The sequence below is a fragment of the Haliotis rubra genome, unplaced genomic scaffold, assembly GCF_003918875.1.
Source record: "Haliotis rubra isolate DU_JTF1 unplaced genomic scaffold, ASM391887v1 Scf681, whole genome shotgun sequence".
Taxonomy (NCBI): Eukaryota; Metazoa; Mollusca; class Gastropoda; order Lepetellida; family Haliotidae; genus Haliotis; species Haliotis rubra.
In genome coordinates this window covers 100,523-244,701 of record NW_025767392.1, presented here as the reverse complement: position 1 = coordinate 244,701, position 144,179 = coordinate 100,523, and the positions used below count along the sequence as shown (strand labels likewise).

The following is a 144,179-nucleotide window of genomic DNA, read 5'->3' as shown; positions in this document are numbered from 1 at the left end:
TCGAGACCGTCTTCATGAACAACGATGACACCTTAGAGGAAGTTAGCGTCTCCGAATATATTTGTTTTTCTGTTAAAAATCTCGTTTTTTCTGTTCTCTTTGATACAGGGATGTTTTTTATTTCACAAAATTCACATTTTATTGATTCGAGCTATGTGTAAACGTGTCCTCTAAGCGCCCGGAGGCTGCCCACATGAGATGCTGTCACTCCAAAAATCCACTTGTAAATGATGTGTAAGCCTTGGGTAAATACATATTTGATTTTTTTGTCCTCTTTGTTTCAGCCGGATGTTTTGAGCCGATGGGATCATTCCTTACGTGCTGTGAGCGTTGTAACAATATAATCAATTGAGGTTTTTCGTCATTGCCTGAGGTTTTGGGGTGGCCTAGGGGTTAACCCGTTCGATCGAAACGCTGAAGACCCGGTTCGATACCCCACCCAGGTACATGTAAACCCCATTTGTGATATACTCACCGTGATATTGATTACATATCATAAACATATCTTGTACGATTCCATTGTACGACTCTATCACTGCATGTGTTTATAAATCACCTTTATATTTGCATCCTATATATTTTTACAACTATCGGTCCATTCAGATGGCTTCATTACAATATTTCAAGAAGTTTCCACATACAATCACAATAATTATTTGACCGTAAGTATTGTATTTTAAATGCTGAAAGTATTTCAAATATGTTTTAAGGTTTTGTGTCAGGTACGTATGGTCTGTGAGAGTTATTTAAGCACCCGTGAAATACATTTCATGCCTTTAGCACAACGCCTCTGATCACAGATCCAAATCTATATGAGAACTGTTTCACATTTGCAATCACCATGCCCTATTTGCCCTTACTGTCAATTATAGCATTAATTGTGCCCTCCTTGTGGTTTATTTATGCATGTGAATCGGAATTTCCCCTTGACTTTGCAAAACACATTTTGTCCAAAAGGTTAAACGTTATCTTCAGGTATATCGATGGTCTGATATGTTTCGATTAGAGTCAGATATACAGTTCAACTAATTTATCCGCCTGCACTAGACATATGATATAACAAAACATTGTGAGGTGAGATCGCGTTCGCGATTACTGCACTACAGAGACGTAAAAGGACGTGCGCACGTGTGTGTGTGTTTGTGTGTGTTTGTGTTTGTGTGTGTGTGTGTGCGTACGTGCGTGCGTGCGTGCGTGCGTGCATCAGACAGGGAACAACAGGAACCATCATTTGATGTCTTTTGGCAGGAACCAGCCGGGATCGATCCCCCGACCTCCCGTTCTCCGGACGTAGCTGACATCACTCCTCGGTTGTACAGTCCTTGACATATGCTGGCCGACACTATTCAGAGTGTTTTGTTCATTTTAACCTGACGTCAATAATATCCTAATATCAGTGATACCCCCACAAACAGGGAATCCGACCTCTTGCCATCGTGCCAAGGGAATTAACTCTGCACAGCTAATTGCCTTGCCTAAGACGATGGTACCATAGTGCTCCCTACCAATAACAGGGTGGACACATGGTACTGACGAGAGATTCCGCCATCAATGTAATAATGTTTCGTATAAAGAAACTTTAACTGAAAGAAGGTAACCGTTAGGGAAACGACTATGAAAAAAGTACGTTCCAGCTGTTAAAAGACACAAAAGTAAAAATAAAGTTAAAAAGTACATATAACATTTTTATCCGGTGTTGGGAATAAACTGCATCCTTGTTCATAAAGCACACCAAAAGCATAACATTTGTCGTGTGTATAAACCTTTAGTATTCCCTTAGGAAGGTTACATAATGCAAAATATATTCAAACTCTTTGTAAAATCCTTACTTTCCTTTTAAATCAATAAAGGATGTTTGAAGGATTAGAAATACAATCGGGCGGATTCTATTCCAAGCATCCTAAATATGTACTTGTGCTAAACATGCTAATTGTCTGTTAATGTAATTGTTTGCTTAATCCCTCGACAGCACCGGATAATGGAGCGCGGTATTTGGCCTGGTCAGCTCTCCAAACAGTTGCATTCACTGGTAAATTTGCCACCCAGCTGTTGATTGAAACCATCAACAGCCTACGCCTGTAGGAGCAATCACTTTCTTGCCAATGCATAAACACAACATAATTACAATATTCTATCACATCCGCTGTATATTAGCTATTCATTTCCTGCTTCTTAAAATCATGTGTACGAGTCCTTCAAACAACGAGTTGGATACGCGTTCCGTTTTTGCATTCATATTCCTGTGTGAGAAATGTGTCTGGTTTGAAATTTTTCTGCAACACAATCATTATTTCGCTATTCATTACCCTGATATTTATATGTTTGATTCATTCCATTGTCATGATATCCAAGCACATCGTCCTCTTTAGTATCATGGCCACTGTTAGCATATGTTTTATTTATCATCCTGACCATCTCAGTGACGACATCTTTGAAATACAGTACCGGGCAAAATAATGCATACACTTGTCAACTCTATTTGACTAACACAGGTCTGGGAAAAGGTTCGAAACATATATGTAACCCCCGCATCAAACACACCACCATTGAATAATTATTTTTGGGTTTTAAATTTATAGACAACAGAGTTGTATACAAACTGTTGTTCGGAATTTTCTTAATTTGTAATGTAAGGACATCAGGATTACGTATAGTGAAATTGGTGAATTACAAAATGTATTTAGCACCTTAGATTGGTGTACTTTTCCCTTGTACCTCACCGTGCACTTCCGAGACGGCCTACATGTGTACGCTTAGCAACATTTGTTCCTGAGCACAAACGCAAAAACAAGTTTGTGGATCAGCCTAACCTGAAGCCAAACATGAGTGTTGGCACTCCATGTGATACATTACACATGGAAGATAGTGTTAGAACATTACAATGGAAGTAAAACCCGATCACATCGTGTCCATTGAGATGCAAATAATGCTCCATATCTTTGCTCAATACATCAATTCACTGAGAAATAGCTGATTCCACATGGATGTGGAAATAGACTTTCCACACTGGTAGCTGGCATTTGTGTCGGATAGCTTACAACGTCGATGCTATAATTTCAATTTGAAGGTGCACTGTTTTGTAGTGAATACAATTTAACTAGGACATGTCATATCGCATTTTATTCAAAAACATTCATCAGATGTACAAAACTATTTACAAACAGTATTTACAATGATTGTAATTAAATGCACACTTCCTCAAGAGTTCCTAGTTAAATGATAGACTTAAACAACCGAGTATTCGTAACATTTGCCCGCAAACGTTCAGGTAAATACAATAACAGTAAAAATGAAGGCGCCTTCTGTGGTGTACTGACCTGTATTGAGATGTGAAAAAGCCGGACAGAAACTATGGTAATGGAGATGCTAGGTTGAAACATGGTAAGATGAAAATGGGATTACGCTAATGAAGACAAGTACATACACGAGCTAATACTGTTGTAAACTAAAAAAGGAACATCGCATTATATTAGCATAAACACATTGAAAATGTACAAGCTTTTGAAAGTTGTCACGTTTCACAATATATGCTTGAAAGTTTTAGTGCATATGCCGGATACATCAGATCCACACGGTCACCTCATTCTGTTGGTTTAGGGGAATCCATTTTGGAACTAGTCTGTCACGTGACTAGAACATGAATTCATGCACCCTGGCGACAACATTGACTTAACCAAAACACAGGTGTTTCTGACCACGTTTTGATAAAATGTTGTAGACGTTGTTCATAAATGTGTGCTTTAAACTGGCATATTTGTTGCGCGAACTATATTAATGTGGCAGAATTTGGCGGTAAAATGTGAAATCATGTATCACTACGCACGTCTTCCCCGAAGTAGTGAGAAAAACCGAGTGGACCCGAATAACATGAGTTTACATAAGCTATGTTTCGTGATGCGTGTATATAACAGCAGGTGCGAGGTCTGTAAACCGTATTTAGCAAATTGTAAACAGCCCGATGAATCCAGCAATATGAAAATATATTGATGGATGTGGCAAATGATTAACGTTATGAACACATACAACATGATTTCATGGCACGTCCATAGTCATAAGGACATAAAACAAATATATTCATACACAAGTGAGCAACCATATGTGACAATGTTTGGAAAGGCCAGTTCAGAAATAAACTGTGTACAGTGTAACATGGAATTCAAGTAAATCAAGCGTGTTAACAAAATACCTACAGGTTTCGACAGGTGTGACAATACTTGTGAAGATACAATATGAAGACACACCGGTATGGTCCCACAAGTATCCCCCGCACACATACGTACCAACATCCACCGATTTTTGTACCACAATAAGTTCATTTCTAAACTCAGTCAGGGATACTGTCCATGACTGTACCTGTCCATCACAATGGTAACCATACACACATCATACCAATGTCAGCCAGTTAAATATCACATCACTGTTTAGAAATGAAAGTAGAAATCGTCATTCAGATCTGCTGCAGTGACAATATAATTTGCCGGTAAATGTCTTCGGAAAGTACTCACTGCACTGCAGCGACCATGACTTGGGCAACATTCACTGGCGTCGCCGAGGTCAACGTCGTCGTACCCAGTTGTGGTGGAGTTAAAGTAACAGGATGATGTAAGCCTGGCTGTTTGGCATGCCATACATCATTCCTCCCCATGCGGAATACCCTGGAGCAAAGCCATGAATGAACTTCTTCTGACGGTGACGTCGAATGCAGATGGCAACGGTGACGAACAGGAGAGTTGCAGCCAGACTTCCGGCCACGTAGGTCCACAGGAGGGTGAGAAATGGCGTCTGTGAGTGACGAGAGCGACCCAGTGTCTTTGATTCCTTCTCTGTAATCTCCAACTGACAGTCCCGTCCCAGAGGCACCTCCTCATCCGACAACACAGTCAGACACACCTCATACTCTAACCCTGGCATCAGATCGGCGAAAATGTATCTCTCCGTCTCGAGGGGAACCACGACATCTCTTTCCTCATAGGAATCATTAGTACGCCGGACAACAATTCTGTATCCCCCGACTGTGTGCTTGCTGCTGCAGTTCCACATGGCGGAAAGGACCTTTGACACAGATCCATCAAGTGCAAGGTTCACCTCAGTACCTAGTAGATCAACAGGAAGCATAGGCGAGGGTACAACATCAGTTGCTATGGGAATCATGGGGCGAGTCCATTCGTCCACGGTCCAGTCACATGTCTGATTCTGGGCACGTGGACCGGAACAGGTGAGCTGAGACAGAGCGAGATGACGAAACGGTTTCTTTGCATGTTTGGGAGGGGCAACACATTTCCAGTCACTGACAGATCGCTGGAACTCCTGATAATGCATCTTCAACCAGTTGTGTAGCCAGCCGAGACGACAATCACAGACCAAAGGGTTGAGCCCAAGGCGAATGTCAACAAGACGGTGGAACCCATCAAATGTGCACTTTGATATGATCGATATGTTGTTGTTTTGGAAGTTTATAAACTGGAGTGTCAGCTGCAGACCATCGAATGTGTTGTCGTAAATGTTTGAAAGCCGATTGTTCGAAATATCTATCTTCTCCAGCGACTGCATCTGTTTGAATATTCCTTTCGGTATTTTCTTGATGTTGTTGGAATTCAAATATAACTTTTTCAGACTCGTGAGATTTCTCATAGAAGATAGATCTACATCGGATATACTAGAATTTTGTATACTTAGTTCTTCCAAACTCCGTTCAAGACCCCTGAAGGTGAAAGGCCTAAATCGTTTATACATTTTGACCTTGTTCAGGTAAAGCTGTTTCAAGACGGAATGTTTTGCAAAAGCTCCATTTTCAATTTCCCTGATCGGATTTCCACTCAATTTTAATGTTCTTAAATACTTGCTTGTCCCCGTCAATGAATCTGACTTGATTAGAGCGATCTTATTGTCCTGTAAATCTAAGTCAACAAGCAGCTCGAGTTTCATGAAAGCACCATCGGTCACCTTAGTCAAGTTATTCTTTGCAAGATTTAACTCTCTTAAATTTCGGAGAGACTTAAGCGAATACAAAGCCTTGTTCTTTATCTGGTTCTTTTCCAGTCTAAGAAACTCAAGTGAGTAGTCGAGTGTCTTGAAAGCGTTTCGATCAATGCTGGCTATTGCGTTGGAGAATAAGTCAATATGGCGGAGGTGAAGCAAATGGTCAAATGCGTTACTGCCCAACACCCTGATGTCATTACTGGACAGAATCAACTTCCTAAGGTCATACAGCTTGGATATTTCCCTCAAGTGCTGATACTTGAGATTGTTTCCGGTAAGATCGAGAACCTGCAAGTTCCTCAGAATACCGATACCCCCAGCTTCAATGTCATTGATGCGACACGAGATGAGATGAAGTTCTTTCAGCTGCGTCAATCTGGCAAAGGTATCTCGTCGAAGTTTTGGCACCCGACAACCAACTATTCTGAGCTTCGTTAGTTGGACCAATGGTTCCAGCGCCTTTATTGGAAGACCTTCCATGGCATACACCTGCATGTCTAGTTCTTCAAGAACATTCTCCAGGCCACTAAATGCTCCATCGTCCACCTTGGTTACAATGTTGTCAGTTAAGTCAATAGACTGTATATTCAGCCCTCGAAACGAGTTGTCAGGAAGGAATCGGATGCTGTTTTTGCGCAAAGAGAGTTCTTTGATTCTGCCGTCGAATGACAGGAACTTGGGAAGTTCGGTAAGGTAGAGGTAACGACAGTTTATAACAAGCTCACCATCCCTCGGCTCACACAGGCAGGGGTAAGCTGGGCAGTATACAAACCCATGTTCCCGGGCCACAGACGTTGACACAAGGGCCAGAGCAAGGGACAACACAGCAATCATGACGAGTTCTGGAAGTACAAAGATATTATGAAAATACAGTTAGAATTGGTAACAACAGTTTATAAGAGTCTTCATAAAAATGAGAATAGTTAATCGTTTACTGAAACACCCTTAAAGCACATCTAAACTATTCCTGATATAATTTTCCATTCCTATTGTTAAAGAAAAAAGACTCTTCGGCTCTATATTCTTTGAACGTACCAATCTTCCACATATTCAAAAAGTTCTGATCGACTAAGCCTTTCCTGGTCAACATTAAAATAAGTAAAACACTCCGAAACAAAAGGAGTCAGGGCTATGGAATACATGAAGATAGGTAAAAGAAACAAAGAAACATCGTACAGCTGTAAACTGCTGAAACAAATATATACTCACGATATAGTCACAATTGTACAATCGATTCTGCTTTTAGCAGAGATTTCTTACAGTCGTGGAAAGGGTTTTGTCGCTTCTATTTCGTGTATTTTCAGCATTTCAATTATGACACCATTAGGCTTTCACATTCATCAAATTAATTATTGACAAATAAAATAGTCTAATGCCCGAGAGGTATTCGTAGTCGTATTTCAGTTGTTCAGCTTATCCATAAGTGGATATAGCCAACAATTTTATATAAACAGAAAAAAGAACTGTCAATAATGTGAGGGAACTATACTATGAACAAACCTAATGTCTGTAATAAACTTGCAAAATACGTATTTCTCGCTTTGAAACCCCCCCCCACCCCCACACACACACACACAGACACACACACACACAGACACACATTTTTCAAAGAAAAACTTGTTCTTTAGCAACATCGTGTATAGATTGCATTGTCTTGCCTATACCATATACTGTCGATGTATAGTTTAGTCATGTTTATTCTAGGCGCTGCTGCCAAACAGTCGTTATCATGTTCTGTATCTGTATAATGGGCCGGTGGCCCCTGTACGTAAATAAAAACATCGAAAATATGTGAGACAAAGAGACATGCCTAATAAACAAGGACTTACACAAAATAGTTGGTTAAGATTGATAACATTAATATACTCATGCCAGATATGACCTGCTAACCAAGAAAAGTGTTATGCTTGGTAATGTGTTTTCAAAGACCTTGATATTAAGATGCTAAGGAGGAAATATTTCCCTACTCTTCTCACTAATGAAAATGTCCGTTCTACAAACACCTGTCATTTGGCCAGGCTATAGCTTAAACGTACATTAAAAAGCAATTTAACTTTTATTGGAACGAATATACTGAACACAATTAATGTGTTATGGCAGCGTGTACACATACATCATATATATTAAACGATTATGTATGATTGGGTGTACCCAACGATTTGCAATGATCCAAGAGGACGATTTTATCATCACAGCACAATGACAATTAAAATCGAAAGACAATTGTAATCCAATCATAACACATATTTAATTCAAACACATTCAGTTGACGATTACGTTGAGTGGTTTTGCCTGAAACATATTTCGTAGCATATCTTTCGCGAAATAGATATTACCTCGGAGAACAACAACCAAGATTACATGGTGATGGTGACATTGCGGCTGATGTAACAATCGTCGAACTTTATCCACATATTACCTTGACGTGCTGTAACAAAGTGTCACGGTGGCAAATATTGAGCTTCCCTTCACAATACAAGCTCGCCAGTATTGCACAAGCTCCGCTTGCTTCGAATAAAGCACGTATATCCTGTAAATTGTTGGCAAATGAGTGCATTTCAGAATGCATTCACCATAAATGTTCATTGAAATAACCTTATCACGTGGCTGCTCTTGAAGTCAAGTTAGTCCAATTGGAATCGAATCAGTAACCAGCATTTAATTTGGCACAATGACTGTACACACTAAAACTGATGGTAGAAGGGTAGTTTGGAGAGGATTAATCCAAAGGAATTCAGGGCTGTTGTCCTTTACCTAACTTAAACCAGGTTCTGGCAAGCTATGGCAATGAACCTTGATAGAAGCAGATCTTGTGTGTTCATCTGGCAGTATCTGAGAGGTTCTGTGCCAGGTACTTCACTGAAGACAGAAACATGTCTTTACATAAGTTAAAAATAAAATATATACTAGTTACTTTAAAGAAAACTACTGCTACAGATTGTGAGGACGCTGTATTCCATGTAAATGACATTTAATGACCATTTCATTAACTGACCACGCAAGCAAAACGAGAATTTAATAACACTGAGATAAATGCTATCAGGGGATACCAAGGACAAGCTTCATCTTTTTTTTTCATCTTGTCAACTTTTTTTACGTTCCTTTAATCGCCGTCGACGTTGACGGTTGTCTGATGTGTATTGCCGTTGTTGTCAGATTTAGATTGGGTTTGTCAGAATTAACGATCAATGATGGTAGAAATGGGGAATGATAAAAATGAAAGAACTTGTATGCTATGTAAAGGAGGTATAGAGAATGAAATTCATTTGTATTTTCATGTCCTGCTCTGAATAACCTGTGAATTCTGTATATACCAAAAAAGTACTTAAGTAAACACCTAGAATTTGCATTCTCTTCTTTTATGACCTTCCTTTTACACCTGTCACTATATTTAAAGCATGCAACACTCTTAAGCAATAACGTATTGTATATCAAATGTATGTAATACTGATTGTAAAATTAAATTGTGTTAGTTACTGTATATTTTGTTTGCTCTGTATGTAGGTGTAAAATGCAATAAAATTCTTTTTCTGGAATTGTGTTCACAACAAATGACCTAGTGTTCCTCGAATGTTACTTGAGAGCACAAATCATACCCACTTACTAAACGTTATCAATTCACAAGAAGCCATGACCAATTAACTAATGCCTAACTGGTTTTCTTTGCATTACGCGTTTAATACAACGAAAACAAGTACATTTAATACAGAGCCGACTTGAAAACGTTTGCAGTGAGTATTACATTTCAAAAACAAACAAGCATATGTGCCACTTGAAAGGTCAGATTGTTTAGTCGTCTTGTATTTTGGAAAGTATACAAGGGCCTCCATGTGCATGAAGCAAAACACGCAGTGGTTACCAACTTAATCTTTCGACAGCGTGAAAGCACTGGTTCAGCTGTGTTTGTGAAACGAGAAACATGAATAAGTGTTCAGCTAAATTGGCTGATGAGCATGATCAGAAACAAACATCCACAGTAACTGTATTTGTCATTCAGTCAAAGAAAGCAATTTGCTAAATACGTGTCTTCCTCTCCTCTGCTAATAATTACATAGCTTCACAGTCTCGAAAAAAGCACTTGTGCTATTTTATAAGAAAATCACGAATTGCACTAGACGGCGCAACGATTTTGTGACCTTTTGCAAATTGAAACTAATGATAAGCATTTTCATGAAGGATTATTAGTTGCGTTGAAGGTGGATTAAATACTGCTTGGCCGGGCCAATTCACATTTTACATGCAAAAGTTCATCCGAAAATATATATTAGACATAGTAGTGTCTTGTAAGTAGTTTTACTTACAGTAAGAAATTCAATACAAAATATGGCGAATGTGCATTAATCTCAACAAACAAAGATAATGAAGTAATGTACTTACACATAATTATTTCATCGCGTGTTGTTATCCTACCTACGAGTATTACATACAAGCAAGTAAATAATAAAACATTCTTGCTTTACATGTTAATATATTCATATTAACTGCAAGAGACAAATGGAAACGACAGGAAGTACAAACCAAAAGTAAAAAAGAATAAATTTATTAATTTATGTCATTCCTGGTATCTTTAAATGTGACCCATTGGCAAGTTCTGTTTGGAAAGGAATAACTATTTGTCATGGCTTTTGCTATAGATATAGAGCATAGTATCGACTATCCTCAGAAACAAATTCAAATTGGTGCAAAGGGACAAATAGCCGTGAAAAGTATGTGAATGGATCACTTAAAACAGTGATGACACCAGGTGTTCGCGAAAAGGGTAAGCATGTCCCCATGATTAATTTAGTGCTTCATTTTCATATCAGCTTCTAAGTATACAATTAAGATGCTGTAGTTTCTGTTTATGAAATGTGTTTTAGGGGAGTCATTGCCTTCTGTATGATAATTTATTTCATATCAATGCCAAAATTATATATTCAGTCATTCGGTAAATACTTCTTGGACGATTGTCTTTAAGAATTAGAACTGTTTAGAATAAAAGGCCAGTTTTAAAAAAAGTTATATGGGTATAAAATATATACATAGCTTTAATAAAAATAGTTTTCAAAACAAGACATTTAAAGAAACAAAAAAAGGGCAAAAAGCTCACTGACAACGGTTTGGATGTTTTATTACAAGTAAACTACTGCGCCAATCTAAAAATATCAACTTTGTCAGACCACTCGCGCGATGAGAGCGTTATTTGTTATTTGACAACATTAACAAAATATCCTATATTACTTACACATCACATCAGTGGCTTACTTACCGAATTCGACTACGACCCGCGACTCAATACATGTCGTTCAGTACATGTGTACTCACGCCTGATGTGGAGAGCAGTGTACAGACAGTATCTGAACACCATAAAAGAGTTACCCATACTCATGATATCGTCCTGAGTATATGGAACCAAATAATGGCAAATTGTAAACTAGAAAACTGACACCTGATATTCATTAATACACTGATCCACCATCTTCGTGCTGTACAAATCACGTTCTTCAAATCGTTGTAGTTGCCTACCTTCACGAATATACCTCATTGTTTCGGGTCACCTGGATCTCAAATCATCTCTCTATTGTATCTCTGTGACAGTTAATTGGACCAGGTAGATTACCACTGTTCACCTGCCGGGACACGTCCAAACTGACACCTCTAGGTTACCACATGGGTAAACTACACATGCTTTTTGCCCTTGAAATTGGGGCCAGCATTGTAAAGCACAACAAACTGTGGCATGGTAATCTACGCTGATCTGCTGATGCTACGTCACACACATCTAGAGCTGTCTTCACACCTGACGGATACACGGCAGTGCAGCTGAGACGGTCTGGGATGACGTGGAGATACCATCCAGAGTTTCTGGGATCAGGGAAATCCTCACGTGGCATCAACGTGGGGGAGACAGGACTGGGCACAAAAAACCCTTTCAGCATTGATGGGGGACAGATATACGATTGTTTAAACAACCTGAGCGCTTTATGGGGACGGGATTCGTTCTAAGAAGGAGGATTACAGCAAATCCCGAGGCAAATAATCTGGTGGGCATCTGGAGAGCTGCTGGAGGGGACGAAGAGAGGTTTGGTAGCTCTGCAGGGACTGGGTATTTGAGGACTGCTTTGTTGCAAGTGTTTTTATGCAAGATGAAAGTTTGTTGCTGTGAGACTGGGGAATGACAGGACACACGGCGTGTAACCACGTGGCGCACAGGAGGGATGCATGGGCGAAAGTAATCTACATCAAACGTTAATTTAGAGGACAAGGTCGGTTCCGAAATGTTTAGACTGATGGCATCTGAGACTATTGTAACCAAACACAAGCAGATTAACACTAAAAAATACAGCAGATATTTTGAGCTCTCAAGAGACGTAGTTTCCAAAGATGGTTCAGATCCTAGAAGGACACCATCAAAAGCTGAATGTGTAAATCGGTATTTCAATAGATGGGCATACACGCTATATATGCTCTGTAAGATCTGTGCTGAGCGTACTTCATGAGGTGACTCAACCACAACTGTGCCAGTAACAATAAGGACTACAACTAAATTTTATACTACAACTTTGAAGACGCGGATAGTTTTCTTTTGAGGGAAAAGACCTACAACCAAATGCGAGGTCAAGTCAACATGTATATGTCGTCAGTGAGCTATAAATGAAAATGTTACTTTTTACTGTTCAGTACCGAGGGTAAGCTGTATATTATTTCTTTGCTCAAAAGAGACATATTAAGACTAAGATTAAGACTAATACAGATGAAGACTAATATTTGTTCTTCATGTATATTGATAAGGGTCGTGAGGTAATATTGATCAGCTTGGGAATGGGGTGTTTTTTCTATCATTTTATAACAAGTCAAGGGCAGAGGATAGCCAGTCTCGATTTTCTTCGGAAACCATTGGGCATAAAGTGCAAACTAGCGTTGAAAAATTTGAATGGAATACTGAAAATCATCAGGAATTCAGAAAAATTATACTTATGAATTATTTTATCATTCTGTGTCAAATTTCGATTATTTTTTAATGATACACTAAATAATGTCATGTCATTACATGTATGTGTGTGTGCGCGTGCAGGTATGTGCGTGTGTGTGTGTGTGCGCGCGCGCGTACGTGCCTGTGTGCGTATGCGTGGGTGCGTGCGTGCGGCTGTAGTGAGGGAGGTGGAGGGGATATGGAGATAAATAGTTTTCTTAAGAAAATCTCCTGGGTGTCTTTAACACTTTATTGCCCAACATTATCCCCTCCGTCCGCCCATTATGCCAGTTGATGTCGAAAAATTACATATATAATGAGATAAAAAAAATACATATATAATAAGATAAAAAAAATACATATATAATAAGATAAAAAAAATTCAGCTTCAAACATTCATTGTCTGGCAAATATTCAGTAATGTTCACCAGACATCGCGACAATGTTTCACTACCATTTTCTAAATTCCCGTTTTGCGACACAAGGCCAATGAGCAACGATACATCACAACTGGGTATTGACAGAGCTGTTGCACAAAGAACTAATGTTCTCCTAATACCACCTGTTTCCACTGCCATCTGGCAATCAGATGAACACATTGTGGAAACATTTAACAATTCAAGCCAGTGAACATACTCATTTCTTTTCAGGTCTGGTCAAGGTAGAAAACCAAGTGACAGGACATCGATTACATAATCCGGCATAAAATATATGCAGTAAACTACGGTTATAACGAACTCAAACGGACCACTGATGTTAGTTCGAAATAACCGTAGTTCGTTTTAAGCGTATTCGTTATAAAGGTAGTTTAAGGTACAATCTGATATATCCAGCAGTTGATGTTACCAGTACTGTATTATAATCTCCATGTTTCAAGAGTGAGTGAGTGAGTTTAGTTTTACGCCGCACTAAGCAATATTCCAGCTATATGGCGGCGGTCTGTAAATAATCGAATCTGGACCAGACAATCCAGTGATGAACAGCATGAGCATCGATCTGCGCAATTGGGAACCGTGACATGTGCCAACCAAGCCAGTGAGCCCGACCACCCGATCCCGTTAGTCGCCTCTTATGACAAGCATGGGTTACTGAAGATTCATTCTAACCCGGACCTTCACGGGTGTGTTTCAAGAGGATTGATCATTAATATATTCATAAGTCCTTTATGCATGGACTTGGTAGCGATTAACTTATTACACTGATGTTAAAGAAAAGTAATGCTTATCATAAAAATCATGATATGATATGATACGGTCCATTTTGGCTCACTTGGCGTGAATGAAAGTTAATGTGCTAAACTGTACGAAGTTATCTGATGTAAAGAGAGAATGACTGACTGACTGAGTTTGGTTTTACGCCGCTTTTAGCAATATTCCAGCAACATCACGGCGGGGGACACCAGAAATGGGCTTCACACATTGTACCCATGTGGGGATTCGAACCCGGGTCTTTGGCGTGACGAGCCAACGCTTTAACCACTAGGCTACCCCACCGCCCGCAAAGAGAGAATGAGAGTTAATCTGTGGTTTTGCAAAACATGAACGTGTGACAACACTAAATGCTTAGGTTACGTTACAATATTCTTTTTCAGGAAGTATTCTCTACAACTACCACCCGAGCTTGCCGGTAACCCAAACTGACTTTACAGGACGTGCAATTAATTGGTTGCTTGGTTTGTTTAACGCCTCACACCGCAATATTTCAGCTATATGGCGACGGTCTGTAAATAATTGGGTCTGGACCAGACAATCCGGTGATCAACAGCATGATCATGTATTTTAAACAAATATATGTGTAGAGGTTGTAAGTCATGTTACAGCTAATATATTTCCAATTTTTCTAATACGCATACCCTTTTTCCCCAGACTCCTTGATATAATTGGGATAGCGGCATGAAACAGGATTCACATGTTCACTCCAGGAGATCGAATTGCCCATATCATACCTCATCCGTTGTATGCCACTGAGTCATTAATAATTATAATATTAATCATAATGCATCAGATTGTTAGCTCAAAAGTTTAAAGTGTAATCAATCTATATTCATTCAAGAGACGAAGGCATTTAAGAAATGTAGCATCATCCTTTTGCACGTATATTTCACTCTCGCAAACTGGTTGAACACAAAATGCCTTTGTTGGTACACAATTGATCATTTAGGACAAAACACTAACTTAAACAAACATGCCGTGGAAAGTACAGGAAGACCGATGAAGCTCTTCTTGTCACCTCGTCTCCGGTATCTCCCGAAAATGTTTGATAATGAATCCAATACGAGACATGAAATGTTACAAAAGGGCGTTAGATTTCAGAAGGTTCATTGAAAACCTTTCAATCAAGGAACGAAAAATGTGCGAAATTCGGAACATGGGGCATAATCAATTGTTGCCAGAATTGTGACACCTATTCCAAGGCCAACCAACCCTTTGTTAATTCGAATCAATCATTGTTCCTCGTCCTTGTGCCTTGATTGATATCTTAGCCAAAATGACACCTTCGAGGAACACATTGACAAAAGAACAGATCGGACATCAAACGTTTTCGTAGATGTGTGAATATTTTTTTCGCCACTGTCAGCAATATACTTTATCACGCAAGTTCGTAAATATCAGTCTTCAACAGACAAACCAGACTGTGCGTGAGTGCCTCGCCATATTATTCGCAACGTCTCAGGATATCCCGGTACAACGACTTGCAATCACTCAAGTCACCGAACCTGACCACCATAATTTGGTCGCCTCATTAGACAAGCACCGTCACTTTATACGTATTTTAACGCGTAATCTCCACAGGGTGTTGGGCTAAGGGTACAACTGTATCCATGACTGTGTTCATGGAAATGAATGATTATGTGTGCTCGCGATTAGGTGCCTGACTCTGAGGGTGTGGGTTCGAATCCCGGATGGGACTCAATCCAACAAAAGTAATAGAATCTGTACTTTACTAAAAAGTGTAATCCCAAATATAATTTCACTTACATATGTTACATTTGACCACTTTCTATATGTCTTTGTGTAATCATACATGATTATCACCACAGTGAATGGAAGACTTTGCATTAACTTTTCATTTTCAGCACTCTTAGACTGCCATACACTATTGCATAATTATATAATTCATGCGAAGTTCTACAGGTCGGTCAGAACATGTTCAAACGTTTACTATACGTTAGGCGTCATCCGTGAATGATTCTTTGATTATTGCTTCAATGTTTGGACTGTTGTATCAATTAGTTTTTATGTAACTCAGAGACGAAAAGAAATGTCCCGCGTTCATTGACATAAATGCAACTAACAGCAGCTATATGTACCTAACGTCTGAGACGATTTCATCCAGAAACTATGTTCTTATTTACCAAAGTTAAAACAGACTGCTAGAAACGCTCGAGTTAAAAAACATTTGTATCATGAATTACGACTAACACACTAGAATGACGTATGTATAAAATGCCATGTACCAAGTCCAATCTCATATTATACTGTTCCTTGTTTCAATAATCAATGCATTGATTTCTTAATTATTAGATATAATATCAGAAAGGACAGATAGATCTTTTTCCGGACTGTAAATAAAATATATATTCAAGAGGCAATTTAATAAAAAAAATTAGAATTGAAAAACATAAATGCGAAATCGTTGCAACTTACTTCTTTGTGTTCCGATGTTATAATACTCCTTGTGTATCACATGAATTAAGGACTTCAACCACCACCTTCCAATCGCTTCCAGGTCAACCCTACAACTGATTAGAATTGGCCATCGAGCCGTTCCACTTGCCAAAAATATTTGCCATACAGATCCACATAGGAACTGCCACTGGCGAGGTGCATGCCGGGATAGCTGACAAGGAAGTGGAGGGCTCCACCTAGCGGAAGGAACAAATATTGAGGTCTACCCGTTGAGGAATGCAATCATTTACAGTGTCGGCTGTGTCTATAGCAGACGGTGTTGTCGAAACCCGATCATCAAATATGAACAATGGTCTAAGGGTGATGTAAGGAGAGAAAAATAAGGACCAGCTCGGCTCAAGCCACGCTGGTGGACTCAGCACATCAGATCGATGGCCTTCTTAAATATTTGGAAATCCTTCTCCGTTCTGTTTGAACATTTGTAAGATCTGTGTACTGCAGTGTTGTCAGGTTTAGAATGCACACACTGAAATCTTTCATACCCAAATTTATGTCAAATTTGCACGCATTTGTATCGATCCTCACACTTGCTTGTTATTCCATAGAAGGAAGGGACTTCCTCGCACGCCCATCTTACTGCTGACAATAGGGCCTAACTGCTCTATCCAGACGCGCGATCGTCTTACGAGCTTTGCATGTCTCGAACAAACTTCAGAAATCTTCCCTGATTAGCAGAACTTGGTGAAACGGAAATCATGCATTTTGTTTGATGCCTGGCATTCTTTTACCTTATCAATATTTTTTATTTGGAAGAGCATACAGTGATAATGTTAGGAGACATCAGTTCGAGCGTGGAACATTGTGCAGGAATAGTGTTTGGTTTGCATAGGGATTTGGGAGATTCTTTCCACAGGATGAATACCTTCCTTCATGTTTGACCTTCAACATGCAGCAGGGTCCCAGGTGATTTGATATCACAACTCGACATTGAAATGATAGTGTATGGTGATGCAGTAGTTCAAAGAAAATGTTATCGTAAGATTCACTCTGATAATTTCACTCTGACATTTCACACATATTATAACTATCTCAAGAAAATTACATGTAATACTTAGTTTTTCGTTATTATATTTTAGGTATTTCTTATAAATGCCGGGCGATGGGGTAACCTAGTGGTTATAATTAAAGCGTTTCTTCGTCACGCCGAAGATCAGGGTTCGATTCCCCACATGGTACAATGTGTGAAGCCAATTTCCGGTGTCTCCCTCCGTGATATTGTTGGAATATTGCTAAAAGTGGCGTAAAACGAAACTCATTCACTCACTCTTATAAATGCTATGTCAAGGACGGTATGTTTATGTTGTGTCACCAAATGGATTTACAGTGTATTATTCATTTAGGAACTAAACATTTTCGAGTTTTCATATGGGTACATCCTGATTTTGTATTTTGTTATAGCTGTGCTCAATGTATTTCTTGATATTTGTTGTTGAATATTAGAGGCTTCGCTTTCTTCATATATGAATTAGAAGTATATCTGGGAAAACGACGATATATACAGTATATAAGCTGTTCACATAGACTGTTATTACACAACAAAGCATGTAATTACAAATAGATAAGTTTGTAAATCACTATCAGAATATATTTTTGAAACTCCATAAATTCATAAGTGTCACACCTGGTGTCATCACTGATTTTCTATTCATGTAACTTTCACTGCTGTTTTGCCTTTTTGCGCCCTCTGGAATATGATACGAATGTACCGTTTGTTTCTTGTGGCGTGAAAGATGGGTGTACACATTTTACACGTTGAAAATACATATTCAACACTGGCAACAGTTCTTGAGAGGCATTTAGAAGTTGGTGAATATATAAGACGAGTATATGGATGGCAACTTATTGTATTACCTGTAAACATTGTGATATACAATAAACAAGAAGTTGCCATCCATATACTAGTCTTATACTGGCAACAGTCATTTATGGTTTTACATTGTGATAATATTGTGACATATGTATACATATGTCACCAGTCATCATTTTAAGTAATTTCCACCATGCTACTTGACAAAATTGACATGTCATATTTTCGTGAGAGTTTAAATCTGACTTCAAAATGTTTAACAGTTGAACATACATAATTTCTTACTGAGCATAATCTGAATGATTGAATGGATAATATATTGGTAACTTTGATATTTGCCATCGTCAATACGTGACTAGTTCTCTGTATTTATGGCATTCCTAAATCGATGCATGTCCACCATGTCCATCTTCCATCAGAATAACAGTGAAGAACTGATTTTCAGCGACCCATTGTTGCCGTAAGAGACGTCTAACGGGATCTTGTGGTCTGGCTCGCTGACTCTGTTGATGTATGTCATCGTATCCCATTTGCAATGAACGATAATCATGATGTTAATCACTGGATTGTCTTGTCTAGACACGATTATATACCTGGAATGTTGCTGATTGCGGCTTCAAACAACAAACAAAACAATGTGCATCATCAGATAAAAGCTACCGTACCCTTTCCACATCCATAAGAAATCTGATGTGTTAATTCTACAATTCAGACTGTGTCGTAAGTTTGGTTGGTAATGTATTTTAACAACAACAACAACAAAAATACGTAAATATAATCGAACCCAGCGTTATGTACAGATATGAACATTTTTAAATTGTCGTATAAGTGATATAAATTTCACCGTGTTTCAAGTGTTGCGACAATGGCTACACAACACGCCGGTGCGCAAGTCCTCAGCGTCGCAGTGTCAACATGAGGACGTGACTTAACCGACGTCAGAACATAACACTGTCGTCATATATGGCGTGACATCCTTAACACGATGTTGTTAGTGGGAAGCTGAGGAAGTAAACTTGTCTTCACGTTTAAATCAGGAAGTTGTAACTGGTATGCCAAAATTCAGGGCTCGGTTGTTTTCAAATGTATGTACGCATCTTCATGTCTTCCCCCAAAATGAAGTACGATATTAATATAAAGACTGAAAGATATTGAAAGGTATAAATGGTGACTGAGTGTACACTGTTGACCTAAGTCTCAGTTGTACGCACTTTGGGCATATGTTGTGTCTAAACCGTGATGTATATGTACATTCAAGAATATATTTTCACTTTGTGCGAGTTCACTGGACCTTCAGAGTGACAACTGCCAATGAAGATCCAAGTTGGAATTGGTCTTTAGCAACCCATGCTTGTCGTAAGAGACGACTAACTGGATCGGGTGGTCAGACTCGCTGACTTGGTTGACACGTGTTATCGTATCCCAATTGCGTAGATCTATGCTCATGCTGTTGATCACTCGATTTGTTTTCAGATTGCCGTACTAGGACTGGAATATTGCTGAATGCAGCGCTAAAAAAACGAAGAAACAAACAAATACAAGTGATGACCATATGTAAGGTGTTTATAAAGATTTGTTAAATGTTGACTTACACTGTCAGTCTAAATACTGATCGAGACAATAGTTTAGGGGTGTACTTGTTCCTTTTCTCACTGGGATTGGTCGTGGGGGATATTCGTGCACGGGGATGCTGTTGAACTCTTCACTCACCGGTGTATGCTAAAACCCAGAGTTCAAGATTAATGGTCATATATGACCTGTTAGGAAATCCCGTGGATTTCCCCTGGAATGTGGAAGTACTCCGTCAGTATTCACGTTGTTTCAAGAAGCCAGCCTCGTGAAAAACGTATGAAGGTCATATCTGTCAGATTTGGAGGTTGTGGCCGACCTTTCGTCCAATGGAAAAGTCGTACATCGTGTACACGTCAGTTTAATGAAGGGCGGTGGGGTAGCCTAGTGGTTAAGGCGTTCGCTCGTCACTCCGAGGACCCGTGTCGATTCCCAGCATGGGTTTTACATGTGCAGTCCATTTCAGGTGTTCCCCGCCGTGATACTGCTGGAAGATTGCTAAAAGCGGCGTAAAAACGAACTCACTCATTCACTGACACATATTGCGAAACATTGTATTATCAAGATGAAGATGATGGTAATTATTCGTATGATCCTTTTGAAATCTAAATTCAATTTATGTTAAATGCAAATCAAACACTATACATCCAACAATAAACAATAAAATTCGGTCGTATGAATACAATAAATAGGAAACATCCAGCGGATTAAACATGACGAACAATTATTGTTTAAAAGATACCATAAGTTTCACTTGCCAATTCAATGCCAGAGATGTCCAGATTCACGACAGAAAGACTCTATGTCAATCGAAAATGTTAATATCAACAAAAACATTCTGTACGGACAAATCATACCGATTCATGAATACATTCCAAGCAATGTATACTATTTGACGCGAGCTTGTGTTTACCATCTGTAACGGAATGCCATCAACACCACACAACGTGTTTGTCTACATCCACTGTAAGGCACCGAGTGATGGTGTGCTATGTGATAACGATCATAGCCAGCATATGAATCGTTGTCAGGTATCTAGTGTATGTCGATAGACCCTAACCCTGACCATAGCAAAGACTACAAGTCGAGCAATGACCTTTAAAGGATCTGAAGGCAGAATCCGATCAACGCGTCCCCATATCTTGGTATTAGGAACACACACACGAACAGGTTTTGTCGTGAGATTGCTTCAGAGGGAAACATCAATGACTTTGTAACACCTAAAGCAGATGATTGCATCAGTGACAAAGGGCGGCTGTTACAAATGGATGGTCTTTACTTTTAAAATACAGATGAACCAGATCAGGGCAATGTCTCCAAAAGGATGTAATGTATTAGAGACGTATAAGTAGCGGAAAACAAACTGATAAGATTTGTGTGAATAAAAAGGTGACAGCAACCAGCAATTTTACTGCAACCGGTTCGATGACCAAATGTCTGTTCTAGAAATGAAAATTATTCATGTTTTCAGTCTAAGTCTTGAAATTGTAGGAGGTGCGACGTATGAAAGTTAGAATGTGTCTTGTAATGAGGGTGATGGTTCCTTTCTAGATAAAAAATACGTAATGTAGTTGTTTGAGTTAGAACTCAAAATGGGCTATTACCTATTGAATAAATATTGTATTGACCAATTGACCTGACTTCTTTAGAATAGACGTATAAACAGACGACTGTGTAAATGCACGATGTGGTTTGGTTAAGACTGCTAAACGTATTGTCTCCGTCTCGAATGCATGACACAAAACCAGATGTTGAGTCATTGAGTGAGTGACTTTAGCAATATTCCAGCAACATCACGAAGGGGATCACCAGCAATGGGGTTTACACGTACCAATGTAGGGAATTGAACCCGGGGCTTCCATATATGCATGTGACGAGTGTCTTACCACAAGGCTACCCCACCGCATTATTAAGTAAAAACCTACACAACTACAGATCCGTCGAACTGAGTCAAAGTTACAGAAACAGAAAATAATAAATAGAAACTATTTAGAAGACCCTTGACGCTACATGTTAAGTAAGTGTTCCATCAGCTAGCTTACATAGGAGGACACAAGTACCCCTGTCGTTTAAGGCGCCACAATTCGCTGCGCACAGTTGCGTCCCTTGGCCAGGCCAGAAGCATATGATTATGGGTTCGAATCCCGTTTGCTCCGAATACGTTTCAAGGTTTGTCAGCAACATTTGCGTGTTCGTGAGTTTCAACAATGTTGTAAACGTATTAGACCTGCATAGTTTCGGACTTTCATCATACATCGTGATATTCAGAGCGGCGTTAGACCCAATTCACTCACTCAGTCTTCCATACTTTATCTTGATTTATTCTAATGTAATCTGTCCATGTCATTAATGCACATTGGAATAGACATGGGATTCAATTTGTAAATCCTTCAGTAGACATTGGCCACAGTACCTTATGATCATTATTGGGGCGGTGGGGTAGCCTAATGGTTAAAGCGTTGGCCCGTCACGCCGAAGACCCGGGTTCGAATCCCCACATGGGCACAATGTGTGAAGCCCATTTCTGGTGTCCCCCGCCGTGATGTTGCTAGAATATTGCTAAAAGCGGCGTAAAACCAAACTCAGTCAGTCAGTCAGTATGATCATTATTAAAGCGCTTAAAATGTCTGATCTGAGACTTTGATCGGTTGTGTTTCATCGTATCATGGTGGCATGACTGGTACGAATGCTTCCAGTCACCGGTTTGTCTGAACCAGGCAATATATGACTATATATATGACTGTGATATAGCTGTAATATTGCTGAGTGCGGCGTAGCACAACATGCGCTCATTCTGTGTCTTTATGACATGTATGACCAAGCAGCAGCTGATGTAGAGGTCAGCAGGTGTTACCATAGAAACAATCTTTGTGACCTTTTCTGGTCAACCTATCAAAGGACATGACCGACTGAGCGATCGTACTGAAGTCAGCCACAAGTTGCATCACGCTATCGTGTGTGTGACGAGGCGGTGACAGTGTTATCACACTTGTGATATTGGCGTCTGTACAATATTCAAGTGATATACACCTGCTATGGTGACCTTGGTCCTCATACCTTACAGTTGCGGAACCAACTGAAACCTCGTGTTCTCACTGTTAAACTGTCACACAGTGATGGTATTTAATTCGTGCCGTTATATAATTTCACTTGAATGTTACATGCTGAAGATCGACCAATCTTTTAGTAGCAGCCATGAGTGGTTGAAATCGATGAGAACTTAAAAATATATAGTTACTATGATATGTTGAGTGTCGTGTTTTAACAAAGTCATACAATGAATTTTACCGTTCGTCTCGATACAAATTACATCCTGGTTAAAAAGGCATGTCGGTATCCATTCAAAATACATTATGAGTATCTTATCAGATACTAATTAGAAATACCTATCATAATATTCTGTTCATAATATTCAGCTTGCATTATTATTTAGGTTGGCGTCCTCACAGAAAGGACAAACTAGATTATCATAAGGCGTTTTGTGCAGAATATTCAAATATCACTTCGTGATTTGAAACAAACCTTTTGAGTGGAAGGTGCAATTTATCATAGTGATATTTCTGATGCATTAGATGTTTTCGTCTGTCACATTATGATAAATTTAAAGAAGAGTATTTTGTACGATAGTAGACTGATGGCTTGGTCTTATTGAAGGGAGTATGTGGAACCAATGATTCCGATGACATTTTTATGAAGTTAAATCACATACAACCCAAATGCTGACATATCACATTTCTTACATGTATTAAACATCTTGAATATACATATTGTTCATATTAGACATAATTTCAGAACACATGGATATATAAACGATGTTAACGTCTAATTTTAAAGATCGAGATAAGAGAAGGTGTTTGACAGGGTTCCCTCCCACGACGCTCCCTGTTGTATAACAAGTTAGGTTCATCCACGCCTCGTTACCTTCAGAACAGCATACTGGGTATGCTAGAAGATTAGCATTACTACTGTGCTTCCCTCACTTAAACTGAAATCTTGTCGCAGTGTTGCTGTACGAAAAATGTGGGTCGGCGTTGCATTGTTGTCGTCGTACCTAGCAGGGGATGTCAACTGCGTGATAAGAATTTCAATGTTAGGGAGGTGTGCTTCATGATTTAAATGGCTTAGCTGTTTCAACTAACATGTTCATAAAAGGTGTATTCTCTAAATGTAAATGTTGACTTACTATGTCGAGTGAGTGACTTGTGCTGAAATGGGTTAGCAAGGACTGGCGTGGGGGATGTCGTACAGCAGTGTAAATCTGACGTTGTTTCAAATAAAGCGATTCCCATCTGGTGATAATACACAATGAAAATAAACAACACGTAAAATAGGAAAGTTTATTTCCAGCAATCTGTACACGCCCAGGATATGTAGACCAAATATGAAAACACAGAGACTTGCAATAGCTGGTGTAGATATGTTCAGGGCCCGTTGCACAAAGTCTTCATAGCGCTGAAGTGATCATAACTACCATGCTTTTATAAGGACTTAGAAACATGATTATCCTTTTCGCGAACACCTGGTGTCATCTCTTATTTTTAGTGGTACATTCATATGATCTTCACGGCTATTCTGCCTATTACATCAGAAGGAATCTATTTCCTGAGGACAGTATAAAGTGGTATTCTTTTATACTAACGTTTTATGTTTTTGATAACGATACTAGTACCGCAGATATCTGGACCCAGATGTCAATAGGTTTACTTGTATTTGTCATACGATTGCACTGGAGCGTTTAATGGGCACAATGATAGTGACAAAACAATAACTACCATATTGTGTTTACACAATGCCAAAACAATTATTGTTGTTTATAACCCTAGGATAGTAATAGTGATACACAATCTCAAGTTCGAATCTGAGAATGAATCAACCATTGAAAACGCATACGAACTAATACACTAAGTAACCTTTATCAAACATATAATGCTTCATGCAGCAATGTGAGTGAGATGTCTGTCGAAAGTACAACGTATGTGGGAAAACCTCGAAAGGCATGTCTGGATGTCTAACTTAATGTCTGGCGCGAACAAATAGTCACCATGGCAATGAATTCGAACAGTAGGTGTTGTATTTGCTTTTTTGTGGCATGTTAATGACTCTGGTATGGGTCAACCGGTTCCTACCCGTGGACAGGTACGCTGAGTGACAAATGTGTCCTGTTTCTGTGATTGGTTAAAATGTAAGGACATCTGCAGCCTATACAGGCCGTGGTTGATAGGATGACCTGAAATCGTTATAGCCATGCGAATCGCATTATATTATTATAGTTTTTCATGTAATTACTATTTGGAAGCGGGACCGAAGCACATAAAGACTACAAGCTAGGACTAAAGAGTGTCTAAACAAATTGAATTTTGTTGTAAATACCCTCTGAAGCAGATTAACCATTGTTTCCTGTAACAAAAGGCATCACGGAAGTCAGATATGACAGCTGATTATGACAATGCTGGTTAGATGGATATTCTCCACTTAACCACAAAAAGACAAAGCTACAAATGCGTGTAATATTCAGGAAAATCGTGACGGCACATGCCATCCCTGGTCTTCTGTTTGAAGATGCAAAGCCTTTATGAGGATTAACTTCCAGATCCCTTCATCTTGCCCGTAGCCATCTGCAACAGAGGACAGAGAGGCAGTGAGGTCCAGCTACAGGCCGACCTGTTTAAGAAGACGATACCATTCTAACACCTGTGACGGCCAGATGACCCTTTCCTTCTGCTAGTTGACATAGGCAAATGTGCAGAGACTGTGGAGGCGAGAATTAAAACAATACCAGTGCGTGTTGTGACGTGACTTCCTCGTGATTCAACGGCAGACGACCTTGTTTTTGGCGGGAGATCCTCCCCATCGGTGACATTACACGTCCGAGTCTCCCGCCGCGGCATGCAAACCATACGTCAGTCGCCGCTCATTTAAAAGCTATGGCATGTGCTGGACAAACACTCTAATGACAAAACTTGTGAAAGAAACCCGCGTTGAAGTTCACTCACACGAGAACACTAAGTCATCTTTAATAGAACGGTGAACGTCACACAAAACCAGCGTCTGCTGTAACAGTCGTCCGCCATTTTGAAACAATGGCTATGGGTGCCTCATCGTCGGCTATTGTTGTCACCGCTGTGGTGGCAGCTTTGGCCATGGGTGCTGGACTTATTATAGGATACCTTCTTCGTCCCCAGGTGTCGAGTAGGCAGAGCTTTGACTTTAACACAGTGAGAAATAGGACACTTGGTAGATTGCTCCAGACTTGTGGGGATGCGGCGAGGGATGAACCGGAGATTCAGAGGTAAGGGAGAGAACCACAGTAGAGTTTAGGGTCGGAGCGTGCAAAACATTGGAGAATTTTACAAAAGATCCAGCACCTAATGTATGGAACGTACATACAGAAAGGACTACGAATTGTGTTTGTTAAACGAGGCTGTGTCGTATAATTCGAAGGTGCAGCAATAGCTGTTGGAAGTAATATGGGGATTAGTCTTGGGCTAATTTTCTGTTCCGGGTAATTATGATGACATTGAAAACTGGAATGTTTAGTCCAAATGGCATGCACTGACTGATCTGATTTCACTGAAGAACCGTTTAAGTGTATCACAAGCCAAAAAATGCAACTTCCAGACCCATAGTTTGTAATAAAATGGCTACCCGACTGTGGCGAAATATTGTCTCCTGAACTTTTGCATTCAAACATTATAGGCAATCATGAAAGTTGTTATTAAGGCAGGTTCATGTCCAAATGTTGATGTAGGATGGATGTCTTCATCGTTGGTGTTGCTGTTTCAGGTACTTGTTGTCTCACGAGATCGAGGCGTGCAAGGCGTACACCTGTAGTGTGCCTCTCCCCAGGACGTACCAGGTGTATCATCTTCTAGGGGCAAAGATCGAGGTGGACGGGCGTCTGGACGAGAAGGCCTGGCAGGAGGTGGCCTGGAGTCAAACATTTATTGGTCAGCACCTCTAAAATTCTGCTCTACCATTCCATCAGTATGCATGTGGAATCTCATTAGCTCGAACCCTTTGGCCAAACATTTGCCTTAATTGCATGTATACTGCCTGCATCCTCTACACTCTATAAGTCTATAACATAGAAACGAGTTGCAATGCCATGTACCAACTAGGGTCCATTTGCAAAAGGTTGTTTCATTCATATTCAGGTGTGTAAATATAAAATGTCAATGCAAGAACAGGACCGAAAAGGAATAAGGCAAATTTGATGTGAAAATCGCTTCTGTAGATCACTTCACTTAGATCCGTGTTAACGGAGAATGTGTGAGCTTAACAGTTGACTGATGTTTAAAAAAACCATTCCAATCTTTTGTTACCCCAAAGATAAATTAAATTGATGACTGTAGATATTGTTAAACTCGGCGCTGTTTCAACCAGGGAAATATGAATGAAACACAAAAGTGGCAACTTGTTACATCTTTGTTAATTAACAAAGGTACACACATTGAACTGTTTCCTTTATCAAAATCATGGCAGTAAAAATATGTTCTGCTTTTTTCGTCAAACACATGTATTTGTTCATTTTGACAACGTTTCAACGTGACGTTCCCAGCGTCGGCTGAATGAACCACTCGTGTGTTTATCTGTGTACATAGGACACGCACGTTTATCGTTACGATCAGGACTAATGAGTTTACTTAGTTTTATGAATGGCAGTGTTTTACAAGGAGAGAAGTTATTTAACATAAAAGATCCATACAAGCCATGCCAACGTTCCCTTTCCACAGTCGTCGTTTGTTTTCATGCACCAAGATAATCCTTGCTGATTTCTTTGCAACCATTCACCAACACGGCTTGGGACTTGAAATAGAAACGGCTTGTTTATACTTAGTATTACAGATGCAAAAATAACAGATGCAGGAGTGTACCAAAAGGTCTTATTGGAGATTATTATTAAATGTTTATGTAACTGGAGTAAAGAGTTTGTGTGTTTTGGAAAGCCTTAGAAACATAATTTCATAAATAGGTGTATTTTGTGACATATATTTCAAACTGTATAACACGGATGGTAAGGGGTTTATACACATGTACAACAGATCAAAATAAGTGAAAATACTGTTTGAGAACTAATACAGAGATGTAAAAAGGTTGACGGGGCGGTGGGGTAGTCTAGTGGTTAAAGCGTTGGCTCGTCACGCCGAAGACCCGGGTTCACAATGAGTGAAGCCCATTTCTGGTGTCCCCCGCCGTGATATTGCTGGAATATTGCTAAAAGCGGCGTAAAACCAAACTCAGTCAGTCAGTGTAAAACGTTAACACGTCACAAAAATATATATTTCATTGAGTACTCAAACATGTGTTGTAAGTGTAGCACCGCGTCTTCAAAGCTGAGCCCCTTAGCTAGGTCCGGATCCTCTGATTATGGCCTTGTTAAGATCTGAGTGCGTGAACACCATACCTGTGCTTCTTGATTTAACTACAGTAGCAACGCCAACCATTTGCGTTTCTGTAAGATGCCCTTTACATTAAACCCAGAAGTAATGACATGACTGAATTATTGTTCAAAACACACAATTAAACAGAGTACAATTTCAGATATCAAAGGAAGTGACTACCCAGCACCGAGGTTCCAGACTAACGTGAAGGTTCGGTGGGATGACGAGAACCTGTATGTAGCTGCCTATCTGGAGGAGACGGATGTCTGGGCCAACAGATCCCTGCACGATACAACAGGTAGGCCAAATATAGACGCAGTTAGGCATGTGTATATATCCACAGAGGAAGGAAGACCAAAGAAACACGTTACCGAAATACGTCATGGGGTTATATCTACATGTTAAGACTTATGTCTCGATGCTAAACTTACGAATAAACATACTTTAACGTAATGTTCGTTTCTGGATTAAGCAAAGTTTAGAATGAGCACTCTTTTGCTAACTTGAACGGAACAGGCACATAATGTCATATTTAATTTGAAAACGAGTGAAAGAATCTAGTTTTGTGTATCCAGTGGTAGGGAGGAGAATAACCACAGCTGAATACTGAAAATCGATTGAAAACAATTTTCTGAAAATGTGTCGTGATGAAATAAAAGTAGACAAACTAGTCTTACCAAGTTCCAGAACATTTCACTAAACAAGACTGCAGTATTCCTGTCTCATAATTTATGATTAAAAATACAGCAATGGTTACCTGGGGAACGAAGGATAAGCAATAAACAAGCTGAGTCAATTTAAATGTTGACAATGCTTGATCAAAGTTTACACATGTATAAGTATCGCTAACCCACTTCTTTGACACGTTTGGGCAGAATCTGGAGTCAGCTTAACATACAAAACTTGTCACTTGTTACCGTTTGTGTTCCTCTGCAGGTGCCTGCATGTAGAATCTTTGCATCCCTCATGCCTTGCCTTTAGCCTTTACTTAGACTGAGAACACCAAATTCTCACACTTAGACAAGGACTGTGAAAGTTGGCGATCTTAAAATGGTCAGCTATAAGATGGCATGCTCTAGATAGGATATTGGTTTACTTCCGTCTGGAGGTAAGGAGACCAAAGACAGTCCCACCAGTATAGAACGTACAGAACATAAATGTGAACAGTGTATTGATCGAGCATATCTGGGTTCTATAAGCATCGTATTCAGTTGCCAACATGCTTTTTCGTTTTTAGGTAACATTTAAAAAGTAACCTTAGTGATAAAGCGTTTGATTAAAGACGTGGTGGTATTAATCATTATCAAGGTAAACTGCAAGGTATAGTTTGTTACATTTGGTTCCTATGTACGTGTTTTCTCGAAGAGTAGAAGACATACGGAATAAAATGAATCATGACTGTGTTTTACTATATTTGTGGTAGTGGTGACACAGCAAGTGAGTGAGTTGGAATGTGAGTGAGTGAGTGAGTTGAGTTTTACGCCACACTCAGCAATATTCCAGCTATATGGCGGCGGTCTGTAAATAATCGAGTCTGGACCAGACAATCCAGTGATCACCATCATGAGCATCGATCTGCGCAATTGGGAACCGATGACATGTGTCGACCAAGTCAGCGAGCCTGACCACCCGATCCCGTTAGTCGCCTCTTACGACAAGCATGGGTTACTGAAGGTTCATTCTAACCCGGACCTTCACGGGTGAATTGGAATGTAACATCCCATCGGTTTTATTTCAGACAGATAGCAACCTCATTGCCACATCACCAAAATGCTCATGATCTCTTAATATTTTCAAATATGTGTATGAATAACACATGCATACATACATGCATACATACATGCATACATACACACATACATACATACATACATACATACATACATACATACATACACACACACACACACACACACACACACACACACACACACACACACACACACACACACATATACATACATACATACATAAAAATGAACATTAGTTTTCAAAAACGATGTAATATGTTTATATATGTTAACCTTGTTCCCAATATATCAAATTAACCAATATTAATAGTGTGAAATGTGCATAGTGAAAGTAAACTGGTTCCGTCTATGTGTGAGGTAGTAGTGTGCGACAGGGAGGTGTCCTGGGTCAACACACTGTGTACCGTTACGGCCAACGCCTAATGCCTCCACAAACATATGGCGGAAACAGACCTTGAAGCAAGGTTGCCTCTCTCACCACAATGCCGCTCTGATCGGTCGGTTGTCTGTCTCGTAGGGACTGGGTCTTGTAAAACTCCTCTTTTATTGTTTCAGACACAATTTACAAATAGCATTAATGATTTTACAATCATTCGTGGACGGAGAACGCATATTTCTTACTGAAATAAAGAAAAAAATTATGCCAACTGAGGAAATAGACCAAGAAAAATGTCCATTATCTATGTTGATGTAAGTAGCCTTTTAACACTGTATGTTACACCATTGTGAAAACATCACAGATTGATTAAATAGGAGGGTATTTAAAATTTAAAATATTTCACATACTGTCACATTTTCATTTTGTATATTTGTATGAAATTGATAAATAAACGCTTTGAATATGACATATGACGGTATCCATGCTAAGGATTGGGATGAGAAATATTATCGTGTTACCATGAGTGTAACAAAGGGCTGTGCCAGATACCTCCTGGCCTCTTAATAATATTGTACATTACAAATATTGAAAATTATATGGACTAATACTAGCAACATCGATAATATAGTAATGAATATTTCTATATTCGTAGTGCCATTCACAGTTTTGAACCGACAGCTGACACTTCGGGGATTAATAACAATAGTGTTTCTCTTATTCATACAAGAAAACTGAATTCTAAACAGTAATTATCTGACAGAAAAAGTAATAATTCGGGAAAAAGGCACAATGAACATCATATGAAGAAGTGAATCGTGCCAACAACTTTTCAAAGTAACCTCTCGCCTTTTCATGAGGTCAGTGTGAAAGGGCGCTTCTCATGCTCTTCTAACTTCAAACTACTTTTCAAAGACTTGAGCATCGTATATTTTAAAAGTATATATTGTGTAAAGATCAGCATAAACTTCACTATGCCAGTGTTGATAATTTTTCTCGTTTGTTAGAGGTGTTGGAGGTGACGAGCTTTTGCGCACTTTGAAACGTACTTGGTATTTAACTGGCAAATAGAACAAATCAAAACAAAGACACGACCTTTTTACAACGTCGTGGCATAATATTGCCTGTTTGTGTCGATTCATTATCATAAACATCGTTATTTGAAAACTGTTCACGTAAGTGTAAATTTTGATGAAGATTCTAGCCATAGAGTGTGGGGATTTCAGTAAAGGATATGATAGGCTGAAGAGCCTCGGTTACTTACGTCCTATCTACACCTATATAGTTTACATAGACAAAGGTTCACATAGTTTCATCAAAACTGTTACCACTAGTCCCATTACCAAACTTGTGTCTAAAGAAACAGCTAATCCTTGGGGATTTTCTACCTTACCTCCCAAATGTCGCCAGCGAACCTTTTCATTACGGCTACACGAGTAGCCATGGAAACGAGGCACAAAAAGTGCATACCTCACCATAGCTTGGACTGCACAGTCGTGTGGTAGGCCTCGCGCCTTGTCACCAGGGGCCTCCCAGACGCTCGACAGCTAGATGTGAGAAAATGTTAAAGAAGTGGTTGTTTAGTGATACCTCAGTAAAAGTCAAACAGGCAATGGGTGGAGCGCCCGGCGAGACAGCCTCCAGCCTTCCTCCCTGTGCATGGCATTCCGTGGAGAATCATCCCGGTGATCTGAAGCATGGCAGGTGCTTGTTGTACCCCCACTGTGGGACAACACTGTCATACCAGATCCTTGTGCTTACAGCAAGCCAACATTGAGATGTTAGGAATATTTCAAACTTGCAAGTTAGGAAGACGTTTACATTTACAAATGCGTTAAAAGCTTTAGTTTACGTTTAACAAAGGTGTGAAGTACAGGGGAAAACTGGAACAAAACACGAAAAAAGGTCGGATGTTCCCATCGATAAATTCATGTATTAAAGTCCTTGAGAAGATCAGGATCCATTGAAACTGCATGGAGAAACAGACTGACAAACATTAAATAAAATGCAATGGCCATATATTCTAAATGTTGAATGCCATATAAGAGTATGTCATTAGTAGTTCTATTCCTCACTGATATGTTATGATGCTGTTGACGCTGCTGACGCTAAATATGATGTGCAGATAACAAATACAAAATAAAATATTAAATTAAAATTAAAACCATTCAAACTTATATCTAAAACAATGCAATCTAATTCATTCGTAAACCATGAAACCGACAACGTTGACGTTCATAAAGGATGCATAAGACGACGACTACTTGTTTTCAACAGCCATTTATACATTCCGGTAATTTGTTAACAACATGTCATACATATGCCTGATGATTAAAACCTTTATCTCACATGTAGGAAATGCTGTAATTTGAGCAGTAAAGTTTGTCCAAGATGTATATTTTGCATGTTTATTGTTCCTGTCGGAACGTTTGACACACTTTAAATTATTTGACCCGCGCCTTCGAGCAACTTGACAAAAACATCAGTTAAACCAAATGTTACCGTCCGAAGTGAAAGCTGTTCTCAGATTCCTACCTCATAGTGATGTCCTTTATGATATATGTATGTGAGGTGAGGTGAAATTGGGTTTAACGTCGTACTTGAGAATATTTCGCTCATATGACGACGTGCATGCGTGTGTATGTGTATGTGCGGCTGCTTGTACTAGCCCAGACTGAAGCTGGTTTTATAGTGCTAGCCCACTGAGATACCATGCCGCAGTGAAGCATGAATACGCCACTCAGACACATTATACTGACTCCGAGCCGACCAGTCCTTGTTGTACCCATTAATGCCGAGCGCCAGGCAGGGACCAACAAGTACCATATTTTAACGTCTTATGGTATGACGCGGTCGGGCACCTTCCGCTCTCCGGGCGGACGCTCTAACCACTACACCACGGAGGCGGTCATATATGTATGTAAACAATGGTCGTCGGGAAAGGGTTTCCAGTCAAGGACGTCTACTGCTTAATATACAATAAATCTGTATATAATTTAATATACAGATCTCCATAATTTGATGTCATGATGATCTTCCAGGCCGCCTCCGTGGTGTAGTGGTTAGAGCGTTCGATCCCCGGCCGCGTCATAACAAAAGACGTTAAAATATGGTACTTGTTGGTCCCTGCCTGGCGTTCGGCATTGATATGTACAACAAGGACTGGTCGGCTCGGAGTCAGTATAATGTGTCTGAGTGGGGTATAAAACCAGCTTAAGTCTGGGCTAGTACAAGCAGCCACACATACACACACATGCACGTCGTCATATGAGCGAAATATTATTAAGTGCGACGTTAAACCCCATTTCACCTCACCACACCTCATCATGATCTTCCAAAGATTGTACATCACTTGATGGTTACTTGATGTGCGAGATAGTTACAGCATTTATGAGTACTAGTGATGTGTAAGTGTATGTATGACGTGCCTTAAAAAGCTATACTTTTGCCCATTACCATAACTCATGCTGCTTGAAACAAATAAAAGTGATGGCTATTTGCGGTGTTTAAGTGTATCACATTATGTTTTTAAGCTTTTTTGTTCTGAACATCTTCTGTTTTATTTCAGTGTACCAAGACAATGCATTCCAGGTGAGATCCACATTCATTTCTATAATACAGGAAGATAATAAGGCGATAATACAGGAAGTTATAAAACAATGTCAGTACATATTTGTATATACGTTCGAGGAGATTGCATCAACCAACAACACGACCCGTCCTGCTAATATCATGAAAATGTCTGTTTACCTGCCAGTCATTGCTTATTTAGTTCCCGTAAACTTCCAAAAAAATAATACGTCGGTGTTTTCTGCACAAGTTCTTGTATAAGGTGCGTGTAATTTAGCTAATGTTTAACTATATACCTCCAAATGTTTACTACGTGGAATGTGCAAATGAAAGGCACCTCTTTTGTCGCAGGCTGCACGTCGGTACTCCAGGTACAACATCCGTCCTGGAGGTCTTGGTGGACATTCCCTTGTTAAACTGACTGTAGAACATTTGTTTATATGAATACACGTTGTAATTGCGCTTGAAAATGTGAAGGTATACAACTGATTCATATTTCTTGTTTATTGCAAACAGCGGATTCAAAATCACTCTTATCTTGATAACGGTGTACGAATCTACATCGAAACGTTGCCCTATGCAATCAACAAGAATTTGTTATCCATAAAGTGTGTATGCTTCATTATTGACTCACCAACTTCTACAGTGCCAACAAACAAACACTGCCAAATATAGGTAACAATTTGTTTATGCTGTGCATGTTTTTCCCCTACAGGTCATGTTAGACACCGAGCAGAGCAACCACAAGTAAGTTCACTCAAGTAAACCATCATTAGATATATAATTTTTAAAGAACTAAGAAAAACATTATTTGTTCATCAAACAAATTGCCTATCAACGAGGATAGTTTTGTTCAGGTTCAATCAGTTGCATTTACTATCTGAGGATTCGAACCTGGTTTTCATGCATAACGGACCAACGTTTCAACCACTTGGCTACCACGCCGCCCTTTCATAGTGTGTGATCTTACTGGTTCTGTGTCATCGTACATCGGGGCGGTGAGGTAGCCTAGTGGTTAAAGCGTTGGCTCGTCACGCCGAAGACCCGGGTTCGAATCCCCACATGGGTACAATGTGTGAATCCCATTTCTGGTGTCCCCCGCCGTGATGTTGCTGGAATATTGCTAAAAGCGGCGTAAAACCAAACTCAGTCAGTCAGTCAGTCGTACATAGGCCATGTGTAATGTTATTTGTAGGATATCACTCGCTGGTCCTTGTACAATGATCACAGTTAGCTATTGCGGCAATGCGCTGACTGCCATGCAAGCGTAATTTGGGCTATGACAACTTTGGCGATTATATGCAGACATGGAAAAATGTTTTCTCCCATCGCTCATTATTGATACTGAAATGAATTATTCTTCGATTACAGATACAAAGAAATAACAATGAACGCATTGGGAACAGTATCCGATATCATGCTGACAAGGGTAAGTAACGTAACATAAATATAACAAAAACAAAACGCAACCGTTGATTAAATAATTATTGATATTGATGGTTTTGATATCATGGTATTTTACAGAACGGTTTGTTTTGTTCAACAGCCATATATGGATGACGGAGAGCCCCTCAGTTTCTGGGAGAGTGACGTCATAAGAGGAGTCCACACAGACGGACCAATCAATGACCCCAACGTCAAGAGTGAGTTGTCCTTTTAGAGAACATATACTGTCTTTCGTAGATCGATGCTTATGGCGTCAAATACTGGATTGTTTGGTCCAGATTTGATCATTTACAGACGCCGTCATACAGTTGGAAACATGTGCAGAGTGCGGCGTTTAACAACATAAACTTTCAGTGATCAATTCCTATGCTTCCCCGCTTCTTTGGCTCTCCGACTAATTTAGGGGCGGTGGGGTAGCCTAGTGTTTGAAGCGTTGGCTCGTTACGCCGAAGATCCGGGTTCAATTCCCCTCAATGTGTGAAGCCCATTTCTGGTGTCCCCCGCTGTGATATTGCTAGAATATTGCTAAAAGCGGCTTAAATTCAAACTCCCCACTCACTCACTCTTCGACCAGTTTGGATAATCTGGGTTAGGGCATCCATAAAACGACTGACAGGGGTTTATCACCGAAGGGAGACAACTCTGCATGACTAGTGCACAAATAAATCCCCGCTGTGATATTGCTAGAATATTGCTAAAAGCGACGTAAATTTAAACTCCTCACTCACTCACTCTTCGACCAGTTTGGATAATCTGGGTTAGGGCATCCATGAAACGACTGACAGGGGTTTATCATCGAAGGGAGACAACACTGCATGACTAGTGCACGAACAAATCGTTAAAGATCTGAGGAGAGGAAACTCAAGCAGAGACATGATGGTTTTATATCATTACCTGTTTAAGCAAAGACACGCATGCTTTATATTCTTGACTGTTATTTATTAGAAAACATCATTTCAGTTTCTGTAAGCCGTATATTTACTTCGTGTACGTGAAAGTGATGTTAGTTAATAAATCTTTCTATCATTATGTGGTGGTGGTGGTGGAATTGGTTTTAACGTCATGCTTGAGAATATTTCGCTCATATGACGACCTGCGTGCGTGTGTATGTGTATGTGCGGCTGCTTGTACTAGTCCAGACTGAAGCTGGTTTTATAGTGCTAGCCCACTGTGATACCATGCCGCAGTGAAGCATGAATACCCTACTCAGACACATTATACTGACTCCGAGCCGACCAGTCCTTGTTGTACCCATTACTGCCGAGCGCGAGGCAGGGACCAACAAGTACCATATTTTAACGTCTTTTCGTATGACGCAGTCGGGGATCGAACCCGCGACCTTCCGCACTCCGGGCGGCTATCATTATGTAAAATATTTCCCTTTTCAAAGAACATAAAAGAACTCCTGATGGTGCTAACAAATACGAGTTACATGAATATTATTCCTTCACGATTATATTGACATTTGCAGATAAATTCTGGACCCTGGAAATGTCCATTCCATTTAAAACGCTTTTCGCTGGTATCAAGAGAAACTCGGATGTTCCAAGTGATAGAGAAACATGGCGGGCCAACTTCGTAAGGTAAGTCTGGGCGATGGGGTGGCCAAGCGGTCCAAGCGTTCGCTCGTAACACCGAAGAATCGGGTTCGATTCCCCACATTGTTACAATGTTTGAAGCTCATTTCTTGTTTCCCCAGCCGTGATATTGCTGAAATATTGCTAACAGCTGCCTAAAACTACTCTTTCACTCGCATGGTTTGTCGAACCGTCTATACTGTAGGTATTATACATGCGCTTCTATAAGAGCGAATGCGCGACAGAGCTTGGCTGGGGGACATTTTATGGCGCTTCAGTCAACGTTATTACGGGCATATCGCAACAACTATACATAGACCGATGAATTGCAATCTAACTCGAAAACTAATAAACATTAAATACTCAATGAAACGCTGATCATAATCAAAACATCAGACCAACTCTGTGATTTGTTTGCAGAATTTATGTTCTAAAATTAAAAAAGTTGTTTTACAAACTATCATTAAAATCTTGACACAGTTCACTATTTGTTACGAGGGAGGAGTGCAGAGAAAGGGACAGCCAGGTGTTAGAGAAGCAAGTGCCGACAACGTTATTGATTCATTAACCTGTGATGTGCCGTCTCCCTCCTTTCTCGCACACCTGGCTGTCCCTTTCTCTGCACACCTCCCTCGTAACAAATAGTGAACTGTGTCAAGATTTTAATGATAGTTTGTAAAACAACTTTTTTATTTTTAGGACATAAATTCTGCAAAAACCTCACAGAGTTGGTCTGAGGTTTTGATTATGATCAGTGTTTCATTGAGTATTGTATGTTTATTAGTTTTTCGAGTTAGATTGCAGTTCATCGGTCCGCTTTTGAGCCCAACGGACTATAAATGGAAGAAGCTGAGCTCATTGTGAGGTTGATGTCACTTTATTATCTATCTCACTTTATTATTCGTCATGAAATACTACGTTATGTTAACATTGGAGTTGCATTATTTCTTTAGATCCGAATGGATGACAGAAGTTGTTGGAGGAAAATATCACAAGGTAGGTGAACTTTCTGTTTACTCTTTTTAACATTGAGATGTCCGAGTAAAAGTTTTAAGAGTTTTTAGAATATTATGTGTGTCAAGCCACCCTGGCAGGGACGCTACGAATCTGTCAAAGAGCTATACATCTTAATACAACGAGGGGGCGGTGGGGTAGCCTAATGGTTAAAGTGTTGGCTCGTCACGCCGAAGACCCGGGTTCGAATCCCTACATGGGTACAAAGTGTGAAGCCCATTTCTGGTGTCCCCCGCCGTGATGTTGCTGGAATATTGCTAAAAGCGGCGTAAACCAAACTCAGTCAGTCAGTATTATAACGAGAATATATGTAAACGTTTGGCCCCTTTATTAAATAACAATTGATAAAACAGTTGGTTCTAGGTAACAAACCAGTATTTCGTGTGTCGTCGTGAGTTTCATCTGAAGTACACACACACTTTATAGCCTATTCATAAACCTTAACAAACAGAAATGTATGGTTTTGAAAAGCCTAAGAATATACATTGTGTTCATGTTGTGTTTACTTTCCCCAGAGACTTGATATGGAGGCTGACTGGTGGGTGTGGAGTTCACCCGGGGTGTCCAACATTCATCTACCCGACAAGTAGGTGTTTGTCTGTGCACGACTTCATGCAATATGGTGCAAGACCAATGAACTGATAGAATTCCATGCAATCACGTTTGTAAAATTTGTAAATAAGTCATCGGGAAAGCATTGTTTACTTTAGACATGATAGCGTCATAGTAAATGATGAAGTCGCACGTCGTAATATATAACGTCACAGTATATGATGACGTCACCTGTCAAAATACATTATGACGTCACGTTATTGTTGACCTGTGATTGTTTTGTTCTGGACACACGTTTCAGTGTAATTGTGTTGTGTTATTAGATGGGGTCTCCTCCAGTTCAGGAAGCTACCCGTCAACTCCACGCAGTTTGTCACCTCAACAGACTGGGTCACAAGGAACGCACTGCTGGATGTTTACAGAGCTGAGAAGGTCAGGGGTTCTTTGTTTGTTTGCTTGTTTGTTTAAAGCCGCACTCAGCAATATTCCAGCTAAATGGTGGCGGTCTGTAAATAATCGAGTCAGGACCAGACAATTCAGTGATCAAGATCATGGGATCTATGTAATTGGGAGACGATCACAAGCCTGACCACTCGATGTTAGTCACCTCTTTCGACATGAATGGGTTGTCGAAGACATACTGTAAATGTCGGTGAAATGATTGGTTAGACTAACAGTCACCTTCGTCCTAGTGGCGTCCATAAACTGTCCTCATGAACATTTGCTGGAAGGTTTTGAAGGAGGGGAAGTTTGTCGTCAGTTCAGCAGTATTCGAGTTGCAAATAGTCAAGTCTCGACCAGACTATCCAGCGATTGATTTCGCTAACATGTATAAACCCCAAAAGCGAGTCTGACAGCACGTGTCATGACACCGCTTTGGGCGGATTGCTGAAAATTAATTCTAACCCGGATGTAAGAATGTTCTGGTAGTCAACAACCGAAGTCCAAGATGCACTCTATTTGTAAAGACAGGTTTAACACACTCATACCTTGAGCTTTGTATTAGACTAATCGCGCGCCACTAAGCAATGAAACAGGGTAGGGCAGCCTAGTGGTTAAAGTGTTCGCTTGTCTTGGCAAAGGCACATGTTCGATTTGATTTTCTTCGTGTCTCGACGTTATTTAGCAGGAATATAGCCAAAAGCTGCAAAAAACACAACTCACTCGCTCTCTTATTTCCCAAACAATGTACTGATGCAAATCTGCAGACAATATATAAATACACGGATGCATAATATACTATATTTTGTTTTCAGGCATACAGAGCTACAACGGGAAGGTATACCGATAAATTGGAGCTGTTAAAACTACCACCATATGTGTTGTCCAAGAGGTGTGTCCGGGATATGGAGGTTAAACTGGACTGGGGCGGCTTCCGGGCAACAGCATTTCCGGTTGACGAGAAGATGAAGGAAGGTCACACGCGGACGGACAGATACGTGTGGTTTGGCGAGAACAATGAAGAGTTGTACTGAGCCACGACCGCACGGACACTTGGACAGTTGGACTCTCGGACATAGTGAGGAAACTCACACATTTGTGTTGGGGTAGTGGAATGAAGAATTCCTTAGTGCCAAACACTTGGTAGGATCTGATGCTACAACGTCCGTGAGAAAACACTCACTGATGCTATTTCCACGACACCTTCCCACAACTGATGAGATTACGTGTGGAGACACGTTTTGAAATCATGTCCTGTACATTACCGCTGTGATTTGGCAAAACCGTATACTCTTCCAAATATATGAAAGATTTTAAATGGAGATTTTAAATGACAGAAACATCTGTAGATAGTTTTATCAGAGACCATATGGTCTCCGGTTTTATTAACACTTGTGTATACAGACGACTGTCGTCTGATTATTGGGACTAATATTGTATAATTCTCGACTGTTATACAGGACAGAGGCCTACGATATAACTTGCAAGGTTTTGTACATATTTTATACTATAGATAGTTGATTTGTTACAAAATAGTTAAACCAGCCTGTGGATTCATATCGCATTCTGTTGAAAGTTCACACTGTATATAGACTAGAACGATCACTCAAAGGGCTGTATGTCTTATTAGAGTAAACACTAGGTCTTGTGTTCCGATTCATCACGACAAAGTAAGACTTCCTGCTGTGACAAAATATCGAGTTGACAATTTTAATCAGGCTGAATAAAGATCTTTTTGCATTTATTGTCCGTGTTATACGATGAGAACAGTATTTGCTTTGCTTTGGTCACTATCCAGCGATCTCCGTACATGAGTTGTACACATCGCTGTGGAACAGGGTTGAAAAGCAGCACTTCTTGGAGATGATTAGCAGATCTGTTAAAATATAAATGGCAAAAAACATCGTCACGACAACAACACAAACGGGACTGTCTTTACCCCAGAGTGAAATTGCTTAAATTCAACCTAAATGTTTACATCAGGAGTTATCCTTCAAGAAAGGAGGTTATCCATTGGTGAACAGCGGTGGAGATACATATTGCTTTAGCCTAACTGTTGCACATCATCATCATCATCATCATCACCACCATCATCATCTTCATCACCACCACCATCATCATCATCATCATCGTCACACCAATAGAACAAATCAAATTTGCTGCTGATTCGAACGTGAAGGTACAAGGACCCACAGCAATACATTACGAAACATGATACACTTAATCATCACGACGCGATCCTCAAACGAAATGCTTCTCGCTGTATGGTGATGTGCGTAAATATTTTGTTAGAAAAAAAATATGGGAACGCAAAGAAGTACTGCCGGATATGCATGTCAGCTGCGTTATGAACATGATTTAAAATATTTACAAAGGTGAAATATTAGAACCTGTTCGTTCGTTGCGGAAGACACCGTGGCTAGGTCAGGAAGAATTCCACACGTTGGGCATACTATTCTATGATCGTCAGTTACAAATCCTCATGCTCATGGTCAAAAACATGCATTGGTTTTCCTCCACAGGGGTCACACCGTGTTAAGTTCAAGACTGTTTTCAAGATGGATAACATTAAGGATTGAGTTTGTTGTCCACCTTTCATTCAGATTGTTGCCATTAGGAGCCTTTTGACTGTCCTCGGTGATTGTTATTATGAATGTAAACTTATATATCCAGTAATTAAAACTGGGGCGAAACCATATATCTAAATTTTGTAAGAGATTTGGTGGGTGGTCCAGAAATGGCGTGTCGAGCTCTAATAAAATAGCCACGCTTCTTGCAAATAGACACGTTTCCTGGATACTTTTGTTACTGTGCGAACCTGTTATCTGACTCACATAACACATTACGTTATCGTGACGTCCATCCACAACTGATAAACCGTGTAATCAAGACCTGAATACGTTTTGTCTGTACAGTTACGTGACATAGTGACCGTTAGGTACCCGCCTGTACGGGGAGGCCAGTTATTACGGGTAAACACCGCTATTCGCTCTGCCCAGGTGCGTTCAGTTATGTTTCTTGGTTGTCAGCAAAACACCTATGAGCTTTCCCAATGGTACTTCGGGCTTTCCTCCCACATTGAAGCTGACACACAATGGTATAACTGAAATACAAGGGCGTTACCTCAACTCACTCACTCACTCTTCCTTCACTGTCACAGTCGGGGCGGTGGGGTAGCCTAGTGGTTAAAGCGTTCGCTCGTCACGCCGAAGACCCTGGTTCGTTTCCCCACATTGGTACAATGTGTGAAGGCCATTCCTGGCGTCCCCCCGCCGTGATATTGCTGGACTATTGCTAAAAGCGGCGTAAAACCAAGCTCACTCACTCACTCACTGTCACTGTAACACGGTACTCTGGTTGTCCAAGACATATACATGATGGCGATTTAAATGCAAAAACAGTAGCTATCTGTGGGGCCGGTCCCACATATCTATCTGTGTATAATAGTGGACATTAGTCCAAAACGTTAAGAACACGGATATCTTTTAATACTGGCTTCCTCCGTGACGGCAGCCGATTTCCTTTGCAAACCTGTCGTTTGATGGTCGCCCGCCATGGATATAAGTAATGTCGTCAGTCTGCGAAGGAAAAGATGAAAGGATACTATATGTGGGATGGGATTGTGCAATTATGATAACATTAATGAAAGAGCTTTAGGTGTTAGAACATGTATCGAAACGACCCGTATGAATGAACACACACACACACACACACACACACACACACACACTCTCTACGAAACAATGTGACTTAGTTCTATAGAATTCCGTTGTTAGGAACCTTTGATTAACAGTCAATAATCTACACCGAAACGTCACTAAATGCAGTACATCAGATACATAACGTTATATAAGAATCAATCTCATGAATATTCAAAGTTATGTGGCTCTCTTAAATAGTAGACATTTATCACATGCATGAGAGCACACCACTTTATGGAACATTGTAAAGCTTAAAGTGAAAGTGCCCCAGGCTAGTACACAATGCTCACTGTAATGTTCGGGACATACCGATGTACGTGAGAAGTATTGCTGTATGTTAGATGTACAGCGCCACGCTCCAGATGATCAGACCCGTTACAGCTGTAACAAACATGTCATGACATATTCAAACCGAGGAAAGTGAAAATACATAAATTCAGTTGAAATAAAAAGTATGAATCACAGGCTACAAGTTACATCATAGTCTTTGAATGCGTTCTGAAATTCAAGGCCTAAATGTCATAACTATTTCACTGATTAATTTCATGAAAACTGACATCCATAGTCTTGTGTTTCCTAATGCCAGCGTCATCGTTGTTTTATGGAACACCTAGCATCAGCAACCACTGTCCAAGGTGAGCATATGACGTCATCTGAAAATATTACACATATTTGATATCATATCTCTTTGAGAGAACTGATGTTTTATACAATAATTCCATGAAACTAATAAGGATGCTATACTCAGTATTTGTGTATGCTACAATCGTGTACCTTTATTACCCGTGTCACTGGATCAATGTGAAACAGGCTTGTCATTCTCAACTCCTTGGGGATTATACGAACCAACCGGCCGGTGAGGGTCACAACAGATTATCATTTCGTCCTGCAGGGTACCCATTCAATGCCGGGTGAACAGAGGCCTATTTTTAAAGGTATGTTCGGTTGTCTTTTGGATCTGGAAAAAGAACGCAATCGGATGGCGATCAGTAGCTAAAACGTCTCCCCTGTGTATTTTCATTGGGAGAATATACAGGAAGGTAAATTGAAACAGATATAAGTCACAAAGGTCTGAGAACATTCCACCGAATGTACAATACACTGACTACTCTTCTTCAGCCTTACTGGAGAAACTTCTTTAACGATGAAGGAAACTATTATAAACAACATGAACGCAGCTTATTGGAAAACCTGTCTTAGGGGAATGAATGGAGCCAAGGAAAGCACGGTGACACAAGCACGGTAAGGGAGGCAACTCTTTACACCCAACAACTACTTTTCTGAAGACGTTAAAGACGACCCTGTGTTTTCAAAGGACAATAATTTATGTCATTGTAATGATAATTATGGCCCTCTGTTCTTTTGAGTGGCATAGACATTACAATTACTACGAATACGGAATCCTGATAGGTCCTCTGCCCAAATTGTACCCGTTGACGCGTCCTTACATGTATTTTCGTTTTACTTCCAAACTATTCTGAACAACATTAGAAACGCACCACACTAAAATAAACCGACGATGCTCAGGTACATTTCAGTCTGGCGGGGGGTATTTCGTACTATATGGGTGGTGCGTTTCTAATGTTGTTCAGTATATAATAGATCAGATAACAGTGTGTATGATGAAATTTCAGCCAAATAATGATGCATGCTTTTAATAACCTCTTGAAAAGGGAGTTCATCATGTGGACAGTTACGAATTTCACATATTCCAGCAGGTGCTACACTCGTCATATAGTGACTGTAAAGCAGATATTTTCCAGCAGGTGATACATACGTCATATAGTGACCGTCAAGTAGATATTCCAGCAGGTGCTACATACGTCATACAGTGACCATCAAGTAGATATTCCAGCAGGTGCTACATACGTCATACAGTGACCATCAAGTAGATATTCCAGCAGGTGTTGCATACGTCATACAGTGACCATCAAGTAGATATTCCAGCAGGTGCTACATACGTCATACAGTGACCATCAAGTAGATATTCCAGCAGGTGCTACATACGTCATACAGTGACCATCAAGTAGATATTCCAGCAGGTGTTGCATACGTCATACAGTGACCATCAAGTAGATATTCCAGCAGGTGCTACATACGTCATACAGTGACCATCAAGTAGATATTCCAGCAGGTGTTGCATACGTCATACAGTGACCATCAAGTAGATATTCCAGCAGGTGCTACATACGTCATACAGTGACCATCAAGTAGATATTCCAGCAGGTGTTACATACGTCATACAGTGACCATCAAGTAGATATTCCAGCAGGTGCTACATACGTCATACAGTGACCATCAAGTAGATATTCCAGCAGGTGCTACATACGTCATACAGTGACCATCAAGTAGATATTCCAGCAGGTGCTACATACGTCATACGTGATACAGTGACCATCAAGTAGATATTAAACCATCAATTAGATATTGCTACATACGTCATACAGTGACCATCAGTGACCATCAAGTAGATATTCCAGCAGGTGTTGCATACATACGTCATACAGTGACCATCAAGTAGATATTCCAGCAGGTGCTACATACGTCATACAGTGACCATCAAGTAGATATTCCAGCAGGTGTTACATACGTCATACAGTGACCATCAAGTAGATATTCCAGCAGGTGCTACATACGTCATACGTCAGTGACCATCAAGTAGTTATTCCAGCAGGTGCTACATACGTCATACAGTGACCATCAAGTAGATATTAAAGCAGGTGCTACATACGTCATACAGTGACCATCAAGTAGATATTCCAGCAGGTGTTGCATACGTCATACAGTGACCATCAAGTAGATATTCCAGCAGGTGCTACATACGTCATACAGTGACCATCAAGTAGACCATCATTCCAGCAGGTGATACATACGTCATACAGTGACCATCAAGTAGATATTCCAGCAGGTGTTGCATACGTCATACAGTGACCATCAAGTAGATATTCCAGCAGGTGATACATACGTCATACAGTGACCATCAAGTAGATATTCCAGCAGGTGTTACATACGTCATACAGTGACCATCAAGTAGATATTCCAGCAGGTGTTACATACGTCATACAGTGACCATCAAGTAGATATTCCAGCAGGTGCTACATACGTCATACAGTGACCATCAAGTAGATATTCCAGCAGGTGATACATACGTCATACAGTGACCATCAAGTAGATATTCCAGCAGGTGTTGCATACGTCATACAGTGACCATCAAGTAGATATTCCAGGAGGTGCTACATACGTCATACGGTGACCATCAAGTAGATATTCCAGCAGGTGATACATACGTCATACAGCGACCATCAAGTAGATATTCCAGCAGGTGTTGCACATACGTCATACAGTGACCATCAAGTAGATATTCCAGCAGGTGTTGCATACGTCATACAGTGACCATCAAGTAGATATTCCAGCAGGCGTTACGTACGTCATACAGTGACCATCAATTAGATATTCCAGCAGGTGATACATACGTCATACAGTGACCATCAAGTAGATATTCCAGCAGGTGTTGCATACGTCATACAGTGACCATCAAGTAGATATTCCAGCAGGTGCTACATACGTCATACAGTGACCATCAAGTAGATATTCCAGCAGGTGTTACATACGTCATACAGTGACCATCAAGTAGATATTCCAGCAGGCGTTACATACGTCATACAGTGACCATCAAGTAGATATTCCAGCAGGTGCTACATACGTCATACAGTGACCATCAAGTAGATACTCCAGCAGGTGATACATACGTCATACAGTGACCATCAAGTAGATATTCCAGCAGGTGTTGCATACGTCATACAGTGACCATCAAGTAGATATTCCAGGAGGTGCTACATACGTCATACGGTGACCATCAAGTAGATATTCCAGCAGGTGATACATACGTCATACAGCGACCATCAAGTAGATATTCCAGCAGGTGTTGCATACGTCATACAGTGACCATCAAGTAGATATTCCAGCAGGTGTTGCATACGTCATACAGTGACCATCAAGTAGATATTCCAGCAGGCGTTACGTACGTCATACAGTGACCATCAAGTAGATATTCCAGCAGGCGTTATGTACGTCATACAGTTACCATCAAGTAGATATTCCAGCAGGTGTTACATACGTCATACAGTGACCATCAAGTAGATATTCCAGCAGGTGTTGCATACGTCATACAGTGACCATCAAGTAGATATTCCAGCAGGTGCTACATACGTCATACAGTGACCATCAAGTAGATATTCCAGCAGGTGTTACATACGTCATACAGTGACCATCAAGTAGATATTCCAGCAGGTGCTACATACGTCATACAGTGACCATCAAGCAGATATTCCACAGCAGGTGCTACATACGTCATATAGTGACCGTCAAGCAGATATTTCAGCAGGTGCTACATACGTCATATAGTGACCGTCAAGCAGATATTCCAGCAGGTGCTACATACGTCATACAGTGACCATCAAGCAGGTATTCCAGCAGGCGTTACATCAGCCTGTCCGACAGTCCCTGAATTATTTCCCTGCTGCCTAGCCCTCCCTCCAATGCTTAAGCCCTAAAATATGCAAGTTTAGGGTTCATCTGACTGGGGCTCCTTTTCAATTTCGATGGCTTTATGTGATACCATCAAAATTATATATATTCAGAAACTAAGCGTTTGTCTAGTGTTACATACGTCATACCACGACAGGCAAGCAGATATTCCAGCAGGTGGTACACACAGCATATAATGACCTAATGTTAACAAGACACTGAGTAATGAAAGAAGGAAGAGTTGTTTATGCTGCAAATGTCAACTCATTCCTTAAACGACGTGCAAGATGTCTCAGTTCAAACATCTATACCACACACCATGTACAGTAGGCAGTTACCTGCTAATACACTTGTTGGTGTGGTATCTCTGCTGCTGGAGAAAAACCCATCCTGACTCACCACTCAAGCCGGATATAAGTGCAGTTTAAGTCAATATACTGACGACAATTAAACCGAGTGAAATCACGTTTCTGGTTACCTTCTGTATTCCACCCCGAACTTACAAATTTTGAATTAAAGCGACAAAACCGATTCCATAATCATGATAAACTATACTTCAAATCGAATTAACGATACCGATCATATCATGAGCACGAGTTCATAAAACACTATCAAGCAGTGATGACACACAGTGTTCGTGAGGAGATTGAGCGTATCTTGCCCCAGCGTGGCAACCGTTTCAAACACATGCAAAGGCAAGTCAACTGTTTACATGAAATCTCGGGAACGTCCGGTGTAGGTCAAACTAGGTAATTGCACAGGACACTGTTTTGTTCACTGTTTCGTAATATTCAGAAATATCACCCATGTGGCTACCATATACCTTTTTGAAAGCTTTACTGGGGCCTTGAGTATTACAACCCTGATGAAACAGCTTATGGACAAGAGTCGCATGACATTCTTTCAAAGAGTATGGTTGACTGAAGCTCTGAAATGTAGACACAAGAAGGGTGCAGCTGCTGGAATAATGCTCGACAGAGGAAAGATGACGATTGAAACAATGAGGTAATCCCTTCTGCCATACATGTGGATTAGTCTGGTAGGATGGGTACAGCATTCAAGTCCCGTGGAAGTTTTGTGATGAAAGCAAGACATTGTGTTTTTTGTATTCATCAGACATGCTAGTTAAATAAAAAGTTTGGTTCCAAGTTGAAATATGGTGCAAATAGTACTTTTGAGCACTGTACAAAGTGGTTGTGGAAAAGGTTGCTAAAAGGTCAGAAGGTCATAATGGGAGAGTTGAATATTTAAAGTTTGAGGTTATTAACTTTATCCAAGTGTGTTTTTCTATTTCATGAAATATTTTATTAAAAGAAAACCCCAAAATATAATTTTTTTAATTAAAAAAATATATATAATGAACACTCCCTCTCTCAAAATGGCAGCTAGCAGACGAATTTAAGCAGGTGTAGGTTTTGTGCATTTTGTAAGTATATGATTGCTTCATTTCATCAACTCAATGTAACTCAAGTTATTAAAGAACAGTTATGTATGAAACAAAAAAGAGATGTTTATTTTTGTTTGGTGAGACTGTCAGTAAGGGAGCAGTCCTTATTTCAAAATGTTGTATGTCAATATCAGATTATGATTTATCAATTTCTTATTATTACGCTTGAGTTCTTTGAAAATAGATAAGAATATAATGAAATGATGGGGCGAAAACATTATTTTCTGCTTCACACTCTCTCAATTAAATCCTTGAAATAATTTTCAAGTCATCAGATGGAATAACTTTCTAAAATGGTTATAATCTTTGAAAAAAAAGATAGAAAAATTAATCAGCAGGATAGGAGAAGACACGGTGTCCATATTTAGCTTGTTTGACTTTGGGGATAACAAGAAGGTGTTGATTCCCTGATCTGAGAGATCTAGATGGTGCATAAGCCTGAAGAAGATCTGAGAGTTAGACTGGAGCCGTGTTAGTCATGCACTGGTATGCGAGACATAATAGTTTGAAGGAGATTCTTTGTTTCACGGGCAGCCAATGAAGGTCCTTTAGAGTTGGTGTGATGTGCTTTTTTCTGGTGATCTGGGAGGTAATGCGAGCAGCTAAATTCTGTATGCATTGGAGTTGGTCAGTGACACAAGATGGAGATCCGGCCAAAAGGCTGTTACAGTAGTCCATACGAGATGTGACTAGGCTGAGGCAGAGAGTTTTGAGGCATCTTTGGTAAGAACGGTCTGGCCTTGCTGATATTGTGGAGATGGGAGTAGCAAGTTTTAGTAACATACTTGACGTGTACTGTCATACTTAGATCTTGATCGATGACAACACCCAGACCCTTGACAGTGGAAGAAAGAGGAATGGTTGCTCCACAGACACACACACTAGTAATGTCACACTGCTTACGTTTTCCAGCCTGTCCCAGAAGAATGGACTGTGTTTTCTCTTAATTTAATTTCAAGGCATTTGATGACATCAATGAATATCTTCTGGCAACAGTCTGATGTCTGACAGAGAGACGCTCTATAGCTGACTCTGTGTTTGGTTGAAATAACTTCCACAGCTGCATGTCATCTGCGTAGAAGTGGTCAAGATTAAGGTTTGCTACAACAGAGCCAAGTGGAAGAGTATAGAGGGTGAAGAGGATCGGACCAAGCACGGATCCTTGAGGGACTCCGCACTCAAGCCTAGATGCGGTTGACACAGACTCACCAACAACAACGGTTTGAGTCCTGTCCTGTAGATAAGATGCCAGCCAGGATAAAGCTGAATCCAAGTTCTGTATCAAGTCTTTTGAGGAGTTTCTGGTGATCAATCGTGTCAAAGGCACTGCTTAGGCCAAGTAATGTGAGCAGGGCCACTTTTCCTGTGTCAATACCACATCGTAGGTCATTGGGGATCTTCAGCAGAGCCGTCTCTGTGCTGTGGTGTGCTCTGCAGGCTGATAGGAACACCTCATATAGGTTATGCCAGGAAAGGTTGCCCATGAGACGACTGGAGACTGCACGTTCAATGAGTTTGCATCTAAATGCTAAGTTTGAAACAGGCCTGTAGTTTTTTGGATCCTCCTAATCAAGGCTTGATTTCTTCAGATGTGGCCTAACTAGAGCTGACTTGAGTACACTTGGGACATAACCAGATGAAGTAGAAGAGTTAATAATCATAACTAATGTTGGTAAATATCAGTGAAACTATCAATATGAGTAAGAGGCGTGCCATCAAACATTTTTGGAGGAATATCAGCTTCATTCACAGCCGCAGAAGACAAAAAATCTTGTCCTGAATGTTCTTGGATCTTTTGTAGAAATAATCCGAAAATGTCTGTGCTATTACTTCATTGTCATCAGATGTCGGAAGTGTCGATTCAAAGTGTTTACTCAAGATACTGAACAAAAGTTTGAACAGCAACTTTGGACTTGACTCGTTGGCTTCAATCTTAGAATTGAGATGTTGATTTGTCTGATGACCGTTGTTGAGTGATTTTGGGCTGAAATATACATTTGGCGATGAATCTCCAGGAAAGATTGTTTTCCATCTGCGTTCTGCTTTCCTCTAGTCTTTTTTCGCTTGTCGAACTTCAGGTGTGAAGTCCCAAGCAGATGTTTTAGTGACTGGTATGACTCTGTCCTTAACTGGTGCATGTTTGTCTATATAGCAGCTCAGATAGAACTCTATTGTATAGCAGAACGAGACACTCAGCATCAGATGGTGGCTAAGTATAAGGTCTTAGTTTACCAAATTGTCTTTAAAAGTATCCATATACAGAAAGCCCATGTTCCTACAGCGAGTAATCTTCACATTTGGACTGGGTATTGAGAGGTCCATGCTCACAAAGATATGGAAATGGTCAGAGAGCTGTAGATCCTATACAGGTACACAACTGACACACGCGTCTGAAGTACGGGTAACTATCCAGTCAGAGTGTGTCCACCTCTGTGGCTTGCCTCGGACACAAGTTTACACAGTTGTGGACTTCAAGGAGATTAATTATTCCTTTAGTGTTCATGGTTATCCTTGTTGTCAAAATGGAAATTGAAGTCGCCTGCAATGATAATAGCTACTTCGTCAACTTATCCAATCTGTGCCGAGACGGTGCCGAGCAGTAATTGCTGCCAATGGTGGCCATACAAAGAACTGACTTTGACGCCATCTTGTGGACTCAGAGACACAACAGTAAAGGCTTTGTCTATAGAAGTTTGAATTTTCACCTTTTAACCATTGGGATTACATGAAATAATAGCTCTTATACTAATGCAAGAAATTCTTCTAAAAATGGGGGCGGTGGGGTAGCCTAGTGGTTAAAGCGTCCGCTCGTCACGCTGAAGGCCGGGTTCGAATCCCACATGGGTACAATGTGTGAAGCCCATTTCAGGTGTCCCCCGCCGTGATGTTGCTGGAATATTGCTAAAAGCGGCGTAAAACTAAACTCAGTCAGTCTAAAAAATGGCTTGTGCGTTTCTTTTTTTTGAAGAGCATATTTATGGGTCGCAGTTTCATGTAAAGACCTCTTCTATAGTTGATAAACAGGGTAAAAAGTATATTCCTTTTTCATATTGTACTAGTTCTATACAAAATATATGCCTTGTGGAGAAATGGGGGTTTTATTCATCATTATAACTTTTAGAGCTAAAACTGACTTCTTAATGTAAATTTAAGACTAAAATCAAACTGAGAAGATCTGGTGACTTACAGCATATGAGAAATATATTCCGTAACCAAATATGCATGGTATTTGATATTAAAACCATTGTTTTGTTCCGTGTTTTTGCAACTTTTTTCAGTTCACGGTTAAATTTTGGTGGCCATCTTGGATTTTGAGCTAAAAATAGCTTTCGCATCAATATTCAGATTGGAACCAAACATTTTTTTAAACTCCTTTAACATATAAACACAAAAGAACATATGATTTGCTTTCATCAAAAAACTTCCACGGAATCCCATAAGCTCCTTGACTAGTCTGGTAGGATGGGTACAGCATTCAAGTCCCGTGGAAGTTTTGTGATGAAAGCAAGACATTGTGTTTTTTGTATTCATCAGACATGCTAGTTAAATAAAAAGTTTGGTTCCAAGTTGAAATATGGTGCAAATAGTACTTTTGAGCACTGTACAAAGTGGTTGTGGAAAAGGTTGCTAAAAGGTCAGAAGGTCATAATGGGAGAGTTGAATATTTAAAGTTTGAGGTTATTAACTTTATCCAAGTGTGTTTTTCTATTTCATGAAATATTTTATTAAAAGAAAACCCCAAAATATAATTTTTTTAATTAAAAAAATATATATAATGAACACTCCCTCTCTCAAAATGGCAGCTAGCAGACGAATTTAAGCAGGTGTAGGTTTTGTGCATTTTGTAAGTATATGATTGCTTCATTTCATCAACTCAATGTAACTCAAGTTATTAAAGAACAGTTATGTATGAAACAAAAAAGAAGAGATGTTTATTTTTGTTTGGTGAGACTGTCAGTAAGGGAGCAGTCCTTATTTCAAAATGTTGTATGTCAATATCAGATTATGATTTATCAATTTCTTATTATTACGCTTGAGTTCTTTGAAAATAGATAAGAATATAATGAAATGATGGGGCGAAAACATTATTTTCTGCTTCACACTCTCTCAATTAAATCCCTTGAAATAATTTTCAAGTCATCAGATGGAATAACTTTCTAAAATGGTTATAATCTTTGAAAAAAAAAGAAAAAAATTAATCAGCAGGATAGGAGAAGACACGGTGTCCATATTTAGCTTGTTTGACTTTGGGGATAACAAGAAGGTGTTGATTCCCTGATCTGAGAGATCTAGATGGTGCATAAGCCTGAAGAAGATCTGAGAGTTAGACTGGAGCCGTGTTAGTCATGCACTGGTATGCGAGACATAATAGTTTGAAGGAGATTCTTTGTTTCACGGGCAGCCAATGAAGGTCCTTTAGAGTTGGTGTGATGTGCTTTTTTCTGGTGATCTGGGAGGTAATGCGAGCAGCTAAATTCTGTATGCATTGGAGTTGGTCAGTGACACAAGATGGAGATCCGGCCAAAAGGCTGTTACAGTAGTCCATACGAGATGTGACTAGGCTGAGGCAGAGAGTTTTTGAGGCATCTTTGGTAAGAACGGTCTGGCCTTGCTGATATTGTGGAGATGGGAGTAGCAAGTTTTAGTAACATACTTGACGTGTACTGTCATACTTAGATCTTGATCGATGACAACACCCAGACCCTTGACAGTGGAAGAAAGAGGAATGGTTGCTCCACAGACACACACACTAGTAATGTCACACTGCTTACGTTTTCCAGCCTGTCCCAGAAGAATGGACTGTGTTTTCTCTTAATTTAATTTCAAGGCATTTGATGACATCAATGAATATCTTCTGGCAACAGTCTGATGTCTGACAGAGAGACGCTCTATAGCTGACTCTGTGTTTGGTTGAAATAACTTCCACAGCTGCATGTCATCTGCGTAGAAGTGGTCAAGATTAAGGTTTGCTACAACAGAGCCAAGTGGAAGAGTATAGAGGGTGAAGAGGATCGGACCAAGCACGGATCCTTGAGGGACTCCGCACTCAAGCCTAGATGCGGTTGACACAGACTCACCAACAACAACGGTTTGAGTCCTGTCCTGTAGATAAGATGCCAGCCAGGATAAAGCTGAATCCAAGTTCTGTATCAAGTCTTTTGAGGAGTTTCTGGTGATCAATCGTGTCAAAGGCACTGCTTAGGCCAAGTAATGTGAGCAGGGCCACTTTTCCTGTGTCAATACCACATCGTAGGTCATTGGGGATCTTCAGCAGAGCCGTCTCTGTGCTGTGGTGTGCTCTGCAGGCTGATAGGAACACCTCATATAGGTTATGCCAGGAAAGGTTGCCCATGAGACGACTGGAGACTGCACGTTCAATGAGTTTGCATCTAAATGCTAAGTTTGAAACAGGCCTGTAGTTTTTTTGGATCCTCCTAATCAAGGCTTGATTTCTTCAGATGTGGCCTAACTAGAGCTGACTTGAGTACACTTGGGACATAACCAGATGAAGTAGAAGAGTTAATAATCATAACTAATGTTGGTAAATATCAGTGAAACTATCAATATGAGTAAGAGGCGTGCCATCAAACATTTTTGGAGGAATATCAGCTTCATTCACAGCCGCAGAAGACAAAATCTTGTCCTGAATGTTCTTGGATCTTTTTGTAGAAATAATCCGAAAATGTCTGTGCTATTACTTCATTGTCATCAGATGTCGGAAGTGTCGATTCAAAGTGTTTACTCAAGATACTGAACAAAAGTTTGAACAGCAACTTTGGACTTGACTCGTTGGCTTCAATCTTAGAATTGAGATGTTGATTTGTCTGATGACCGTTGTTGAGTGATTTTGGGCTGAAATATACATTTGGCGATGAATCTCCAGGAAAGATTGTTTTCCATCTGCGTTCTGCTTTCCTCTAGTCTTTTTTCGCTTGTCGAACTTCAGGTGTGAAGTCCCAAGCAGATGTTTTAGTGACTGGTATGACTCTGTCCTTAACTGGTGCATGTTTGTCTATATAGCAGCTCAGATAGAACTCTATTGTATAGCAGAACGAGACACTCAGCATCAGATGGTGGCTAAGTATAAGGTCTTAGTTTACCAAATTGTCTTTAAAAGTATCCATATACAGAAAGCCCATGTTCCTACAGCGAGTAATCTTCACATTTGGACTGGGTATTGAGAGGTCCATGCTCACAAAGATATGGAAATGGTCAGAGAGCTGTAGATCCTATACAGGTACACAACTGACACACACGCGTCTGAAGTACGGGTAACTATCCAGTCAGAGTGTGTCCACCTCTGTGGCTTGCCTCGGACACAAGTTTACACAGTTGTGGACTTCAAGGAGATTAATTATTCCTTTAGTGTTCATGGTTATCCTTGTTGTCAAAATGGAAATTGAAGTCGCCTGCAATGATAATAGCTACTTCGTCAACTTTATCCAATCTGTGCCGAGACGGTGCCGAGCAGTAATTGCTGCCAATGGTGGCCATACAAAGAACTGACTTTGACGCCATCTTGTGGACTCAGAGACACAACAGTAAAGGCTTTGTCTATAGAAGTTTGAATTTTCACCTTTTAACCATTGGGATTACATGAAATAATAGCTCTTATACTAATGCAAAAATTCTTCTAAAAAATGGGGCGGTGGGGTAGCCTAGTGGTTAAAGCGTCCGCTCGTCACGCTGAAGGCCCGGGTTCGAATCCCCACATGGGTACAATGTGTGAAGCCCATTTCAGGTGTCCCCGCCGTGATGTTGCTTGGAATATTGCTAAAAGCGGCGTAAAACTAAACTCAGTCAGTCTAAAAATGAAGGCTTTGCGTTTCTTCTTTTTTGAAGAGCATATTTATGGGTCGCAGTTTCATGTAAAGACCTCTTCTATAGTTGATAAACAGGGTAAAAGTATATTCCTTTTCATATTGATCAATATTCAGATGGAACCAAACATTTTTTAAACTCCTTTAACATATAAACACAAAAGAACATATGATTTGCTTTCATCAAAAACTTCGTCCCATAAGAGAAAAGCACACCGCACTTAATTTGTCCTCAAATTTTGTCTTCTAAATAATTTGTTACCTTGACATACTGAATGTTCTGAAAAGGCATAATTATTTTTTGTTGAACGAAAACTATTTTGTTGAGAAAAAAACTAAAACAAAAACAAAACAGAATTTACCTATATACCTAGCTGGTTCCAGTTTATAAAGACTTGTACAACCAAACATTTGCACTTTCACACAAGGTGAGCTATGTAGCCACTAAGTCTATTTCTGCTCACTAATAACAATAGCTAATTGGTTAAGCTGGTAATACCACTTGTCAACAACCCACACCAAGAGTCGCACATACAGACAGTTTTTGCCGTCTTCATGGACTTTTTCTCATCACGCTAGCCCGAGGGCAGCAACTTTAATCTCCCAACGCCTCCCTGCCACATGTCTACAACGCACAACAGGATCCCGCAGGTAGCTATAGCTGGATACTTGCTCATACAGCATGGGGTCTCCACGGACCGCTATTGTCATCGGGGTGATCGGTTGCGCTGTCTGTCTTGGACTAGGGGTAGGCATTGGATATTTAACCTGGTCAGACCCCCGGCCGAAGATGATGACGCTATCCCTATTCCCATCCCCGATTATCAAAAGAGGTAAGATTGTTTGAAATGTTTTCGAGATGGACACGCCTCACGAGTTGAGTAGCGGGTCTGTCACATACAGTACACGTCGCTGGCCTGGATAACTATTAATATGGATAAAAGCAGAAAAATATATTCAACTCAGACAGTTACTTCATTTAGATGTATATCCTGTGCAATATTTGTAGAAAATTCTGACTTCTGATTGATTGTGACTCACTGACAACTTTAAATGCATTGTATTAATGCATATGGACTTTAGGAAAACAACCAGATCTCTCTAAACGGAATCGGGTATGCTTGTTTGTATATCCATTGATGGCAACTTCCTTATGTTTTTAATGATTTAGTGTTATGGATGGGTTGTGGAGACCTCCAGTACTGTGGTCTGTGTTTACGTGTGTCTAGGGATTGAAGAATGCATCCAGTCATTTAACCGATTCAAATTAATATTTATAAACGCCAAGTCAGAAAGGGCTAGCACACAGGTACGCCATGTCGTTTAACAGTTATACATAGCCTGACATAGTCATGTTAAACATTTTAACCGTCTTTGTGTGCTGGCTTGCTGTGTCCCAGTTTGTCGGACTGTTATCAACGTCTCTACCATGAAATGTACTTTGCTGTTCAGAAGCGTGGTAAATGTCACAACCTGCATTTGACAAGCCTTCCTCGCGAAGTTGTGAAACATTTATCACAAGTTACAAGGAAGTGATTCACAAAAACATTTCTTACATGCTGTAGACAACACTGGGGTATTTCAGACCTGGCGTTTAGAAGTTGGTAGTCGTGCAGGTCAGACTGCCGTAATATAACCCTGTACATAAATCATACAACTTGGGCGTTACCGCGTACATGTGTCATAACATTGTGAACTAACCGTGTACATGTACCATACAGACGTTAATTAATAGTGTTCGTGTATCTTACAGCTGTGATATAACCGTGGTACATGTATCATACAGCTGCTATATAACCGTGGTAAATGTATCATACAGCTGTGATATAACCGTGTACATGTATCATACAGCTGTGATATAACCGTGGTACATGTATCATACAGCTGCTATATAACCGTGGTACATGTATCATACAGCTGTGATATAACCGTGTACATGTATCATACAGCTGTGATATAACCGTGTACATGTATCATACAGCTGTGATATAACCGTGTAATGTATCATGCAACTGTGATATAACCGTGGAACCTGCATCATACAGGTGTGACACAACCAAATACATGTATCATACAGCTGTGATATAATCGTAGTACATGTATCATACAGCTGTGATATAATCGTGTACATGTATCATACAGCTGTGATATAACCGTGTACATGTATCATGCAGCTGTGATATAACCGTGTACATGTATCATGCAGCTGTGATATAATCGTGGTACATGTATCATACAGCTGTGATATAATCGTAGTACATGTATCATGCAGCTGTGATATAATCGTGATATATGTATCATACAGCTGTGATATAATCGTAGTACATGTATCATGCAGCTGTGATATAATCGTGGTACATGTATCATACAGCTATGCTCGAACCGTACACATGTATCATGCAGCTGCTATATAACCGTGGTAAATGTATCATACAGCTGTGATATAACCGTGTACATGTATCATACAGCTGTGACAAAACCGTGGTACATGTATCATACAGCTGCCATATAACCGTGGTACATGTATCATACAGCTGTGATATAACCGTGTACATGTATCATACAGCTGTGACATAACCGTGGTACATGTATCATACAGCTGTGATATAACCGTGGTACATGTATCATACAGCTGTGATATAACCGTGTACACGTATCATACAGCTGTGATATAACCGTGATACATGTATCATACAGCTGTGACATAACCGTGGTACATGTATCATACAGCTGTGATATAACCGTGGTACATGTATCATACAGCTGTGATAAAACCGTACATGTATCATACAGCTGCTATATAACCGTGGTACATGTATCATACAGCTGTGATATAACCGTGTACATGTATCATACAGCTGTGACAAAACCGTGGTACATGTATCATACAGCTGCCATATAACCGTGGTACATGTATCATACAGCTGTGATATAACCGTGTACATGTATCATACAGCTGTGACATAACCGTGGTACGTGTATCATATAGCTGCTATATAACCGTGGTACATGTATCATACAGCTGGAACATAACCGTGGTCCATGTATCACACAGCTGTGATATAACCGTGGTACATATCTCATACAGTTGTTGCATTTCATAATTTTGGGCCGTTTTAACACGTTTCCTTACCTTTGCGTGCTGTTTTCGCTTAAGTTTACATTCCTTTCAGAACGAAACATTTGTTTGTCTTTTTATCTACTCCAGGAACTGGTGAATCACAATGTTGTGCTTGCTGTATCAGTGAACTCACGCGTCAGTGATATGTCGTACTAGTATTGTTTTGCGATGGTGGTCAGATCTCGCTGACAAGATTTCTTTTAAAGCTAAATTTGATTAATATACTCAATAATATATTCATCTGAGATTTGGGTAAGTGATTGGCAGGGTTTGATTTCAGAGATGTGAAATTTTTGATGATGTTTGCACCCGATGGAGTCTTCTTCAACTCAAGATTATCGTTAGGTGGCCAACTGCGTAGATCGACGCTTATGATATCAGCCATTGGATTGTCTGGTGAAGACACGATTACTTACAGACCGCCGCCATAAAGCTGGAATACTGTGAAACACTACAAACACTACATCAGAATGATCCTGGTTACAAGTTACATGCTACACTGTGTATGTAGATTGAGATCTAACTGTACATACATGCACATGTGATAATCACATGCTGTAAGTCGAATTAATGTGGGTGCCGACTGGGTCCTACCTGGGACTGTAGGAAGTAATAATCACCAACACATTAGGGGCGCTGGGTTGGCCCAGTGGTTAAAGCGTTCAGCTGTCAGACCCGGGTTCGATTCCCCTCACGGATACAGTGTGTGAAGCATATTTCTGGTCTCTCCCGCCGGGATATTGCTGGAATATTGCTAAAAGCGGCTTACAAATATACTCAGTCACCCACCAGCACAGAATTAAATTCCATGATATCGTGTAATGTAACAACAAGTCAACTAATTTGTATTGTATAGCTAATCGTTTTCATAAATATCACTTTTCCCGCGTGACATGTGTTCTCTAAATTAACAGCAAATATGAACTGAGGTACGTAAAGGCACAGTGAAGGTTCAGTGTTGTCACACAAGCCGACATAAAGTAACCTGGTTACGTATTCTCCACGACATGTGTGCTCAACTGCACATGACTTTTAAGAAATTATTCATGACAAATCCTGACACCTCGATTTCCACATATAAGTATATACTGTTCTTCTACAAAAACTCCATTACCTTAACAACTGCACGGATACATCGTTACCTTGCTCGAAATGAAAAACAATTCACAAATACACTTTTCATAAAAACAATATTTATAGAATATTTTATATGACAACTTCAAGAGGAAGGAAAAGTACTACCGACAATCGTCACGACGTACCTGATTGTGTTGTATTTGCCTATATATGAAAGTAGCGCGTTCGTGTAAACAGACTTTCTCGTATGTATGTGTCTACTCGTTCTTTATGTTTCTATTTTCAGAAAGGTATGTTATTGCGTGGTGCGTTTACCTAGAGTGGTTCACGTGTGTTTGTGATTTGATTTATACAGCTATAACTACATGGAGAGATAGGTATAACGAATCATACGATTATTACGTCTACATATTCATCGCCCTTTCACAAAATGCTTTCTCCCTCCGACAGGGAGTTTTTTCGCCCTTCTGCAAATTTTGTCTGAAAACGTGTGCTTCTACTCTTGTCGAGCAAGTGTTTGACTGAGGTACAGGCGCCTGTAGAAAAACGAGGTTCCATACATCTTTGAAGTTTCTAAAATATTATACATATAAAATGATAACCATTCTCTCAAGCTGCTAACAAGTGACAAGACGACAGTTACCACTAAATAGTCCGTCCACAAAATTGGCGGGCATATGAAAGTATACTCCTAAAAATTGACCAAAAAAGGTGACAGATGTTAATGTAGCGTCTCGAGGTTGAAAGACTGCAAAATCAAATTTCAAAACAAATATGATACCTATATTCCGTTGAATACCCATTTCCTGTTTCATTAATAGCCCCCGTCAAACATGGGTGTTGTATTTTCCCTTTTTCCCCCTTAGTAATCTGTTTCACAGTCCCTGAACAGTGTTATTTTGCCCTTCCTCCCAACCCATCTTTCACTGGGGCGGTGGGGTTGTCTAGTGGTTAAAGTGTTCGCTCGTCACGCCGAAGGCCCGGGTTCGATTCCCCACATGGGTACAATGTGTGAGCCCATTTCTGGTGTCCCCCGCCGTGATATTGCTGGAATATTGCTAAAAGCGGCGTGAAACTAAACTCACTCACTCACTCACTCTCTTTCACGTAAATTGAAGCAAGTCTACATTTTCCTCAGGTTCATCAATCCAAAATTTCCTCTCTCATCTGGACTCTTTTTCAATAAAACATCGTGTTTTTATCAAAATTATACACTTTGAGACACCAAGCGTCAGTCTATCAGTTTATGAGTTCCTGTCCTTTGTATTTGAAAGTTCATCTTTATAGGTCTATACACGCTGTGATATTTACAAACGCAATTCCCCAAAACAATAGTGGTCAGTGTTGACCAAGGAAGGCATCCAGTATGGCCAGTGTGGTGGTCACGTTACTGGCCATGCGTACACTGCATCCGTTGATGTTTCAAGTTGATGATGTTGACACAAGGAATTGAGACTGTAGCTTTCGCCGCATACAGCATTTGCGGGATGTTTACTCTCGCGACAATCCTCTTGTGTCAGGCGGGACAGAATGAAAATACTAAATTTTCAAACGCGTGTCTATTTAACTTACCATCGTATGTATCTGGTAAACATGCGCTGTATCAGAATGTCCTTTGTAAACTTACAGTGTGTAGCGGTTTGCATAAACAAGTTACTGACACTACCCACAGATGGTGAATCGATATAGCGTGCCACGTCTCAGAGGCTCAGAAACAAGCATCACACTCATTGTTACATATTCATGTAAAGTAATTCTATCATATGTCTTTATGTTTTGCGTATATGAATGAATATTCATGAAGTTACATCCATGTATATCATTATTATCATGTGGTTGTACACGCAATGTACTCCGTTCTCGAGTAATCGGAATTTAATTTGAATTAAAGCTACGTCGGAGTTTAACAAGACCTTCTATATATATTGACGTACATAGGAAAATAGACAGCTGGTGTTTTGGGACTATTCCCATTAAAACCATAAATATTTTGCTAGCAATGTTGGAATTGGGTACAATATCTTTGGTGTTTTGGAACCACTTGCACAATGTTTGTGACAAGGCAGAATCAAAACACTTTTAAAATTACTGCTGTTTTAAAGAAAATATTTTACCAAAGAATCAGGTGAGTACTTTCTTTTGAACGTCAGTTTAGATTGAAATAATAATCACCGGGATTCGATTTTGTTTCTGATGAATGACAGCACCGAGAGGAACAAAACTGAGCTCGTTGCTGACAAAGATTGTTATACATGGTTTTATCTCAGGTATCAAGATATTTCCAAAACGATAACCAAACAAGGTATATTTTTGCAGTGCTAATAAAACATTGTTAAGGTTACAGATTACAGGTAAAGTTGCTGAAAAGATGGTACCAGCAAGGGTAATTTGCACTGTCGTCTATATTGAAGGAAGAAGGAAAAAACAACACATTCTACATGGCCGCCATCTTGAAGATGACGTTACGTCATTACCATTCAAGATGTTGTTACGGGAAGGAAGCAAAATACAGTCCCTGATAATTTGTTGGTTGTGTTTGTTGTTTCAGTTGCAACTCCAAATGTACTGAGGAGGCTAATGTAGCAGCATCATGCTCCCCCGAACTCCCCCGTCATTATGTGGCTAATCACCTGAACGGCCAAACCATCACCGTCGACGGGGTACTCGACGATGATGCTTGGAAGGAGGTACCTTGGACGGAAAACTTTATGGGTACGTCACGCTTTTTGACTGGTGGGTGTGACGTGACGCTATGTAGTCGGTGGGTGTCGCGTCTAGCTATATGACTGGTGGGTGTCACGTCACGCTATGTGGTCGGTGGGTGTCACGTCACACTATACGACTGGTGGGTGTCACGTCACGCTATGTGGTCGGTGGGTGTCACGTCACGCTACACGACTGGTGGATGTGTTTTGTCTGTGGTCGGTGGGTGTCTCGTCACACTATATGACTGGTGGGTGTTGCGTCACGCTACAAGACTGGTGGGTGTCACGTCACGCTATGTGGTCGATGGGTGTCACGTCACACTATATGACCGGTGGGTGTCACGTCACTCTATATGACCGGTGGGTGTCACGTCACGCTATGTGGTCGCTGGGTGTCACGTGACGCTGCGACACGCAAGGTGATCTGTGTTTTATGTGCATAATATATAAATGACTCATTTACTTCACAAAGTTTCTTTTAAGTATATGTCTCTCGTAGTCGTAAATAAAGCTGGAAAAGTGTCTAAAATGTAATGGAATTACTCAATGCTGTATATATGTATACATAATTTACAACTGCAATGTTGCTAGACATCCGGGGTCCTCAATTCCCAGCGCCCCCTGTTGAGACGAAGGTGAAACTCCGCTGGGACGACCAACTGCTGTATGTCGGCGCCTACTTGCAGGAACCTCACATCTGGGCAACAATGACAGAAAAAGACTCGCGAAGTAGGTAACAACACTAGACACAACCGACTGATTCCTGGGAAGAGAACAGCTGAAATAAGCTAATATCTTACAATTTCAGTAATTGAGGTTTTCGTGCATTTAAGTCAATCCTTCATTCTCATATATATGGCAGGAATATACAGGGTATATATGTTATCCTTTATCGGGGCGGTGGGGAAGCGTAGTGGTTAAAGCGTTCACCCCTCACGCCCAAGTCTAGGGTTCGATTTCACACATGAGTACAATGGGAAGCTCATTTCTGGTGTCCCCCGCCGTGTTATAGCTGAACTATTGGTAAAAGCGGCGTCAAATCAATCTCACCTACCCTTATCAGATACGCTCTCACGTGATTACAGTTCGCATCCTTCTCCTAAGTAACCACAGAGTGCTAAGGGAGGTAATAAGTTAAGATATGTTGTATTTTATTTAGACAGGAATACCAAACACATCCAAATGCAACGTCCCGCTTGTCCAGATCACATGCGGGTGTACTTTCTTCATTTGGAAGTGGGGCGGTGGGGTAGCCTAATGGTTAATGCGTTCGCTCGCCGCGCCGAAGACCCCAGTCCGATTCCCCTAATTGGTGGAATGTGTGAAGCACATTTCTGGTGTTCACCGTCGTGATATTGCTGGAAAATTGCTAAAACCGGCGTAAAACCAACTCACTCATTTAGAAGTATAACAGCCCCAACGCTACGTCGATACTGTAATAAGCCCGATGAATCGAGAGTGTTTATATACTAATGCGTTGTTTGATATAAACGCCATAGACTAAGTCGTTTAAATTGCCCTATTTATACTGTAAGATTTATGCTATGCTTTTACTGTCTCTCGTTAACTGCATATTGAGTGGCCCTGGCTGTTTTATGTTGCACATGTATTTTGAAGTGTTTAACTGTGGTGAGACTTCAGTGTATTTCGTAGAGGTTAAATTACATTTGTGACGTCATTCCATTGTCTGTTCGCTCCATTACTTTTCAGGAATGGAGCGATTTGTACCAGTTTTAAAATAAAACCTTCATTTTGTCACTTTGACATTTAATTTTGATAACAGAAATATTCCCAATACTTTGAATGTAATTTAAGTGGAAGGTAATATCCCCATTCCTTGTAGGGCCGAGGCACCTTGGCTCCATTATTTTAAGGAATGGAGAGTTACGAGGATATTACCCTACTTAAATTACATTCGAAGTATTGGGAATATTGCTGTTGTCAAAATTAAATGTCAAAATGACAAAATGAAGGTTTTATTTTGAAACTGGTACACATCGCTCCATTCCTGAAAAGTAATGGAGCGAACAGACAATGGAATGACGTCACAAATGTAATTTAACCGTAGGTCAGTCTGTCACGTTGCACACAGTAGTTGTCATTCGTGAACACTTAGGTTTGTTTCTTGACAAACATGCTGCTGAAACGTACAAAACCTACGTGACCAAACACATATATGTAATACAATACGTTTCTTTTTGAATTTCAGTATATCAAGAAAATGCATTTGAGGTAAGTCATATATTCAACGCTTCCGCTAGCCAATGTAGTGAATATTTAATCGAGTGAAATACGGAATTAGGCTGCGTTTCAAATTATTTAACTCATACACGTGTGTGTGTGTGCGTGTGTGCGTGCGTGCGTGTGTGCATGCGTAGCCATGACAAATAGACATTCTTTTATAGATTTGGTACTATGACACTGAGGTACCATGCCACAGTTTCAACATTGATACCACATAAACCAGGGTGCAGTTGTACAAAGCGATCTTAGGGCTAAGGTGATCGTAACTCCCATACCCTAACATAGACTTACGACTGCCGTAGCACCCAGGGTGCAGTTGTACAAAGCGATCTTAGGGCTAAGGTGATCGTAACTCCCATACCCTAACATAGACTTACGACTGCCGTAGCACCCAGGGTGCCGTTGTACAAAGCGATCTTAGGGCTAAGGAGATCGTAACTCCCATACCTTAACATAGACTTACGACTGCCGTAGCACCCAGGGTGCCGTTGTAAAAAGCGATCTTAGGGCTAAGGTGATCGTAACTTCCATACCTTAACATAGACTTAAAGACTGTCGTTGCGCTAAGGTTGTTTTGTACAACATCTGGCCGTGTGTTATCCCCTTAAAGCCGGACGCCAGGCAGGGTAACAAAAAGTACCATGCCTGGTTTGAGGCTGCCACACTCTATCCACTAGACCACGGAGGGAGTTATTAATGCAGTTAGTCCCATCACCGTCTACTGATGGTCGGAAAGCGTGACTCTAGTGGTCAATGTGGTTGTACCTCAGAGGCGTGGAAGGGGCGGTTGGGTAGCCTAGTGGTTAAAGCGTTGGCTTGTCACGCCGAAGACCCGGGTTCGATTCCCCACATGGGCACAATGTGTTAAGCCCATTTCTGGTGTCCCCCGCCGTGATATTGCTGGAATATTGCTAAAGCGGCGTAAAACTAAACTGAGTCAGTCAGAGGCGTGGATCACAAACAATGTTTCGTTCAGACTTGTAGGTGTATTCACTGTAATGTAATCTTTTTGACTATTATTGATCAAGGATCTTTGCTCTTTCAGGTGTTCTTTGATGTTGATAACAGTATGAGTATGTGAGTATCTTCTCAACAATATCCACAAAATGCGAAATCTGTGTGTCAATATTATTATTTACAAAGTTATTAAATCCACAATTATTACCAAACATGTGCCATTTATGTTACATGCTGGTGCTGCCGGTAGGCCAGAATATATCTTTTCGCGAACACCGGGTGTCATTACATTTTCAGTGATCCATTCACATAATTTTCACCGCCATTTTGCCTTTTGCGGATGAATCTGTTTGTGGATGATCGAGTCTGTTTGTTCTCTAGCGTTTACGTTTATATTAAGGGGGCGGTGGGGTAGCCTAGTGGTTAAAGCGTCCGCTCGTGACACTGAAGACCCGGGTTCGAATCCCCACATGGGTACAATGTGTGAAGCCCATTTCAGGTGTCCCGCGCCGTGATGATGCTGGAATATTGCTAAAAGCGGCGTAAAACTAAACTCAGTCAGTCAGTCAGTTTATATTAAGGGCCAGGAATGACCATGATGGAAATCATGGCCATGTTGAATTATTTAGATCCATATTTAGAAATCAATTTACTGCAAAATAACACTCACATGTATTTCCTGGCCCGAATATATAAATATCATCGTTCGAGCTCATTCATGTGCCATGTATGTTATAGTTAGGAATAGGTCGGACCATCCATTAAGAATATCTTGCCTACTATACTTACATTGGTACAGGTACAAAGAGATAGAGATAAACGCCCTGGGCACCACCTGGGATCTCATACTATCACGGGTAAGTCGGGTCAAGTGGGTTGATGACTTGTTGTCAGCGATTTGTCCGGTAATGTCAGTCTTCAAAAGTGGTAATGCTGTCCGTATTTTTCTGTGTTGCCGATCTCCTGTCGAACCCCGCGGAATTTTCATTCAGGCGTGAAAAATAATAAATATATTTAAGTGTAATAAATGATGTCATAAAAATACTCTTACTCATGCACGCTAAAAAGAAACGGGTCAGCTCTAGCGTTTTCACCCATGTTTATCATATTTTAAAAATATTTCCAAAGCAAAGCGACTCGATCTACATCATACATGAATAAAGACAATTACCAAGTAACCTAAATTTTCAAAATCAATATAATTAGTTACACAATTAGTGAAAACCGATTGTTTATTTTAACAAAAATCCCAAGAGGGCCCGCCCTCAGGCTAGTTGAGTCTGGAGATGGGAAACACATAACAAATGACGGGGGCCTAATAATCCTTTCTGTTTTCGTTACACCTCCCTGATCAAAAATGTTTCATCAGGTTTGGACCAGTAAGATGGTGTTTTCCGCCCAGAAGGTCTCGGTTGCCTGGGATGGCGGGAATGTGATCTTAAGTACACCGTGAACTCTCACTGTGATGAGTCTCGTCCGTTTCATGAATCAATTTACTCAGTAACTGCATAAATCTCCACATTATAGAGTCATGTTTATCAGGAATATTTTATGGAAATTTGTCGGATAGGATGGTCAATATGGCCTAGAGAGTGTCTCCTTGAGGAATATTTGTAAATAAGAATAAAGAAAAAGGCTTAGTAAGATGACTGGTTTGGAGTTGTATCGTTTATTAAGATGATGTACAAGTGTGAAGAGTGTATTGTTTGACAATAGGTGGACAGGACACAGGGGCCAATAAAACACCATTATTCTTCACATAGATCCGGGTTAGAATTGGTCTTCGGCAATCCTTGCTTGTCGTTCGAGCCGACTAAACGGATCGGGTGATCAAACTCGCAGACTTGGTTGACACACGTCATCGTATCAAAACTGCGTAGATCGATGCTCGTAATGTTAATAACCTATTGTCTGGTCGAGACCCGGTTATTTACAAATAGCTGGAATAATTCTGATATGGCATTGAACACTACAGTCCGTTTGAGTCAGAAACGGACCGATGAATTGCCATTGTACAAAATTGCCACATATATAAATACACATGTTTATCATTTACTAATACCCAACAGCTTTCATATATTTGAAAATTTTTCTCCGCCCAAAAAGTTCTTTAAGAAACTATTAAACATTTTGACACAGTTCACTATTTGTTACGAGGGAGGAGTGCAGAGAAAGGGGCCATGCGATTCCCAATAAAGGCATATTGTGATGCCCTAATCTTTGTGGCCCTTGTCGTATTACTGCAGGAATATTGCAGGAAGATGTGTAAAATCGTCCTTACTCACTCCCTTTTCAGGCGTACATGGACGGAGGGACTGGGGAGGACTGGGAGGGCATCCAACAGAAGGGGGTGTACACGGATGGGGCGGTGAACAACGCCACGGTTCCAGGTACCTGACATCCCGGTCAAATATCTACAGTGCCTTGTCAATAACGGCGAGAAAACCATTCCGATAACTGTAGGAAATGTCTGTTAAAAAACGGAATCCGGAAACCGAATATATCATAAACATTTGTTGCGAACACCTGGTGTCATTACGGATTTCTATTGATCAATTCATGTAATGTCTACGGTTGTTTAGCCTTTTATGACTCATGGAATCTGTTTCAATGGATAATTGAGGCTGGTTATTCCCTGGCGTTGACGTTTTAACTATATTAATCAATATCAAATAGTGATGATAACAGGTTATAATTACTTGGTGTTCGCCACAAGGTGGACGTACCCCGCCTCACGGTGGTCACAAACACGTGCATGGTAAACCGAAAACATCCGGAATAATTTATGAAACAGACATAATTTTTGTCAATAACGTGTTTGGGGCGTTGGGGTAGCCTAGTGGTTAAAGCGTTAGCTCGTCGCCCCGAAGACCCGGGTTCGATTCCCCACATGGGTTCAATATGCAAAGCATATTTCTGGTGTCCCCCGCCGTGATATTGCTGGAATATTGCTAGAACCTTAGATATTAAAGATATAACATTATTATTTCCATGCATCAAGTTTATACCCATATACGGACGTTTCATGCTTGCTTCTGAACCTTCAACGGTTTCACCGTTTGGCAGCTACATTCTGGTCCATCGAGATGTCCTTCCCTTTCGCCAATCTGAGTCAGAACACCAGCAGATCAGACCGCCCCCCTGTGGACGGAGAAATGTGGTTTATGATCCTTGCAAGGTATTGTATTAGGAGTAGACGGAGAGAGATGTGGTTTATAATTCTTGCCAGGTAGTGTATTAAGTGTGGACGGAGAGATGTGGCTTATGATAGATATCCTTTTAGGGTAGCGCATTCACTAATACGATGACGACTGCGTTAATGAGTATGTGTTCGCATAGGGGCAAGGATGATGGTCAGTGGATGAGAATGTTTATTCTACCAGGACATGAAAAATGCTTGAGAATGATTGGTCAAAACAGGATTAAGATATTTTTTTGCCAAAGAATCATTTCCTCTAAATGAAAACCTTTTTACACACAAAAACAATCTCGCGTATCAATCTATATGTATAGCCTGCATATAACAATGCATATTACTTCCGATATCGAAACATTATCACATGTTTTGGGCAACTAATTCCAAAATAGTTTTACTCAATCAGTTAAACTGTGATATTTGATATCAATACGGTCAGGCACTACATATATTTCTTTAATAACTGCCATAACATCACTTAAAAGTTATTCAAATTTGATAGCTTATGACGGAGTTATCTTTTAGCAGCATAAAACCATCTGTCAGACATGGCCAGGGTGTGTTCTACAAAGTAACCTCAGCGCTACAACATTATGTTCTCATTATTGCTGATCCGATCTTGTTTTTCACTTGCTTCTTTTCACTAAAACATAAATAAAACGAAATAATCTCTTTGAAATATGTTTGTTTTCATAAAACTGCATTTCACATAAAGAGCGGGACTTCTGTCAGCAATGGTGTTAATAGATTATAATATCTGACTCTTTCCAGGCCCAGATATGACGTGGAAGCGCTAACAAACGGGTCTTATCAACAGGTGGGTGTAGAATGTACATCCACGCTCTTTATGGGAATAAGATGAGACAGATATAGACATCTGTATACAGTAGCGCATACCCCGAAAGCTACAAACTGTGTTTTTCAAACCCTTTTGGGTTTTAGACGAATATTACACAAGTTTCATACTGTACATGATTTTGTTGCCTGTACAGATTGGGCACCTCTAAATGTATGGAATTACTGTATGTTTGTATTGACCTACAGAAACCCGGAACTGAAGCCTCTTGGTACTCATGGAACCCGACGGGAGCCGTCAATCTGCATCTACCAAGCAAGTAGGTGGTGGTCCTTGTAGAACTCATCCTCCACAATACAGGGTGTTTAATGTTAGGTGTGGTCCTTGTAGAACTCATCCTCCACAATACAGGGTGTTTAATGTTACTATTAGGTGGTGATCCTTGTAGAACTCATCCTCCACAATACAGGGTGTTTAATGTTAGGTGTGGTCCTTGTAGAACTCATCCTCCACAATACAGGGTGTTTAATGTTAGGTGGTGGTCCTTGTAGAACTCATCCTCCACAATACAGGGTGTTTAATGTTAGGTGGTGATCCTTGTAGAACTCATCCTCCACAATACAGGGTGTTTAATGTTAGGTGTGGTCCTTGTAGAACTCATCCTCCACAATACAGGGTGTTTAATGTTAGGTGGTGATCCTTGTAGAACTCATCCTCCACAATACAGGGTGTTTAATACAGGGTGGTTACATGTTAGGTGTGGTCCATCCTCCACAATACAGGGTGTAGAACTCATCCTCCACAATACAGGGTGTTTAATGTTAGGTGGTGGTCCTTGTAGAACTCATGCCTCCACACAATACAGGTGTGCTTAATGTCAGGTGATGATCCCTTGTAGAACTCATCCTCCACAATACAGGGTGTTTAATGTTAGGTGTGGTTCTTGTAGAACTCACCCTCCGCAATACAGAGTGTTTGATGTTAGGTGGTGGTCCTTGTAGAACTCATCCTCGACAATACAGGGTGTATGATGTTCCTGCTGCCACTGTAGATGTACAAAGAAAGCAGGTGGTGATCTTTGTAAACCCCATCCTCTACAAACCAGGGTATTTATTCTCCTCCCATGCAGCATAAACCGGTCATGCTAGAGTTGAGATATTACTCTGAGTATTCTCTGTGTGGGACAAGCTGACAGTCGCTGCTTTTGGTCGGTCACCAATAACGGACAGCTGTATTTCACGTGATCAAACACTGCACGACAAACAGCAGCTGAGCTACTTTCTGAAGGGGTTCGGTCTGTTGCATGGTAACGTCTCTTTGCGTAGCTTTAAGTGGGTATAAAAGCTACCTCCTCGCCGAAATTTCCCGTCATGCTTTAGTTTAAGTGCTCCTTTGTGAGTCACCTATTTCATACAGTCGGCCATATATACATTTATTACGTACGAGGGCGAAAATATCGGGGTTAATATTTTTCATACGATGCCCTAGGGCAAAATATCCCTTTGTCATGGTGAGGTGACGTCATGAACAATGCTATGACGTCACGTTTCTTCTATGACCTCAAAACCTCAAAAACCTTATGACCTCAAAACTGTTCAAGTCCAAACTTAAAACCTACTTCTTCCAGCAGTATCTCCCTTAATGTGCTCTAGTATCACTTCTGTACATATGTACATACTTGACACTGTAGCGCCTTGAGCATGTCTGTCGAGGTGGATTGGGCGCACATATACATATGCATTATTATTATCATCATTATTATGACGTTGCGTTCTACATAGGCGACGGCATGTAGCTAGCCTATGTTTGAAAGTAGATTTGGGTGTATTTTTCTCAATTTGACGACTTCGGTAATAAACAAATTACTTTAGCATAGCATGGGGACTTACACAAATACTTCGAGTTATCCGAGATTCGACAAAACCGTAAAGTGATGACTACAGAAGGAATACGCTGGCACAAATTTTCACTTCGAGACAACCGGACGTTCGGCTCAACAACGTTCCATACAACGGTGTTTGACTGTATGACTAAGGATACATTCTACTGGACAAAGCTATTCCCCTGTAGTAATATTTGTTCTCTTTTGTTTCAACACGACATATTTGACCAGGAACACAGTCAAACAGCCCCCTCAACTAACTACTGCTAACGTGACGGTATTAGCAGAGCCTGACAACCTTTAACAAAATTCAAATCCTGCCATCACGTATAAGAGCTTCGGACATTCTTTCCTAACAAAATGTATTTCAACTACAGATGGGGGCTCCTGTTCTTTGAGACTGACGCTCCGAGCGGACAGTCCAAGCCGGTGGTGGACAGCAAGCGATGGGTCACGTACCAGGCACTGTTTGATGTCTTCAATGCCCTGAAGGTGACGGGGCTGTCTAAATTCCTTAATACATTGTTGTACTGCCTATCTGTGTGGTTGGAGTGTGGTGTTGTTCTTGTTGGCAGTTATCAAGTCCTAGTACTGACTAGTTGAATAATCAGACGTGAAGATCCGGTTAGAATTAGTCTTCAGCAACAAATGACTGTCGTAAGAGGCGACTAACGGGATCCAGTGGTCGGAGGGGAGATCGGGTGAACTGACTCTCGCTGACTCTCCCAGGTTCCCTTTGACACCCCCCCCCTATATAAATATTGATCGGTCACGTATTTTATTGGCATATTTTATGTAGAAGCCATGTCGTGTAACTACAAATGGTCACCATGTATCCATTAATGTAGGAACATGTGTTTATATACGTCGTTACAGTCAGATATTATTCCAAAACATGCACATGCATACGATGAAAGCGTCACCATGCTTGGGCTAATTCTTACCGTACTGTCTCAAATAACCAACTATCCAGTCATGTGAATATGAGTCATTTATATGAGTCACAGCTGTAATATGTTGCCAAATTATATTTGCACAGAATCAATGTGTAGGATGATTCATGCATCGTTCATAACCCCCAAGGTCAATATATTTCAGTTGGCTCGTCACGCCGAAGATCCGGGTTCGAATCCCCACATGGGCACAATGTGTGAAGCCCATTTATGGTGTCCCCCGCCGTGATATTGCTGGAATATTGCTAAAAGCGGCGTAAAACCCAACTCACTCACTCACTCACTCAATATATTTCAGTAGAGGCGGCGATAAGGGTGTCGAATTTACCATTTCATCAGAGCATAGTTGCCATACCTAATCGACATAGCATAATGTTGTTGTTTTTTTCAAATTGTACTATTTGTATACCTTTCTCCGATTTCTGACTTTTACATAACCCCCAAAATACTTTAAAAACCCACGACACAATATATATACTACACAAACACATTTAAGTAATTAAATGTATAGACCCCACAAAAAACCCCACAAAACCAAAAACAAACAAACAAAAAAAACCCCCAAAAATATAACAAAAAAACAACAAAAACAAACAAAAAAACCCACAATAAATGATACCTACCTGTAAAGCCAAACCACGAGGACAAATGTGTAGTTATATACTTTCACACATTTTCATAGAGATGTATAAATTTGCCAGGTTTTGACAGACATGGCAGAGGTCACGGTAGTAATGCTACTGTTCTGCATGTTCCAGTCGTTCAAGGCGGAGAGAGGGACCTACGTCGACGTACTTACTGAACTTGACCTCCCTCTCTACGTCACCAGCAACACCTGTCTCACCACCGTCAACGTCACCCTCGCCGGCGACGGATTCAGCGTTACCATTGAATCGAAGAAGGAGCCTGGGGTCAAAGGCCGTATCAATCAGAACAGATATGTGACGTTTTCCAGCGATTGAAGAAGGTGTCTCCCGTCCAGCATACTGAATGATAGCAAAATAGTTCTTGATTATTCCGTCTTGGTATGCTTCTCAAGATAAAATAACTTGTTAGTTGTCCTGATGATGTAGCTAGAATTCGATTAAATAACAGGCCAAAACATTGTTAAAGGAACAGTGTTGTCCGGCACAAATGTCTTAGCAAGTTTAAATCACGATTTGTTTCCTGTACACTTTTAAATGTTTCAACATTTTTTAAATTTCATCCTTTTTCTATCATGCTAATTACACAGAAGCAATGTCTCCGTCTCGAATCTTATTAACATCGTATCTGAGTTATCACTGCAGTTAGGGGCGGTGGGGTAGCCTAGTGGTTAAAGCGTTCGCTCGTCACGCGGAAGACCCAGGTTCGATTCACCACATGGGTGCAATGTGTGAAGCCCATTTCTGGGGTCCCCCGCCGTCATATTGCTGGAATATTCTTTAAAAGCGGCGTAAAAATAAACTCACTCAATCACTCTCACTGCAGCTACCATCGAATAACAAAAGAAACTACCAGCCCCGGGGAATTGATCAAGATCAGTGTCCCTTTAATCATTTAGTGTATATGTAAATTAATTTGATTTTACTGAGATTGCCCCGTCTCAAAGTGGGCCCTTACTACATGTTCAAGATGGATAATCTAGAACTGACTATAAGGAATATTTCCCTTGTATTTATTTTTTTCTTGAACAGTCTATACATATATATTCTCAGCAAACATTCCAAATACGTCAAAGTTTTGTAGGTCTACATTCAAATATGACGTGTATTTTTTACAATATACTTAATTTAATACACAAATTTGAATGCAATCATGGATTATTAAGACATCTCTAACGATGGGTGTTGTTCAATTCTGCCACGGTGTCTGTGTCATGTGTGTCTGTCTGTGGCGTCATGAACGTATGACACATCTACATATACAACATGTCTCAACGTACGACCTTGTCTTAATGATAGCGAGTACAATGACAAGAAACACTTAATCACTTTTACAGCTTGACACTTTGTAATGCGCCATAACCGGTTGTTCTTGTCACTCAAGAACGTTAATGTTGGTTGTGAACTCTGTAGATAGGACACATGTCTAGACTTGAGTTGGACTCCTTTTGTTTTGTTTATCTTGGGTCTGGGAGACAGGCCTGAGGCGAGCGTGTCTACTAGCATACAGCCATGCTTCCTGAGTCTGGAGGACACGTTTGCCCGGGCAGTTGCAGAAACATATATGCTTGAATGTATCTCTCACTATATTTGACATATGTGCGTATTCCACCGTTATGACTTTATTTCTATATTCATAAATTAACCAATGCGTGATTCCCAATCTACCTCCACTGTGCGCAGTGCCCGTACTTAATTAATTGATGATGATGATTTAACGAGCGCTTCCGGAGGACGGATGTAATACCGTTACAACTTGATGTTATCGTGGAGTTGTTTACTTTAAGATTCTGGTTTGTTCATAATGTTTCTGACACTAAATGCCATTTTTAAACACAATCGTTAAATATGAGTATTGTGTTAAATATCAGGTTGTTATGACTAGGCCTAATGTGTGTCGATCTGTGTTGGTTTGGCATTCTTCTATTTACATAAAGGTCTTGTGTTTACAATATGCCTCTACTAAATGTACCTTCCTGTACCATAGTCTTCATGATAATAACACCCACAGCTTTTTAGGTAAAATCGTACCTGCTCTTTCAACGAAGATTTCCTGCTACCATGGTTACGACATTTAATGGTTTAAAAATGTTGTACGGCAGACATGTATGTCCGGAGCAATTACTAAATTTGTTGAAGCATATTTCTGGTATCCCCGGTCGTGATATTGCTGGAATATTGCTGAAAGCGGCGTAAAACTAAAACTCAGAACTCCTAAGTTTGACCTGTTGCATAGTTTTCATGGGGTTTTCAGATGAACAAAAATATTGACTGACCTTTGCATTTGCTTAATAGGATAGGTTACACCGGTGAGGCACTAAACTCTTATTTTTTGCGACCACCTGGTATCATCACACTTTGATATTGGTTCATAAACACATGCTTATGATTCAATATTTTAATCATAAGTAGTACTTCGATTGGACTTATGCCGACTCCGAGAAGCCTCGCTCCTGGGTCAGGCGCCGGTTACTTTTCCCCGTCTCGTTTATAGGAGCCGACCATTTTGAATGGGTAGAAATGTTTTATAACCAGAAATAACTGTTTGCTGGACATGATGGGTGTGTGAAAAGTATGTTTTGTAAATCTGTCTCTTAAACTATCTTCCTGCAAAAAAATCCAAAAAACATACACAAAAAAAAGAAAGAAAATGAAATGGTTGGCCCCTCATAGATTTCGCTATGATGCTTTTGCAAATAATAATCATCAAATTTCATTTTTGTTTACACATTTGTATACAGTTCATATATATTTTTCGAATAAATATCAAATGATACGCTTTGTAGTATGGTGTATTTTTGTTTCATCTCTTTAACCGCTGGAGGTTCCGGATAAGAATATATATATATAGTTCCCTAGCAACCGAAGCTTGTCTGCCATGGAGATTCGGGACAGGAATACAGGCCCCTAACAACCTATTTTTGTCTATCGGGGGGATTCCGGATGAGAATAAAAGTGCCTAGCAACCAATACTAGTCCGCCATATTAATTATTCCGAATATAAACATGCATAGGTCCCTACCAATGTTCATGATGCCAGTGATGTACTGGATGGTGTGGATATGCCGAGATTATAATATTATGGACCGCCATCACCCAACTGGGATTTTGCCAAGTAGCCTACTGCGTATAACAAAACACGATCTTTCTTTTCACATTATAACTCCTCACAAAATTAATGATTTTCACCTAATACTATGGTGGCTGATTCGGGCCATTGCTTTATGGTGTGGCCCAAATCAGCCACCATATAATACAATCTGTAACATTTTCATTATGTAATCAGAGGAGCATTGAAATGCGGCGGTAATTTTCCCCAACAAACGCATCTTGTAAGAAATGTCATGATAATTTTACGTAAGCTTCACTGACTTTATAAGACGAAGAATAGCGATAAATTAGTATGGGAGTGAATCCTAACTGCCTTACAGGCTAGAAAACAGTGGAATTCGGGATAAAAAGAACTAGCCCCGTGCAAGCTATGCATACCATGGTACCTCTGCAGGGCGGGACGTTGCTTACAATATCAAACATTGGTTACGGACAGGATTGGATTATAGTTTAGCTGGGAAAATACTGAGAGGCACACAGAGGTTGTTTGGTTCCGTTTCTACACATGTCTAGTTGAAAGCATACATAAAAGATGTTATAAATAAACTGATTTTGTGGAAATCTGATAGAACTGATAGGTACTGAGTGATAGTTGATATAGAACTGATATAGGTCTCGATTTACATAATTGCAAGCATCAACCGTCTCAGCAAGCCTGACCACTCTATCTCCTTTGTCGCTGAACTATGGGATGCTGAAACCCAATCCTTACCCAGACCTTCACAGAGCCTGGTACCAAGATGTATAAACGTAGATATCCCTGTGAGAACAATATCGAAACTGACCTGTGTTCAGTTTCATTGTCCCGCTATAAGGTGACAATTAGGAGCCACGAGCCCCACAAAAGAAATGTTATTCGCATGGATTGGAATGTGGCGTTCTGGCATGATTCTTAACCTGATAAGTATATGCCACATAAAAAGCAACATAAAATCTTATATATACTCAACGAAATGTTACCACTGACCCTGCGTTCGCATCCTGATTCTGTTAGATTTTGTTTCAAGTTTTGTCAACCCCAGATAGCATTCGGACGTTGGCTCAACTTTGGCAATGGATTTGCCAACATTGCCAACGTTGGGCCAACGTCCGAATGCTATCTGGGACGCTCAATTCTTGCTCTTTAGTTTCTCTTTAGTGATTAACGCCTGAGACTTTTGGGATTACCCCCAACAGTAAGCTGACACGCCTTGGTATAACGGGAATATCGTTCAAAGCGGCGCTAAATCCAATTAACTCACTCACTCACTCCATATACAACATGGTGAGATATGAATTAAAGAACTACAGTATGGAAATAATGTAATAACTACTGATTAAAATAATTATCAGAGTTCATACTTGCCCAGAGATGAACGCAGACATAAATGACACGAGTGAGTTTAGTTTTACGCCGCTTTTTTGCAATATCACGGCGAGGGACACCAGAAATGGGCTTCACACATTGTACCCATGTGGGGAATCGAACCCGGGTTTTCGGTGTTACGAGCGAACGCTTTCAGCACTAGGCTATCCCAGGGTGTGTGTGTGTGGATCAGAGCGCGCAGGGGTCCCCCCCACCCCTTTGTGCTGAAAGTTTGTTAAATGACCATTGAAACTCGGGTAAAAATGAAGTGTGCACCCCTCCTTTTCTCAATAGTGTGCACCCTTCCCCCCTTTCTCAAAAAGCTGTATCCGCCTCTGCCCACCGCCCTAAATAACATAATCTGAAAAAAATAAGGGCCGTAAAAATCAACTCACTCTGATCATGGGTGCTTTCTTATTAAACGGCCATACTCTGTTAAACTTGACAGTTTCCTTAAGAAATGTCAAGCCGTGTATACACCACGAACTACCTTGGTCACCCAGCTATGCGCAATCACTCAACATTGCCTTTACTTTAGGAGCCCGTAGCAAGGCTACACGAAAACGTAAACAATTAAGTGCGACAGTCCTTCCACATGCCCAGGCCATTTGTTTAAACCTTGAGACGTAGAGGCAATGATCAATGAATATAGCTGCTGTACACCCAACGCCATAAAGCTATCGTGTTGACTGATATGAATATACGGGCACGTGGTGTCCACATCTAGATCGAACATATACCTATCGGAACGGCGGGAACACAATCGCTGGTCCTTGTAATGGCGACGACGCGCCTGGAGGAACGAGCACACGAGTTGGTGTTTTTCGTCAATGGCAGAAAGGTAAGATTTAACAACATGCATGCATGTATGCATCAAGATCGTGTATAATATTTGCACTTACACATTATATTCCTGGCGTTGCTGTTGTTGTTGTTGCTGTTGTTGGTGGTCTTGTAAAGGTGTGTGTAGGTGTATTTTGTTTCTGCCACCAAATAATTGTACGAGTAACGTGTTGTGCACTTAAAACAGTGTTGATACACCCTATAGGCATCTTACTGCCGTGAAATCTCATTATGATATTCATCGTTGTCATGCACTGTACGTGTTTGTCTATGTTTACTTCGAATATGGCTTAATTTGCAGTTATATGTGATTATGTCATGCATCCCTGTGCCCCGTTCCTCAAATCGATCGTTGTGCTACGACTGTCGTAAGTCTATGTTAAAGTATGGGAGTTACGATCACCTTAGCGCTACGATCCCTTTGTGGAACGGCGCCCAGAGGGTTAATATTATACTGGCAATATCACTGACATTGATTGAAAAATGATTCCATTGGTATTCTTGTACATGTTTGATATTTCAGCCTCTGTCTGTAACTGATAAAGGCATTGCAACCATTTTTCAATTCTGACTGTCCCAATATAATTTCATTTCAAAGGGGCGGTGGGGTAGCCTAATGGTTAAAGCGTCCGCTCATCACCCCCGAAGACCCAGGTTTGATTCCCAACATGGGTACAAAGTGTGAAGCCTATTTTTGGTGCCCCCGCTGTGAGATTACTGGAATATTGCTAAAAGCGGTGTAAAACCATATTCACTCACTCATTTCAAATGGAAGATTTTTCAATAATGCTTTTGCCTATTTTTACCCTCAAAGTCACTTAAATCATGATAGAATACTGTGACGACAATGTATGTTTTAATCATGGATACAATTTACTTAAGAGGTGATGTTTAACATAAGGGAATGTGTAGCTAGGTTAATACACATACTAAGGCCAGTGCGCACATGGGTGGAACTAAAAGCTAAATATAATGACAGGACAACGACTGCTGTACAGAGTTTTGGTTTTGTGTGATATAAAATATACTTCGTAGCAAAAGTATGTAAGCATCTTAAGAGAAGTGCATGTGTAAGTAAAATATCTTTTTTCAAAAAGGTTTCAATACAACAATTGACACAAATATGGTGATAAGGTAGGTCTCTCTCTCTCTCTCTCTCTCTCTCTCTCTCTCTCTCTCTCTCTCTCTCTCTCTCTCTCTCTCTCTCTCTCTCTCTCTCTCTCTCTCTCTGTTCTCTTGACATCATAACAGGTGATCTGTTTTCAGATCCCAAAGAAGAATCACCAGTATATGTTTATGGTGACACAAACACACAATGTTTTATTTTCAAACCGCCTTTTGCTTGTGTGAATCTGCATCGATCTATGTTGTATTATGTCTTCTCCATGCACTGGCCGACCACTATTCAAAATTTGTTATTCTTATCAATTAATTTTGTTGATATTACCAGAACAGATGTGGTTTTACAAGGAAACAAGGAACAGAATGTGTTGTTTCTGATTCAATGCCTGATTTTCCCCTTCAGGTGACAGAGCAGAATGCCGACCCAGAAGAGACTTTGTTACACTATCTCAGGAAACAATGTATCCTTGTAACTCTGCAAGTCAGCAATATTGTTACACAGTGGAGTGTTGGCAGGGAGTTATTGCTCCATACACTCATGAAAACACTCACACAAACAGCTACTGTAACAATACAACAAAACCCAAACTATGTTGGACACTGTGAGGGGTGGAAATAACTTTAAAATTGCTAGTGTAATCCGGAACAGTGGCACATGTAAAATCACTTGCCCTGATAATTTTTCCACTATACCGACCGTTTTCTTGTTGATTTTTTAAAATAAACAACATAATTAACATTGGAAAGTCAACTGGACACCGGTACAGGGTGATATACAAATTTGCTTGCCCGACAGAAAAAAACACTGGACTCGGACGTCGGGCAATGGGTTATTTCCACCACTTTTTAGTGGGTACAGCTAGGGTTGAAATAAATACACAATGAGGCAAATGTGATACGTTTCACAAATATTAGGTGTTGAATATGAGTATTCATTTATGAATAAAAGTTAAATGTAAAGAAATTAAGAAACAGTTCTGTGATAATTGTTGTAAAGCAAAACAACAATACATCTTGACAGTGTTGCCTATAGCTTAATGGCAGTACTGTAATACAAAGTTATTTATATTTATTCCATTTTGTGTATCTCACTTTGATAAATAACTGAATTATAAGTGAAAGTTGAAACACTCTCTTAAATATTATGTAAATATTTGATTCATGTGAACATTTAATTGAATTCATGAATGGTATGGGTGAAGCCTATGTACTTAATATATGTAAAGAAATCAAGCGTTTTTTCTGTGAAAGTTTCATGAAGGACTAACTGTTGGATGCTCAACCTGGATCTGACATAGACAAGCAAATATTCCCAGTACAGCCTATGCAAGTCTACGGTAGAGTCATTTTAACATAAAGTCTTTGGGTTCCTTTTCTTTATATTCTATAAAGATAATTTAGGAACTTTTTTTCTCTGTACAATATTATCATTTCAGAGACTAGATGTTATTCCCAAATACAGCACTTGTTCCAGAATAGAAACTATTTTTAGAAGCGAAAAACTATCGATAGTATGTGTGACTATCGATAGTTTAGTAATTGACTTCTGTTGATAAATGCGCAGCGCAAAATACAGGAAGTACCAGATACGTTCACGTTGATTTAGAGTTATCCGCCCGTCTTACCTCTTAAGCAAACTTGTTCTGTGTTTCAAATTTCTTGTCAGTTATCAAAAGAGACTGAAACTACTTCACCTTTTTTCTATTTCATATAAACTATGCAAACATTTATTTGGGAATGACTTCAAAGGAGACAATTCAAGAAATTGCAATAGTATTGTTTGTTTCCCCTCAATAGTCACCCCTAAGTATTCCTTAATACAGTATTCCCAAACACAGTTCTGTCCAAATACAGTATTCCCAAACACAGTTCTGTCCAAATACAGTACTCCCAAACACAGTTCTGTCCAAATACAGTACTCCATAGTATAGAACTCCTACATACAGCACTCCCAACATTTTGTCTTTGATGGACACTCCCAACAGTTACCTGCAGCACTCCCAACATTTACCTTGCCAATGTGAATGATGTAATGATAAAAAAATTTGTATTTGTTTGCCTTAACGAGCCCAGTACACCTGACAGGTAGCAAGTATGGGTGTGGTGAGGGTGGGTGCGGTGCCTGCACCGTCATGCTGTCTCGCTACGACGCTGCTACAGATAGCATCCAGTATCCATTACAACAGAGTGATAGTGCATCTCCATCAGTTTGTACTAAATATCTATGGTTTGGGTAAGAAATAGGATTCTGGATAAAAAATTACACAGCTGCTATATTTTCATAATATCCAGACTTATTTTGATGGGGGTAATATCTCTAGAAGGCATTTACTTCATTTTGATATGAATGCACAATGCATTTTAGAAAGTGCTTAAATGTAACATGTTATGTTTGGAATTACGTCTTCTCAGTTAAGTAAAAATTCTACTACTTTTTTGGATTGAGTCTTGAGTCCACTCTGTGACTTAGTGTGCTGGACATTAGGTGCCTCAGTCCAAGAGTGTTTGTTCGGATCCTGGGCGGTGGGGTAGCCTAGTGGTTAAAGCATTAACTCGTCACGCTGAAGGCCCGGGTTCAATTCCCCACATGGTTACAATTTGTTAAGCCCATTTCTGGTGTCCCCTGCCGTGATATTGTTGGAATGTTGCTAAAAACAGCGTAAAACCATACTCAGTCAGTCAGTCAGTTGTTTGGCTCATCACCCCAAATACAACAATCTGTACATTTTGAGAAAGTGTAATTCCAAATATAGCATGTTACATTTGAGCTCTTTCTAAAAGGCATTGTGTAGTCATATCTTTGGCCTTGGGAGCCGTGCCAATTTACACTTGCCAGAGGGTTACACAAAGTATGTGGTCTAGACTACCAGTTGTCACACTGCAGGTTTTGTGGAAGTAAACCCCCAATGTACTAGAAACTGTACTTACTGAAAAAGTGTAATCCCAAATATAACATATATTCATTTTGAAAATGTTTTTCAAAATGAGACTGTGCCTTTAACTCTTTCCATACGATGCAACATTTTTACAGCTGGCACATATATCCTAAGGACGTGATATCACGTCCAGGCATCTACAACCCTTGCATATGACCAGATATTTCCAGCTGTAGCCTCTGAATTCGATGGATGAGATATGATGTCAGATTTTTTACAATGTTTCCATACGAGGTACGTGATAACTTGTCTACTCATACTCAATAGGTTTCACAGTTTTCTAGCTGTGTATCCTCATCCTTCGAATGCAATTCGTGTACTTTGTGACAGTCTTTTTAAGGATTTACTCGATTATCTCCCCTGGTCCAAACCACGTGCTATATGACCTTGACCCTGGTCATCAAAAATCGTATCTGACCACACAAAACAGGAATATTCCAAGTAACAGATGTCCAGGAAGTGGGCTTTGAGTTTGACGTTTTGATTATTAGCAATGTTCTTTGACTGTTGACTGTTCGTATAGTTGTTACCACAGGAAACACTCGTTTCATCGTTCTTTGGATTTGGATGTCATGACTCTATAATTCTAAGTGATGACATAAAACTACTAAATTGTGGTTGTTCTTCCACAGCGGTGTAGTCACTGGATTGAAAGAAATTATCGCAATTATCACAATGCTATGTTAGTTCAATTTTGTTTCTCCTTTTAGAAAAAAAACTGCTTTTCCAGTGTTTCTGTGCCAAACATTACTAAATTTTTTCTCTTTTTGGTGGGAAATATTTTAATGATAGTGAATAAAGATGTTTGGATAAAAAAATCAGTTCATGTGGATTTTGATCTTATATTAATCATGAATGGTCCATGTCAACCGATGGGGCGGTGGGGTAGCCTAGTGGTTAAAGTCGTCACGCCGAAGACCCGGGTTCGAATCCCCACATGGGTACAATGTGTGAAGCCCATTTCTGGTGTCCCCCGCCGTGATGTTGCTGGAATATTGCTAAAAGCAGTCAGTCAGTCCATGTCAACCGTTGCAACCATGGAGACGTAATATCACGTCCCTCGTAGGTGAGTGTCATGTTGCTAAAACCAGACTCATATTGAAGGGCTGTGACCCTTCAGACGTGATATCTCATCCTTCGAATGGAAAGAGTTAATGTGTAAGATTCTTCAGATACCAGGTAACACATTGGCATAAGATCACTATAAGTTTCATCCAATGTGAAAACGGGAAAGTCAATGGGTTACATGGAGACAGTTACAATATATGGTATGTTTTGGGTGTTGTATTTCAATATAACCTGGTCACTTCATAAACAAAATCACTGGACTGTCTGGTCCAGATTCGATTATGTACAGACCACCGCCATATAGCATTAATATTGTTGAGTGCGGTGTTAAACAACAAACCAACCAATCATAAACAAAATGAATATGATTTACCATTTCAGGGATTTTTTTTACCAGAGGCAGATATTTGGCCCAAAGTCTGCAGCAAATGTCAATACAATTTCTTTATTAATGTGTTCACTCTGAACTCTACACGAGAAATATGAATACCAGCATTATGCAGATATTCTGATAACTGCAATGTACTTTCCAATAGTAAATGTGAACATTCAAGTAACCAGTTGTCCTTAACCCTCCATCCACTACGCTGTGAATGCTTGCCTGACCCCAGTGTGTTCTGTCCATGGCCTGGCTGTTACCACTGTGGAGGGGGTGGGGAGTACCACCAGGGGACTGCACCCTATACAGGTAGGTTGTGACTGCACCTTATACAGGTGGGTTGTGACTGTACCTCATAAAGGTGGGTTGTGACTGCACTCCATACAGGTAGGTTGTGACTGCACCCTATACAGGTAGGTTGTGACTGCACTCTATACAGGTGGGTTGTGACTGCACTCCATACAGGTAGGTTGTGACTGCACTCTATACAGGTGGGTTGTGACTGCACCCTATACAGGTGGGTTGTGACTGCACCTTATACAGGTGGGTTGTGACTGTACTCTATAAAGATGGGTTGTGACTGCACTCCATACAGGTAGGTTGTGACTGCACCCTATACAGGTGGGTTGTGACTGCACCCTATACAGGTGGGCTGTGACTGCACTCCATACAGGTAGGTTGTGACTGCACTCTATACAGGTGGGTTGTGACTGCACCCTATACAGGTGGGTTGTGACTGCACTCTATACAGGTGGGTTGTGACTGCACTCTATACAGGTAGGTTGTGACTGCACCCTATACAGGTGGGTTGTGACTGTACCTCATAAAGGTGGGCTGTGACTGCACTCCATACAGGTAGGTTGTGACTGCACTCTATACAGGTGGGTTGTGACTGCACCCTATACAGGTAGGTTGTGACTGTACCTCATAAAGGTGGGTTGTGACTGCACTCTATACAGGTGGGTTGTGACTGCACTCTATACAGGTGGGTTGTGACTGCACTCTATACAGGTAGGTTGTGACTGCACCCTATACTGGTGGGTTGTGACTGCACCCTATACAGATGGGTTGTGACTGCACCCTATACAGGTGGGTTGTGACACTACCCTATACAGATGGGTTGTGACTGCACCCTATACAGGTGGGTTGTGACTGCACCCTATACAGGTAGGTTGTGACTGCACCCTATACAGATGGGTTGTGACTGTACCACATAAAGGTGGGTTGTGACTGCACTCTATACAGGTGGGTTGTGACTGCACTCTATACAGGTGGGTTGTGACTGCACCCTAAACAGGTGGGTTGTGACTGCACCCTATACAGATGGGTTGTGACTGCACCCTATACAGGTGGGTTGTGACTGCACTCTATACAGATGGGTTGTGACTGCACCCTATACAGATGGGTTGTGACTGCACCCTATACAGATGGGTTGTGACTGCACCCTATACAGATGGGTTGTGACTGCACCCTATACAGGTAGGTTGTGACTGCACCCTATACAGGTGGGTTGTGACTGCACCCTATACAGATGGGTTGTGACTGCACCCTATACAGATGGGTTGTGACTGCACCCTATACAGTCTACAGAATATTGTGTTGTGTGTATTATTTTCTGACTTCATGTCAATGTTAAAACACATATCCGGAACTGATGTCAGTTTTTTCACCTTTCAATCAACAAGGCAGCACAAGAACTTAGATTTTCTTATCATATATTTATGCTGCATGATTCAAACTGAATTTAACATGAAGTTAATGTCGGGGTATTTTTTTAATAGAATGTATTATAATAAACTGGATATTCAAGGAAATCCTTGGGTGATCTTGTTAGTGATTTAATGAGTGCTTGCAGCTAATGGTGACTTCCCACTGTAGGAGCGGCTTGTGAAGAACCACGGCACACAGTGCGGCTTCTGTACCCCAGGGATGGTGATGTCCATGTATGCTCTGCTGAGAAACAACCCCAGGCCCCAACTAGGGGACATTGAGCATGCATTTGATGGTAGGCAGTCACCCACCTGAGTTTATTCCAGTTATAAATGTGACAGATTTTAGTTATAGTACAGTGAGTGAGTGAGTTCAGACTTTTAGTCACATCAGCAGTATATTGCAGCCATATCGTGACTAAAACAAGTTATTCCTTCATGATCCATAAACTTAGATTATAAAAACCTGTTGACTAAGAAAGTTAAAACAACTAGAATGTCACATGTATGTATGTAAATCTAAAAAATACTTTTTTATTGAAGACAATACAAAATGCATACATGCTGTAGATCACCACCAGCTTAAGGTAGAGATTATGAGAGGTTATGGAATCAGGACCTGGTTGACCTTAATATCAATATACAGGTACTAATGTGTCCATAAACTTCCATTAATTAATAGGCTATTGTATTCAGGACCAAAAAGCAGTCTTATCCACGTATCAAACTTTTTCCAAAGAAAACAACATGATGCAATCAGTGCATTTAAGAGTCTGTAATTTGATTGTGGTTTGAGGGGACTATGAGTCATTAACCCAAACATGCCAAATAATATGCATTATCTAATTGATGAAATGCAGGTCTCGGATAAATATAAATACAAAGCTTACTACACCTCATGAAATAAATGTCTGAGGTAATGCATTTGGGCTGTAATGACTTCCTAAACTGTTGAGTTAAGAGAATTGTTATGACTCATGTCACTAGGCAGATGGATTGGTTCGGTATCCTAGTGGATAAAGTGTTTGCTAGTCTCGCCAAAACCCATTCTTATGATACTGTACATTCTACTTGCAGGTAATCTGTGCCGGTGCACTGGTTACAGGCCTATCTTGGATGGTATGAAGACTTTCTCAAAGGTAGCTGGTAACGATTAGCTGATTGAATCTGTTAATTGTTGATCTTTGATCTGAATAAGACCTACACTCTCACCTCACCTCTGTCCCCTTGAACAACTAATGATCAATGGTACATACCTTGTGATCAGTAGTGCTCCTCATGAGTACCGGTACCAACACACAAAGTCGTGCCAGAATCTGTTGTTCATATATCCGAATTCCAGATTCACCTGGAATGTGATTCTTGATTTTCAGCTCCATAACCATGCTTATTGATTTTAAGAAGACCCTTTGATCTTTCCTTCCACATGACATGCCTTGATAAATATAATATAATACTGTTACAAGTTAAACCCAGTTCAAGGCTCCAGATAAGGGCCGTATCGACGTATGTACGGATATGAAATAAGCACGATACGGTAGGAAATAATTTAGGAAACTAGCAGATATATGCACCACAGCAATGGTGTACGGTCTTAGAATCATTTACAGACGTATTTATCTGAAAAGGTATTGCTTTATTGTTTATTGACCTGTTTACACAATAGTAGCAATGTTGTGGTGCATATATGAAACAAAACACAAGATTACTGATACTCCATTAATTGCCATTCATTACTCTAAATGTACTCTGAAGGTTTTCCCGTACTCCTATATTGAAAAAATAAGGAGTACATACTCCTGATCATGAAAAAGTATCTGGAGCCCTGCAGTTCCATCACAAACTGGGGCGGTGGGGTAGCCCAGTGGTTAAAGCATTCGGTCGTTGCGCCAAAGTCCCGGGTTCGACTCCCCAGATGGGTACAATGTGTAAAGTTCATTTCAGGTGTCCCCAGCCATGATATTACTGGAATATTGCTAAAAGCAACCTAAAACCATACTCACCCACTCAATCACAAACTTATCACAATTGCAGGAGTATTGCCAGAGGGGAGACAACTGCTGTAGAAACCAGTTGAACATTGAAGAGGCTTCCAATCAAGTGAGTTAGGGATAGATTAACTAAGTGAATCTTTATGACAAATTTACATATGTTAGTGTCATTGTTGGCTTTGGGCTGACAACATGTTTGTTGTTTCAGGATGTGTATGAGAACGATACATCCCCCAGGAGTGAGTTCACTCCATATGACTCCACACAGGAGCCCATCTTTCCTCCAGAGTTGCAGGTTAGTCCAGGGATTGCCCTTACCCAGACACCTTGCATAGTTGATGCAGACTGTGTTGAAAATACTCAGGTTAATTTTGCAGTTGGGTCGACTTGATGCAATGGCAAGTTAACCGATTCTAATAATTTCTTAAAAATGACACCTTATTGACTCCCATGAAGACAGGGGGAGTCAGGGGTGGAAATAACTTTAAAATTGCTAGTGTACTCCGGTACAGTGGCACATGTAAAATCACTTGCCCTGATAATTTTTCCACTATACTGGCCGATTTTCTTGTTGATTTTTTAAATAAACAACATAATTAACATTGGAAAGTCAACTGGACACCTGTACAGCGTGACATACAAATTTGCTAGCCCAACAGAAAAAAGCACTGGACTGGGGCGTCAGGCAATGGGTTATTTCCACCCTTGGGAGTCAAGATGACACTCATATTTGGGAGACAAGGGCAATCCCTCTATGTGTATGAATTACATGTGATCCAAACATGATGTAATATTTTTTAATAAACACTTCACATTTGTTTCAATAACAGTTATCATGTGATAGTTTTATATCTAATGTTGACATTGTTGTGTCCCGACATTGATATTTTTTTATAAACTGTTGATACTTTATGAATTATTTATTGACAAAGGGCATATGAAAAAAGGAATATTATGAATGAGTATAAACTGTGAATGTATGCTTTATGACTGGGATTAGGACTCGTACCAGGTCCAGCCTGTTTTAATTTCCAGACACAGCATGACCGGTACCATGGCCGTATATGGTATTCAGGTCAGCCACAGTGACATGGCATCGGCCAGTTGACTTGACCACCCTCCTGGACCTGAAGGCTGACCACCCACAAGCCAGGCTGATCGTGGGCAACACAGAAGTCGGTGGGTCAAGTCTGATGTATAGTACTGTAGTATCTGCCAGACATTTCCTTGTCATCAAAATGTCTTTACTCTGAAAGCAATGACTTAAAACTTGCTCCAAACTGTAGCCTTTTTCTTTCAGTTGAAAAGTGATGAAGATCGAATACTTGATTGTGTCTGACTAATTAGTTCATTCAGAGGTCATGATACCTTCAGAGTAAGGAGGATGTTGTCTTACAGTCTTCTTTGATTACATAATCACCAAGCAGATTATACGATACTAGAACATCTAGGAATCAAATAAATAATCAAGTCTGGACAAGATAATCCAGTGATTGACCTCAAAAGCATCAATCTTTGAAACTAAAGTACTGTCAGAAATCGAAAAAACCCTGTTTTTAGGCTGTTACTCTGTATCCTTAAAATTGACAAATTTACAAATAGCATATATCGAAATAACCCACACCGGCCTAACTGGGCATTCAGTGGGATGCGTAATAGTATATCCAGAAAAGCATGTTAACTCGTAAAATCGAGCAAAACTTAGAAAAAAATACGAATAGCTGCTCAAAACAATAGATCAGACTATAGATGGCAATTAGGTCGCTCAGCCAGGTATGATGACGAACCGTCGACTCACCTGTCATGAAATGCACGTCCTGCCTACAAGCACAAGGGGCCATCTCAAAGATATTTTATGTTTTTTCAAGTGTGTTGAATATGTCTCATCTATTGATCATAAAGTTTATGTTGAGAAACGTAAAAGGGTATGATACCCATGGAAAAGCTTAAATCAGCCATCGTTTAAATGTCTCAAAATATATAGTGGCATGACCACTCGAAGATCATTAGGACTGGATATTATTTGTAAATTGTTATGACATGCTGTTCGCTTCCCAGTTTAATTCCCTAAAGGATTATCTTATCTGAGCTTATATGTCTATCCCCCAGCCCGACCCCAATCACCGTCTGCGACACCCATCCTTGAGTTGCTTTTGAGACAACCCCTCCTACCTGTTTCTTTTTATAGTGATAGTGAGACTCCATGTATGAATTCGAACCCAAATCTGTCATCTGATGGAAACTAAATTGTTGGTGTAGATTTGCATGTAATGGATGGCAACTTCGAACCTTGCCTTTCAGAATATCATTACCTGATTACCGGTATGTAAATATGTACAGATGCTCATGTATTTTTGTTGGCAACTTAGTGGTAGCTGAGTGGTTAAAGTGTTCGCTCTTCTTGCGGAAGACTCGGGTTCAAATCCCCACATGGGTACAATGCGTGAAGCCCATTTCTGGTGTCCTCTGCTGTGATATTGCTGGAATATTGCTAAAAGTATAACCATAGTCATTCATTCTTGTTGGCTTGAATGTCAAAATTCTAAATTTTATCCTCTATGTCTTTGCAGGTGTTGAAATAAAGTGTAAGCACATGTGCTACCCACAATTCATTGCTGTCGGACATGTCCCAGAGCTGACAACCATTGAACGTCTTGAGTCTGGACTGAAGATAGGAGCTTCTGTCACGTTGTCACACCTGTCTGACACACTCACACAAGAAATACAAGCTCTGCCTGGTAAGGCCAATCTCTGTTATGTTCGGTTTGTGGATTTCACTGACTGATGCCAAGAGCAAGTTGAACTCAAAATGGTTCAAATATTTTTTGTGACTGGCTTCTCTTTCTTTGCATTAGAAAATTCCAATTACAGGGATATAAATCAGAAAAGTGGAAGCTTCATCAGTTTGAAGGACATATATACCTGTGCATCTTTAGCTCAGCCTCTTGCCACTGCAAAAACCCAATAAAGGCAAGAAGATCTTCTCTCACAGAAGTAGATACATTAAATACTGTAAACTGGAAAAGCAATGGAAGTTTTTCAAATAAAATATCACACAATACGACACCAGACACAGGGTAATTTTAAACGGTTCAGAGATGTTTGTAAACCCAGGTTTACTGAAACAGAAATAAACTCTTCTTTTTATTTTGTTGTTCAATATACAGGTATTGTAATTCAGTCAGTCAGGTTGCATGTACATGTGCAGTTAACTACTGTAGTTGGATTGGAAATTTACATTGATGATGGGGTGGTGAGGTAGCCTAGTGGTTTAAGCATTTGTTTGTCATGCCAAAAGCTTGGGTTCGATTCCCCACATGGGTACATTGTGTGAGGCCCATTTTTGGTGTCCCTTCCACGATATTGCTGGAATATTGCTAAAAGCAGCGTAAAACTAAGCTCACTCACTCACTACATTGATGACAGAACAATGTGATGTGTCGTTTATTCAGGGAATCCACATACCCACACAGCCTACCTCACATATTTCACATACATGATCAAAGAGAACTTTACTTATCTGTAAACAGCTTTTGCTGGCAACATCAAACACAATCATTGATTGTTTTTGGGTTCTTCGTGAACTTACATATCTGAGAATGTGTTTGCATCAACATTGTCAGATATATGCTACTGTATCAGGTGCGTTTGTGATTCAGAGTGGAAGACCCGAGTGTATGCAGCTGTGGTTGAGATGTTGCAGTGGTTCGGTGGCCACCAGATCAGGAATGCTGCTGTACGTATATACCATTGAAACTTAGTGACTTAACATTTATCTCACACTTCTCATGTATTAGACCGTTTCCTTGGTGTAGTGTTTAGGTCATCTATATGCAGAGATTGGAAGGTTCTATTCCATGGATGTGCCATACCCAAAGATGTTTAGGTAATGATGGTACTTCTTGTACTGGTGCTAGGGCGGTGGGGTAGCCTTGAGGATAAAGCGTTCGCTCGTCACGCCGAAGGCCCGGGTTCGATTCCCCACATGGGTACAATTTGTGAAGCCCATTTCTGGTGTCCCCCGCCGTGATATTGCTGGAATATTGCTAAAAACGGCGTAAAACCATACTCAGTCAGTATACTGGTGCTAGGCATTAAGGGACTAAAGCAAGAACTGGTTTGCTCAAAGTCAGTATTCTGTGTGTGAAAGGGGTTGTTTTACTGTGGCACACTAAATATTTGGACGTTGCTGCTGTTTCATATTCATTGATGCCAAAAGAGGTTATGTCATGACGTTTGTCTGTCTCAGTGGTATTGTGGAATAATCTATGCAACTGGATTATGATGACATGTGTCAACTGCGTCAACGAGCCTGACCACACGGTTCTGTTAGTCCTATCTAACGACAAGCATTAGTTGCTGAAGAAGACCAATTTCATGGATCTTCACAGGTTTAGAATTAAATTAGGTGTATTCAACCAACATAGAGTGGCAGTTAAACATTCACTGTACAGTAACAGAGCAGGCGGTGAATTTCTTAAAAGCATCATACAAAATGTGGTTCATGCACTTGCATCAGAATCCAGTTTTATACAGGCACAATAAAGTACTGATGTGATCAAAATGTTTTCCTATGCTGTTACTATCATTGTGGTTTCAGGCTGTGGGAGGTAATATTACGACAGCCAGCCCTATCTCCGACCTGAACCCTCTCTTCCTGGCAGCAGGAGTGGTTCTGGAAGTAGCATCAAGAGGTGAGGGACTTGGCCACTTGGCCATGCAAAACATACAAACAACAAAAACAATTACAACAACATGCAGCACATATAAAGCATAAGACTTTAAGCCACAAGTGGCATGCTCAAACTTTTTATTATAACATTATTTTTCTGATCAGTGGTCACTGGATCTACTGGCAAACAAGGATAAGTTGAACTGGCGCTGAGAACGCGTTTACGAGAAGTAGGCAGTGCACGGCCATGAGGAAACCCATTGGTTTGTGAAAGATAGAGCAGATTTAGGCTAGTGCACGTGCATTGCATGACAATGAAATTGATTCTGCGCGTAGTGCACATGCCTTGCTCTTATGTTGGTGTAGCAAGTCGCACTACACTTGATCGCAGACAACCTGGGGCCCCTTCGCTAACAATTGCAAGGGCTAGTACGGGTCACTCACTCATGCATGCTAATACGGGTCAATTGTCAGGTCGGTGCTCAACTAGTACTTATCCTTGTTTGCCAGTATGTGAAGTCAGTGAAGAGTGGTTATTTATCAGAAGTAGTTCAGTTTTCTGTGCAGTTTTACTTACACCTGTAATAGCTTACCTGTCATTAATATACAAACTTACACCTGAAACACCTTACCGTACCTGTCATTATTGTACCTACTCACATCTGTAATAGCTTACATTATTGTCCTCCTGAGAGAGTACGTAAGTCCCACAACTTTCAAAGTCAAGTTCGACCTACAAAAATATTTTAATCGTAGAATAATTGTTGTTTTAAATAATGGCTAAATTTCACTACAATCACCAGTGGCTGAAGGGATGGTGTAAATCCAGCTAGGGTCCCTGCGGTCCCTAGCATGGTCCCTAGCATGGTGATCAGCCTTCAGTTGTTGGCGATGTATAGCCCATTTTTACATTGTATTGGCCAAAAATAGTTTTCGACTTTTAAAGACATGCCTAGCTAGTTTTAACTCATCTTGTGATAATCTAGTAATTTTACTGTCCTTCGTTTACAGGGTTTTATATAATATATGTATGTATTATAAATTTAGAACTAGTTTTAGTCACGATATGGCTGAAATATTGCCGATGTGACTTTAAATTTTAACTCACTCACTCACTGTAATAGCTTACCGTATCTGTTGTTATTGCACCTTGCCTGTCATTAGTGTACCAATTAACACCTTTAGGAGCTTACCTGTCCTAAGTCTGTCTCACAGACCCTAGAGAATAAGTTTTAAAAATGATTCCAGTTCAAATCTAGAATGATGTGTCAAGTCTTCATTGCCTGAAGTAAGGTTTTGTTCTTGGCTCATTTGGATTTTATTTCTATTTTATGGATATACATGCATGTTCTTAAATTCTCGAATAAGATCTTGTGCTTATTATTTGTCTAACCTCTCTTTGTACACCTGGATATGATGTTCCTTGCTGTGGTGATTTATTATGATGTTTTCATGGGTTGTTTCTTGTATTGGAAGTCTGTAACTTGTAGATCCTTGTTTTCTCATTTATAGTGACATTTGTCTTTCACCAAGCTCTCGTAAGCCTAAGATCTCGTAACTTTTCTCGTAGGAATCGTACATCCTATGCTGTAGCATAGACTTACGACAGTCGTACGCTATGATAGCTTTGTGAAACGGGGCCCTGGTTTCCACTCCCTTTATACATGAGTTATATAAATTAGTATTGGTCATTTATTGATTGAGTACAAAGACCTTTCTTGCTGCTTATCTCCTGCAGAGGGTGGATGGAGGAAGATCACCATGGATACCAGATTCTTTAAAGGTTACCGTAAAACAGAGCTCAAGCCAGATGAAGTTCTTGTTTCACTTACCATTCCACATACCAAAAAGGTGATGCTCCTTCTAATATTGATCAGTTGTAATGTATACTGACCCATTGATGGTGTGATGTCTCAGGAATCACTCTCAAATGGGTCTAGTTCAATTTTTGCTTACTTGGATGTAATGTTTAGTGAATTTCTCTGGATGTTATTGAGAGATCATTCTCTTCCCACAGAGGTTACTTGTCATATCTTCCTACGAACCTCTGTTCTAATACGGCCATATTTCCCGGTTCTCGTAAAATCCCCTAGCGGCAAAAAATCGCAACACGAATTACCTCCCTTCTTTCTATCCAATCAGAACACGTGTTATATCGATGCAAGTAAAACTGGGGCCTCAAATATCCCTCTTCTCTTCCGGGGACTTGTGTTGATGTGACACACAAGACATTTAATGGCAAGCTTGTCAGTTGACAACGAGGGCGATGGGGACGCCATTGGTCCGCCAATACATGACTGAGTTCTGTCTAGAAGTAACGTTTGCGTATCGCGCAGGGGAAGAGGTTCCAGTTTTTCCGAAGCATACGGAAATTACCGAGTCCTTGCCAATGATCACTTTTGAAACAACGTCGCTGATTGCACAACTAAATGTGATTGCAACCAATCACAAATTCTGAACACTCGCACCATGAAAGGGCCGTATTAGAACAGAGGTTCGTAGGAAGATATGACAAGTAACCTATGTGGGAAGAGAATGTTGAGAGATGAAAAGCTCACCTTTTTCTGTAACATCCCATTCTTGTCAAGTATTTTCAGTGATTCTGTGGCACATCAGTGCACAGGCATAGAAACGCATCTACTTGCACATCAGTCATACACTTGTCATTTCTATATTCCGAGTGTTTGTTTTAGGGAGAATATTTTGCTGGCTTCAAACAAGCAAACAGAAAGGATGATGACATTTCCGTAGTGAACTCAGGGATGAGGGTGTTGCTGGAAACAGACTCCGATGTCATCAAGGAAATATCTCTTGCATTTGGAGGAATGGCGCCAATCACAGTCATGGCCACAAAGACTATGCAGCAACTTGTGGGAAAGTTAGTCTGCATTGTCTTCCTGTGTCTGATTTATGTATGGATTTCATGGCTTGATGTCATAAAGAACAAAACCCCACAATTATTTAAATAGAAACAGTTCTGAATTTTGGAATCTTTTACTTTATATTTTACCTCTCGATGCAAAGATACTAGTATGATTTAAAATCAAATTTCAAAGTAATAGTTGAGTGTACATAGTTACGTTTGATGAAAGTTTATGTGAAAAGGGCAAGAAAGAGCTTTGTTTTTAGTAATTTTGATTATTCTTTATACCTGTGTTATATATAGCTGAAGCATAGCTGGATGTGATCGTCCTGTGTTGACTTCCACAACATCAGTGGCAGACACTGCAGGTCATTTTAAATAATAATAGTAATTATATGTAATGTTAATAAGAACAATATCAACAATGCTTCATATGACATCTGAAACTCTGTAGTCTGGGACCGCCTCCGTGGTGTAGTGGTTAGAGCATCCGCCCGGAGCGGAAGGTCGTGGGTTCAATCCCCGACCGCGTCATACCAAAAGACTTTAAAATATGGTACTTGTTGGTCCCTGCCTGGCGCTCGGCATTAATGGGTACAACAAGGACTGGTCGGCTCGGAGTCAGTATAATGTGTCTGAGTGGGGTATTCATGCTTCACTGCGGCATGGTATCTCAGTGGGCTAGCACTATAAAACCAGCATAAGTCTGGGCTAGTACAAGCAGTCGCACATACACATACACACGCATGCACGTCATCATATGAGTGAAATATTCTCAAGTACGACGTAAAACCCAATTTCACCTCACCTCACCTGTAGTCTGGTATGCTAAAATCACTCATTAACACATTCAATGTCAGTGGCACATTAATTCTCAGCTCCCTAGGGAGTGCACAACCCTAGCTGCCTGAAAGGCACTAGAAGGTTTTAAGTGAAAAATGGAAACATATTAATCAAATGTGTGAGTGATGTATCGAAAGCTTGGAAAAAAGCAATTCTATGAGAAGGTGGTTTCACATCTGCAGTTAATAAATCAATGAAAATGTTAAGTGGTCCATTTATTCACTTGCCTCTAAACCAGACACTGTCTATTCTGGACTCCAGTCAGTAACAGACCAAATTTATGTCTCTAATTGACTACCTTGATTTAACAATAACACCTACCAATCAAAACTAATTTTGGGAATCCTACAGGCCCAAGTGTGATATTCACAGACCACAGATCATAATTGTGATGCATCTAGGATTTGAATCCATGAACAGCAAATCCTGGCATCTCTAAGGGCTGCAACTCTGCATTTAGCTGTGTGATTACTTGACAAGAGTGCCTGCCACCCACTTGATGAAGTCTTGTTAGAGAGCTGTTATTGTTGCAGGTGTTGGGATGAGAATCTGGTTGGGGCAGCTATTCCCTACCTCTCCAGTGACCTCCCTTTGCCAGCTGGCTCACCAGGGGGCAACGTGGAGTATCGCAGTACACTGACAGTCAGCTTCTTCTTCAAGTTCTATCTTGCAGTGAAAACACAGCTGCAGAAACAGGTGAAGTGTCTGACACTGAGTTGCTTTATGTAGGGGTGGGGTAGCCTAGTGGTTTAAGTGTTCACTCGTCATGCTGAAGCCCTGGGTTTGATCCCAGCAGAGACCATATGTATTATTTCATGGTATATGATCCCAGCATGGGTACATTGTATTAAGGATGGTACTCTGAGATTTAGGGGGCAAGGATGGGCAGGTCTCTACCTCAAGTGCTAGAGATAGTATTCTGAGAATTATTATCTTTGTTGATAATGTTCCGATATCGCAATAATAGTCTGTTAAAACTTTTTAAAATTTAAAATAATTTGCCCAATTTGATTTAGGAGATAAACATCACGTGGTAATATTTCTTTCGAAACCTCCGGCTGATGCCGTCGGTTCCAAATGAATTCCCGTGCTTCAAATACTCAATAACACCCGGAAATTGGCCAAAACATGATGTTTATCGACATTGTAAACACAAAAGTAAACCAAAAGGTCCACACACGTTTTTGTGTCGGCACTCATTGACATCGAGTACGGGTACAGCAGTGAAATGTCATCAGCCGGCCGTTTCGCTGTCTCCCATGGTAGCATCTGGAACTGCTCATTTGTGATGTCATTGGGACTTTACGTCACAATATGATTTGAATGACGTCATCACAGCTGACGACGTAACAATATAATGGTGTGAGCGATGTTTGTATGTATTAATACGCAGCAAATTTCCGGGAATCGAATACCATTTGATCATGTTTTTCAACCAATCAGATTAAAGAGCCCAGTGACTTTTGGTTTACAATTGCTAATATGTTGACCTTATCTGTAGCATACAGGTGTTCGAAGGAAAGTAGAAACAGATTTTTGTTTCAGGGCACTGGTGCTCCAATCCCTCATTCTCACCTGAGTGCAATATCAGAGTTTGAGAGACTTCCGCGGCAGTCATGTCAGCTGTACGACAATGTAGCTTCTGGCCAGCCATCAACGGATGCAGTGGGACGTCCTCTCGTCCACCGCGCAGCCTACCAGCAGGCCACAGGAGAGGCCCTGTATGTGGATGACATGCCACCGCTGGCAGGTTGGTGCATGTGGGTCTGGAGACTATGTATGGGTGGAATATACAAATATTGGCTGGGAGGTCATGATGTCAGACTCTTAGAGTCTATGTATGTATTTTAGATTTCTTAGGTGGAATATATACAAACCATTTGCATTGCTGGGAGGTCATTCTAGGTACATGTTGGCAGACTGTTTAGGTTTTTGATGTATGAAAACAGAAAAGTCAAAAGGGCCATTTCCCCTATCAGACATTAAAAAGTGATCCCACTGGCCACTCAACACCAACCACAGTCCCACTTCAAAAGTCAAAGCAAACCCTTAGACCCCTCAGAAAAAAATTTATAACATGGTCTCTCAAAGGTTATACATCTATAAAATGTATATTTATGCATACTAGTCCTGCAGGACTCAAACAATAGATAGACTCATTAGAGAGAAAGGACCCTAATGGCAGGACTCACTCATTATCTTGACCACCACAGCCACCTACGTACCCTCTCATACATCCAACCCACTCACTCACCCTGCTCCCTCAATGTGTCCTGTCCTGCTGTAGATGTACCAACACTACTTGCTCACTGTCACAACCACCCAAGGGGCGGTGGGGTAGCCTAGTGGTTAAAGCATATGCTCGTCACACCGAAGACCTGGGTTCAATTCCATGCATGGGTACAATGTGTGAAGCCCATTTTTGGTATCCCCTGGTGTGATATTGCTGGAATATTGCTAAAAGCAGCGTAAAACTAAACTCACTCACAACCATCCAAACCGTCTAGCTAAGCCACTCACTAACCCAACCCATTTACTCACTCCACTCACTCAGTGTTTCTTGATCCACTACAGATGGACTGACACTGCAAATCCCTAGCTCAACCATCCACAACATGGCACCTACCCATCTGCTCACTAACTCAACAACCGGCCCACTCAACCATTCTCTCAGTGTGCCCTGCCCTGCTACAGATGAACTGGTCCTTCTCACCAACCCACCCCTTCACGCCAAAGACCTTGGTTCGATTCCCCACATGGGTACAATGTGTAAAGCCCATTTCTGGGGTTATTCGCTGTGATATTACTGGAGTATTGCTAGAAAGCGGCAAAAAACTAAACTCACTCACTCACTTACCAGCCCATCCACCCCTCACGCTCTACTCCATCCACCCCTCATGCTCTACTCCATCCACCCCTCATGCTCTACTCCATCCACCCCTCACGCTCTACTCCATCCACCCCTCACAGTGCTCTACTCCATCCACCCCTCACGGCTCTCCATCCATCCACCCTCACGCTCTACTCCATCCACCCCTCCACTCTACTCCATCCACCCCTCACGATACTCCAACCACCCCTCATACGATACTCCACCCCTCACACTCTACTCCATCCACCCCTCCACTCCATCCACCCCTCATGCTCTACTCCATCCACCCCTCATGCTCTACTCCATCCACCCCTCACGGTCTACTCCATCCACCTCATGCTCTACTCCATCCACCCCTCACGCTCTACTCCATCCACCCCTCGCCATCCACCCCTCATGCTCTCTCTCCATCCACCCCTCACACTCTACTCCATCCACCCCACACTCTCCACCACCCCAACTCTACTCCATCCACACGATACTCCAACCACCCTCACACCGATACTCCATCCACTCCTCACACGATACTCCATCCACCTGCAGATTCCGCTCACCCTCCATCTCTCTCAATAGTCCACCCCTCCAACTCACTCACTGTGTCCTGTCCTTCTACAGATGAACTGGTCCTAGCATTAGTCACCAGCACGAGAGCCCATGCTAATATAGTCAGCATTGATGCCAGTGAAGCGCTGTTGCTGCCAGGCGTGGTGGACTTCATCTGCCATAAGGACATCCCGGGCCAGAACAATTTACAGCTTGGGCAGGAGGAGATATTTGCTTCATCAGAGGTATCCTGAGTTTACTGATCTTACTGACTATGATGATGATCTTAGCCCCACAAGTATTGTATGAGTGTCTAATAATAGAAGATCCGGTATGAGGTCTTGTGTATCACAATATGTATATATTGAAAAAAAAAGGGTTTCAATAGAGCATCAGCATTAAAAGCATCTCTATTGTTATATATACTGAGTCAAAAAAGAAACTTCACAAAATGTAATTTGAAAAATAATGGATAATTTTTCTCTGATGATACATCTATGTATCCGAAATGGGATCCCTATCTTTCGACTCTAGAAAAACGTTAGCAAAACCCACTCAAACCCATCCATTCGTCGTGCAAATGATGTTAGTGCCACATCAGGTTTTGCACGTGCAGTCGATCACGTGATCTTCGCATCGAAGTTTTCTTCATATGCACGCGTGTTTGCATTGGCCTCAAGAATTGAAAAACACTTTTAAACCCTCAGTTCTAACGGTACTTGAAATGCCACGATTGTCAAATGTGCAACCTGAACGTGCCGTTGGCATGTTGCAAGCGGGAAGATCAGTTATTGGATGCAAGAGCAATGGGATGCAGCCGTGCATTGTGTGTATAACTTAAAGCAGGTCGTCTACAACAAACTGGCACCACTACTGATCGCCCAAGGTCGGGTCAGTCCACATGTGGCGTCACGCGTGGCAGAAGACCGTCAAATCGTCCTCACGTCACCTACGTGACAGATTTCTGCCGGCTACACGAACCAGGGCTGAGATGTTTAGAAGTCGACTGTCCTCACAGACCATTCGAAATCGGGTTGTGGGCTGCCAATCTCCATTCTCGGCGTCCATACCATGGGCAATATTGAGGCCGCTTTCATCAACGCCAACGCCTGCTGTGGGCCCAACGTCACCTCCGATGGACCCAGAGAGACTGGAATTGAGTCGCCTTTAGCGATGAATCCAGGTTTACCCTCAGATTCGCGGGACGGCAGGCATAGAGTCTGGAGACGACGTCGTGAACGGTATGCCCAATGTTGTGTACAGGAAGTCGACAGATTCAGGGGCGGAAGTTGCATGGTGTGGGGTGCTTTCTGTGGGAACAACCGTTCCCGACTTCTGGTCATCCGTGGAAACCTCACAGCTGCTGCTTACACGACCAGGTGCTCACCCCTGAACTCGTTCCTTTCATAGCGCTCATGGCCCAGGTCTACAGTTCCAGCATGATAATGCTCGCCGCATACCGCGCATGTTGACACAAAATTTCCTTCAAAACGCTGGAATCAACGTCATGGACTGGCCATCGAGGTTCCCCTGACCTTAATCCAATAGAGCACGTTTGGGATGCACTTGGGAGAAGGCTTCGTGGTCTTAGGAACCAACCTCAGAATTTGCAGGAACTTGGCTGCCTTGCAAGAGCAATGGCGCAGAATCCCCAACAACGTGTTCACAAGCATCAGGCAGTCGATGAGGAGACGGTGTTTGGCAGTGGTGAATGCGCGGGGCGGCCATACACGATATTGAACTGAGAAATTTCGCATTTTTATTCTTGTGACTTGACATTCTGTATACCCATGTTTTGGAACGGCGGTGTAGCCTAATGGAACTGATTATGGCACTGTCAGTGTATCAAGTGAATCACACAGATCTCAGCAATGAAATAATAACAATTTAACCATCTTACCATCTCTTGTTCTTTTATAGTGCCCTGAAGTAAGAATGTGAAGTTTCTTTTTTGACTCAGTATACTATAACATGCCTAATCTCATGAATTGGTGACTGAAGTCGTTGACAAAATACCAACCATGCAGGTCTCTGGAAGATGGAAACCTCCACAAGAATTCCTGAATTCCACCTTAAACCATTTGAACAGCATGTATGCCAACACTCTTCTTCACAACTGTGCAAACAACTTCCAAAGCTAAAAACTATGTCCTTTCCTGTCACCGATAAGGACTGAACTCTTCATATTGCATTATTCATATCAAACAATTTATGTTTGCATCTCTTAGAACAACAAACCTTGTATTTTGCAATGTTGATCAATGAGCATGAACTTGGTGACTTCTCTTCCCCCTTCTTACAATTAACTTATCTTCATCTTCTCATTTTTCTCCCAATTTCTCCTTCTTCATCGTCTTCTCCTTTGTATCATTATTTCCATGTTTAACTTTGATCAGGTCAGCTGTCAGGGCCAGGTGATCGGCGCTGTGGTTGCTGACAGTCAGATGAACGCCCAGCGAGGGGCCAGGGCAGTGAAGGTCGTGTACGAGGATCTGGAAGCTATCATCACAATAGAGGTATGTACCTGCAACTGATATACAGTTGTAATGTTGTAAAAAAAAAACCTGTTTTGTGTAAGTGAGGCAAGGATGAAGTCAGTATTGGCCTTCATTTGAATTGCTTTTGAATTCCTTTGTGGTGAAGGTAGGCCATCTCATTGGGCATAGCTTGCTTTTTTACAGTCATTGCAATTGGGTTATTCTTGTGACTCACTTGTGTTATTCTGTGTAGGAGGCTGTACTGACTCACTTGTGTTATTCTTGTTTAGGAGGGTGTACTGAATCACATGTTATTTCACTGTAGGGTTCTGATATGACTCACTTGTGTTATTCCTGTGTAGAAGGGTGTACTGACTCGCGTTGTTATTCTTGTATAGGAAGTTGTACTGACTCACATGTTATTTCAATGCAGGGTTCTGTTATGACTCTCTTGTGTTATTCTGTGTAGGAGGCTGTTGCCCAGAACTCTTTCTACTCTCCCTCCCACACCATCAAACACGGTGACCTTGAAACTGGGTTCTCGGTGTCCGACCATGTGCTGGAGGGTGAAGTGCGGAGTGGAGCACAGGAGCACTTCTACATCGAGACACATGGCGCCCTGGCTATCCCTAGGGAAGATGGGGAGATGGAGGTGTTTGCTGCCACTCAGAATCCATCGGAGGTGCAGGTGAGTTTCACATCCATGCATCGTTGTGTTTGATTTCAGGTGCGTAGCAAGCCAATTTTTTCGTGTAAGCCCGATAAGTTGCTAAGCTTTGTTTTTTAATAGCATTGCCCAACATGTTTTGAAAGGTTAACAAAATTTCAAATTTTATATTTTATTTCCCTTCATTTGGAATGTTTATGACAAACATGAATATTTTATTTATATTGACAGTCTGTGATCTCTGAAGTGCTAGGTGTTCCAGCCAACAGGATCACGGTCAGGACCAAACGACTGGGTGAGTATTCCCACTTGTCTTCTCTGTAATACTTCATTCAGATAGACTGAGGATGCAACAAACAAACTGCTTGATGTGTACAGCATTTGGTGTACAGGGTAGTAACGATATGGTGAGGCAACAATTCGATACATATCCCAATAATATGTGTGCGAAAGATTTGACACGGCACTTTCATATCATAAGTTCAAATCCTCTCATTTATTTCAGGTGAATCACAATCCTGAATCAGTTCTTTTTAATTTCGGACAGCAAAAGTATCATATTGTAGTGGAGAAACACGTAGGCTCGGGGACATTGTGCAGATTCGCCTACGTAGACAACCAGGGAATATTAGGGAAGCAGCAAAAACTGGTTCTTCATTAGTTTCTGTTATTGTTCAAGTTTCCACATCATATCACTTGTGCGACACAGGAGTTGAAAACAACTGATGTTTTGGGTGTAGAAACAAATAAACTGAGAACAAAAAGATGTAGAAAATCATCCATGACAATATGATAGTTTGGCTTTATCATTTTTGCATCCAGAAGTTCCTGATTATATTCATTTATAGAATAACAACTAGTCTCTGAAAAAAAGCTCGTAATGAGAATGACATTTTCCTTCCTACAACAGTTTGATAGAAACATATGTGTTATGTATTGCAGGTGGAGGGTTCGGAGGCAAGGAAACTCGGACTGTACTGGTGTCTGCCCCGGTTGCGGTGGCTGCAGTCAAGTAGGTGTTCACCTTCAGCAGTGTTCACCTTTATACATGTTGATCATTAGATGTGTTTGCCTTCATCCATATTCATCATCAGATGTTTTCACCTTTATACATGTTGATCATTAGATGTGTTTGCCTTCATCCATATTCATCATCAGATGTTTTCACCTTCTGCCATGTTCATCATCAGGTGTGTTCACCTTTATCCATGTTCATCATCAGATGTGTCCACCATCATCCATGTTCATCATGAGATGTGTTCACCTTTATACATGTTCATCATCAGTTGTGTTCACCTTCAGCCATGTTCATCATCAGGTGTGTTCACCTTTATCCATGATCATCATCAGATGTGTCCACCATCATCCATGTTCATCATGAGATGTGTTCACCTTTATACATGTTCATCATGAGATGTGTTCACCTTTATCCATGTTCATCATCAGATGTGTTCACCATCATCCATGATCATCATCAGATGTGTTCACCTTCATCCATGTTCATCATCAGATGTGTTCACCATCATCCATGTTCATCATCAGATGTGTTCACCTTCATCCATGTTCATCATGAGATGTTTTCACCATCTATGTTCATCATGAGATGTATTCACCTTTATCCATGTTCATCATGAGATGTTTTCACCATCATCTATGTTCATTATCAGATGTGTTCACCTTCATCCATGTTCATCATGAGATGTTTTCACCATCATCTATGTTCATCATGAGATGTGTTCACCTTTATCCATGTTCATTATCAGATGTATTCACCATCATCATGTTCATCATGAGATGTGTTCACGATCATCTATGTTCATCATGAGATGTGTTCATCTTCACCCATGTTCATCATCAGCTTACCCGTGAAGGTCCGGTTGAGAATTGATCTTCAGTAACCCATGCTTGTCATGAGAGGCAACTACCGGGATTGGGTGGTCAGGATCACTGACTTGGTTGACATCAGATCCATTGTATTCCATGTTCATCATCAGTAGACCAATGTTCATGCTGTTGATCACTGGATTGTCTGGTCCAGACTCACCATCGATTGTTTACAGACCGCTGCTGCTGTTGGAATATTGCTGAGTGTGTTCATCTTCACTTGCTCACAGCTTCAGCAAGATTGTTCATTGGTGTATTCAGTCACCCATGCTTAATTTTACATTCTAATTTAGCAGATCTCATGACTTTGCATGTAATCAATTCCAATTGTGGGCAATGTTCATGCTGTTGATCACTGGATTGTCATGGTCCAGACTGCGATTGTTTACAGACCACTGCTGCTGTTGGAATATTGCTGAGTCATTTTGCAGATACTCATCACTTTGTTCATTGGTGTCATGCAATCTGTAATTTCAATCTCAAAAAGATTTCTCCATTAATGGGGCCTGAATGCACAGGCTGTCATGTTAATCACCATCACTTGTCATGCAATCTGTAATTTCAATCTCAAATGATTTCTCAAATCTGAATTGCACTCTGTCATGTTCATCTCACTCACTCACTCACTCACTTGCTTGCTCTCCTCTCTCTTTCTCACTCTCTCACTCTCTCTCTCTCTCTCTCTCTCTCTCACTCTCAATCTCTCTCTCTCTCTCAATCTCACTCTCATTCTCTCTCACTCACTCTCAATCTCTCTCTCAACTCTCACTCCAACTCTCACACTCGCTGTTCTTCAGACACAGACGTCCTGTGCGATGTATCCTGGACAGGGATGAGGACATGAAGACAACCGGGACTCGACATCCCTTCAAGGGAAAATACAAGGTAAAGATGTACTTCAGGTAGTTGTACAGATGGTTGGTCCATACTTTCCTTACCCGAGAAGATCCAGGTTAGAACTGGTCTTCAGTAACTCACGCTTGTCTAAAGAAACTAATGGGATCGGGTGGTCAGGCTCGCTGACTTGGTTGAGACATATCATATCCCAATTGCATAGATTGATGGTCATACGGTTGATCACTGGATTGTCTGGTCCAAACTTGATTATTCACAATAAATGCTGCAATATAGCTGGAATATTGCTGAGTGTGGCATTAACAACAATTTACAAAACAATTAACTAAGCCCTCAACAGCTGTATTAAGTGCACATGTGCACACAGTCTGGTCTTAACGTAGCAATAAAAACAAAACAAATGATGAGCTTAACCAGCTCCTTTTCTGAGTACAAGAAACCAAACAGGTCAACCCCTAGGATAGGATTGTTTTTAGGTGGGGTCTCATCTCAAGTTTTCATAGAAATTCTCTCCCCCATGATCGCCAAATCAACTACCAATCAAAATGCCTCTTCTGAATGTAAGTTTGTCAAAAATCTATGTTCAAGTTCACAGCCTTGTACGAGTGAGCTTTTGATGTTTAATGGAATCAGGATATCTGTTTTAAAGAAACGTTTATTTGGAAAAAACCTTAGTTTGAAGAGCGGTTGTTACGCTACAAGATGTTCTGAGTGGAGTTTGAGATGACACAAGACAAGTTCTGGTGTTTTTCAAACTTGTTTCAAACTTGTTTTACATTTGTTAACTTAAAATGTGGCACTATGACACAATGGAAAGTCAGGGATTGGCCATTTTGCCGACAGTCTTCATCTGTTGCAATCACTAGTTGCAAGTGAACACAACTGCATCCCAATAGCACTCTGTTGTGTTATCTCATAGGATTGCAGTTTTCAGATTCCCATCATGTTATCAGAACAACCCAAATAGGGAAGCACTTAGTTTCAACCAGTATTTTAAATACAACATCTGCAAATTGTGTAAGTGCTGCAAATGCTCAGAGCCATTATAGAATCTGTTGTTATGTTTGAGTAATGATGTTTATTGTGAATGTAATTTCAGATTGGCTTCACTGCTGATGGTCGTGTCATGGCTTTAGAGTTGCATCTGTATTCAAACTGTGGCAACTCCATTGATGTATCAGAGGCAGTAAGTATTTTGGACAATCTATATATTTTCTGCAGACAGAAGAGATGCAAAGTGGGACATGGAAGTGAAGTCTTAGATTCCACAGAGTTGTGTACCTTTAATTAGGTGTACCAGATTGATGATAGTGGGTTCAAATCCCAGAATCACCCCAATCATGATTGTTGGCTTGTCTGCTCCATATCTGAGCAGCCTCTGAGGATCCAGGTTCGAACTGATCTTCAGCAACCTGTGCTTGTTCTAAGAGATGACAAAGGGAATGGAATGGTCAGACTCGCTGACTTGGATGACACATGTGATCCCAATTGTCCAGATCGATGCTCATGATGTCAATCTCTGGATTGTCTGATCCAGACTTGATTATTTACAGACCACCATCATCATCTGGAATATTGTTTAACAACTGAAAAAATCCAAAGAAACGAACATATCGGTGCTCATGGTTGTCACAAAGGTGTTAAATGTCCATGACATTTGTTACAAAGGGCATTCCTCCCCAGTTAGCTGGAACACCCTGACACCTGTCCTTAAAGGTGTCCAGCCCATCACATTCATCACTATTTTGATTACATACATGGGGCATGTTCCACCAGTTGAACTTAGTACTGAGATAATTGTAACCCCAGAACTCCATGTAAATGTATTACGATAACTATGGGATGGATCTGTGATGTTATTATTATTTGTGTGTTTGTGGTATCTGTCCAGGTGATGGACAGGGCCCTCTTCCATGTAGACAACTCCTACTACATCCCCCACATCCGCGCCACCGGCCACCTGTGTAAGACCAACATCCCATCATGCACTGCATATCGAGGCTTCGGAGCACCGCAGGCGATGTTTGTGGCTGAGACGTGGATCACTGATGTGGCAGACTACCTCAACCTCTCACCTCAAGCTGTAAGTTTGTGTTATGGTACATCAAAGGAGTGGTTTTACATTGCCTCCAATTTTGGTAAGCATAGCTGGTACTTGTCACAGCAGAGCCTACTGTCCAAAGGGGTTGCCACTTAGCTGATGGTATTCCATGCCATTCAACCCATGAACCCCAAACAGACATGATGTCATAATGACCCTAACTAAACTCAAAAGATGTCAGAGGCCATCTGTAATTTTTGTGTCTGTTTGGCCACTTCCAATGATCATTCTTCCTCAGTATATTGGAGTGAATGTATTGGAGGTTAGACTTTGATAAAGTCTTTGATAATGGTTACAATGGTCTGTCTTTTTTGTAAACAGGTAAGGGAGAAAAATCTGTTCAAAGAAGGGGACGTCACACCGTTCAATCTGCCGCTGACAAAGTGCAACATAAGAAGATGTTGGGAGGAATGCATGCAGCAGAGTCATTATGACAGGCGCCGCAAGGAGGTCGACCTCCATAACAGGTGATTGTCGTTGTCGTCTGGATGCTGAGCTGCATGCCTTGGATGTAATGTCTGATGATGCTCACTCACCCTTGATATCTGTTTGGGTATCGTCATTTTGGTCAAAACCAATATATTTCATCCCATGAGGATCCATCTAAGGATTGGTCTTCAGGAACCCATGCTTGTTGTAACAGGTCATTAATGGAATTGGGTGGTCAGGCAAGCTGACCTGGTTGATGCATATCACCATATCCCAATGCATACTTCGATGCTCATGATGTCAGTCATTTGAGTTGTCTTGTTCAGACTAAATTATAGCTGGGAAATTATATAGCGTTAAACAAACACAAAAACAATGTATGTTCAGCTGACTAAACTATTGTTAGATAAGGAGAAATTGGGTTTAACGTCGTTCTTGAGAATATTTCGCTCATATTACGACATGCATGTGTGTGTATGTGTGGCTGCTTGTACTAGCCCAGACTTAAGCTGGTTTTATAGTGCTAGCCCACTGAGATACCATGCCGCAGTTAAGCATGAATGTCCCACTCAGACACATCATACTGACTCCCGAGCCGACCAGTCCTCCTTGTACTTATTAATGTTGAGCGCCAGGCAGGGACCAATAAGTACCATATTTTAACATCTTTTGGTATGATGCGGACAGGGATCGAACCCACGACCTTCCGCTCTCCGGGCGGACGCTCTAACCCCAAGCTATTGTTAAACTGATATAACTATTCAATAAGTATTTCCGGTTTGGTGGGATAGCCGTATGGTTACGGCGTTCACTCGTCATTCTGAAGACGATTCGATCCCTGAAATGGGTACAATGTGTGAAGCCCATTTATGGTGTCCCACCACTGTGATATTGCTGGAATATTGCTAAAAGTGGAATAAAAGTGAACTCACTCACTGATTGTATGTATTTCTACCCATGCGTGTTATAGTGAAAACCGATGGAAGAAGAAAGGTCTCGCTGTTACTCCGGTCACTTTTGGCATTGGTTTTGGAGTCTGGGAACTCAACCAAGTAAGGAAATTCCTGTACTCAGTCTACACCTACATTATATTGTCACATGTGATATTGGTTTACTCTCACTCCTGTAATTTGTATTTTGAGACACTTTTTCATTGATGAGTGGAGTGCTGATGAAATTCGATCAAGTAACATTGTAAATATACATTTGTCTGGAAATTTCCATAGTGCGCGCTCGCATTCTTTTTAACCAGTTGTTGTAAAGATGGAACACTGGAAAGCTTGACCTCATCAATTGATTCAAGTCACAAGTTTGTATTTTATATAGAACTAATTTATCAGTAACAGCAAAATAGTTAGAACAAAACCATGTCATGTTGCATACCATTCAGAGTCAACACCTGACGTTTTATCTTTTGTTGTGATATTTTATTAATATAATATGATTTTATAACTGACTTATTACTCTGACAAAATCATAAATTGGCTGATGGTGTATGAACCCCGAAGCTGTATGTTTCCATGACAACCAGTCTGACCAGTATGTTAGAATCAACTTTATGTAATGTCAAATGTTAATCAAAACTGCAATTATATTATCATGATATGCATGTAGATCTGCCACATCATGCCCAATCTTAGATGCAGAAACAAATCTTCCAGTGTAGTCACCACCAAGATTTTGTAACCAAGTTACAGTGACCCATTGTGTTTTATGAGGACAGGGCACACACTGTAGGAGATGCTGCTGTGTTTCAGGGCGGGGCTCTGGTCCACGTGTACAAGGACGGCTCAGTACTTATAGCTCATGGTGGAATAGAGATGGGACAAGGCCTCCACACGAAGATGATACAGGTAGGCGCCACAAGACAGTGGTTACTCTTTGGACAAATAATTGCAGGTAGGATATGGTAATAAACATATAAAGATCATAGACCAGATATTTTATTCTATTTATAGGTTTACATGTATTTTGTTAAAGCCAGTAGGTAAGTCTTCAAAAATAAGAAATTATTTCAGGGTATATATTTCTTCTAAAGAAGGTATCGGAATAAATCTCCATTTGCACAGTTTTATCTAAGGTTAAACTGATGTTTGACATTGTATTTTAGTGTGTTGTAAACTATAACAGGGTTTTTCAGTTTACCTTTTCCTGTACCTTATTTTGCTTATTGAATACCCTGCTCTACAACTGAACATAAACAAAGCAAACCTATGTATATTACATACTACAGCTTTTAGTACAGAAAAGAGCAATGTAGACTGGGTGTGAAATTGTCGCATATCTATCAAAGATTTGGGTTTAGTTTCTTTGAAATTTGTTGACTTCCATGGAATCTCTGAAATACACTATTTGCATCTGTATTACAATGACTATAGAATTTAATTGTTCAGGATCCGAATAATCTGGAAATCATTTACTAAAAGTGAACCTTACAATGCACCGGGGTTATAGTCACTTGTCTCCAACAGCTTTTACTGTTGTCAGGTTACCAGTAGAGCCTTGAAAATTCCAACATCGAAGATTCACATCACAGAGACCAGCACTATGACGGTGCCGAACACCTCACCCTCTGCAGCAAGCACCTGCTCCGATCTCAACGGCATGGCCATTGTGGTGAGTCAGATTTCGGTGTTGAATGTAACAGTTGTGTTGTCCCTTTAGAATCAAGTGATTGAAACTTGGCAAGTCCAAATTGACTTGTTTGTTCCCTCACCTTCTATTACCTGACTAATCAGTTTTCTGCTGTAGTTTTGTACAAACTGAAAGACTTGGGCCCAAGCAAAATCTATTCAGATATGTGTATAAAATGACATGATCATACACTGAACTTGACTGATGCTATATTTGTACACAAACATGTACGAGTCAGAAATAATGCATGCACAGTCAGAGTGAGTGAGTGAGTGAGTTTAGTTTTACGCCACTTTAAGCAATATTCCAGCAATATCACGGGTGAGGACACCAGAAATGGGCTTCACACATTGTACCCATGTGGGGAATCGAACCCGGGTCTTCGGTGTGACGAGCAAACGCTTTATCCACTAGGCTACCCCACCGCCTCCTTGCACAGTCAGAAAGAAGGGCAAACATTTTCAGCTTGTTGTGTAACCATGTATCCCGTCACCAACCACAGGTTGTTGGGTTCCATCCAAACCAAGCACCTGGGTTACCCATCCCAGCCATACCTTAACATCATATCCCCTTCATTTTTCTTGAATCTTTCAGTGCTAGCCCATGCTGATGAATTTCAGCCATGGCTAAATAACTACCACCTCGAACATTCTGGTCTTCCCTTCTCCTGAAGAATAACACACAATCATAATATGACATTACTGAAATACTATTCTCCACATGAAGATTTGGGTTAGGATTGGTCTACATTAACCAAGCTTGTTGTAAGAGGCATGTAACAGGATTGGGTGGTCTGTCTTGTTGACTTGGACCTGATGTGAATCACTGGATGGTCTGTTCCACTATTAACTACTGACAGACCCTCATCATATAGCTGGAATATTATTCAGTGAGGCATTATTCAGCAAACCATCAGTGAATACTCAAATACTTTTCAATGCATTAAATCCATGCCATCCACTTGTTACTCATAGTACCTCCGGGGGGATACACAAGCATGGTAATGTCTCTCTGACAGAAGAGAATGCAACTGTACCATGTTTTGAGGTTATTTTACAAAACACAATAATACTTTGATGTTTTCAGAATGCATGTAAAGAGTTGATGGATCGCCTTGACCCTGTCATGACTGAAAACCCCAAGGGATCATGGGAGGACTGGGTGAGGTTTGACTTACAACACAGACCTAATGATTTTATACGACAATTATCTTGTTTAAACTGTTTAGAATGATTGTAAAAGTGTTGTAGACAGTGTGAGGCTGTTAAGTTACAGCCATGGGTTACCGGCTATGATTGGAGTGAGTGAGTATGGTTTTACACAACTTTTAGCAATATTCCAACACTATGACAACTGGGGACACAGAAATGGGCTTCACACTGCTAGGCCATCTCAAGGCCCATCCGAAGAAGAAATTAACATAAAACATAAACTCCAAAATGTTGTACTCCTAATAATCTATCATAATAAATAATATGATTTTACAATATGTATCATGTGTGTATGCATGATGCTTCAGTCTAGTAAATAATGATCATTAGAGACATACAGTGAGTGAGTTTAGTTTTACGCTGCTTTTAGCAATGTTCCATCAATATCACGGTTGGAGAGACATACAGATATGCAAGCCAAAACAGTTTCACTGGGTAGCAGACTGATGTTGTTTATTATTTTCATGAGTATTTGTAGTGAGTGAGAGTTAAAGTCACTTTGGCAATATTTCAACCATATTGTGACTGGAGTAACAAGCAACTCAAAGGTAATTGGGTTTGTTGTTAGTTGGGTATGTTTTAGCATTGAAGGGATGTATAGACACTGTGCTGTAAGACTATTTCATTTACTCTAACCCTTGGTGCTACAGATCAAGGCTGCCTACATGAAGCGAATTAGTCTCTCAGCTACAGGCTTCTACAGGTGGGTTAAACAATACACATTTACTACTTTCTAATGCTGTAACACTAAGCACTGGAACCTGTTTTTCTGTGTTGATCTTGTCTTTGTCTGAGAATAGGCTGAAACTTATCAACAGATATTTTAGATATTTTGTTTATGTTGCAGTACTTTGCAGATCACTGATCTGTTATTTCGTGAATTGTGTGAAAGTGATTAACTGTGTGCTTGACAAACTAATGTATAACTGTATTTGAATTTTTCCATAGAACTCCTGATCTGTGGTTTGACTGGGGAAAAGTGTGGGCAACCCGTTCGGCTACTACACATTTGGTGTGGCATGCTCCGAGGTGGAGATGGATTGTCTGACTGGGGACCACCAGGTAGGTGGGGCTGTGAGGATGGGACAGAGGGAGGTTGGGCTGTGGGGGTGGGTCAGTAGCAGGTGGGGATGTAGGGGTGGGGCAGATTTAGGTGGGGCTGTGAGTGTGGAACAAAGGGAGTTGGGGCTCTGATGAACAAGTAGAAGGAGGTGGAGCTTTGAGTGTTGGGCAGAGGGAGGTGGGGCTCTGATGAACAAATAGAAGGAGGTGGAGCTTTGAGTGTTGGGCAGAGGGAGGTGGGGCTCTGATGAACAAATAGAAGGAGGTGGAGCTTTGAGTGTTGGGCAGAGAGGGAGGTGGGGCTCTGATGAACAAATAGAAGGAGGTGGAGCTTTGAGTGTTGGGCAGAGGGAGGTGGGGCTCTGATGAACAAATAGAAGGAGGTGGAGCTTTGAGTGTTGGGCAGAGGGAGGTGGGGCTCTGATGAACAAATAGAAGGAGTTAGGGCTTTGAGTGTCTGGGAGAGGGAGGTGGGGCTCTGATGATCCAGCAGGAGGAGTTAGAGCTTTGAGTGTCTGGCAGAGTTAGGTGGGGCTCTGATGATCCAGTAGAAGGAGTTAGAGCTTTGGGTGTGGGCAGAGGGAGGTGGGGCTCTGATGACCAAACAGAAGGAGTTAGGGCTTTGAGTGTCTGGGAGAGGGAGGTGGGGCTCTGATGATCCAGCAGGAGGAGTTAGAGCTTTGAGTGTCTGGCAGAGTTAGGTGGGGCTCTGGTGATCCAGTAGAAGAAGTTAGAGCTTTGGGTGTTGGGCAGAGGGAGGTGGGGCTCTGATGAACAAATAGAAGGAGTTAGAGCTTTGAGTGTGGGCAGAGGGAGGTGGGGCTCTGATGATCCAGCAGGAGGAGTTAGAGCTTTGAGTGTCTGGCAGAGTTAGGTGGGGCTCTGATGATCCAGTAGAAGGAGTTAGAGCTTTGAGTGTGGGGCAGAGTTAGGTTGGGCTCTGATGATCCAGTAGAAGGAGTTAGAGCTTTGAGTGTGGGGCAGAGGGAGGTGGGGCTCTGATGATCCAGTAGAAGGAGTTAGAGCTTTGAGTGTCTGGCAGAGTTAGGTGGGGCTCTGATGATCCAGTAGAAGGAGTTAGAGCTTTGGGTGTAGAGCTTTGGGTGTGGGGCAGAGGGAGGTGGGGCTCTGATGATCCAGTAGAAGGAGTTAGAGCTTTGAGTATCTGGGAGAGGGAGGTGGGGCTCTGATGATCCAGTAGAAGGAGTTAGAGCTTTGAGTGTCTGGGGGAGGGAGTTGGGGTTATAAGGGTAGGACAGATGAAGAAGGGATTTATAGAGATCCTCTGGTGAGTTCGAGATAGACTGGTGGAATATTCTTGTGTCGGGTATTGTGAATGCCTTTGTTGTATGAAGATGTTTGCTTTCAGGTGTTGCGAACAGACATTGTCATGGATGTTGGAAGCAGCCTGAATCCTGCCATTGATATTGGACAGATCGAAGGAGCTTTTGTGCAGGTCTGTGGTCTCATACTTTGAAAGGAAATACTGGTTAACAGAGCAGTAGCCCGTAGTGGTGGAAATCTCTAGTCCATTATTGGGTGACATGGGACATTCCGGGACATTCTGGGACATTCTGGGGACATTCCGGGTTAGAAATGGTTTTAAGCAACCCATGATTGTAGGAGGTGCTTTTATTTCACTGAATGTAAACTTGAGTGTTCATAGATTAGTTTTGCATATGTATGTACTTGGTTAAACTCCAGGACAATGATTTAGAGTAGATTAAACTTGACAACACTGAATATGCTACACACACTTAGCAACTCATATTACTCGGATAATATTTTGAAGTATCATGATATTATCCCTACACCTATCAACCACAGGTTAAGACAAACTAATTCTTTCAACCAAGGAATAAAAAGGTCTTATCACTTAAACCCTCTGAAAACAGAATTATTCTCATTCAGAGCATACTAGTACCTGTATTCCTTACTAACTGAGTGCTAATTAACCGAGTGGTTTACATGGGTGATGCTAGAGTTGAACCCTCATGAAGTGATATGGTTTCCAGGGTTACGGGATGCTGGTGCTGGAGCAGTACAAGGTTTCCCCCAAAGGTCAGCTCATCACCCAGGGGCCTGGCAACTACAAGATACCCTCCCTGGGGAACATCCCTGAACAGTTCAACGTCTCCCTGCTACGAGGCAGCCTCAACCAGCGAGCGGTTTACTCGTCCAAGGTGACATGATAAAACATGTTTATGAGTTAAAAGTATCAGCAGTGAGTAAGTGTCACTGTCAGAATTTTATTCTCAAAAATCAATATGTAAATCCTTTACTGTGTCAGTTGAACCCATGGGTTCATGGTGGGCGAGCTGGCTAAGGCGCCAGGCTAGTGATCCAGCGAGGTTGAGGTGTCGGGATCGAGCCCACCTGTGACCGGGTGTAAAAACCTTGGGGTCAACTTTGTGTGCAGACTCTTTCAGTGTTGTCACAACCCCTAGTGTACAGTACACAACCCTGTGCACTTAAAAGAACCCACGAATCCGTTGGTATTTGACAAGATGGTGGCCACATGAATACGTGCAAACACCTAGTTGCGGGTACAGCAACGTGCAGTGAACATGGACAAAGTACTGTGACTATGTGTCCCAGTCCACCCAGCTGTGAATGGGTACCTCATTTGGATGAGAAAGCCACAATAACTCGGCGCGCCTGGTGGCTGCAAGAGTTGTATACTCCCCAGGGCGTTGAGATTGATAATGCGATGTGCCGTTAAGATTGACATCCAATGATCGAGGGACAAAATACCAGCGCCTTGAGCATGTACTACTCGCGTGGATATGTGCGCTATATAAATATCCTGTAATAATAATAATGTGAAGATTCAAACCTAGGCCTTTGTCCATGTGGCTACCACACCTCCCGTTAGTGGATGAATGAGTTGAATAATCCCCTATACCACACCACTGACACACGCTACTCTTTTCATATTTAAGGTTATCCTGTTTTGACTGAATCTCAATGTCAGTTATAGATAGTGGGAATAACCACATTTGCTACTTCAAGTTTACCTTATTCAAATACACCTTTGGTTAGTACAGTAGTAATCCAATCATTATTAACATTTATTATTTCCATAAACTATAGTTGTAACAAACGAAAGTTATAACAGACTCAAAGGAATCACTAAATTTAGTTTACGAAAATTGTTTTTTTACAGGCATTTTGACCCTGGACAAAAAGAAACAGTTAATTATAAGTGTGTTTGTTATAAATGTTTACTGTTATTATGAATGATGATAATGACATATTTGTTCCCAGGCTATTGGGGAACCACCTCTATTCCTTGCGTCATCGGTGTTCTTTGCGATCAAGGACGCCATCAAGTCCTCTCGAGGGGATGCTGGAAGGGACTTACGCTTCCGACTGGATAGTCCAGCAACCGCTGCAAGGATACGGATGGCTTGTCAGGATGAGTTCACACAACATGTGAGTAATCTCCTGATGTCCATATGTAAATTCAAGAGGTATCCCTGAAGCCTAACTGCAAACAGTAGAAGTTTTTGTCCATATAAGTTGTCTTTGGGACTCTATTTGAGGTTGGTGTATCCAGTTCTGTAAAGGGTTTCACAACTCAGCTCTTGACTAGTGCAATGGACTTAAGTATGGCATTTCGACAAATGTATTCTGTTTTGCAAATGTGTACATAAATATAAAATAGATATGATTATTGTAAAGTGCAAAAGTGTGTTTACAAGTTGAATAATATATTTTATTACCTATGAGGTTGAAAATATCGGGGTTCATATTTTTCATACGATGCCCTAGGGCAAAATATCACTTTGTCATGGTCGATGTGATGTCATGAGCAATGCTATGACGTCACGTTTCTTCTATGATGTCACATTTCTTCTATGACGTTGTGTTCTACATGCGGCGACAGCAGGTAGCCAGACTATGTTTGAAGGTGGATTTGGGCTTATTTTCCTCAGTTCTACAACTTCGGTCTCGCTCGGGAAATACCAACATTTAGGCACTTGTGTCGTAATATAATATCCTCTATATAATTGTAGAATAATATTAACTGCACATGATCAGTATGGCATATGAAGGATAATACCTTACTCTGAAGTTATTCTTGGGACTGTAAACACAATGGAAGAGATGCAAGGGAAAGTAACATAAGGGAAAGTAACACAAGGGAAAGTAACACAAGGGAAAGTAACACAAGGGAAAGGCCTTTGCCGACTTGCTCCTCATGCTTCTCCTCTCAACAGTTTATGATCCAGAATAACTGAGAAGTATTTTATTGAGATTAGATGCTGTACTGCAATTTAAAATCCAATTGACATTTGTTCAAGTGTTGAGAAAAATTAAATAGTTGATTATACCCCTGAAACTGAGGTACATGTGACTGATGCCTGGTTGATATGAAATGCAAATATATCTGATCAACCTGTGAACAGCTATGTCTGTTTAGAACTCAATTTGAAGCATACGAATCTAATGTTAATGTTTCATTTCTGGTAACTCTTTACCAACCTCTGGGCTTTTGGGTAGCCTAGTGGTTAAAGTGTTCGCTCATCATACTAAAGACCTGGGTTTGATTCCCCACATGGGTACAATATGTGAAGCCCATTTCTGGGGTTCCCCCCACCGTGATATTGTTGGAATATTGCTAAAAGCAGCGTAAAACTTAACTCACTCATTCACTCACTTTACCAACCTCCAAATCTACCTGACTCGATGACAATGCTAGGTCAAGATTGAACCATCCATTCCTTGAATTTTGCATAATCAGTTCCAGATGGGTTTTATCAGACAACTTTGAATGTTACTTATTAAACAGTAGCAGCAAGCATGAGGGCATGAACATGCATTCCAGGCATTGGCACCCAGTTACAGTTCCATTATATAACAACCAAAATTCTTGACTGAGGGTTGTGCATAGCCAATGCTGAAAGTGTAAATCAACTCCAATACATTTGTGTTCTCATGGCCTTCAAGAATACAGAAGAATTACATTGTATGTTATCATTGTTATGTTGTAAGATAATTCTGTTTTACTTACAGTATCCCCTGGCAAAAGATGGAAGTTATAGGCCCTGGTTTGTAGACCTGTGAGTTTCGATGGAGGAGACAGCAGTTGAACTTAACATGAAGCTGAAACACTTTCAAAGCACAACTGACCTGATCTACAAACTTTTGAATGACAGTTGTGAGGCATTGGAAGCACTTTTATCCTGATCTGTAAGTGTCTGAGGAATCTTCACAAGCTTTGGTACGAGACAGCATTGAGACATTACAGGCACAGTTATCTGATCCATAAATGTGAGAAGAATCTTCACTGGATCTGGTATGAAAGCATTGAGATATTACAAGCACAGTTGATCTGATCTATAACAGTGAAAAGAATCTTCACAAGCACTGGTATGAAAGCATTGAGATATTACAAGCACAGTTGATCTGATCTATAATAGTGAGAAGAATCTTCACAAAGCACTGGTATGAAAGCATTGAGACATTACAAGCACAGTTGATCTGATCTATAAGAGTGAGAAGAATCTTCACAAGCACTGGTATGAGACAGCTTCATGCATAGTTGACATATATTGTATTTTATTCTGGTATGATATCTGTGAATATCCATAATTTGTTCATGGTCCACTTGAACAAAGCTATCTTAGCACTACAGTGATCGTAACTCCCGTACTGTAGCAGCTATTTAGGATGGTCGTAGCTCTAAGATAGATTTCTGCATTGGGTCCTGGTCATCATTCTTCACAGCTCTCTCAGACTTATGACTGTAAGTTTGTGCTTAGGTATTTGACTTTGACAGGCTGTGAGTTGAGATTGCTTTGTGTCTATGAATACCAGAAGATACTCTCAATCTCACAAAGTTCATATCACCTGAAAAGCCACTTTGAAATCAACCTTACAATCACATTTTGTCGAAAAAGCACTTTCTTAGGGTAAGCAAATTGTTTCAATGGGATATCATACACAGACCGTTTTGACCTCATTCCACAAAGAATCTCATGACTCATCTCCGTAACGTCCACAGTTACATTGCTCATATCACTTAAGGCACAAGGCACTGTATGTATGCGGAAAGAACGAGTAAGGGTAAAATCATGTCAGCTGTTTAATATCTTTTCATACAATCCTATATAAAGGCAAGGCATGGCATCACACTTATGTGTGATCAATATGTGACAGTTACAGTATTGGAGTCACGGAATGGAGACAGCATTCAGGAACAATTCAGAGCATCACCTGTGTAGTTGAACATCATTGTGTCTACCTGTGGTTGCACATGATTGTGTCTACCTGTGTGTTTGCACATGATTGTGTCTACATGTGGTTGCACATCATTGTGTCTACCTGTGGTTGCACATGATTGTGTCTACCTGTGTGTTTGCACATCACTGTCTGTGATAGATACTGGTATGGTGTTGTTTAATTTCAATACCTTTTTAATAACTTAATGTTTAATATGTTTTTTGTTTAGTTGTCCCCCGCCGCAACGCGGAACGGGGGACTATGTATTCAGCGGCATCCGTCCGTCCGTACGTCCCGATTCTTCTTAACGCGATGTCTGATGAACTGTCGTACCCAATGTCTTCAAATTTGGTGACAGCCTACATTGGGAGATTATGCAGACACCAGTCGATTTGGGTGACCTTGACCTTATTTCCAAGGTCACCACGACACTTTGACCACTTTTCAAACTCTTGTTAACGCGATATCTCATGAAATGCTGTACCCAATGTCTTCAAATTTGGTGACAGCCTACATTGGGGGATTACGCAGACACCAGTTTATTTTGGTGACCTTGACCTTATTTTCAAGGTCACCACGACACTTTGACCACTATTCAAACTCTTCTTAGCGTGATATCTCATGCACTGTTGTACCCAATGTCTTCAAATTTGGTGACAGCATACATTGGGGGATTACGCAGACACCAGTTGATTTTGGGTGACCTTGACCTTATCTTCAAGGTCACCACGACACTTTTCACACTCTTAACTCTTGTTAACGCGATATTTCATGGACTGTTGTACCCAATGTCTTCAAATTTGATGACAGCCTACATTGGGGGATTTCACAGACACCAGTGTATTTAGGTGACCTTGACGTTATTTTCAAGGTCACCACGACACTTTGAACACTGTTCAAACTCTTCTTAACACGGCATCTCATGGACTGTTGTACCTAATATCTTCAAATTTGGTTACAGCCTACATTGGGGGATTTCACAGACACCAGTGTATTTAGGTGACCTTGACCTTATTTTCAAGGTCACCACGACACTTTGAACACTGTTCAAACTCTTCTTAACACGGCATATCATGGACTGTTGTTCCCAATGTCTTCAAATTTGGTTACAGCATACATTGGGGGATTATGCAGACACCAGTTGATTTTGGGTGACCTTGACCTTATCTTCAAGGTCACCATGACATTTTTCACACTTTTTACTCTTGTTAATGTGATATCTCATGGACTGTTGTACCCAATGTCCTCAAATTTGGTGACAGTTTACATTGGGGTATTACACAGACACCAGTTTATTTGGGTGACCTTGACCTTATCTTCAAGGTCACCACGATACTTTGACCGCTGTTTGAAGGCGATATCTCATAAAGCATTGCACCCAATGTTTTTAAGTATGCTGACAGCCTACATTAGGTGATTATGCAGACACCAGTCATTTCAGGCATCTTGTATGTGACCCAAAAATAAAAAGTAGTAAATATAGATATTCCATTCTTTAGCGGCGGGGGACATTGCCATATCAGTGGCAAGCACTTGTTTTGTTTTAATTCAGTAAGGTACAAAAATATTTTTCTGTTGCCAAAGCATGACAACCAGTTTTTGTGTAATGTTAGATTAACAAATGAGGGCTGCAGGGCTGTAGGAGGAGAATGGTGCTGGTAGGAGGGGTGACTTTTTGTGGATAATGGGTACAAATTCGCCCTCCCCAAAAGTTATATGCTCTTTACAGTTCAAATGATTTGTACAATCATATGTGCAGCACATTTACATGTTTCATGTGATATGTTATGTTTGTTTCAACAAGACAACAGTATATGTTTTCTTGTCATCTTAGTGTGTCTGGTTCAATGTTATTTCAACAGTGTCACAGTTTCCACTTTCAGAAGTCATAAAAAGCCATTAGAAGAATTGTGACTTTATTTGTGCCTGCATTGTGATGTTGGTGACAATATTTCCTTTATGGTTATAGATACCTAATTCTTGTTTTTTTTACAGGATTTTACACTATTAGTATTTTATTTGTGGTGTTGTGCAACATGACAATTTTGATGACTGTAGTGATAGAGTTCTTGTGGGGTCATATATTTACTTTTTATGGTGTCACAGATTAAGTGTTCCCGTTTCACAGTTAGTGCTCCTGTTTTTTTTTACAGATTACCATATATGACCGTCTATAAGACAACCCCATGGATAAGACGACCCCCAAACTTGACCCTTAAAATCAGTGTCAAAATGGTATGTTTCGTGCATAAGTCGATCCCCCGCGATGGGGTCCTAATCGCGGCAAACACAGACCACAGACAACTGGCAGTTACCAATAATTATAACTTTGGTCCACATTATTCAAAGAATTCACTGTCATATATATTGTGTCTACTCACGGATCGAAACGAAGTGTAGTTGACAGAAAATGCATAATATATTTTGCTTCTCTAAATATCATATTTATTGTAGCAACAAACTGGCTTGCTTATTTTACCCCATTCAACAATCACGAACTGATTACCACCTCGTTTTCCATTGACTGCTAGTTAACAGTAACATCGGTAAAAATGTGTGAATTTAAATGGCTTCCGTATTTTACCCCATTCCATGTGCTTACCACGTTCATGAGGGTCCGTATAACCTTAGTGTTGATTATATATATTTTACATAAAAACTGTAAATAAAATTACACAATGCTAGGATATATTTCTTTGGGTAAATAATAGTATTCTGTATTATATTTTACTGATGACTGCGTTAGAATTCATCCCGTTATATTATTGTGCACGTTTGAACTTGTTCGCCGGAAAACGTGTGCACAGCTGATTGCTATTTCCGGCTCAAATACACACGGTAATCTTAATTAATTTATAGAGCAAAAACTGTAACTAAAATTACACAATGCTAGGATATATTTCTTTGGGTTAAATAATGGTATTCTGTATTATATTTTACTGATGACTGCGTCAGAATTCGTCCCGTTATATTATTGTGCATGTTTGAACTTGTTAAGCCGGAAGCGTGTGCACAGCTGATTGCTATTTCGGCTTTGTGTACGAGACAAATCACGCACGGTAATCTTAATCCCTGCAAATAATACAATGCCCAGCAAAACAACTTATAACTTAAAAGGTAAATAGTCTTATCTAGTGATGTTTAATTGCAAATTTGACGTCTCTACTGACAAAGTCGTCTTCTGTTGTTTGTTCACGCGAAGTGATACGATGTTGATTTCTTACCCCTGGAAAAAAGTTTGACGAAAGCGTAATCCATGGATAAGACGACCCCCTTCTACAGACTGCTTTTTTTGGTCCTCAAAATTCGGCTTATAGACGGTCATATACGGTAAGTGTTCCTGTGTCACAGATTAAGTGTTCCTGTGTCACAGATTAAGTGTTCCTGTGTCACAGATTAAGTGTTCCTGTGGTGTCACAGATATACAAATGTAACATTCCCTGGTAGTGACAAATTTGTTGTTAATTGATTAATTATATTGTGTTCTGTTTACATTACAGCAATTAAGTGTTTCTGTGTCACGGTTAGTGTTCATGTGGTGTCACAGATTTACAAAAGTAACATTGTTTGGTAGTGAAAAATTTGTTGTTTGCTGTGTTGTTTACAGCCCAAACCCATTTTTGGGTTTCTTTCCCAACTGTTTTCTGATATATTAATTTTAATGTGTTCTATTTACATTTATAGTGAATAATAGTAAATATATTTTACCACTTGTATAAGGTTTAGTGTGAAGTGTTTGCAGTATGGCATGTGATAGTTAATGTATTGGAATTTACCCAAACCACTGCATTGTAACATATTATAGTTGAACAAAATATTCAACAATTAGTTGGAAAATATAAAATGGTCTCCCACAAAAATGCATTGTTCTTTTTATTTACTGCAACGATTAATTAAAAACAGTATCTGGTGTTGGAGCTGTAGCTGAAAAATATCCAGTCTCAATACAAAATGTGGCAAAATAAACAACCATGACTGATGATTTCTTTGAGATGATAAGATATGTGGATGAACAAGTTTTATTGTCACAATGAGGAGCCACGTCTTAGTGCAGATTCTAAGTGGACTGCCTATAGCTAAAACACCAACTAAGAAAAGCTGCACAAAAGTGTATTGCAAAACATTAAAACGAATCCTGAGCACCTGTGTACATACACTTCCAGCGTTAATAATGTTGACATGTTTAAATCAAAATGTATATTTAACAATGACATAAAAAGGAAATCGTAGACATATAGTATGTCAGAAAACTCATGGCGCCCCCTGAGAAGAATGTCCATGTAACCATGGTAGTAGGATGACAAAAACCCTCAATGGGTAGGAAAAAAGGCTGTCCATGAAAAGATGTAATACCAACAAATCTCTTTGCAGCACATGAATTTATTCTCACATGAATATATACTCAGCAGCAAAAAAACCGTCAGTACGAATTCAAAATTAGATAGGCACTGTAATCAAATCATTACAGAAAAGGACATAAGTGGATCAAAAACATTTTTTGTGTACAATATCTTGACACTTCAATGAATAACACTAGCATAATTTCAAGACATTACGTGAATGTTTGCAGTCCATTCAGACTCTTGACTTCAGTATCTAGTGTGACCACCACGAGCGGCAATAACTGCAAGACAGCGTCTATGCATGGAGTGCACCAATCGATTGATGTAGGCCATTAGCACCTGGAACCACACTCTGAGAAAGGTCTTGCGCAATAAATCAGCTGTGTTCGGCCTTAGTATGACATTATTCAGTCGCCTCTGCATTTCATCCCAAACATGTTCAATTGGGTTTAAATCAGGAGTATGGGTTGGCCACTGCATAATGTTGACACCGTTCTGCTGTAGGAAGTCCTGTGTAGCTCTGGCAGTATGGGCCCGGGCGTTATCATGCTAGAAAATGTTTTCCGGTGACGTGCGAAATGTGGTATGACATGGGGTCTGAGGACTTGGTCGATGTAGCGCACCGCTGTGATGCCGCCTCCTCTCCCTTGACCAAGGTTCTGGAACACCACAGGACCCACTCTGTGGTTCAGGCCTATTCGACCCAATACCATGATGCTTGCACCTCCCCATGAGTCTCTTTCCATAACACATTGGTCTGAGTAATGCTCACCACGTCGTCGCCATATTCTTGTTCTGCTATCTGCAGTTGATACGCAGTACCGACTCTCATCTGTGAACAGATCAGTTCTCCATTGCCTGTATCGCCAGTTTTGGTGTTGTAGGGCAAACTGTAGACGTTCACTCCAATGACGAAGGGTGAGGATAGGTCAACGGTAAGGTCTTCGGCAATGGAGGTTCCCGCTGTTAAGACGTCGGCATACTGTATCAGTACTGATTGGTCTTCCGTGTGTTCCCACAGTCTGGGGTGCTGTTTTGGATGCCTGCATGAAGTGATTCTGTACATGCTCAGAGCTACAGATAACTTTTTGGGTCATTGAGTTATGTACTCACTATGTGTTCATCTCAATTGGGTATCCTTATTTTCCTTTGAGTAACCAAATAAATTGTTCTCACCTCCCTCAAACTCAATTGGGTATTTTGCCCTTTTCCATTAATTTTAAAAATACAATAAAGTTTAAATGTTAGTGTTTGTTATTTATATTTGATCTGTAATATGAGAAACCATAAGAAAGACTGCAAGTTGTCAAGTTCATGTCCTAAATAGAACCTCTCAATATACCTCAGTTATTTTATCTATCCACCGGTATGCAAGCTAAGATTTGACATTTTCATGTGTACGCATGTAAGATCACATTTATTGAGTATTTACCAAAATTCAAGCGTACTTGTACGCAATAGACTTAATAGGAATTGAGTTTTCACATAAATATTTGCGTAATTTACGCAGATACGCAACTTATCTGTACCTCTGCATGCTGTCTCACAACATGGCGGTCTTGTTGTCTTCTTGTGGTCACCCTTGGTTTGCCAGTACGGGGGCGATCATTTGTGGTGTTGGTGGTCCGGAAACGTTGCTGCAGCCTGTAGATGGTCCGAACGTTGACCTGGAAGTGATTAGCAACGGCTTGTGCAGTTTGGCCAGCTTCAAGTCTGCCTAGCGCCTGGTTCCTCTGAGCTGACGTGAGTCGCGGCATCCTGCTGACGTTGTAATGTGACTGTTTCAACCAGGTTTGGGGGTGCATTTTATAGGGCAGGTCCTTGTGAACAACATGTGCAGCATGAGTTGCATGAAAAGCATGGAGAACACCGTACCATCTCCGAAGGGTCAGGTTGCGTTTTTGAGACCATTTCCTGGGTTCAATTCTGAGATTGGGAAGGAATGTCTTTGCTCAGGTGAAGTTGGAGATGTTGTCACAAATATACAATGAGTTTACAGTTATCCATTTCTGTTTCTGCGAAGGAAACTGACGTTTCTTTTGCTGCTTAGTATATTATTTAAAATATAATATAAGTTTTAACATTTTTAACGTTTTAACGTGTCTCTGTAACAACATTTAAAAGACCATCTCATAAACACCATGCTCACTGCCCTGTCCAACACAATCAAACATAGGAGCAAGTGAGCAATTAAAGCCAATTCTCTGAAACAACATTTAACATTTATTCCATTGTTTTAATATCAACACGGTCACTGAGGAGCCTGAAATGGTTTTCACATATGCTACTTACCTGGCTGGTCCATGTGAACAGCATGTGCAGCATGAGTTGCATGAAAAGCATGGAGAACACCGTTCCATCTCCGAAGTCAGGTTGCGTTTTTGAGACCATTTCCTGGTCTCTGCTACTTACCTGTAACAATTCAATCCTTTATTCTCATAAACCACCTTGGTGGTACAAGAGCATATAGTGTAAACATATATACAAATACAAATTCAAATTCAAGATGATGACAACAGATGATAGAATCGATGTAGGATATATTGTGATAGATCTTGACAGATTTACTATGTCTTGATATGTTTTTACAGATAATATTTTCGTCAACTTTGTTTCATTGGGAATAGAGGTTAGATGGGAGGGTAAATATTGTTACCTCAACATAACTAATGCTTTGCAATGAAAAATATAATGATCTTCATCTGTGATGCTTTCAGAAGTGCATAGTTGACAAGTTCTCTCGTCCCTTGGAATATTATACCAGTGGTCCGTCTCAATAGGTAAACTATGGTTACATGTTCTAAATCTCAGTAATGGTAAAGAAATGCATTTTGGAAGGAGGAGATATACATCAAAATTGGGAAATGGCTTTAGGAGCTGATAGTGTATTCCCTTGGGACTAGAAATAATGTCATTGTGCCAGTTTTGTATAAATTGATCTTTAAGAATATGTTCAACTTTTGAGACCAGCTACTGGGTTGTACAAATTGAGGGGTTTCAAAAACATACGAGTGTCCAGTATTGTCTAATATATGTTTAATGTGCGAGAGCCAGGGATTATCTTTTTTATTTATTGTTCTTTGATGTGATAAATACTTAAGTTCGCGAGCTTAAAAACACCTTCTTGGTAAGTTAACTTGTGCCAAAAGTTTAATAAACGTTTATATATCATAATTCTAATAGGGAATCTTCTTAGTTCCCCATACAGCATGAAACGAGGGGTTGAATTTCTTAATCCTGTAATGAATCTTAAGAATTTTTAGTGAATTTTCTCCAAAATTTCAAGGTTTTCGAAAGACCAGACTTCTGCACCATAGGTCAAGACAGGTATTACCATTAAGTCAAATGCTAACAATAAACAGTCTAAAGGCAAGTCTAAGTTTCTAGCTTTTTTCACTAAACTATGCATTGCTTTTGAGGCACTATTGCTTACAGTTTTAATACTTGATACAAGTTTTCTATTTCTATGGAGCGTTATACCGAGGTAGGTATAACTATCAACTATTTCAAGTAATTTACCATCCAAATGAAATTTAACAACTGGGAGGAATTGCATGGAAAACATGTTATCACCTGTCAACTCAAAATCAACACAAAGGGTGTTTTATCCTATGAGTGAAATTTTGCAAGGGCTTTTTGTCATGGGGCATTTAGCCTAGTTTTTTTTTTGTCTGAGTGGGTCTATTGTCTGCCCACCATGGAGGTTGAGATGAGAAGCACACCTGTGAGGCCGTCCATATTTAGTTGTGTATTATAGAATGTGTTTTGATCAAAGGAATTGTGTTTTATGTGCCCGATTGATATAGGTACATACCTATTATATACATACCGAGATAGGACTTTGTGATTATTCATTGTATTTTACACTTTCTGGTAATTTGTTTGGTCCGACTTGACCTGGGCTGTCATAATTTCAGGCTAAACGGCAGTGTTATCAAATATGTTTCCAGTGTCAAAGATCGTTGTTTTAAAACTCAAAGTGAAGCTATTTTTCCTTTAAGTTAAACTATCAGAAGTGTTCCGTCCGACTTTGCCCGGAAATGCAGTTGTGATACATCCAGGATTTTAGAAACTTTAAACTGTCATGGAGGACAGAGCACATACCAAACCACTTCTGAAAGAGACCATATCACACAAAACCCCAATGCACAAAATGCATGCTCAAATGTTCGTCATACAATTTTTAAAAAAGGGAGTGAGGGGAAGCTATTTTGCACTGAAAGGGAGTTTAAAATAACACGATTTGTGACACTGTAAAGCAGTGTATGAATTAATTTTGAAAAGTCACTGTCCAGGAGGGCCAGTTAAGCAACACTGTTTCTTGTCCACCTCATACTTCACTGGCCCTGCAAAATATCGATATCAAAATGCGCATCTGTCAGAATTGGTGTGATGTGTGGTAATTGAAGATGTTAAATGTTACATTTGTATTGTAATGGTTCCTAACTATTTTGCGCAAAGCTTTTAACATTTGTTTAATAGCGATCTTCGTGTGACCAGAGATAATAAATATCACAAAACTTTTGCAGATGGACTTTTAACACCTTAATATTTACATCATATTCATGTGCATTAAAGAAAGAACAAATTATCTGAGATTTTCAGCCCTCCAGTCGGGATAGTTTTAACAATATATTACGGGCCGATTCACAATCAGCTTGCATTTGGCTAGCGGGCCAGTAGCTATTTCAAACACTGCTGTAAAGTAGTATTTACTTTTTTGGTTCATGTAGATTGATTTGATGACATATTTGACTTTTGACTTGATTATGTATTGAACAATGCATGAAAGGATTCTACATTCGAGGAATTATCAGCAATTATGGCTGTATGTAATACAATGTATATAGGAGCGATAAAACCCTTTTCACATCTAGAAGAAATCTCTGCCAAAAGCAGCGTCGGTTGTACAATTGTAACAATTTGTTTCAGAAGTATTACAGCTGTACGGTTTTGTTTATCATACGATTCTTTCGCGAACTGAAGTGCGTTTTAGCGATCAGACACCAACGTTTCTGTTCTGGAAACGTTCCAGAAGGGACAAAACCCTTTCCAGGTGACGTTCCATAAACCAATGGGAACATGCGTCATTCAAACTCAGTTCAGCGAATTAAAGATATTCAGTATTTTCTCAAAAAAATTCTAAAACGAGCGCTTTATTTGTCCACATCCACATTCTGCGTGGACCAAGAGATCGCTTTATGGCCATAGAAGTCCTATTTTGGGGTAAAAAGTTTAAAAATTGCAATTTTCAAAGAATATAATGTCTATGCGATATCATTTGTTAACATTAATCGTATTTAGGGTTTGTAACTATTGGTTTGTAAATTCCTCCTTATGCTGATGTATTTTTGTGTAAATGTTGGTCTTGTCTTACATGTGTATTTCCGTTCTCGATCACCTGGGGGGGAATTGTCTAGTTGCCCATTTTAAAATTATCATTGGTATGCATGTACATTATTTCCTCTGTATAAATATTTGATTATTATAAGTTACAACATTGTCATTAAAGTTGTGTTGTCAGTGTATGGCAAAACCAAAACTGGACTCTTACACCACGATAAAGTCCAACACACCCAATTTGTCCGTAGGAGAAAAACAGTTCTCTTAGACAGCTCATAATCAACAACATAAAACCAGGTACAATTGAACCAGCTGTGCGGTATGCAGCTTTTTTATTGTCACAAATTCCAACATACCAAAATCTCTATTTGCACGAACAAAAACAACATACTTTCCTACAAACCACTGGCATACAATACATATGTAATGTTACATTTGAAAACGGTCAAAGGTAGCTGAAGCCCGACATGTAAAACCAGAGAAAAAAACCTTTCTGAGTAAAAGCTCTGGAACCGTGTTCCCTCAACATATGCAGCAGTACCAACTCTACTGGAGGGTTTACAGTAGCAGACACGCATAATACATTGCCACAAACTATATCAACACATGACACAGCCAACGAAAATACATATGGAAGTATTATACCGGCTCTGCAGCCATGATGATAAACACAAATACTATTTTGACTCCATCCCATGTAACTGGGGACGCACGCACACGCAAGCAGTGGAAACAAAGAAAACACTGCATATCCACACCATATTCCTCATACAAAACACACATATTCTTTCATGATACCTGAAACACTCAGATCACATAAACAACAGCATTACATATACGAGTTTGTACATGGCCAGAAATGGATACAGCCGCAGATCCATTATACTCTGGTTCCTACCTAGAGACAGAGTTAGCAAAATCCTCGGACTTGACTACAACGTCACCATAAGGAACAACACATCTGGTTTCCGAAGGAGAAACACAGAGTTCCATTGAAGGGACAAGGCCTCGTGCAGGTTGATATTGGAGGTTAGCTAGCCGAATACGGGGAATGCATGTCTGGATCGAAGCTTCTTCAGTCTGGATCGGAGCTTTGCCCTCCATACCATAGCACCGTTCCATGCCAGCGTTCTCTATTCCAAAGGAACACCTGGCATCCGTTTGGATCGGCATCGCGTCCTGGGTCCTGAAGTAAAGTAAAAGTAAAGGTAAAGTATATTTCACATCATTGATACTTAGTACTCATGCTGGGTCGTAAAAAACAAGTTGTGGCCTGAATATCAAAGTGAAATATTGCAATGCTTTACCACCTACTGAAGGAATAAATTGTGGGTAAGCACTAAGTTATGCCATCTGAGAGCATCATGAAGGGCATGCATGAGTGGTTCCTATCTATCCTACCCCCTAAAATGGACCAGTCATGTGCAGTCAGCATTTGGCCTACTGGGGAATGCTGAGAAAGACTGGGAGCCACTAACTCGGCTAATGCTGCACCCAGCCATCATGACCAGAAAGTCATGCCCTATCACCTAACCTTCTCCAAAGTACAGTCGGCTGGGACCTAAGTGGGAGCTTAGAGTCTTTGGAGCCGCCATGAGACTAAAACTCATCCCATTGGTCTCCCGGAAAAGCAGTGTACTGAAGTCCGAGTTGAAGGTGGATGGAAGGACGCAACATGAAAATCCAGAATGTACCAGGGTCCCCTTCGTCTGAAATAAATTAATCACGGTTATGCATAATGAATCACGCTTTTCTTTTATGTAGAGTTTACATATATTGAGTAAAAACAGCGGTAATGGGCGTCACAAATAATACCCATGCATGACGAGCCAACACTTGAACCACAAAGGCTACACCATCGCCCTGTAAATATGCGGGAAAATAGTTCCGCCACATACTGGGAGGGAATATTGCTGAGTGAGGCATGAAACAAACAAAAAAGTCTTCACCAGGGTGTTGATACATTACTCCGTATGTTGTATACACCTTCACCTCTTCGTATAAAGGTTAATATAGCATTACAAACGTACAGGCATTATTTATGAAGTTTCTTCAAGATCTTCCTATCATTCACTAAAACCGAGTATGATAACTGGAGTCAGTACAAACGTACAGGCATTATTTATGAAGTTTCTTCAAGATCTTCCTATCATTCACTAAAACCGAGTATGATAACTGGAGTCAGTTCAAACGTACAGGCATTATTTATGAAGTTTCTTCAAGATCTTCCTATCATTCACTAAAACCGAGTATGATAACTGGAGTCAGTTTAGCATGATGAATGTATTGAAAAAGTTATGCTACACTTCAACAACAATTATGATGAGTAAAAGTATGGGGTTATGATTATGTGTACATTCTGTGACAACTGATGTTCGTTTTAAAGCAAGATTGCAATAATCTGATCATGGTTGCTGTAAATACTGATGGATTGGTGCGATCTGCCAAATGATTCAAACATGATTTCGACAGAAATAATGTCAATTTCAACTAATTTCAGTAGGAATATAACAAGCTGAGGTCAAAACATATAATGAACACCTTTCTTAGCAACTAATGTACTAACAGTACTAAGTCACGATCCCTGCACCCACCCATCTCTACACGTCTGTTTACGTTGGGAAAAATGATGTTATACAATACACATGAAATCATCGCAAAAAATCTTGCCTGACTGCGCCTCATGCAGATTCTAAGGACAATTCTTGGTGCATTTGTTCATTTGGGACGTTCAGGCCAGTGAGTCAGGATGTCTTCTTGGCAGTCATCCTGCCTTTAGAAGTTCTTGGTCCACTTCTACACTTGAGATGTTTTCTTGGCAGTCGCCCTTGTCTCTGGGGCGACATCAAGGTAAAATTCTGCCAAAAGGAGGTCTTCTTCACAGGAGTAATTAGTCCACTTTGGGATATATTCTTGGCAGAGGTCCAGTTTTGCCATTTCAACGTCTTCTTGGCGTGGGTGTGAAACCGGCTATCTTCTTGGCAGTCGTCCTGCCTCTGGGGGACTTCCAGGTCCTCTTATGTCTCCAGGGCGTCTTCTCATTGGCTGATTGTCTTCTTGGCAGTCGGTAAGCCTCAAGAAGAGTACTTGGTCCAGATCTGCCTATGGAATAACTTGTTTTAGACGTTCAGAATAAGAGGGATTCCAAGGTCCACTTCTGCCCCCAGGACGTCTTCTTAGTAGTAAGATGCCACTCTGTCTACGGGATGTCTTCTTGGCAGTCGGCACGCCTCTAGAAGAGTACTTGGTCCAGATCTGCCTGAGGAATATCTTCTTGGCAGTCGCCCTGCCTCTGAGGACTTCCAGGTCCCCTTCTGTCTCCAGGACGTCTTTTTATTAGATGATTATCTTTTTGCCAGTCAGCAAGCCTCCAGAAGAGTACTTTTTTTTTTTTTTTTCAATAGTTTTATTCATTTCAGAAAGGTATACAAAGACAGGGAGTACACAACTCCATGTTAGGGCTGGTTACATTTTGGCAACAAAGAGTTACAAATTTTCAAAGTAAGAAAATATAGTTACTAGTATACAAAGTCAGGCAGTGAACCACTCAAGCAACAGACTCCACGGGTTACAGGCATGTTCTAGCTAATTATACATCAGCAACAAGATTTACTAATTTCAAAGTGTGAAAACATAGGTACTCAAAGTCAGGGAGTTCATCACTCCAGCAGCAAACTTCATGGGTTACAGGCATGTTCTAGCTAGTTATACATCAGCAACAAAGATTTACTAATTTCAAAGTGTGGAAACATAGGTACACAAAGTCAGGGAGTGCACCACTCCAGCAACAGACTCCATGGGTTACAGGCATGTTCTAGCTAGTTGTACATCAGCAACAAAGATTTACTAATTTCAAAATGTGGAAACATAGGTACACAAAGTCAGGGAGTTCATCACTCCAGCAGCAAACTTCATGGGTTACAGGCATGTTCTAGCTAGTTATACATCAGCAACAAAGATTTACTAATTTCAAAGTGTGGAAACATAGGTACACAAAGTCAGGGAGTGCATCACTCCAGCAGCAAACTTCATGGGTTACGGGCATGTTCTAGCTAGTTATACATCAGCAACAAAGATTTACTAATTTCAAAGTGTGGAAACATAGGTACACAAAGTCAGGGAGTGCACCACTCCAGCAACAGACTCCATGGGTTACAGGCATGTTCTAGCTAGTTGTACATCAGCAACAAAGATTTACTAATTTCAAAGTGTGGAAACATAGGTACACAAAGTCAGGGAGTGCACCACTCCAGCAACAGACTCCATGGGTTACAGGCATGTTCTAGCTAGTTATACATCAGCAACAAAGATTTACTAATTTCAAAGTGTGGAAAAAAACAACATAGATACACAAAGTCAGGAGTGCATCACTCCAGCAACAGACTCCATGGGTTACAGGCATGTTCTAGCTAGTTATACATCAGCAACAAGATTTACTAATTTCAAAGTGTGGAAACATAGGTACACAAAGTCAGGGAGTGCACCACTCCAGCAACAGACTCCATGGGTTACAGGCATGTTCTAGCTAGTTATACATCAGCAACAAAGATTTACTAATTTCAAAGTGTGGAAACATAGGTACACAAAGTCAGGGAGTTCATCACTCCAGCAGCAAACTTCATGGGTTACAGGCATGTTCTAGCTAGTTATACATCAGCAACAAAGATTTACTAATTTCAAAGTGTGGAAAAAAAAACGACATAGATACACAAAGTCAGGGAGTTCATCACTCCAGCAACAGACTCCATGGGTTACGGGCATGTTCTAGCTAGTTATACATCAGCAACAAGATTTACTAATTTCAAAGTGTGGAAACATAGGTACACAAAGTCAGGGAGTGCATCACTCCAGCAGCAAACTTCATGGGTTACGGGCATGTTCTAGCTAGTTATACATCAGCAACAAAGATTTACTAATTTCAAAGTGTGGAAACATAGGTACACAAAGTAAGGGGAAAACACCCCAGCAGCACACTTCATGGGTTACGGGCATGTTCTAGCTAGTTATACATCAGCAACAAAGATTTACTAATTTCAAAGTGTGGAAACATAGGTACACAAAGTCAGGGAGTGCACCACTCCAGCAACAGACTCCATGGGTTACAGGCATGTTCTAGCTAATTATACATCAGCAACAAAGATTTACTAATTTCAAAGTGTGGAAACATAGGTACACAAAGTCAGGGAGTTCATCACTCCAGCAGCAAACTTCATGGGTTACGGGCATGTTCTAGCTAGTTATACATCAGCAACAAAGATTTACTAATTTCAAAGTGTGGAAACATAGGTACACAGAATCAGGGAGTGCACCACTCCAGCAACAGACTCTCTGGGTTGCAGGCATGTTCTAGCTAATTATACATCAGCAACAAAGATTTACTAATTTCAAAGTGTGGAAACATAGGTACACAAAGTCAGGGAGTGCACCACTCCAGCAACAGACTCCATGGGTTACAGGCATGTTCTAGCTAGTTGTACATCAGCAACAAAGATTAACTAATTTCAAAATGTGGAAACATAGGTACACAAAGTCAGGGAGTGCACCACTCCAGCAACAGACTCCATGGGTTACAGGCATGTTCTAGCTAATTATACATCAGCAACAAAGATTTTACTAATTTCAAAAGTGTGGAAACATAGGTACACAGAATCAGGGAGTGCACCACTCCAGCAACAGACTCCATGGGTTACAGGCATGTTCTAGCTAGTTATACATCAGCAACAAAGATTTACTAATTTCAAAGTGTGGAAACATAGGTACACAAAGTCAGGGAGTGCACCACTCCAGCAACAGACTCCATGGGTTACAGGCATGTTCTAGCTAGTTATACATCAGCAACAAAGATTTACTAATTTCAAAGTGTGGAAACATAGGTACACAAAGTCAGGGAGTTCATCACTCCAGCAGCAAACTTCATGGGTTACGGGCATGTTCTAGCTAGTTATACATCAGCAACAAAGATTTACTAATTTCAAAGTGTGGAAACATAGGTACACAAAGTCAGGGAGTGCACCACTCCAGCAGCAAACTTCATGGGTTACGGGCATGTTCTAGCTAGTTGTACATCAGCAACAAAGATTTACTAATTTCAAAGTGTGGAAACATAGGTACACAAAGTCAGGGAGTGCACCACTCCAGCAACAAAAGACTCTCTCTGGGTTGCAGGCATGTTCTAGCTAGTTATACATCAGCAACAAAGAGATTACTAATTTCAAAGTGTGGAAACATAGGTACACAAAGTCAGGGAGTGCACCACTCCAGCAACAGACTCCATGGGTTACAGGCATGTTCTAGCTAGTTGTACATCAGCAACAAAGATTAACTAATTTCAAAAAGTGTGGAAACATAGGTACACAAAGTCAGGAGTTCATCACTCCAGCAACAGCAAACTCCATGGGTTACAGGCATGTTCTCTAGCTAGTTATACATCAGCAACAAAGATTTACTAATTTCAAAGTGTGGAAACATAGATACACAAAGTCAGGGAGTGCACCACTCCAGCAACAGACTCCATGGGTTACAGGCATGTTCTAGCTAGTTATACATCAGCAACAAAGATTTACTAATTTCAAAGTGTGGAAACATAGGTACACAAAGTCAGGGAGTTCATCACTCCAGCAGCAAACTTCATGGGTTACGGGCATGTTCTAGCTAGTTATACATCAGCAACAAAGATTTACTAATTTCAAAGTGTGGAAAAAAACGACATAGATACACAAAGTCAGGGAGTTCATCACTCCAGCAACAGACTCCATGGGTTACGGGCATGTTCTAGCTAGTTATACATCAGCAACAAGATTTACTAATTTCAAAGTGTGGAAACATAGGTACACAAAGTCAGGGAGTGCATCACTCCAGCAGCAAACTTCATGGGTTACGGGCATGTTCTAGCTAGTTATACATCAGCAACAAAGATTTACTAATTTCAAAGTGTGGAAACATAGGTACACAAAGTAAGGGAGGGAAACACCCCAGCAGCAAACTTCATGGGTTACGGGCATGTTCTAGCTAGTTATACATCAGCAACAAAGATTTACTAATTTCAAAGTGTGGAAACATAGGTACACAAAGTCAGGAGTGCATCACTCCAGCAACAGACTCTCTGGGTTACAGGCATGTTCTAGCTAATTATACATCAGCAACAAAGATTTACTAATTTCAAAGTGTGGAAACATAGGTACACAAAGTCAGGAGTTCATCACTGCAGCAGGAAACTTCATGGGTTACGGGCATGTTCTAGCTAGTTATACATCAGCAACAAAGATTTACTAATTTCAAAGTGTGGAAACATAGGTACACAGAATCAGGGAGTGCACCACTCCAGCAACAGACTCTCTCTGGGTTGCAGCCATGTTCTAGCTAATTATACATCAGCAACAAAGATTAACTAATTTCAAAGTGTGGAAACATAGGTACACAAAGTCAGGGAGTGCACCACTCCAGCAACAGACTCCATGGGTTACAGGCATGTTCTAGCTAGTTGTACATCAGCAACAAAGATTAACTAATTTCAAAATGTGGAAACATAGGTACACAAAGTCAGGGAGTGCACCACTCCAGCAACAGACTCTCTGGGTTACAGGCATGTTCTAGCTAATTATACATCAGCAACAAAGATTTACTAATTTCAAAGTGTGGAAACATAGGTACACAGAATTAGGGAGTGCACCACTCCAGCAACAGACTCTCTGGGTTACGGGCATGTTCTAGCTAGTTATACATCAGCAACAAGATTTACTAATTTCAAAGTGTGGAAACATAGGTACACAAAGTCAGGGAGTGCATCACTCCAGCAGCAAACTTCATGGGTTACGGGCATGTTCTAGCTAGTTATACATCAGCAACAAAGATTTACTAATTTCAAAGTGTGGAAACATAGGTACACAAAGTAAGGGGAGGGCAACACCCCAGCAGCAAACTTCATGGGTTACGGGCATGTTCTAGCTAGTTATACATCAGCAACAAAGATTTACAAATTTCAAAGTGTGGAAACATAGGTACACAAAGTCAGGGGAGTTCATCACTCCAGCAGGAAACTTCATGGGTTACGGGCATGTTCTAGCTAGTTATACATCAGCAACCAAGATTTACTAATTTCAAATGGTGGATACACAGGTACACAGAATCAGGGAGTGCACCACTCCAGCAACAGACTCTCTGGGTTACAGGCATGTTCTAGCTAGTTGTACATCAGCAACAAAGATTTACTACTTTCAAAATGTGGAAACATAGGTACACAAAGTCAGGAGTTCATCACTCCAGCAGGGAAACTTCATGGGTTACGGGCATGTTCTAGCTAGTTATACATCAGCAACAAAGATTTACTAATTTCAAAGTGTGGAAACATAGGTACACAAAGTCAGGAGTGCACCACTCCAGCAACAGACTCCATGGGTTACAGGCATGTTCTAGCTAGTTATACATCAGCAACAAAGATTTACTAATTTCAAAGTGTGGAAACATAGGTACACAAAGTCAGGGAGTGCACCACTCCAGCAACAGACTCCATGGGTTACAGGCATGTTCTAGCTAGTTATACATCAGCAACAAAGATTTACTAATTTCAAAGTGTGGAAACATAGGTACACAAAGTCAGGGAGTGCATCACTCCAGCAACAGACTCCATGGGTTACAGGCATGTTCTAGCTAATTATACATCAGCAACAAAGATTTACTAATTTCAAAGTGTGGAAACATAGGTACACAAAGTCAGGGAGTGCACCACTCCAGCAACAGACTCCATGGGTTACAGGCATGTTCTAGCTAGTTATACATCAGCAACAAAGATTTACTAATTTCAAAGTGTGGAAACATAGGTACACAAAGTCAGGGGAGTGCATCACTCCAGCAGGAAACTTCATGGGTTACGGGCATGTTCTAGCTAGTTATACATCAGCAACAAAGATTTACTAATTTCAAAGTGTGGAAACATAGGTACACAGAAATTAGGGGAGTGCACCACTCCAGCAACAGACTCTCTGGGTTACAGGCATGTTCTAGCTAGTTGTACATCAGCAACAAAGATTTACTAATTTCAAAGTGTGGAAACATAGGTACACAAAGTCAGGGGAGTGCATCCACTCCAGCAACAGACTCTCTGGGTTACAGGCATGTTCTAGCTAGTTATACATCAGCAACAAAGATTTACTAATTTCAAAGTGTGGAAAAAAAAAACAACATAGATACACAAAGTCAGGGAGTGCATCAGTCCAGCAACAGACTCCATGGGTTACAGGCATGTTCTAGCTAGTTATACATCAGCAACAAGATTTACTAATTTCAAAGTGTGGAAACATAGATACACAAAGTCAGGGGAGTGCACCACTCCAGCAACAGACTCTCTGGGTTACAGGCATGTTCTAGCTAGTTATACATCAGCAACAAAGATTTACTAATTTCAAAGTGTGGAAACATAGGTACACAAAGTCAGGAGTTCATCACTCCAGCAGCAAACTCCATGGGTTACGGGCATGTTCTAGCTAGTTATACATCAGCAACAAAGATTTACTAATTTCAAAGTGTGGAAAAAACGACATAGATACACAAAGTCAGGGAGTTCATCACTCCAGCAACAGACTCCATGGGTTACGGGCATGTTCTAGCTAGTTATACATCAGCAACAAGATTTACTAATTTCAAAGTGTGGAAACATAGGTACACAAAGTCAGGGAGTGCATCACTCCAGCAGCAAACTTCATGGGTTACGGGCATGTTCTAGCTAGTTATACATCAGCAACAAAGATTTACTAATTTCAAAGTGTGGAAACATAGGTACACAAAGTCAGGGAGTGCACCACTCCAGCAGCAAACTTCATGGGTTACGGGCATGTTCTAGCTAGTTATACATCAGCAACAAAGATTTACTAATTTCAAAGTGTGGAAACATAGGTACACAAAGTCAGGGAGTGCATCACTCCAGCAACAGACTCCATGGGTTACAGGCATGTTCTAGCTAATTATACATCAGCAACAAAGATTTACTAATTTCAAAGTGTGGAAACATAGGTACACAAAGTCAGGGAGTTCATCACTCCAGCAGCAAACTTCATGGGTTACGGGCATGTTCTAGCTAGTTATACATCAGCAACAAAGATTTACTAATTTCAAAGTGTGGAAACATAGGTACACAAAGTCAGGGAGTGCACCACTCCAGCAACAGACTCCATGGGTTGCAGCCATGTTCTAGCTAATTATACATCAGCAACAAAGATTTACTAATTTCAAAGTGTGGAAACATAGATACACAAAGTCAGGAGTGCACCACTCCAGCAACAGACTCTCTGGGTTACAGGCATGTTCTAGCTAGTTGTACATCAGCAACAAAGATTTACTAATTTCAAAGTGTGGAAACATAGGTACACAAAGTCAGGGAGTGCATCACTCCAGGAACAGACTCTCTGGGTTACAGGCATGTTCTAGCTAGTTATACATCAGCAACAAAGATTTACTAATTTCAAAGTGTGGAAACATAGGTACACAGAATCAGGGAGTGCACCACTCCAGCAACAGACTCCATGGGTTACAGGCATGTTCTAGCTAGTTATACATCAGCAACAAAGATTTACTAATTTCAAAGTGTGGAAACATAGGTACACAAAGTCAGGGGAGTGCATCACTCCAGCAACAGGCTCTCTGGGTTACAGGCATGTTCTAGCTAGTTATACATCAGCAACAAAGATTTACTAATTTCAAAGTGTGGAAACATAGGTACACAAAGTCAGGGAGTGCATCACTCCAGCAACAGACTCCATGGGTTACGGGCATGTTCTAGCTAGTTATACATCAGCAACAAGATTTACTAATTTCAAAGTGTGGAAACATAGGTACACAAAGTCAGGGAGTGCATCACTCCAGCAGCAAACTTCATGGGTTACGGGCATGTTCTAGCTAGTTATACATCAGCAACAAAGATTTACTAATTTCAAAGTGTGGAAACATAGGTACACAAAGTAAGGGGAGGGAAACACCCCAGCAGCAAACTTCATGGGTTACGGGCATGTTCTAGCTAGTTATACATCAGCAACAAAGATTTACTAATTTCAAAGTGTGGAAACATAGGTACACAAAGTCAGGGAGTTCATCACTCCAGCAGCAAACTTCATGGGTTACGGGCATGTTCTAGCTAGTTATACATCAGCAACAAAGATTTACTAATTTCAAATGGTGGATACATAGGTACACAGAATCAGGGGAGTGCACCACTCCAGCAACAGACTCTCTGGGTTACGGGCATGTTCTAGCTAGTTGTACATCAGCAACAAAGATTTACTAATTTCAAAATGTGGAAACATAGGTACACAAAGTCAGGGAGTTCATCACTCCAGCAGCAAACTTCATGGGTTACGGGCATGTTCTAGCTAGTTATACATCAGCAACAAAGATTTACTAATTTCAAAGTGTGGAAACATAGGTACACAAAGTCAGGGAGTGCACCACTCCAGCAACAGACTCCATGGGTTACAGGCATGTTCTAGCTAGTTATACATCAGCAACAAAGATTTACTAATTTCAAAGTGTGGAAACATAGGTACACAAAGTCAGGGAGTGCACCGCTCCAGCAACAGACTCCATGGGTTACAGGCATGTTCTAGCTAGTTATACATCAGCAACAAAGATTTACTAATTTCAAAGTGTGGAAACATAGGTACACAAAGTCAGGGAGTGCATCACTCCAGCAACAGACTCCATGGGTTACGGGCATGTTCTAGCTAGTTATACATCAGCAACAAAGATTTACTAATTTCAAAGTGTGGAAACATAGGTACACAAAGTCAGGGAGTGCATCACTCCAGCAACAGACTCCATGGGTTACAGGCATGTTCTAGCTAGTTATACATCAGCAACAAGATTTACTAATTTCAAAGTGTGGAAACATAGGTACACAAAGTCAGGGAGTGCATCACTCCAGCAACAGACTCCATGGGTTACGGGCATGTTCTAGCTAGTTATACATCAGCAACAAAGATTTACTAATTTCAAAGTGTGAAAACATAGGTACACAAAGTCAGGGAGTGCATCACTCCAGCAACAGACTCCATGGGTTACAGGCATGTTCTAGCTAGTTATACATCAGCAACAAAGATTTACTAATTTCAAAGTGTGGAAACATAGGTACACAAAGTCAGGGAGTGCATCACTCCAGCAACAGACTCCATGGGTTACGGGCATGTTCTAGCTAGTTATACATCTAGTTATACATCAGCAACCAAGATTTACTAATTTCAAAGTGCGAAAACATAGGTACACAAAGTCAGGGAGTGCACCACTCCAGCAAGAGACTCTCTGGGTTACGGGCATGTTCTAGCTGGTTATACATCAGCAGCAAAGAGTTCAAATTTTCAAAGTGTGATAATATAGGTATACAAAATCAGGGAGTACACTACTCCAGTTGCAAACTCCATAGGTAAGGCACTTGGAGCTGGTTATACATTGGCAACAACAAGTTACAAATTTTCAGAGTGTTAAAGTATAGGTACAAAAGTCGGGGAGTACATGACTCCAGCGACAAGCTCATGGGTTACCTGCATGTTGAGTAATTAATAATATTATCATTGTTCTAATCTTCTTCTTATTATTATTCTTATAATTATTATAGGATATTTATATGATGTTAAAACCTGGTTATCGTTGTCAACAGAGTTACTAATTTCAAAGTTTGCAAGGATGGGTATAGAAAGACAAAGTGCAAACCTCCAGCAGCAAACTCATGGGTCGTAGGCATCTTGGAGCTGATTATTTATTGGCCCAGAGACTTGCAGATAGTCAAAGTTCGAAATAAAGCTATTAGGCCATATTTTGTGAAATTTGTTAAGCCTGTTGTTTTTCTTAGGTATGTATTTTGCGACAAATACAATATTCTGTATTATTTTCAGAAATCCTGACATTTGCAGCCGTCTGTTGTTTATACTTGAGACATATATGAATCGTTTCTCAGCGAGAATAATGTTGTTAATAAAATCATAGCCAGTGTTAAGTCCCAACAGGATTGTGAAATCGGAGAGTACAATGTCAATGCTAAAAGTGTTTTTAATAAAAATCCTTAGTTCACTCCAGAACATCTGTACATGTTCACACGATACAAAAACACGGATAATATCCTCTGCTTCTGATTTGCTAAATGTACAAATATTTTTGTCAATCAATTCATCTTCGACAATTCTTTTTTAGTATATATAATCTTGTGGATGAATCTAAATTGAAAATCCAATAATTTAACATCCCGAGTACACTTTCTATAGTTTGTAAAAACAATACTCCAAGGTAATGTAATCTGAGTCATACTTTCCCACTTGTTACACACATCAGGTAGCTCACATGTTTTAATCAATTTGTCATAGAACCTTCTACAACCTTTTGAACGTATAAGTTCATACACTATGTCATTAATACCCAGATTTTGAGTCTCATTAATAGAATTATTGACTGTTTGTCTCCATGAGACAGGAAAATTTTTCAAAAGTTTATTGTAGTCTAGAAATGTTCCTCTAACTGGAATATCTATTCTTGAACTCATTAAAAGAAAGTAGACCGACAGATTTACAGAGGTCTTTAACTTCAGTGATTCCATACTCAAACCAACTTTCCAGGTCCTCTTCTGTCTCCAGGGCGGCTTCTTATTAGCCGATTGTCTTCTTGGCAGTCGGCAAGCCTCCAGAAGAGTACTTGGTCCAGATGTGCCTATGAAATATCTTCTTGGCCGTCGCCCTGCCTCTGATGGATTTCCAGGTCCTCTTCTGTCTCCAGGGCGCCTTCTTACTAGCTGATTGTCTTCTTGGCAGTCGGCAAGCCTCCAGAAGAGTACTTGTCCAGATGTGCCTATGAAATATCTTCTTGGCCGTTGCCCTGCCTCTGATGGATTTCCAGGTCCTCTTCTGTCTCCAGGGCACCTCTTATAGCTGATTGTCTTCTTGGCAGCCTAAGGAATATCTTCATGGCAGCCGTTCAGAATGAGAGGGATTCCAAGGTCCACTTCTGACCCCAGGACGTCTTCTTGAAAGTAAAATACATTCTGTTTGCAAGAAGTCTTCTTTGCAGTCGGCAGAAGCCTTGGTCAGATGTGCCTAGTTTCTTGGCCGTCGCCCTGCCTCTGATGGACTGAGGGCGCCTTCTTATTAGCCGATTGTCTTCATGGCAGTCGGTCCTTGGACGTCGCCCTGCCTCTGATGGTTTCCAGGTCCTCTGTCTCCAGGGCGCCTTCTTACTTCTGACCCCAAGGACTTGTCTTCTTGAAAGTAAAATCCCCTTCTGCCCCACTTCTTATTCTGTTTACGTGATGTCTTCTTTGGCAGTCGGCAAGCCTCCAGAAGAGTACTTGGTCCAGATGTGCCTAAGGAATATCTTCATGGCAGCCGTTCAGAATATCTTGGTCTTTCTGACCCCAGGACATCGTTATGAAAGTAAAATACATGCCTGTTTGCGAGAATTCTTTGATCGGAAGCCTCCAGGAGTACCCAGATCTTCCTATGAAATATCTTCTTGGCCGTCGCCCTGCCTCCGATGGATTTCCAGGTCCTCTCCTGTCTCCAGGACGCCTTCTTAGTAGCTGATTGTCTTCTTGGCAATCGGCAAGCCTCCAGAAGAGTACCTGGTCCAGATCTGCCTAAGCAATATCTTCATGGCAGCCGTTCAGAATGAGAGGGATTCCAAGGTCCATTTCTGCCCCCAGGACGTCTTCTTGAAAATAAAATGCATTCTGTTTACGAGAAATCTTCTTGGCAGTCGGCAAGCCTTCCAGAAGAGTACTTGGTCCAGATCTGCCTAAGCAATATCTTCATGGCAGCCGTTCAGAATGAGAGGGATTCCAAGGTCCATTTCTGCCCCCAGGACGTCTTCTTGAAAATAAAATGCATTCTGTTTACGAGAAGTCTCTGATGGACTTCCAGGTCCTCTTCTGTCTCCAGGGCGCCTTCTTATTAGCAGATTGTCTTCTTGGCAGTCGGCAAGCCTCCAGAAGAGTACTTGGTTCAGATGTGCCTATGAAATATCTTCTTGGCCGTCGCCCTGCCTCTGATGGATTTCCAGGTCCTCTGTCTCAAGGGTGCCTTCTTACTAGCTGATTGTCTTCTTGGCAGTCGGCAAGCCTCCAGAAGAGTACTTGGTCCAGATATGTCTATGGAATATCTTCATGGCAGACGTAGACATACCAGTACAGACTGATGCGCCTATAGACATACCAGCACAACGTGATGCGCCTGTAGACATACCAGAACAGAGTGGTGCACCTATAGACATACCAGCACAGAGTGATGCGCCTGTAGACATACCAGTACAGACTGATGCGCCTATAGACATACCACCACAGAGAGATGCACCTATAGACATACCAGTACAGAGTGATGCGCCTGTAGACATACCAGTACAGACTGATGCGCCTATAGACATACCAGCACAACGTGATGCGCCTATAGACATACCAGCACAACGTGATGCGCCTGTAGACATACCAGTACAGACTGATGCGCCTATAGACATAC

The 144,179-nt window shown here is 40.6% G+C and overlaps 3 protein-coding genes and 1 pseudogene across 3 annotated transcripts; 3 read left to right on the top strand and 1 right to left on the bottom strand.

Annotated features, from left to right (window-relative positions):
• Positions 1-4,584: 4,584 nt before the first annotated feature.
• On the bottom strand, positions 4,585-7,027 carry LOC124258066 (platelet glycoprotein V-like). The gene is made up of 3 exons (XM_046692141.1): positions 7,015-7,027; positions 6,493-6,821; positions 4,585-6,345 (listed from the first exon to the last, which is right to left on the bottom strand). Exons 1-3 carry the CDS (start codon positions 7,025-7,027, stop codon positions 4,585-4,587), a joined length of 2,103 nt encoding a protein of 700 aa, XP_046548097.1.
• Positions 7,028-26,076: 19,049 nt separating this feature from the next.
• On the top strand, positions 26,077-40,818 carry LOC124258065. Its single transcript, XM_046692140.1, has 12 exons — positions 26,077-26,285; positions 26,780-26,943; positions 28,538-28,675; positions 34,073-34,095; positions 34,790-34,821; positions 35,446-35,503; positions 35,621-35,717; positions 36,992-37,103; positions 38,051-38,093; positions 38,627-38,697; positions 38,987-39,095; positions 39,920-40,818. Exons 1-12 carry the CDS (start codon positions 26,077-26,079, stop codon positions 40,136-40,138), a joined length of 1,275 nt encoding a protein of 424 aa, XP_046548096.1. The 3' UTR covers positions 40,139-40,818.
• Positions 40,819-56,099: 15,281 nt separating this feature from the next.
• LOC124258077 lies at positions 56,100-75,960 on the top strand. Its single transcript, XM_046692149.1, has 12 exons — positions 56,100-56,433; positions 62,347-62,510; positions 63,095-63,232; positions 64,713-64,735; positions 65,793-65,824; positions 66,504-66,561; positions 68,001-68,094; positions 68,771-68,882; positions 69,672-69,717; positions 69,945-70,015; positions 71,956-72,070; positions 73,290-75,960. The coding sequence occupies exons 1-12, from the start codon at positions 56,222-56,224 to the stop codon at positions 73,491-73,493; spliced, it is 1,269 nt and encodes a 422-aa protein (XP_046548105.1). The 5' UTR covers positions 56,100-56,221; the 3' UTR covers positions 73,494-75,960.
• Positions 75,961-78,137: 2,177 nt separating this feature from the next.
• LOC124258064 lies at positions 78,138-119,378 on the top strand (annotated as a pseudogene).
• The last annotated feature ends 24,801 nt before the right edge of the window (positions 119,379-144,179 follow it).

Bases quoted from the DNA above. Each gene is read 5' to 3' on its own strand.
- LOC124258066 (XM_046692141.1), bottom strand. The intron at 6,346-6,492 runs GTTCTTGAAGAA...AGATTGACGCAG, and splicing joins CATTTAGTGGCCTGGAGAAT to CTGAAAGAACTTCATCTCAT.
- LOC124258065 (XM_046692140.1), top strand. From the start codon at position 26,077: ATGGCTATGGGTGCCTCATCGTCGGCTATTGTTGTCACCGCTGTGGTG. The intron at 34,822-35,445 runs GTAAGTTCACTC...CTTCGATTACAG, and splicing joins ACCGAGCAGAGCAACCACAA to ATACAAAGAAATAACAATGA. The intron at 35,718-36,991 runs GTGAGTTGTCCT...TGACATTTGCAG, and splicing joins CAATGACCCCAACGTCAAGA to ATAAATTCTGGACCCTGGAA.
- LOC124258077 (XM_046692149.1), top strand. From the start codon at position 56,222: ATGTCTACAACGCACAACAGGATCCCGCAGGTAGCTATAGCTGGATAC. The intron at 63,233-64,712 runs GTAGGTAACAAC...TTTGAATTTCAG, and splicing joins GACAGAAAAAGACTCGCGAA to TATATCAAGAAAATGCATTT. The intron at 70,016-71,955 runs GTAGGTGGTGGT...TTTCAACTACAG, and splicing joins AATCTGCATCTACCAAGCAA to ATGGGGGCTCCTGTTCTTTG.